The 137,752-nt window shown below is 43.7% G+C and overlaps 6 protein-coding genes and 1 long non-coding RNA gene across 13 annotated transcripts; 5 read left to right on the top strand and 2 right to left on the bottom strand.

Moving 5' to 3' along the window:
* The first annotated feature begins 10,359 nt into the window (after positions 1-10,359).
* On the top strand, positions 10,360-24,175 carry LOC118400382 (plasmalemma vesicle-associated protein-like). The gene is made up of 6 exons (XM_035797195.2): positions 10,360-11,568; positions 12,531-12,609; positions 13,277-13,977; positions 15,325-15,505; positions 15,588-15,648; positions 23,895-24,175. Exons 1-6 carry the CDS (start codon positions 11,179-11,181, stop codon positions 23,905-23,907), a joined length of 1,425 nt encoding a protein of 474 aa, XP_035653088.1. The 5' UTR covers positions 10,360-11,178; the 3' UTR covers positions 23,908-24,175.
* Positions 16,241-19,770, top strand: LOC127907606 (uncharacterized). 2 transcript variants are annotated; one of them, XR_008065112.1, is made up of 4 exons: positions 16,241-16,625; positions 16,758-16,801; positions 17,506-17,725; positions 18,650-19,009. It is a non-coding gene; the product is annotated as an uncharacterized LOC127907606 (long non-coding RNA). The 2 variants fall into 2 exon arrangements; XR_008065113.1 differs by lacking the exons at positions 16,758-16,801; positions 18,650-19,009 and adding an exon at positions 19,134-19,770 and having other exon boundaries at positions 16,241-16,757; positions 17,330-17,637.
* Positions 24,176-37,054: 12,879 nt separating the features above from the next.
* Positions 37,055-59,028, top strand: LOC118400389 (anoctamin-8-like). Of its 2 annotated transcripts, XM_052463473.1 has the most exons (17): positions 37,055-37,240; positions 42,041-42,151; positions 42,784-42,916; positions 44,476-44,614; positions 44,737-44,833; positions 44,944-45,060; positions 45,273-45,400; positions 49,251-49,412; positions 50,260-50,412; positions 52,201-52,327; positions 52,998-53,053; positions 53,188-53,262; positions 53,366-54,028; positions 54,274-54,465; positions 54,867-54,998; positions 55,478-55,588; positions 57,195-59,028. In XM_052463473.1, the coding sequence occupies exons 1-17, from the start codon at positions 37,093-37,095 to the stop codon at positions 57,867-57,869; spliced, it is 3,219 nt and encodes a 1,072-aa protein (XP_052319433.1). In that variant the 5' UTR covers positions 37,055-37,092; the 3' UTR covers positions 57,870-59,028. The 2 variants fall into 2 exon arrangements, with proteins under 2 accessions (XP_052319433.1, XP_052319434.1); XM_052463474.1 differs by lacking the exons at positions 37,055-37,240; positions 42,041-42,151; positions 42,784-42,916 and adding an exon at positions 44,216-44,248.
* On the bottom strand, positions 58,765-63,102 carry LOC118400388 (DET1- and DDB1-associated protein 1-like). The gene is made up of 5 exons (XM_035797206.2): positions 62,484-63,102; positions 61,963-62,043; positions 61,690-61,741; positions 61,426-61,487; positions 58,765-61,303 (listed from the first exon to the last, which is right to left on the bottom strand). Exons 1-5 carry the CDS (start codon positions 62,490-62,492, stop codon positions 61,199-61,201), a joined length of 309 nt encoding a protein of 102 aa, XP_035653099.1. The 5' UTR covers positions 62,493-63,102; the 3' UTR covers positions 58,765-61,198.
* Positions 63,103-63,387: 285 nt separating this feature from the next.
* On the bottom strand, positions 63,388-64,881 carry LOC118400387 (uncharacterized). The gene is made up of 2 exons (XM_035797205.2): positions 64,716-64,881; positions 63,388-64,271 (listed from the first exon to the last, which is right to left on the bottom strand). Exons 1-2 carry the CDS (start codon positions 64,769-64,771, stop codon positions 63,953-63,955), a joined length of 375 nt encoding a protein of 124 aa, XP_035653098.1. The 5' UTR covers positions 64,772-64,881; the 3' UTR covers positions 63,388-63,952.
* Positions 64,882-65,930: 1,049 nt separating this feature from the next.
* Positions 65,931-75,425, top strand: LOC118400383 (protein ABHD8-like). Of its 2 annotated transcripts, none has more exons than XM_035797196.2 (5): positions 65,931-66,408; positions 70,732-71,531; positions 71,891-72,061; positions 72,367-72,583; positions 72,824-75,425. In XM_035797196.2, exons 2-5 carry the CDS (start codon positions 70,741-70,743, stop codon positions 73,037-73,039), a joined length of 1,395 nt encoding a protein of 464 aa, XP_035653089.1. In that variant the 5' UTR covers positions 65,931-66,408; positions 70,732-70,740; the 3' UTR covers positions 73,040-75,425. The 2 variants fall into 2 exon arrangements, with proteins under 2 accessions (XP_035653089.1, XP_035653090.1); XM_035797197.2 differs by lacking the exon at positions 65,931-66,408 and adding an exon at positions 69,422-70,178.
* A 4,833-nt stretch (positions 75,426-80,258) lies between these two features.
* On the top strand, positions 80,259-112,487 carry LOC118400378 (lysine-specific demethylase 4A-like). Of its 4 annotated transcripts, none has more exons than XM_035797183.2 (22): positions 80,259-80,406; positions 80,912-81,075; positions 81,270-81,445; positions 81,791-81,905; positions 82,184-82,377; positions 82,619-82,668; positions 82,765-82,868; positions 82,985-83,122; positions 85,430-85,632; positions 85,764-85,915; positions 87,248-87,912; positions 88,132-88,348; positions 88,514-88,692; positions 88,942-89,161; positions 89,943-90,019; positions 94,413-94,468; positions 95,037-95,145; positions 98,316-98,504; positions 103,732-103,905; positions 104,379-104,498; positions 109,468-109,560; positions 110,994-112,487. In XM_035797183.2, the coding sequence occupies exons 2-22, from the start codon at positions 80,935-80,937 to the stop codon at positions 111,132-111,134; spliced, it is 3,513 nt and encodes a 1,170-aa protein (XP_035653076.1). In that variant the 5' UTR covers positions 80,259-80,406; positions 80,912-80,934; the 3' UTR covers positions 111,135-112,487. The 4 variants fall into 4 exon arrangements, with proteins under 4 accessions (XP_035653076.1, XP_035653078.1, XP_052319431.1 ...); XM_035797185.2 differs by having other exon boundaries at positions 80,273-80,402; XM_052463471.1 differs by lacking the exon at positions 98,316-98,504 and having other exon boundaries at positions 80,273-80,402.
* Positions 112,488-137,752: the final 25,265 nt, after the last annotated feature.

The raw sequence follows: 137,752 nt of genomic DNA, 5'->3' as shown, positions 1-137,752 counted from the left end.
TCCGGGATGGTCTAGTTGATGATGCCTGTCCTAAACTGTTAGTCTTTGTGGGTCTGCCTCTCCGGGATGGTCTAGTTGATGATGCCTGTCCTAAACTGTTAGTCTTTGTGGGTCTGCCTCTCCGGGATGGTCTAGTTGATGATGCCTGTCCTAAACTGTTAGTCTTTGTGGGTCTGCCTCTCCGGGATGGTCTAGTAGATGATGCCTGTCCTAAACTGTTAGTCTTTGTGGGTCTGCTTCTCCAGGATGGTCTAGTTGATGATGCCTGTCCTAAACTGTTAGTCTTTGTGGGTCTGCCTCTCCAGGATGGTCTAGTTGATGATGCCTGTCCTAAACTGTTAGTCTTTGTGGGTCTGCCTCTCCGGGATGGTCTAGTAGATGATGCCTGTCCTAGATAAAGAAACAAAGGCAGGGAGAAGAAAACCAAACCTGGCTAAAAGTGCAGAGAAACGTCATGAATCTATGATACATTTTTAACTGACACAGAAAGATGTTGTACCTACAAAAGTGTAACTAACACCAACTTATCTTTTTTCTTTGTCTAGATCTAGAACATACAGATAATTCTAAGAAATTCCTGAGCCCAAACCCTTCCCTTTGGCTGTGTGTGTGTGTGTATGTGTTGAAAGTGTAGCATTGTCCTGGTCACTGTGTGGCTAATGGGTCATCAGAGGTGTATGTTAATCTGAATGAAAGTCCCATTAAAGGAGACTGTTGATTGCCTGTTGATTGGCACCATCATTGTTGGTCAAGATTAGCCAAATAATGGCTTCTTGTGTGTGGGAGTGGCTGTGTGTGTGTGTGTGTGTATGTGTGTGTGTGTGTGTGTGTGTGTGTGTGTGTGTGTGTGTGTGTGTGTGTGTGTGTGTGTGTGTGTGTGTGTGTGTGTGTGTGTAGGAGTGGCTTCGTGTGTGCATGTGTGTGTGTGGGGGGGCTGTGGGAGTGGGAGTGGCTGTGTGAGTGTGGGAGTGACTGTGTGTGTGTGTGTGTGTGGGAGTGACTGTGTGTGTGTGTGTTGGGGGAGTGGCTGTGTGTGTGGGAGTGACTGTGTGTGTGTGTGGGGGGAGTAGCTGTGCATGGGATTGACTGTGTGTGTGTGTGGGGGGGGGTTGCGTGTGTATGGGAGTGACTGTGTGTGTGTGGGAGTGACTGTGTGCTTGTGTTGGGGGATTGGCTGTGTGTGTGTGTGTGTGTGTGTGTGTGTGTGTGTGTGTGTGTGTGTGTGTGTGTGTGTGTGTGTGTGTGTGTGTGTGTGTGTGTGTGTGTGTGTGTGGGGGAGTGGCTGTGTGTGGGGGGAGTGGCTGTGCATGGGAGTGACTGTGTGTGTGTGTTGGGGGAGTGGCTGTGTGTTTGTGGGGGGAGTGGCTGTGCATGGGAGTGACTGTGTGTGTGTGTTGGGGGAGTGGCTGTGTGTGTGTGGGAGTGACTGTGTGTGTGTGTGTTTGGGGAGTGGCTGTGTGTGTGTGTGTTGGGGGAGTGGCTGTGTGTGTGTGGGGGGAGTGGCTGTGCATGGGAGTGACTGTGTGTGTGTGTGGGGGAGTGGCTGTGTGTGTGTGGGAGTGACTGTGTGTGTGTGTTGGGGGGAGTGGCTGTGTGTGTGTGTGTGTGTGGGGGAGTGGCTGTGTGTGTGTGGGGGGCTGTGCATGGGAGTGACTGTGTGTGTGTGTTGGGGAGTGGCTGTGTGTGTGGGGGAGTGATTGTGTGTGTGTGTTGGGGGAGTGACTGTGTGTGTGTGGGAGTGGCTGTGTGTGTGTGGGAGTGACTGTGTGTGTGGGAGTGACTGTGTGTGTGTGGGAGTGACTGTGTGTGTGGGGGGGGGTGATATTGAAACTGTTGACCTTCCTTTTCTTCCACAACATTTTCATGACCAATCCTTTTGAGACGAGTTACATACATTACATACATAATTACATACATAATTACACACATACATACATTACATACATACATTACATACATAATTACATACATAATTACACACATACATACATTACATACATACATTACATACATAATTACATACGGAATTACATACATAAATTGCGTTATGAAATAACAATCATTTCTTAAAATCAGACATTAGTGTTACATTAGCTAAAGTCTGTTAAACTACTCCTGGCTTCAACCGCCACAGCAGCAGTTTGCCAAGCTAAATTACTACTAATTAACATGCTGCTACCATAGCAAGGGCTCGCTACATTCATGAGAGTCTACTTGTTCAACCGTCACACCAATTTAGGCCCCTCACTTCAACCTCCCTCTATTATAGCTCCTGTAGATCAAACCGATGATGCAGTTACTGTTTGGCATGCCTCTGACGTCTGATTTAGTATAACACAATTTGTGTGTATCTGTTTAATGCTCACATGCTTTGTGTGTGCCTCTGCGTGTGTGTGCATTGAGGGTGTGAGTCTATTGAGGGTGGGGTGCCTTGGTCTTTGAACCGCCAATCAGAAACATGGTTACTCTCTGCAAGCGGTCCAGTAAGACAAGACTGCAAATGACACACACACACACACACACACGCACATGCACCCGCACGCACTTGCAAGCACGCACACACACACACACACACACACACACACACACACACACACACACACACACACACACACACACACACACACACACACACACACACACACACACACACACACACACACACACACACACACACAGTGGTAGTAGTATGGCATAATTACATACAACAAGGCTTTCCAACTAAGTGTAACCTGATACTGATACTAGTTCCTGATACTAGATACTAGTTTAACAGATACATCCCCTAAAGGACATCAATTACATCTCTGTCATTTGAGATCCAGATTCCATTTCGGCCTCATTCCATTACTGCAGGTCCAACCAGCCGACTGATCCTTGGCTGATGACAGAGGACAGGACTGGACAGTTTCCTTCCAGAAATAGTTTGCTCCATTTCTTGTGAGGCTCTATTTTGTTTTGACATGATGAACCCTCCACACAAAATGTGTTGTTGTTGTGGGTTATGTGGGTGCTGGGTACTCCAACAACACATCAGGACACCCCTGTAAACATTACAAATCGCAACACTGGTCCAGCCTAAGGCACTCCCAATAGTCAATGTGTTATTCGAACCCTGGGTGTTGATGAATGTGTACTCAAGCTTAGCGGCATATGGAAAGTAGCCTAGGTTTTCAACACAAACTGATAATGGACGTTTACACGAGGGGGACATTTCATCGCGCTCCAATGACTGTCAAACTGTTTGACCTGCAGGGACAGCTTCTCTCCGAGACCGGCATCACCTTTGACCCCACAGGAATGGCAAGCCTGGTAATAAAAACAAAGCCCTTTGTCCGAGTCAAAGGAAAACATCTGCTGGACTGAGGAGGGATTAAGGTCGGGGATTCATCAGTCTTTTTTTCCACAGAAGACCCTCTGATGAGAGTTGAGGTGTTTGGAGGAAACCAATCCTTACATTACAAAGTTCTCAATCCCATGGTTTAAAAGGCATGGTTTGAAATATGCATAACAGAGGAGGCTGGTGGGATGAGACATATGAGGACGAGCTCATCGTAAAGACTGGAATGAAATCAATGGAAACCCCACGGTTGACTCAGTTCCATTTATTCCAGCCGTCCTACTATAGCTCATCCCACCAGCCTCCTCTGATGCATACAGTATTCAAAATACTTCTCACTCCCTATGAATACAGGAGTCTTATTTTTATTTATTTTTTACCTTTATTTAGGCAAGTCAGTTAAGAACAAATTCTTATTTTCAATGACGGCCTAGGTACAGTGGGTTAACTGCCTGTTCAGGGGCAGAACGACAGATTTGTAGCTTGTCAGGTCGGGGGTTTGAACTTGCAACCTTCCGGTTCCTAGTCCAATGCTCCTAGTCCAACACTCTAACCACTAGGCTACCCTGCTGCCTCACAAACCATCTACTGTCAAATCCTTTTTAATCCTTGTCACATGAAGATAAATATTGAAAATAAATTATAGATCGGACATAAACATTACACAACAAGTTGGAAATCGCAAAGTGGTTTGCAAGGAATCGGTGACAGTGGCTGTTTGGTCCCAAATCTGGGATTAAGGGGCTCTTTTCCAAGTTTAAAATGATAACATTGGCCATGATGTCAATGAAGCTTGATTTGTGCCGCGCTCAAAAAAATTGTTAACTTGGAGAACCGCCGAGCCACCTTCCTGTTCAAGTGAGCCGAGCACAACAATGTGAGTCCAAAAATGGATTGTATGCTGCTTCGTAAATGTTGTAATATGCCTGGGAGATATGTATACTGTAGCTAAGAAAGTAATACCAAGTGTATGTTGTGTAATAAGCTGTTAGTAGCCTATGTGTCTCATCCTAATGATTTGGTCTATTTTCCCCTCTTAATTTTGCCTACTGTTCTGACGTAGTGGTGCATATGTAGCCTATAACCTGTTTTAGAGAAATGTAATCATTGAATATTGTAAGACCTTTCATTGTCTGCTTATATGCCCCCTTTATTTATCCTACGGTTCTGACTTGGTGTACAGGGAGAGCACTGGAAGAATGGCCCATGTTCTGAATTCTGTTGCTGTACATTTCACAAGTGCTAAACAAATAGTTATAAACACTAACGTTACGTCCGTCCTAGCTCGCTCATTGTCTTAATCGAAATTACGGATTGCCTCTTATCCGCTTGTCGTCCCCTTATGCCATAGTTTGGACATCTCAATTTTCATTGGAAACCATATTTGTTTAAGCAAGTCAGGCATAACAGTTTTTTTTTAAAGGCAGTAAATGAGGTGCTTCGCTGCCAAACAAGGTTCTGATGATAGCCAGGTGTAGCAGTGGGTAAGGTGGGACAGCTTTATGTAGGCCCTAACAGTTTGGAGGCACCGTTTGTCACCTCTATAGTGCAACTAACATGTTGTTTAGTGTTGTGTTGTGTAGTGGCTTTGCTGGAATGCATTTCACTTCTTTTTTTTGCCCCATCAAGATGTACATGCTAAAATATTTTAAAGAGGAGAATCACATCATCATTTGTGTAATTCAGTGTGGAGAAAAACTTTCTGAGTTTACTAGGTCTCGAGAACACAGTAACTCAAGCTACATTTATTGTTTGTCTACATTTTTTATGTTTTGAGGGCAAGTTCTGGTAAATAATGCACTGCTGTAGAAAATCTAAGTGGTTCAAGCCATGATTAATTAAAGACAAATAATCTGATCTAAACAAGCCCAACCATGAATAAGTAAATGCAACCTTTTTACTGGGACGTTCTGTGATGTTTTTCCGCCTTGACGGAATACCATCTTTATGTATATCCTTCAAATTTGTTGATATTTACTTATTTCTTCTCCAAGAAGCCTGTTCATTCCATCCTTCCATGACACATCCATTTCTAAAATTCTCTCTGATGTTCTGTTGATTGGAGGGAAAATTGGTAGCAGGAGTTGCAGTTAACACTAGATGGCAGTATGTGTTATGGACATAAATAAAGTTCAATTCTAATTCAATAACAATCCATGTTAATGATCCTGCCTTGTAGACTCTCCCTCTGAGATCTGAAAGTGTTAGATATGGGGGAAACTAAAAGTAGTATATTGTTCTGTGATATTCCTAAACGGCCGTCTTCAAGATTACAGTGAAGGAGTTGATAGGTTTCTAGGAGGTAGACACACTCAGGGAAACGTTTAAATACATAACGTTCCAACACGTTGTCCCCAAAAATATCAGCTGTTTATATAAATACCAGTTGTTTATGCTCCAGATAAACAGCCCATTTCATTCTCAATATTCAACATTTTGTGTGTACTTCTGTGTTTGTCCCTGATTTCCTGCTTTTGTTCCCATGCTTTATCTGTGATCTGTCCCGATGGTAACAACTCAGATGAGATGGCCAATTCCTTGGTGAATTATTGCTTCCTCTGAAGACAGGGTTGGCACGGCAACAATGGCTGGCAGGCAGGACAAGTTCTGGCTTTCATTCTGCTGCTGTGTTTGGGGTGTCCTGAGCGACTGACTGTCAGCTGCCCACGTCAGCAAGTTGGGTTGAGACGCAGAGCATCAAAGGGTCGCTGGCTCCGATACTTAATGAGAATGTCTGTGGAACAACATGTGCTATGGTCCTGACACTTCTGGTGCCGTGCACCATGTTCATAATGCCGTAAAACAGTTGTTGTTTTTTCTTGGAAATTACAGTAGGTCTTCACAATGTGCCATTTTGAGTTATGGAGGAAGATAATATAGACAGATCAAATCTTCAGAACAGATCATATCTTCAGAACAGACGTTAATGGAGCATTTACCTGTCAAGAGGGGGAAGATTCATGGACCTAACCACCCCACATACTGGTTGAAGACCATTATATATGACACAAAAAACATCCAATTTAAGTGTCCCTAATACCTAGGCACACTAATACATCTTAGTTACGTAGACTGGTAAAGTGTTAGTACAGTGTAGGCACACTAATACATCTTAGTTACGTAGACTGGTAAAGTGTTAGTACAGTGTAGGCACACTAATACATCTTAGTTACGTAGACTGGTAAAGTGTTAGTACAGTGTAGGCACACTAATACATCTTAGTTACGTAGACTGGTAAAGTGTTAGTACAGTGTAGGCACACTAATACATCTTAGTTACGGAGACTGGTAAAGTGTTAGTACAGTGTAGGCACACTAATACATCTTAGTTACGTAGACTGGTAAAGTGTTAGTACAGTGTAGGCACACTAATACATCTTAGTTACGTAGACTGGTAAAGTGTTAGTACAGTGTAGGAACACTAATACATCTTAGTTACGTAGACTGGTAAAGTGTTAGTACAGTGTAGGAACACTAATACATCTTAGTTACGTAGACTGGTAAAGTGTTAGTACAGTGTAGGCACACTAATACATCTTAGTTACGTAGACTGGTAAAGTGTTAGTACAGTGTAGGCACACTAATACATCTTAGTTACGTAGACTGGTAAAGTGTTAGTACAGTGTAGGAACACTAATACATCTTAGTTACGTAGACTGGTAAAGTGTTAGTACAGTGTAGGCACACTAATACATCTTAGTTACGTAGACTGGTAAAGTGTTAGTACAGTGTAGGAACACTAATACATCTTAGTTACGTAGACTGGTAAAGTGTTAGTACAGTGTAGGAACACTAATACATCTTAGTTACGTAGACTGGTAAAGTGTTAGTACAGTGTAGGCACACTAATACATCTTAGTTACGTAGACTGGTAAAGTGTTAGTACAGTGTAGGCACACTAATACATCTTAGTTACGTAGACTGGTAAAGTGTTAGTACAGTGTAGGCACACTAATACATCTTAGTTACGTAGACTGGTAAAGTGTTAGTACAGTGTAGGCACACTAATACATCTTAGTTACGTAGACTGGTAAAGTGTTAGTACAGTGTAGGCACACTAATACATCTTAGTTACGTAGACTGGTAAAGTGTTAGTACAGTGTAGGCACACTAATACATCTTAGTTACGTAGACTGGTAAAGTGTTAGTACAGTGTAGGCACACTAATACATCTTAGTTACGTAGACTGGTAAAGTGTTAGTACAGTGTAGGCACACTAATACATCTTAGTTACGTAGACTGGTAAAGTGTTAGTACAGTGTAGGCACACTAATACATCTTAGTTACGTAGACTGGTAAAGTGTTAGTACAGTGTAGGCACACTAATACATCTTAGTTACGGAGACTGGTAAAGTGTTAGTACAGTGTAGGCACACTAATACATCTTAGTTACGTAGACTGGTAAAGTGTTAGTACAGTGTAGGCACACTAATACATCTTAGTTACGTAGACTGGTAAAGTGTTAGTACAGTGTAGGAACACTAATACATCTTAGTTACGTAGACTGGTAAAGTGTTAGTACAGTGTAGGAACACTAATACATCTTAGTTACGTAGACTGGTAAAGTGTTAGTACAGTGTAGGCACACTAATACATCTTAGTTACGTAGACTGGTAAAGTGTTACTACAGTGTAGGCACACTAATACATCTTAGTTACGTAGACTGGTAAAGTGTTAGTACAGTGTAGGAACACTAATACATCTTAGTTACGTAGACTGGTAAAGTGTTAGTACAGTGTAGGCACACTAATACATCTTAGTTACGTAGACTGGTAAAGTGTTAGTACAGTGTAGGAACACTAATACATCTTAGTTACGTAGACTGGTAAAGTGTTAGTACAGTGTAGGAACACTAATACATCTTAGTTACGTAGACTGGTAAAGTGTTAGTACAGTGTAGGCACACTAATACATCTTAGTTACGTAGACTGGTAAAGTGTTAGTACAGTGTAGGCACACTAATACATCTTAGTTACGTAGACTGGTAAAGTGTTAGTACAGTGTAGGCACACTAATACATCTTAGTTACGTAGACTGGTAAAGTGTTAGTACAGTGTAGGCACACTAATACATCTTAGTTACGTAGACTGGTAAAGTGTTAGTACAGTGTAGGCACACTAATACATCTTAGTTACGTAGACTGGTAAAGTGTTAGTACAGTGTAGGCACACTAATACATCTTAGTTACGTAGACTGGTAAAGTGTTAGTACAGTGTAGGCACACTAATACATCTTAGTTACGTAGACTGGTAAAGTGTTAGTACAGTGTAGGCACACTAATACATCTTAGTTACGTAGACTGGTAAAGTGTTAGTACAGTGTAGGAACACTAATACATCTTAGTTACGTAGACTGGTAAAGTGTTAGTACAGTGTAGGAACACTAATACATCTTAGTTACGTAGACTGGTAAAGTGTTAGTACAGTGTAGGCACACTAATACATCTTAGTTACGTAGACTGGTAAAGTGTTAGTACAGTGTAGGCACACTAATACATCTTAGTTACGTAGACTGGTAAAGTGTTAGTACAGTGTAGGCACACTAATACATCTTAGTTACGTAGACTGGTAAAGTGTTAGTACAGTGTAGGCACACTAATACATCTTAGTTACGTAGACTGGTAAAGTGTTAGTACAGTGTAGGCACACTAATACATCTTAGTTACGTAGACTGGTAAAGTATTAGTACAGTGTAGGCACACTAATACATCTTAGTTACGTAGACTGGTAAAGTGTTAGTACAGTGTAGGCACACTAATACATCTTAGTTACGTAGACTGGTAAAGTGTTAGTACAGTGTAGGCACACTAATACATCTTAGTTACGTAGACTGGTAAAGTGTTAGTACAGTGTAGGCACACTAATACATCTTAGTTACGTAGACTGGTAAAGTGTTAGTACAGTGTAGGCACACTAATACATCTTAGTTACGTAGACTGGTAAAGTGTTAGTACAGTGTAGGCACACTAATACATCTTAGTTACGTAGACTGGTAAAGTGTTAGTACAGTGTAGGCACACTAATACATCTTAGTTACGTAGACTGGTAAAGTGTTAGTACAGTGTAGGAACACTAATACATCTTAGTTACGTAGACTGGTAAAGTGTTAGTACAGTGTAGGAACACTAATACATCTTAGTTACGTAGACTGGTAAAGTGTTAGTACAGTGTAGGCACACTAATACATCTTAGTTACGTAGACTGGTAAAGTGTTAGTACAGTGTAGGCACACTAATACATCTTAGTTACGTAGACTGGTAAAGTGTTAGTACAGTGTAGGCACACTAATACATCTTAGTTACGTAGACTGGTAAAGTGTTAGTACAGTGTAGGAACACTAATACATCTTAGTTACGTAGACTGGTAAAGTGTTAGTACAGTGTAGGCACACTAATACATCTTAGTTACGTAGACTGGTAAAGTGTTAGTACAGTGTAGGAACACTTTGTTAAATAGGACTGTTACAACTGAAGACTTTTCCTAAAATGTACCTAAGATTATAATCTCCTTCAAAGCAGATCATTTCAGGACCATTATCTCTTGTCACATGTGCTGACATTTAAATTTTAGTCATTTAGCAGACGCTCTTATCCAGAGTGACTTACAGGAGCAATTAGGGTTAAGTGCCTTGCTCAAAAGCACATCACCAGATCTTCAGCTAGTCGGCTCCTGGATTCAAACCAGCAACCTTTAATTTACTGGCCCAATGCCCTTAACCGCTAGGCTACCTGTCAAACAAAGGGGCAGCTGGCACCACATGGGGCTAGGATTGTGTGAATGTGGTCTGAATCATCTCCTGTGTGTGTGTGTGTGTGTGTGTGTGTGTGTGTGTGTGTGTGTGTGTGTGTGTGTGTGTGTGTGTGTGTGTGTGTGTGTGTGTGTGTGTGTGTGTGTGTGTGTGTGTGTGTGTGTGTGTGTGTGTGTGTGTGTGTGTGTGCGTGATGTTATCCCTAACCCCTGACATGATGTCAAGGAAGGAGTTCCCAGAGTGGGAAGTGTGGTGAGGCGGTTCTAAACTCCTGACCATGTTTACACCTCAGACATAATCCTGTCTTCTCCCTTTCACACCATATTACGCTCAGGAGAGAACTTCTGGAACTTTACTATTTGGGCTGTCAATGTGTGCTACCTTAGCTCAGAAACGGGATACTATCTTCACCACCAGGGTCTGCCTCAGCTGTCGCCACTACCAGGGTTTGCATCAGATATCTCCACTACCAGGGTCTGCCTCAGATATCTCCACTACTGGGGTCTGCCTCAGATATCTCCACTACCAGGGTCTGCCTCAGATATCTCCACTACCAGGGTTTGCATCAGATATCTCCACTACCAGGGTCTGCCTCAGATATCCCCACTACCAGGGTCTGCCTCAGATATCTCCACTACCAGGGATTGCATCAGATATATCCACTACCAGGGTTTGCATCAGATATCTCCACTACCAGGGTCTGCCTCAGATATCTCCACTACCTTGGTCTGCCTCAGATATCTCCACTACCAGAGTCTGCCTCAGATATCTCCACTACCAGGGTCTGCCTCAGCTATCTCCACTACCAGGGTCTGCCTCAGATATCTTCACTACCAGGGTCTGCCTCAGATATCTCCACTAACAGGGTCTGCCTCCGAATCTCCACTACCAGGGTCTGCCTAAAATATCTCCCATCTTATCTATTTATTTGGATTTTTGTTTGGGAAAGAAGAGTTCAGTGCTTGTGGTTTAACGCTCTCTACTTGGTCCTCAAGAAGTGGACCCTATTTGAACCAACTAAATCGGTCTGTGATTGGCTGTTTCTCAGTAAGGGTGTTCTGTACTGTACTGTGTCTCAGAGGCTAAACAGCCATGTACAAAAGCAGTTACTCCCAGGCCAAGTTTGGCTTGGAGGCCAGGAGGAAGATCCAGAAGCCCAGAGGGAAGAGCTGTGGCTACTACATGAGGGTTGTCTTCTTCTTCTCCTCTCTGATCCAGTCACTCATCATCGTCAGCCTGGTGCTCTTCCTGGTCTACGGGAGCTCCCCAGATGCGGTGGCCGAGAGCCGGGTCAAGGACCTGGAGAAGAGCTTCAACCACCTCTCCATTGACAACATCAACCTCCGGCAGCAGGGAAAGAACCTGACGAAGCTCCTGAATGCCACCCTGACTGACAAGATGCGCAACGACAAATATATGATGAGTCTGCGTCAGGTGGCAAACGGGTCTGGCATGTTCATCGCCAATCTCAAAGGACTAGTGGTAAGAACTGAGATTGATGACAAAACCAATGTTCACATGTCAATGCTAGAGGGGATTTGTGAGGTTGTGTTGGATTTTTGGCATGCATATTTTGAAAAACTTGGGTGGATTTTCAATATGTCGATTTTGAATATGCATTACAATGACAGCAGTACATTATATACAGTCGGGTCACAGTGACTGGTTTACTGAATATCAAAATGCCAGTTTAGCTGTATTAGTGGATAGGAAAACAAAACATGTGCTACATGATTTTGATTTGAGTGTAATTTAACATACAACAATATTACATTCAAGTATCTTATACATATCATATAACATGTCAATAATTTCAGATAATTTCAGCAAATATAACTGAAAAGGTTAACACAGTGGTCCTACAGTCATAAACATTAACAATCACTAGTCACTGTATATTCAGATTTAAACTTGACTGTTCATCATTTCTATAGATATATATATCTTCTTTTGCAACAGTGTCAACAATAATGTGCATGTACAGATGCCGTATCTTAATTTGATCATCCTGTTGTTGCGGAAATGGTTCTGCACAGCAGAAAATTCAATAGTGTATTACAGTCAATTTATTTAACTAGGCAAGCCATTTAAGAACAATTTCTTATTTTCAATTATGTCCTAGAAACAGCAGGTTAACTGCCTTGTTCAGGGGCAGAACAAAAGATTTGTACCTTTGGGATTTGATCTTGCAACCTTCTGGTTAATAGTCCAACCCTCTACCCAATAGGCTAACTGCCAGCCAGGGTGTCAACAGTTTGAAAAAGTACACTTAAAAATGTGATTGATTTGCCCTAATGAAAAAGGGCTCAACCTCTACAAAACATGTCAATAATAAAAAAAAATCTGTTTCTGCAGATCCTAAATCTGTAGGTGAAATTTTCACTCAAATTATTATTGGTAGACAAAATGTGTTTCTGATGCATGTCTGTTATTAATATCCACAGACTCAGTGTGAAAATGATAAGGGAAGATGTCAGATTCAACTTAGAATGAGCCAATGCTTCAGGGCCATGCCCCCAAATGGTAAGAGACCTGTTGCTCTGCTCTGCTTTGTTGCTCTGCTCTGCACTAGTGCTACATACAGTATTCATGTTCAATCGTCCACTCAGAATCTCATTCTAATAATTCACAGCTTAGCTTTCCTAAACCTATTAGCTTCCCACTGGGCACACACGGTTGAATCAACATCATTTCCACGTCATGTAAAGGAAATTGCGTTGAACAAACGTGGAATAGATGTTAAATTGACATCTGTGCCCAGTGGGTTTCCTAACTGGTACTTCTTTGGACAAGAATAAGCATGGTGCAAATTACAACTTTGCAATGATCTTTTGTCTTCACTATTGTTGTTGTTACAGAAGTGAGAATACAAATAGTGAAATTATAATAAAAGTTATTTATTCGCCATTCTGAATTTACTTAAAACCAATGCAGTGCCGGGATTCAATCCAAGCTGCATTGTAGCGAGCTTGATTTAAAGGTTAATTTCTATTGCGCCCACATATGCACTGTGAATGCAATCTCCACAAACGCAGGAACATTGCCTTTAAAAGGTGCAATACGGACAGTGCTCCTCGGATTGAATCCCGGACTAAATCTGATCCTGGTTCCGAAGTATTAACATAAACGTTTTTTCTTTCTTCTTTATGTTCTTCAAAAACTTGTATATGCAACAACAATAATATGCAAGAAAACCAGGTCCAGCAGCTGGAGCAGTTGCTAAAGCTAGTGAGCTCCAACTTCAGTCAGACGGTGCAGTTCATGAGGATGGAGATGGAGAACAAAGTCATGGACCGGGACACCCTGACACTGGAGGCCATCTCCCTCCGGAGGGACAAGACCTTCCTGCAGAGACAACTGGAGGGCTACAGGAAGAAGTGCAAGGAGGACTTTGTCCAATCCCTGGCTGGCATCTCTGACGTCTCTAAAGCCTTCCTGTTGAAGATCGACAACCTTCTGCCCAATGTCAGCCCCTTCCTGCTCACCTGCGAGAAGCAGCTCCACCACCTGGACCAGATCCGCAACAACTGCACCGGTCTGTCCCGCGAGGTGGAGAACAAGTTCCAGCAATACCTGAACAAGGTGGGCTCTCAGATGTCAGAGATTGAGGGTTGCAGTGCCAGGCTGCAGGCAGATAAAGACCAGCTGAAGGAGGTCTACAACTGGTGCAGCTACAACCGCAGTGCCATGGCCCTGGAGCACCGCGAGAAGCTTCAGAAGACCCAGGAGAAATACGACCGAGAGACGGAGAGGCTGCTGATGGATAGCAGAAGGCTGCAGGGGGACAAGGAGCTACAGGAGACGGTGATGAAGGTGAAGGAGGGCGAGATCGGCATTCTCAAGGACAAGATGAATAACCTCAACACCTCACTGGTCAACTGTGGCTCCAGGGTAAGGGAAGCTCTATCGCGTGGTATTACACCAGGCTTTCATCCAACTCATTGATAAGTGGCGGTAGATAACAACAGAAATCCTTTCGAAGTCAAACTGAGGCCAGAAATGGTTTCCGTCATTAGTGTGAAGAGATAGAGTTGGCACGCTTGTCAAAAGATCTAACCATGTAAATGAGAGCTGCAGGAACTCCTCATAAGATCTTTTATGACAATTAGCTGTGATAAAATACATTAGTGTAAAATGTAAGCAATAGGTTGTTGTCGTGCTTTACATTAAACTGGGGGGCTCCTGAGTGGTGCAGCAGTCTAAGGCACTGCATCTCAGTGCTTGAGGTGTCAACACAGACACTCTGTATCACAACCAGCTGTGATTGTAAGTCCCATAGGGCAGCACACAATTGGCCCAGGATTGGCCAGTAATTGTAAATGTTTGTTTACCTTTATTTAACTAAGCAAGTCACTTAAGAACAAATTCTTTTTTTCAATGACGGCCTAGGAACAGTGGGTTAACTGCCTGTTCAGGGACAGAACGACATTTTGTACCTTGTCAGCTCAGGGATTGGAACTTGGAACCTTTCGGTTACTAGTCCAACACTCTAACCACTAGGCTACCCTGCCAACCCATAAGGATTTAACTTGCCTGCTTTTTTATTTTTTAATATTGTCAAAATCTGCACTGTATGTGCAGGCATGAGTTTGCATCAATTCAAGTAATGGGCACATTCAAACATGATGTTTTCTTTCTTACAATAAAATAAATCATTGTGCTTTCATAATGTTCTCTGAAGTAAATACGCCTTGCACTGTTTTGGACCATAGAGATGTTTTATTTTTGGCATCTTATTAGGATCCCAATTAGCTACTACTAAAGCAGCAGCTACTCTTCATGGGGTCCATACAAAACATAAACCATAACATAATACAAAACATCAATAGACAAAGACAGAACTACATACATTTAAAAAGATAAGTATACACGCTTTCATACATTTATGCCTTCATAAACTTCTGATCATAAAATGTGTATGATCAGAATAGACACTATGACACTTCCTCCAGTACCAATCTCATCAATTTAGCGGGGGTCCCACTATGATACTGGAGGAAGTGTCAATCTCATTCCAAAAAAACAATGCAGGGAACTCGAGGATAGGTAGAGCCCCCACTGGCTGGTAAAGTGCCACAGTCTATAATATACATTTGGTGGTCATGTAATAATAAACATGATATGTTTGTGCAATTATTATATTTGAATATGCTAGATAAACAGCACTGTTATATGTTGAAGTATTTTCACATACCGGTACTAACTAAACATGATTTTCTTTGTGTTATTATGTTTCAGACCGGAATGGGTAACCCAGGAATGTCCGGAGCAAATCAGACTGGACCCTGGAGTAGCAGGCATGGGATGGGTTACCCTGGCTCAACTGGGAATGGATTTGGCAGGGCAGGGTCAAGTGCTTCGTCATCATCAGGCGCCACAAGGATGAACGGTTCAGGAATGGACGGCTCGAAAGGTTTAGGTAAGATATAAAAATCACTTCTTATAAACACTGTGATATACTATGGACAATGTCTTATGTTGTTGTTCTGTTGTTTCTACAGCACATATCAATCAACACTTACGAGAACTGCAGCAGTATTCTAATGCCGACTCCGGCTCAGAGTGAGTTCATATACCCTCTGGGTATTTAAGTGAATCTTAAATAAATGTATTAAGTTCTGTTGCCAAGATTAGCATCTTACTGGAACTTTTAATTCAACATGGCTGAGACAAATGTTGATTATGACATTAGAATGTAATCTAAATGTGACAAAGCAAATGTTGATTTGTAATGAGTCATAGAGCCTTTACTTTAGAGATTCGTTTTTGCTCCATATTAAGTAGTGAAATTGGTTAAAAAATCACAACATGCACTTAAAATTGACCTTACAAAAAAGCTAGTCAGTCAATAAATAATATAATAATACTTGTATGAAAGGTTTTAATCTTTAGCTCACAATCTGTGGATAATAAACATTTAAGAAAGGTAAAAAAATATACGTAAAACATCACAGCACAATTGAAAAATATATGGCACATGGAAACCAAACAAGGGTGGTCTATAGTGATAGGTGGGATGGGCTGAGTGTGGCTGAGGGTTGGTCTATAGTGATAGGTGGGATGGGCTGAGTGTGGCTGAGGGTTGGTCTATAGTGATAGGTGGGATGGGCTGAGTGTGGCTGAGGGTTGGTCTATGGTGATAGGTGGGATGGGCTGAGAGTGGCTGAGGGTTGGTCTATGGTGATAGATGGGATGGGCTGAGAGTGGCTGAGGGTTGGTCTATGGTGATAGATGGGATGGGCTGAGAGTGGCTGAGGGTTGGTCTATGGTGATAGATGGGATGGGCTGAGAGTGGCTGAGGGTTGGTCTATGGTGATAGATGGGATGGGCTGAGAGTGGCTGGGGGTTTCTCTATGGTGATAGGTGGGATGGGCTGAGTGTGGCTGAGGGTTGGTCTATGGTGATAGATGGGATGGGCTGAGAGTGGCTGAGGGTTGGTCTATGGTGATAGGTGGGATGGGCTGAGTGTGGCTGAGGGTTGGTCTATGGTGATAGGTGGGATGGGATGAGAGTGGCTGAGGGTTGGTCTATGGTGATAGGTGGGATGGGCTGAGAGTGGCTGAGGGTTGGTCTATGGTGATAGGTGGGATGGGCTGAGAGTGGCTGAGGGTTGGTCTATGGTGATAAGTGGGATGGGCTGAGAGTGGCTGAGGGTTGGTCTATGGTGATAGGTGGGATGGGCTGAGAGTGGCTGAGGGTTTGTCTATGGTGATAAGTGGGATGGGCTGAGAGTGGCTGAGGGTTGGTCTATGGTGATAGGTGGGATGGGCTGAGAGTGGCTGAGGGTTGGTCTATGGTGATAGGTGGGATGGGCTGAGTGTGGCTGAGGGTTGGTCTATGGTGATAGGTGGGATGGGCTGAGAGTGGCTGAGGGTTGGTCTATGGTGATAGGTGGGATGGGCTGAGAGTGGCTGAGGGTTGGTCTATGGTGATAGGTGGGATGGGCTGAGAGTGGCTGAGGGTTGCTCTATGGTGATAGGTGGGATGGGCTGAGTGTGGCTGAGGGTTGGTCTATGGTGATAGATGGGATGGGCTGAGAGTGGCTGAGGGTTGGTCTATGGTGATAGGTGGGATGGGCTGAGAGTGGCTGAGGGTTGGTCTATGGTGATAGGTGGGATGGGCTGAGAGTGGCTGAGGGTTGCTCTATGGTGATAGGTGGGATGGGCTGAGTGTGGCTGAGGGTTGGTCTATGGTGATAGATGGGATGGGCTGAGAGTGGCTGAGGGTTGGTCTATGGTGATAGGTGGGATGGGCTGAGTGTGGCTGAGGGTTGGTCTATGGTGATAGGTGGGATGGGCTGAGAGTGGCTGAGGGTTGGTCTATGGTGATAGGTGGGATGGGCTGAGAGTGGCTGAGGGTTGGTCTATGGTGATAGGTGGGATGGGCTGAGTGTGGCTGAGGGTTGGTCTATGGTGATAGGTGGGATGGGATGAGAGTGGCTGAGGGTTGGTCTATGGTGATAGGTGGGATGGGCTGAGAGTGGCTGAGGGTTGGTCTATGGTGATAAGTGGGATGGGCTGAGAGTGGCTGAGGGTTGGTCTATGGTGATAGGTGGGATGGGCTGAGAGTGGCTGAGGGTTGGTCTATGGTGATAGGTGGGATGGGCTGAGAGTGGCTGAGGGTTTGTCTATGGTGATAGGTGGGATGGGCTGAGAGTGGCTGAGGGTTGGTCTATGGTGATAGATGGGATGGGCTGAGTGTGGCTGAGGGTTGGTCTATGGTGATAGATGGGATGGGCTGAGTGTGGCTGAGGGTTTGTCTATGGTGATAGGTGGGATGGGCTGAGAGTGGCTGAGGGTTGGTCTATGGTGATAGGTGGGATGGGCTGAGAGTGGCTGAGGGTTTGTCTATGGTGATAAGTGGGATGGGCTGAGAGTGGCTGAGGGTTGGTCTATGGTGATAGATGGGATGGGCTGAGTGTGGCTGAGGGTTTGTCTATGGTGATAGGTGGGATGGGCTGAGAGTGGCTGGGGGTTGGTCTATGGTGATAGATGGGATGGGCTGAGTGTGGCTGAGGGTTTCTCTATGGTGATAGGTGGGATGGGCTGAGTGTGGCTGAGGGTTGGTCTATAGTGATAGGTGGGATGGGCTGAGTGTGGCTGAGGGTTGGTCTATAGTGATAGGTGGGATGGGCTGAGTGTGGCTGAGGGTTGGTCTATAGTGATAGGTGGGATGGGCTGAGTGTGGCTGAGGGTTGGTCTATAATGATAGGTGGGATGGGCTGAGTGTGGCTGAGGGTTGGTCTATGGTGATAGATGGGATGGGCTGAGAGTGGCTGAGGGTTGGTCTATGGTGATAGATGGGATGGGCTGAGAGTGGCTGAGGGTTGGTCTATGGTGATAGATGGGATGGGCTGAGAGTGGCTGAGGGTTGGTCTATGGTGATAGATGGGATGGGCTGAGTGTGGCTGAGGGTTTCTCTATGGTGATAGGTGGGATGGGCTGAGTGTGGCTGAGGGTTGGTCTATAGTGATAGGTGGGATGGGCTGAGTGTGGCTGAGGGTTGGTCTATAATGATAGGTGGGATGGGCTGAGTGTGGCTGAGGGTTGGTCTATGGTGATAGATGGGATGGGCTGAGAGTGGCTGAGGGTTGGTCTATGGTGATAGATGGGATGGGCTGAGAGTGGCTGAGGGTTGGTCTATGGTGATGGATGAGATGGGCTGAGAGTGGCTGAGGGTTGGTCTATGGTGATAGGTGGGATGGGCTGAGAGTGGCTGAGGGTTGGTCTATGGTGATAGGTGGGATGGGCTGAGAGTGGCTGAGGGTTGCTCTATGGTGATAGGTGGGATGGGCTGAGTGTAGCTGAGGGTTGATCTATGGTGATAGATGGGATGGGCTGAGAGTGGCTGAGGGTTGGTCTATGGTGATAGATGGGATGGGCTGAGAGTGGCTGATGGTTGGTCTATGGTGATAGGTGGGATGGGCTGGGTGTGGCTGAGGGTTGGTCTATGGTGATAGGTGGGATGGGCTGAGAGTGGCTGAGGGTTGGTCTATGGTGATAGGTGGGATGGGCTGAGAGTGGCTGAGGGTTGGTCTATGGTGATAGGTGGGATGGGCTGAGTGTGGCTGAGGGTTGGTCTATGGTGATAGGTGGGATGGGCTGAGAGTGGCTGAGGGTTGGTCTATGGTGATAGATGGGATGGGCTGAGTGTGGCTGAGGGTTGGTCTATGGTGATAGATGGGATGGGCTGAGTGTGGCTGAGGGTTGGTCTATGGTGATAGATGGGATGGGCTGAGTGTGGCTGAGGGTTTGTCTATGGTGATAGGTGGGATGGGCTGAGAGTGGCTGAGGGTTGGTCTATGGTGATAGGTGGGATGGGCTGAGTGTGGCTGAGGGTTGGTCTATGGTGATAGGTGGGATGGGCTGAGAGTGGCTGAGGGTTGGTCTATGGTGATAGATGGGATGGGCTGAGTGTGGCTGAGGGTTGGTCTATGGTGATAGATGGGATGGGCTGAGTGTGGCTGAGGGTTGGTCTATGGTGATAGATGGGATGGGCTGAGTGTGGCTGAGGGTTTGTCTATGGTGATAGGTGGGATGGGCTGAGAGTGGCTGAGGGTTGGTCTATGGTGATAGATGGGATGGGCTGAGTGTGGCTGAGGGTTGGTCTATGGTGATAGATGGGATGGGCTGAGTGTGGCTGAGGGTTGGTCTATGGTGATAGATGGGATGGGCTGAGTGTGGCTGAGGGTTGGTCTATGGTGAGGGGTGGGATGGGCTGAGAGTGGCTGAGGGTTGGTCTATGGTGAGGGGTGGGATGGGCTGAGAGTGGCTGAGGGTTGGTCTATGGTGATAAGTGGGATGGGCTGAGAGTGGCTGAGGGTTTGTCTATGGTGATAGATGGGATGGGCTGAGAGTGGCTGAGGGTTTGTCTATGGTGATAGGTGGGATGGGCTGAGAGTGGCTGAGGGTTTGTCTATGGTGATAGGTGGGATGGGCTGAGAGTGGCTGAGGGTTTGTCTATGGTGATAGGTGGGATGGGCTGAGAGTGGCTGAGGGTTTGTCTATGGTGATAGGTGGGATGGGCTGAGAGTGGCTGAGGGTTTGTCTATGGTGATAGATGGGATGGGCTGAGAGTGGCTGAGGGTTGGTCTATGGTGATGGATGAGATGGGCTGAGAGTGGCTGAGGGTTGGTCTATGGTGATAGGTGGGATGGGCTGAGAGTGGCTGAGGGTTGGTCTATGGTGATAGGTGGGATGGGCTGAGAGTGGCTGAGGGTTGCTCTATGGTGATAGGTGGGATGGGCTGAGTGTGGCTGAGGGTTGGTCTATGGTGATAGATGGGATGGGCTGAGAGTGGCTGAGGGTTGGTCTATGGTGATAGATGGGATGGGCTGAGAGTGGCTGATGGTTGGTCTATGGTGATAGGTGGGATGGGCTGGGTGTGGCTGAGGGTTGGTCTATGGTGATAGGTGGGATGGGCTGAGAGTGGCTGAGGGTTGGTCTATGGTGATAAGTGGGATGGGCTGAGAGTGGCTGAGGGTTGGTCTATGGTGATAGGTGGGATGGGCTGAGTGTGGCTGAGGGTTGGTCTATGGTGATAGGTGGGATGGGCTGAGAGTGGCTGAGGGTTGGTCTATGGTGATAGATGGGATGGGCTGAGTGTGGCTGAGGGTTGGTCTATGGTGATAGATGGGATGGGCTGAGTGTGGCTGAGGGTTGGTCTATGGTGATAGATGGGATGGGCTGAGTGTGGCTGAGGGTTTGTCTATGGTGATAGGTGGGATGGGCTGAGAGTGGCTGAGGGTTGGTCTATGGTGATAGGTGGGATGGGCTGAGTGTGGCTGAGGGTTGGTCTATGGTGATAGATGGGATGGGCTGAGTGTGGCTGAGGGTTTGTCTATGGTGATAGGTGGGATGGGCTGAGAGTGGCTGAGGGTTGGTCTATGGTGATAGGTGGGATGGGCTGAGAGTGGCTGAGGGTTTGTCTATGGTGATAGGTGGGATGGGCTGAGAGTGGCTGAGGGTTGGTCTATGGTGATAGGTGGGATGGGCTGAGAGTGGCTGAGGGTTGGTCTATGGTGATAGGTGGGATGGGCTGAGAGTGGCTGAGGGTTTGTCTATGGTGATAGGTGGGATGGGCTGAGAGTGGCTGAGGGTTGGTCTATGGTGATAGATGGGATGGGCTGAGTGTGGCTGAGGGTTGGTCTATGGTGATAGATGGGATGGGCTGAGTGTGGCTGAGGGTTGGTCTATGGTGATAGATGGGATGGGCTGAGTGTGGCTGAGGGTTTGTCTATGGTGATAGGTGGGATGGGCTGAGTGTGGCTGAGGGTTTGTCTATGGTGATAGGTGGGATGGGCTGAGAGTGGCTGAGGGTTGGTCTATGGTGAGGGGTGGGATGGGCTGAGAGTGGCTGACGGTTGGTCTATGGTGATAGATGGGATGGGCTGAGAGTGGCTGAGGGTTGGTCTATGGTGATAGATGGGATGGGCTGAGAGTGGCTGAGGGTTGGTCTATGGTGATAGGTGGGATGGGCTGAGAGTGGCTGAGGGTTGGTCTATGGTGATAGGTGGGATGGGCTGAGTGTGGCTGAGGGTTTGTCTATGGTGATAGGTGGGATGGGCTGAGTGTGGCTGAGGGTTGGTCTATGGTGAGGGGTGGGATGGGCTGAGAGTGGCTGAGGGTTGGTCTATGGTGAGGGGTGGGATGGGCTGAGAGTGGCTGAGGGTTGGTCTATGGTGAGGGGTGGGATGGGCTGAGTGTGGCTGAGGGTTGGTCTATGGTGAGGGGTGGGATGGGCTGAGTGTGGCTGAGGGTTGGTCTATGGTGAGGGGTGGGATGGGCTGAGTGTGGCTGAGGGTTGGTCTATGGTGAGGGGTGGGATGGGCTGAGTGTGGCTGAGGGTTTGTCTATGGTGAGGGGTGGGATTAAAGAGTTTGTTTGGTAATGTATTATTGTTATGTGACTGCTTTATATAAAAGTACCAAGCATGTAAAATGTGTATGTAAAATGTATTTGTAAAATGTATGTAGTTGAAGTCGGAAGTTTACAAACACCTTAGCCAAATACATTTAAACTCAGTTTTTCACAATTCCTGACATTTAATCCTAGTAAAAAATCCATGTCTTAGGTCAGTTAGTATCACCATATTATTTTAAGAATGTGAAATGTCAAAATAATAGTAGAGAGAATGATTTATTTCAGCTTTTATTTCTTTCAACACAGTGGGTCAGAAGTTTACATACACTCAATTCGTATTTGGTAGCATTGCCTTTGAATTGTTTAACTTGGGTCAAACGTTTTGGGTAGCTATCCACAAGCTTCCCACAATAAGTTGGGTGAATTGTGTCCCATTCCTCCTGACAGAGCTGGTTTAACATAGTCAGGTTTGTAGGCCTGCTTGCTTGCACACGCTTTTTCAGTTCTGCCCACAAGTGTTCGAAGGGATTGAGGTCAGGGCTTTGTGATGGCCACTCCAATACCTTGACTTTGTTGTCCTTAAGCCATTTTATCCACAACTTTGGAAGTATGCTTGGGGTCATTGTCCATTTGGAAGACCCATTTGCGACCAAGCTTTCATTTCTTGACTGATGTCTTGAGATGTTGCTTCAATATATCCACATCATTTTCCTACCTCATGATGCCTTCTATTTTGTGAAATGCACCAGTCCCTCCTGCAGCAAAGCACCCCCACAACATGATGTTGCCACCCCCGTGCTTCATGGTTGGGATGGTGTTCTTCGGCTTGCAAGCCTCCCCCTTTTTCCTCCAAACATAAAGATGGTCATTATGGCCAAACAGTTCTATTTTCGTTTCATCAGACCAGAGGACATTTCTCCAAAATGTACGATCTTTGTCCCCATGTGCAGTTGCAAACCGTAGTCTGGCTTTTTTATGGCGGTTTTGGAGCAGTGGCTTCTTCCTTGCTGAGGGGCCTTTCAGGTTATGTCAATATATGACTTGTTTTACTGTTTTACTGTGGGCCTTGTTATTCTGGGATTGATTTGTACTTTTCGCACCAAATTACGTTCATCTCTAGGAGACAGAACACATCTCCTTCCTGAGCGGTATGAAGGCTGCGGGGTCCTATGGTGTTTATACTTGCGTACTATTGTTTGTACAGATGAACGTGGTACCTTCAGGCATTTGGAAATTGCTCCCAAGGATGAACCAGACTTGTGGAGGTCTACAATTGATTTTCTGAGGTCTTGGCTGATTTCTTTTGATTTTCCCATGATGTCAAGCAAAGAGGCACTGAGTTCGAAGCTAGGACTTGAAATACATCCACAAGTACACCTCCAATTGACTCAAATGATGTAAGTTAGCCTATCAGAAGCTTCTAAAGCCATGACATCATTTTCTGGAATTTTCCAAGCTGTTTAAAAGGCACATTCAAACTTCTGTAAACTTCTGACCCACTGGAACTGTGATACAGTGAATTCTAAGTTAAATAATCTGTCTGTAAACAATGGTTGGAAAAATGACTGTTAATGACTCCAACCTAAGTGTATGTAAACTTCCGACTTCAACTGTATATGTAGCAGAAAAGCTATTAAAAAAACAAAGATATTTGTCCTCTGAAGAGGGTGGATGGGTTAATAAATAAAATATTTCTTTAAAAAAAGGAAAAGAAAATGAGTTAAATTGGCCTATTGAAACTGATTCTACAGATTCCCTAAACATCTTAATAGGGGGTTAAGTTTATGAATTGTATATTATGAATTGTTTATGAATTGTAAATTAGATTATGTAAGAGGGCAAGCCATTGAGGCATGGATATGAGAGAAATGTTTTACAAAAAGCCTGCTGACTGCAGTTGATGCAATTAACTGAACAAGGATCTCTGTTATTTCTTCTTGTCTGCAGAGTCTCTGGGTAATCCATGAAATTTCAGAGGAAAATGGAGGAAAACCTATAAAACCCAGTCTCCTCATATTGAGTTCTGGTTTGTCAATATACACTACCAGTCAAAAGTTCACCTACTCATTCCAGGGGTTTTCTTTATTTTTTACTATTTTCTATGTTGTAGAATAATAGTGAAGACATCGAACTATGAAATAACACATATAGAATCACGTAGTAAACAATTTTTTAAACAAATCTGTTTTCAATGTACTGTATATACTTTTATTAAAAACTAAGGAGTACTTCTTGCAAACCTGGTTCTATGAATTAAGTGTGATGACTTCCACGTTTAAGGTCGGGGAGAGCGAGGTATGTTGTCACACTTTTCATGCTGTCTAACATTTACTTGGCACAATACATCACAATGGTATAAATGTCATACCGAACAAAAGAAGGAAGTCTTGGGAACATATTTTGTGTTCATTACATCTTCATATCTTATTTCAGTAGGGAATTGTAGACCGTTAAATAGAGAGTGTGTACTTCTGACAAGTTGCCCCATCAGCAGGTGTCACGTTCTGACCTTTATTTTCTGGTTTTTGTATTTAGTTAGTATGGTCAGGGCGTGAGTTGGGTGGGCAGTCTATGTTTGTTTGTCTAGGTTTTGGGAAATTCTATGTTTCGGCCTAGTATGGTTCTCAATCAGAGGCAGGTGTCATTAGTTGTCTCTGATTGAGAATCATACTTAGGTGGCCTGGGTTTCACTGTGTGTTTGTGGGTGATTGTTCCTGTCTCTGTGTGTGCACCAGATAGGACTGTTTTGAGTTTCACATTTCTTGTTTTGTTAGTTTTGTTCATGTGTACCTTATAGCATTAAAAAGTACCATGGAAAATTACCACGCCGCGTATTGGTCCTCTGATCCGTTTCGCCTCTCCTCTTCGGAAGAAGAGGAGGAAACTCATTACAGAATCACCCACCAAAATCGGACCAAGCGGCGTGGTAAAGGACAGCGACGACAGCAGCAGCAGCATCAACAACAGAGGCCACCATCACAGGACTCCTGGACATGGGAGCAGATACTGAACGGAGAGGGACCCTGGGCACGGGCTGGGGAAAATCGCAGCCCCAAAGCAGAGCTGGAGGCAGCGAAAGCTGAGCGGCGGCAATATGAGGAGCCAGCACGGCAGTGCGACAGGTACGAGAGGCAGCCCCAAATTTTTTTTTTTTGGGGGGGGCACACGAGGTGTGGTACTAAGCCAGGTAGCAGACCTGAGCTCACTCCTCGTGCTTATGATAAGCAGCGCATTACTGGTCAGGCACCGTGTTATGCGGTTGAGCGCACGGTGTCGCCAGTGCGTGTCCATAGCCCGGTGCGCTATAGGGCAGCCCCCGAGAGTGCCATGCGAGTGTGGGCATTGAGCCAGGGCGTATGGTGCCTGCTCAGCGGGTCTGGTCGCCGGTACGCAGTCTTGGTCCAGGTTATCCTGCGCTGGCTCTGCGTGCTGTGTCTCCGGGCGCTGGGAGGGTGCAGTGCGTCCTCTGCCTGCGCTCCGCTCGTACCGGGCAACTGTGGGAGTGGAGCCTAGGGGAGAGGTGCGTGTAGTAAGCACTAGATCTCCCGTGCTTACCCACAGCCCGGTTCAACCTGTGCCTGCACTCTGGAGGGTCCGGGCTCGAGTAGTTGTCCAGCCTGGGGAAGTGGTGCCAAGGTTGCGCACCAGAGCTCCAGTGCTCCCCCACAGCCCGGTCTTTCAGGCTCCTCCTAACACCAAGCCTCCTGAAAGTCTCCCCAGCCTGGTAGTTCCTGTGGCAGCCCCACGCACCAGGCTGTCTCTCAGTCTCCTCCCTGCAGGTGCTCCCGCCTGTCCGGCGCTGCTGCCGGAGCGTCCCGCCTGTCCGGCGCCGCTGCCGGAGCGTCCCGCCTGTCCGGCGCCGCTGCCGGAGCCTCCCGCCTGTCCGGTGCCGTTGCCGGAGCCTCCCGCCTGTCCGGCGCCGCTGCCGGAGCCTCCCGCCTGTCCGGGAGCCTCCCGCCTGTCCGGCGCCGCTGCCGGAGCCTCCCGCCTGTCCGGCGCCACTGCCGGAGCCTCCCGCCTGTCCGGCGCCGCTGCTGGAGCGTCCCGCCTGTCCGGCGCCGCTGCCTCCTGTAGCAGCTCCACGCACCAGGCTGTCTCTCTGTCTCCTCTCTGCAGGTGCTCCCGCCTGTCCGGCGCTGCTGCCGGAGCGTCCCGCCTGTCCTGCGCCGCTGCCGGAGCGTCCCGCCTGTCCTGCGCCGCTGCCGGAGCGTCCCGCCTGTCCTGCGCCGCTGCCGGAGCGTCCCGCCTGTCCTGCGCCGTTGCCGGAGCGTCCCGCCTGTCCGGCGCCGCTGCCGGAGCCTCCCGCCTGTCCGGCGCCGCTGCCGGAGCGTCCCGCCTGTCCGGCGCCACTGCCGGAGCGTCCCGCCTGTCCGGCGCCGCTGCCGGAGCGTCCCGCCTGTCCGGCGCCGCTGCCGGAGCCCCTCAGCCCAGAGGCGCCAGAGCCCCTCAGCCCAGAGGCGCCGGAGCCCCTCAGCCCAGAGGCGCCGGAGCCCCTCAGCCCAGAGGCGCCTTGAGCCCCTCAGCCCAGAGGCGCCGGAGCCCCTCAGCCCAGAGGCGCCGGAGCCCCTCAGCCCAGAGGCGCCGGAGCCCCTGTCCCTCTGTCCAGAGCTTCTGCCCCTCTGTCCCGAGCTGCCCCTCTGTCCAGTGGGGTCATTGAGAGGGGTTGCCATGGTGAGAAAGCCACGGAGGCGGACAATAAGGCGGACAAAAACAATGGTGAAGTGGGGTCCGCGTCCCGCGCCAGAACCGCCACCGCGGACAGACGCCCACCCAGACCCTCCCCTATAGGTCAAGGTTTTGCGGCCGGAGTCCGCACCTTTGGGGGGGGGTACTGTCACGTTCTGACCTTTATTTTCTGGTTTTTGTATTTAGTTAGTATGGTCAGGGCGTGAGTTGGGTGGGCAGTCTATGTTTGTTTGTCTAGGTTTTGGGAAATTCTATGTTTCGGCCTAGTATGGTTCTCAATCAGAGGCAGGTGTCATTAGTTGTCTCTGATTGAGAATCATACTTAGGTGGCCTGGGTTTCACTGTGTGTTTGTGGGTGATTGTTCCTGTCTCTGTGTGTGCACCAGATAGGACTGTTTTGAGTTTCACATTTCTTGTTTTGTTAGTTTTGTTCATGTGTACCTTATAGCATTAAAAAGTACCATGGAAAATTACCACGCCGCGTATTGGTCCTCTGATCCGTTTCGCCTCTCCTCTTCGGAAGAAGAGGAGGAAACTCATTACAGCAGGTAAATTGTCACACAACGTCAGGTAAGTTGTCACATTGGATTATCAACAAATAAGAACAACTAATTAATTGTGAATATTGATTTTAATTTAAAATTCAAAACCAAATTCAACTTCATTAAAGAAGTCAAAATAAAAACAATCATGCCTAGAGAATCTGGCAAATCATGCCTTTCAATAAAAACAATAATGCGGTCAGAGCACACATTAATTAACTTTACTTTGAACTTTGAAATGGAATGTTCTCTGGCGTGCACATAGATCCACGGTAATTGTTGGAATCGGAATGTAATGTAATGCTGCAGATAACTTGCTTAAATGTTTAATGTCTTAACAAAACAGAGGTGGTGTTTAAACACACTCATGCACAGTTTTGTAACGGCCTATACGACACACATCCGTATCTGACTAATCAGACTCCTCTTCAGAGTCACAGTTCTGGCATACATAAATTGCCTGGCCTGAGTTGCAAGCATCATGGGCCCATTTGTTGCATCTCACAGACTTCACCCAAGTCTCCTTTGGAAGGCTGATTATAGATGTCTCCACACAGGCGAGGCAGAAGCACTCTTCTTCATCTGATGAACTCTTCTACAATTTTTCTTTTTTTAGCTGGCTTCTTGTTTTTGCTAGATGGTGGGTTATTATCTTCAATTTCTAGGGCTTCACTGGTGTGTCAGTTAGAATTACTGTTTTGTGCCGTTTTCCTCCTTCGCAAGCTGGTTTTCGGGGACCAGCTTTTGGAAATGTCCGGATGTCCTCTGCAGTTCGTAGTCCACTGTCAGCAATGGCATTGCTGGGTAAGGATGACCTGGTGCTAGTATAAGAACTGGGCAAGTCTGTGTCTGAGCTCGTGCTAGGCAGGGCTGGAATAGTGCTGGGGCCTGGCAGGGCTGGAATAGTGCTGGGGCCTGGCAGGTTGGTGCTGGGGCCTGGCAGGGCTGGAATAGTGCTGGGGCCTGGCAGGTTGGTGCTGGGGCCTGGCAGGGCTGGAATAGTGCTGGGGCCTGGCAGGTTGGTGCTGGGGCCTGGCAGGGCTGGAATAGTGCTGGAGCCAGGCAGGTTAGTGCTGGAGCCTGGCAGGGCTGGAATTGTGCTGGGGCCTGGCAGGACGGTGCTGGGGCCTGGCAGTGAAGGGTTGGTGCTGGGGCCTGGTAGGGATGGAATAGTGCTGGGGCCTGGCAGGTTGGTGCTGGGACCTGGCAGGGATGGAATAGTGCTGTGGCCTGGCAGGTTGGTGCTGGGACCTGGCAGGGATGGAATAGTGCTGTGGCCTGGCAGGATGGTGCTGGGGCCTGGCAGGGCTGGAATAGTGCTGTGGCCTGGCAGGTTCGTGCTGGGGCCTGGCAGGGCTGGAATAGTGCTGTGGCCTGGCAGGATGGTGCTGGGGCCTGGCAGGGCTGGAATAGTGCTGTGGCCTGGCAGGTTGGTGCTGGGGCCTGGCATGGCTGGAATAGTGCTGTGGCCTGGCAGGTTAGTGCTGGGACCTGGCAGGGCTGGAATAGTGCTGTGGCCTGGCAGGTTGGTGCTGGGACCTGGCAGGGATGGAATAGTGCTGTGGCCTTGCAGGTTGGTGCTGGGGCCTGGCAGGGCTGGAATAGTGCTGTGCCCTGGCAGGACGGTGCTGGGGCCTGGCAGTGCAGGGTTGGTTCTGGGGCCTGGTAGGGATGGAATAGTGCTGTGGCCTGGCAGGATGGTGCTGGGGCCTGGTAGGGATGGGTTCTGAATGGGGTGATCTGTAACGTAGGATGGCGCAAACTCAGTTTCCAGAAATACATCCCTGTTGTAAGGTTGTATCCCAGCCACCCTAAAGCCAGCCTGAATGTTCAAGGGGGTTGTAGGCAGAGGATAAGCGATTGCCACAATCACAGGAATGTCATAATTGACATTGTCTTCCCAGGATTGTTCCTCATCCAGGCATCACACGCTGTGTTGATGTGCCTCTTTAGCGGCCCGTAGACAGACCTGTCTAAGGGTTGAAGCCGATGAGAGCAAAGGGGTGGGAATGACAGCATAATTATGCCATTTCTTTGGCATAATTGAGTCCATCAATGGATAGATGAGACTTGCGGTTTTGTCCAAAAGGAGTAAACAGAGCTTCTCCTTTGAGCACTTCGTATGCTCGACAAAATGTTTAAAGAAGTCAACAAAGTGCACATCTTTCATCCACCCAGAGGGATTTTCCCCTCCTTTGCTGCCAGGTGGGCTGTTGAGCTAGAAATGATCTCAGAAGTTGACACAGGGAATATAAAATATGGAGGTATACTATTCCCTGTGGCTGGAACAGCACAGGCCAGTGTGACGAGGGTTCCCCTTTCAGCGGAGGTCAGTGACCCTACTTTCACGTCTGTCCATCACTTTGTCAGGTTTATGTACAGTGGTCACCCCAGTTTTATCGACATTCCATATGTCTCCTGGTCCAAACTGATATTTCTGAAGCACTTCTGCTACATTGTCGAAGAAAGCATTAACATTTTCTCTGTTGAAGCTACTTGCCCTGACAAGGCTAGTTGCCTCTGGCTTGCTCAGCGACCACTTTAAGAAGCCTGTAAACCACTCCGAGCCTTTTCTTTTTCTGCTCACATTGGTGCGAACTTCAGCTGGTGTACCACAGCAAACTGGTAGGCAAGTCTTCTGACCTCACTTGGCGACAGACCAAAATAAATGTCAGCTGACCTAGTAATATACTGAACAAGCTGCATCTCCAAATCAGGTTGAAAAACCTGCCGTGGTTTTGTATAGCCAACCACTGTTGTTGGAATGGCTGTCTGACTTTCAATTTCTCCTCTGGTAACCTTTTGACAATACCGAGTCAGAGTACGGTAATTTATGTCAAAATCCTTCGCTGTACTCCTGATTGATTTGTTCTGCAACTTCACCTACCTCACTGCCTTTAACATTATGGCAGGTGGTGTGCTGCCATTCTCTGTCTTTCTTTTATCATTTCTAACCATCTTTCTCTCCATCCCCTGTTTCTTTCTTTCCTTCCTTTCTTCTTTCCTTCAAAAACACATTTCCTCATTGCAATGACATATTCATTACAGGCTTATTACTCCCACCTCAATGTCTACTATCCTTGTTGCCACAATGCAGTTCATAACACCACACTACATTCATGACACTGTATGAAGTAGTATGTGTGTGTGTGTGGATATACTGTCTCATACAGTAGGCATGTAGTGTGTTAGTAGACACACACACACGCCAGAGCCTGTCTTGTCTAGTCCAGGGATATGTCTGCTGCTCTAAACTATACATATATATAATAATCCATTTAGTAACACGAAATACTATTGTCAGAGCTGATTACACAATATCACAATGTTTTTTGAGCATGTTCTATGTACCTATGTATACTGGGGCAAGTTGTCACACGTGAAGACTTGCCCAAAGGTCATTGAGACAACTTGCACCAAACTGACATGTGTGCTAATGTTGGCTAAATCTCAAGGTTAGCTCAACATAGGACTGCAACTAAAGTATCAAAAGACACGTTGTTGTCTCATCTGCTCAGTGCAAAATTATCCTTTTGAACATTCATACCTAATAAAGTTTTATTGCATAAAATGTAAAGTGCCATTTTTTTACTTTTGAAGGGGAAAAATAAGAAACTTGTGCTCACCTCAGATCAGAGTGACCTTGACCACGTGAACAGGAAGTTGACCATAGTTACTTTGTGTGACTACATGTTCTATCTGCTTTTGGAGAAAGCGCCTCTAGTGTTTGAGGTATGAACAGTTTGACAACTTACCCGTGTGAAAACTTACCTCACTCTCCCCTACTACTTTGAATGCCACACCTCAGGTTTCAGAAAAAAAACATGTAACCCATCCAAGACGGATATTATTTGTTTGTCCCCATTTGTGTCACCCATTGTGAGTATAATAACGTTACTGACATTACTGGAAGACCATTTGCATGTTTATGTTTATCTGCCAACCTGTCAGACCAATTGGGGTAGATGGGCGGGAAAGGTACAGATGTGGGATCTTCATTTGAGACACTTTGCTAAAGCAGGAAAATAATCCTGCAACAATGGGAAATGTGAAATATTATGTGGATTATAATTACATTTTTCATTAGGGCAAATCAAGTCTGAAATTCCAAGTGGAAATGACAAACTTTAGAAGCGTTTTTAAAATTAAAATACGCTACAAGTTTGCATTTCCTGCTGTGCTGAGTGATCAAATTAAGATCATACATATGTACAAACACCGGTGTATACAAAACCCAACATGAACAATACCTCCTGGGTTGGCTACAGACCACAACTTTCCATACACTTAATGAGAACATGAAACAACTCTTACAAAAACATTGCGAGGCGGAAGAATGAATAATCCATCAAGTCTTCAGTATGTCCTGTCCTTTGCCAAAAAAACATCCCTTGAAATAGCCTTGAACACCAAACAATGTTTTCTTTTGTTATCGTCTATGGGATATATAAACAATTGGAAATAGCACCCCAGCAATCCCAACTTTATCAGTCTAAAACAGCATTGTTACCTCAATGGGAAAATTCCATAACATGCTTGAATGGCATGTAGGGACATGCAGAACCAGATGCATTGCGTATGTGAATACTACGTGACTGTTTGTGCCAGGCTAAGGTTAGGATCAGTTCCACTTATATCTGTCTCAAAGGAAACTCCAAAATGACCCATAATGAATTTAAACAGCATTATTTTATTCAATTATCACAAATTATATCTGGCACACCATCTAGCCTTTTACATTGAGAACAATTATAGTAGAACAGCAGAAAGACAAATAATGTTTGCCAGCAAAGATCCCGTTAGAAAGAATGCCAATGTGGAACTCCCGAGTGGCGCAGCGGTCTAAGGTGCTTGATGCGTCACTACACCCGGGTTTGTTCCCAGTCTGTCACAACCGGCCGTGACCAGGAGTCCCATAGAGCGCTGCACAATTGGCCCAGTGTCGTCTGGGTTAGGGGAGGGTCTGGTGGGGGGGGGATTTACTTGGCTCATTGCGCTCTAGCGACTCCTTGTGGCGGGCCGGGTGCCTGCAGGCTGACTTCGGTTGTCAGTTGAACGGCTGGCTTCCAGGTTAAGCTGGCAGGTGTTAAGGAGCGCGGTTTGGCGGGTCATGATTCCGAGGACACATGACTCAACCTTCGACTCTACTGAGCCCGTTAGGGAGTTGCAGCCATGAGACAAGATCGTAATTGAAAATCACGAAATTGGGGAGAAAAGGGGGGTAAATAACTAACAAAGAATGTCAATGGGAGCAAACTATTTTCTGGGGGGAAAGATCAGCTATGAAATTAGCAGATAGAATGGGGGGAAAGATCAGCTATGAAATTAGCAGATAGAATGGGGGGAAAGATCAGCTATGAAATTAGCAGATAGAATGGGGGGAAAGATCAGCTATGAAATTAGCAGATAGAATGGGGGGAAAGATCAGCTATGAAATTAGCAGATAGAATGGGGGGAAAGATCAGCTATGAAATTAGCAGATAGAATGGGGGGAAAGATCAGCTATGAAATTAGCGGATATAACGGGGAGATAGATTTCAAGTATATTTGATCTATCAAATAACATTACCTGCATAATTTCTAACCAATATTTTTTATGTATATTTGTTTATTTGTATTTATTTGTTATTATGCCTTTACCTTCCTCTCCCCTAGTTGGAGGACTACATTCAAATGTAATATACTGTATATATACAGTACCAGTCAAAAGTTTGGACACACCTACTCATTCCAGGGTTTTTCTTCATTTTTACTATTTTCTACATTGCAGAATAATAGTGAAGACATCAAAACTATGAAATAACACATATGGAATCATCTGCTAACCAAAAAAGTACACATATCAGAATATATATTATATTTGAGATTATTCAAAGTCGCCACCCTTTGCCTTGATGACAGTTTTGCACACTCTTGGTATTCTCTCCACCAGCTTCATGAGGTAGCCACCTTAAAAGTTAATTTGTGAAATTTATTTCCTTCTCAATGGGTTTGAGTCAGTCAGTTGTGTTGTGACAAGATAGGGGTGGTATGCAGAAGATAGCCCTATTTGGTAAAAGACCAAGTCCATATTATGGTAAGAACAACTCAAATAAGCAAAAATAAATGACAGTCCATCATTACTTTAAGAGATGAAGGTCAGTCATTGTGGAAAATTTCAAGAACTTTGCAACTTTCTTCAAGTGCAGTCGCAAAAACTATCAAGCGCTATGATGAAACTGGCTCTCATGAGGACCGCCACAGGGAAGGAAGACCCAGAGTTACCTCTGCTGCAGAGGATAAGTTCATTAAAGTTACCAGCATCAGAAATGTTTGCCCAAATAAATGCTTCACAGAGTTCAAGTAACAGACACATCTCAACATCAACTGTTCAGAGGAGACTGTGTCAATCAGGCCTTCGTGGTCAAATTGCTGCAAAGAAACCACTACTAAAGGACACAAATAATAAGAAGAGGCTCTGCCACACTGGACAGCAGTCTCTTTCGATGGAAAATGTCTGAGGTAGAGACATCAAAACTGCTGACATTACTGGAAAACCACTGCAATTTCATACTATCACAATCCTGATTTTATATATATTTTTTAAAACTGAAACTCTTCAACAGTACTGCAACTTTAATGTCCATGTGATAGAGTTCACACGGCGTATGCATGATTGTGCAAATTGCACTGCAGGTTAGCTCAAAGCAGGCCTGAATGCCTTATTAAGTGGATATGTCACAATCAACTAAATGTAAAGATTTTGGAGGCATGAAGCAGTGTTTTTGGTAGTTAGCAAAACTATGAGTGTAGGAGTGGTATCTAACTAAGCTAACTGTAAAAAAATAACTATAGCTAGCTAACTTGGCTAACTGTGGGTTGGAAATATCCCCTGTTGAGCTCTGCCCAGAGGTGTGCTGTTGGATGCATTCTGTAAATGTTTTGCCTTATGAAGCTAATGTTAGCTAGTAACTAGTAGACAGATGCTGCTGAAACTAACCAAATAACTCAAATATGGACTTTACAACTGGATCAATCAACAACAGCCAACAAAAGCAGACAACTTTGATATGTACTTTAGGTTAAAGTCCCCTTTAAACCTCATCTTAATTTGATATATGAAGAATTGCCTGCTTATCCCTCTATCGTGTTGTAGGTTCAGTGTGATGGGATCTATTCGCAATAACCTTTTTAGGTCATCTCTGCTTGTCATCTCTGCCACCAGTCATTTGCTATTGAGCGTCCTCAGGTATCCGAGGCCAATTAGGTTTTTAAAAATGCAGATTTGAGCCACAATGATGTCTGAGAATGCTGGGTTTGCTCTGGGTTTGTTCTGGTCTGGGTGTCTTTAGTGACAATTTGAGATCCAGAAAGGCAAGGGGGCCACATCTCCCCACTCCACCCAAACTGCAAGAATGGAATGGCCGCTTATAATTGATACCTCCTTCCTACCCGGGGTTGCAGAACTCTGACCCCTTTTGTCTCTGGCTACTAACGTTGCTAATTACACTTCCTATTTGCCTGGCCCCTTTCAGTCCCATGGCCGCCTGACTAGTAAACACATTAGAGGGCAAAACCTCTCTCTTGCTGATAGTTGAGGGTGAGGTTAAGAGTGGAAGCAGCAGCAGATGGAAGGAAACAATGGGCCTCAATGGTGTCCCTGGATCTGTCAAACACAACCTGAGCTCAATTGGCTTCTCATGTCAGGTCAATCACTTGTCATTGCATTACTATCAATCACATCTGTAAATGTGTGTCACACCCTGATCTGTTTCACCTGTCTTTGTGCTTGTCTCCACCCCCCCCCCTCCAGGTGTCGCCCATCTTCCCCATTATCCCCTGTGTATTTATACCTGTGTTCTGTTTGTCTGTTGCCAGTTCGTCTTGTTTGTCAAGTCAACCAGGGTTTTGGTCTCAGCGCCTGTGTTTCAGTCTCTCTTCTTCTTGCCCTCCTGGTTTTGACCCTTGCCTGTCCTGACTCTGAGCCTGCCTGCCGACCTGTACCTTTGCCCCACCTCTGGATTATTGACCTCTGTCTGTCTGTCTGTCTGCCTGCCGTCCGGTACCGCTGCCCCACTTCTGGTTTACTGACCCCTGCCTTGACCTGTCTATTGCCTACCCCCGTTGACTTAATAGCCAGCAGCATACCACAGCTTGCTTGCTTCTGAAGCTAAGCAGGGTTGGTCCTGGTCATTCCCTGGATGGGAGACCAGATGCTGCTGGAAGTGGTGTTGGAGGGCCAGTAGGAGGCACTCTTTCCTCTGATCTAAAAAATATCCCTATGCCCCAGGGCAGTGATTGGGGACACTGCCCTGTGTAGGGTGCTGTCTTTCGGATGGGATGTTAAACGGGTAACCTGACTCTCTGAGGTCATTAAAGATCCCATGGCACTTATTGTAAGAGTAGGGGTGTTAACCCTGGTGTCCTGGCCCTCAAACCACCATGATCACCTAATAATCCCCAGTTTACAATTGGCTCATTCATCCCCCTTCTCTCCCCTGTAACTATTCCCCAGGTCTTTGCTGTAAATGAGAATGTGTTCTCAGTCAACTTACCTGGTAAAATAACTAATAAATAAAATTAAACAGTTGTTAATTTGGCATTATCTGGTTCTTACATGATTAATTTGAGCTGACCCAGTCATCTACAAGTTTTCAAGTACTGTAATGCTGCTCAGAGGCCTGGTATCTTTTCATATTTAATTGTCAAATTATTGTAAGCAATTTAAAAAATATGGTGAATTCCTCACTTGCATTGCAAAATGAATGTTATAATCCTATTCAAATGAAGACTAAACCAACATTTACAATGAATACTTAATACAAAAGCTTTTTCCTTTACATAGACTAATAGCCTCTCCCCAACAAGATTAACAATCATCCTCAACGACAATTCAGTTGGATTTTGCCATGTCACCAGACTAGATTTACTGTACTCTATCAACCCCATTGATTAGCCATCAACCAGAAAGCCCCAATGCCTATGGTATTCTGCCAGAGTAGGGAGAGACAGTGGATTACAGAGCATTTACTCAGCTCAGCAGCAGCACTGCTACCTGGGCCCATATTCATAAAGCATCTCAGAGTAGGCGGGTGCTGATTTAGGATCAGTTTTGCCTTTAAGATCATAATGAATATGATTATATGGACAGGCGGGACCTCAGCAATCTGACTCTGAGACACTTTATGAATACGGGCCCAGATCATTTACCTAGTGTTCCCTGTAGGATTTTAGTTAGGGCCTCAAGGTAGCAAAGCAGGCTGGCACCTCATCGGGATGTCCTGTCTCTTGCCCTTTATACCAACAAGAAGCGTCTGTCTTTGTCATACTTTAACACGACTGCTCTCTAGCGGCCATGACACTGTACTGCAGAATCTGAAAGTATAACGGCATTGAGAAGTATCTCCGATAAATCGGTGCACTCCAAAGGGGCTTTTTAAACACAAACTATATTTATTGCAAATACGGGTTTCTCATAGGTCTATCCAAAGACTCTCTTCGTGAACATCTATAATAATGACTTGCAGATCACATCATTTTGATTAGAGGTAAGGGGTCCTTTTGAGATAAAAGTACTCTGAATGGTTTGATATTTTGGCTCTACAGTACAATCAGGGCCCGTATTCATAGTGTCTCGGAGTAGGAGTGCTAATCTATGATCAATTCTGTATTTTAAATCATACTAATGAATGAGTTACATGGACATGGGGGACCTGATCATAGATCAACATTCCTAATCTGAGACTATTTATGAATACACGGCCAGACCTTCTCCATATGAACGCTCAAGGGAGAGAGAACCTGTTACAACCAAACACTTTCTGCCAGGTTCAGGTCATAGCACGAACAGGTAGGGTAGGCGGGTATCACCAACCCTGTTCATACAATGCTCATGCAACATCACCTTCCATAGTTGTAGCGCTGTCTTTTAATGCACCATGATCGTGACGATTGGGGCACCTGATCCCACCGCGTCTGTAAACAGCACCGCGGACGGCGACAGGGTAGGGGAGAGGATGGTGCCCACTGAAGACGACAAGATAACTAAGCAAAAACAGACGTATTCAATGTCGTTCGGTGTCCTGGGTGAGTGTCTTGAGGAATAGAGTATTTGTCGTCGTGAGGTGCATGAATTCAAGTTAGATGGTTGTAGGGAGGAAAATGATCAATGCTATTTGTGGTAGTACGAGACTATGATGCAGTATTCTCAAACATTCACGCAAAATGCCATTTACCCCAGTACTTGAGGTTAATCTCATACACCGTTCATATTAGGCTACATGCCACGATTGTTTTTGGTGCGTCGCGTCGCGTCCGGTAACATTGTGCGCATTCCGATGAGCAGGGCCGAATGTGGCATCTGTCTTTTGTGGTCCCACAGGTGTAGCCTAGCCTATGGGTCCAAGGCAATGGGACTGCATTTCAGTCTATTATATTGTTATGATGTCAGCTATGTATTGTAATAAATAATGGATTACATTATTTATTTCAGTAATCTAGCAGTCAAACAAGGGAGTTTAAATGGAAACTACGATTAACAGCTAAATATTTAATGTTGGATTTGAGTAGCCAAAAGTGGCTATTTTATTCAACTTTGTCTTGAAAAAAATGGATTGCGCAATGTGCATACATTAAGCAATCACACACATGTCTTACACGTCCACACTTCTTACGCAAATACTCAACACAGTTCACAATATCACAGCAAGCGGCAGTCATCGGAACCATCTCGGACGCATTTTACCGCACTTCCTTTTGTTTTTGAAAATTCTGTCACAACGTGGTAGAGGCGATAGCTAACTGACTGGTATGTTTCGCAACGGTTGAAGAACGTCATCAGCAGCAGTGCCAAAAAAAACTGTAACACACAGGACATGGCTTTATTATCAATTTGGAGATGGAGATCAAACTGGTCTCAGAGCATTTGGTATTATTCTATATGTAAATCCGAGACATTCCATTTAGTCAATTTGTGGATGTCCATCACACATTTCATATATGTTTAGAATTACAATTTGTATTATATACTTAATGATGTAGCAAAACTCAGAATATGTTACAAATTCGCAAAACGTACAATATGTTACACATTTTCTAAACGTATGCTATGTTACGAATTCTAACTAGTTGGCTAATTGGCTAACGTTAGCTAGGTGTTAGGGTTAAGTTTAGGAGTTAGGTTAAAAGGTTAGGGGAAGGGTTAGGGTTAGGCAAATAGTTATCTAAAAGGGTTAGGGGAAGGGTTAGCTAACATGCTAAGTAGTTGCAAAGTAGCAAGTAGTTGAACAGTTGCTAATTAGCAAAAATGCTAAAGTTGTCCGTGATGGGGGATAATGACTCAATGCTCAGGGCCTGTATTCATAAAGCGTCTGAGAGTACAGTGATGATCTAGGATCAGTTTAGCCTTGTAGATTATAGATAAGCTCTGCTACTCTGAGACGCCTAATGAATACAGGCCCAGATATGCTATTGAATGAGGGGACATGGGGATAACCCACATTCAGTAGGCTTTGGACTGCATTTCTACTTTTTTTTACAGACAGACTATTATCCTCCATTCAGTACACATACTCACACACACAAAACTGGCCTGTAATTTATATTGGGCAGAAAGTAATAAAGTAAAAGTGTTGGTTAGGAAAAGAGCACCACAGTAAAGTCAGTAGGTACAATCAAAGGAACATGACCCTATTTCCTATATCTGCTGATAGATGGCTTTTGACACGCTGCTACTAGTAGACCTAGCAGTCCCAGCACTATAGCAGTACCTAGGTTTAAACAGTGTTGGCAGTGAAGATAAAAGTATACAATTTAGTTGTGTAAGAATGGGGAATGATAGAGTAGTTGATGCTGTTCATAACTAAAGCCCTACAGTGGCACCTGGTTAGAGTGACAAGATTAATTTCACTTCACAAGCTAGACATGGCTCACACGTTAGGGGAGGGAAAGAGGATACCTAGTCAGTTGCACAACCGAATGCGTCCACCGAAATGTGTCTTTTGTATTTAACCCAACCCCTAAATCAGCCTAGTGGTGTGTGTGTGGGTGTAAATGTGAAAGAGAGAGACAGTGAGAGAAAGAAAGAGAGAGACAGTGAGAGACAGAGAAAGTGAAAGAGAGAGAGACAGAGAGATGGCAGGGCATTTTAGAGGACAGGACATGTCAGTAACAGAACATTTATGGGATGTTGCCAGTCAATGTTTCTCATTCTTATTTGGTGTCACGTGGTTTTACTGGATTATGTTGGACACTTTAAAATCAGCAGATCCTGTGTTTAGTACTTCCCATGTAGTGGTTGGTTTTCAATTGCAGTGTGTCAAAGCTACCATACAAGTACTGCAACTTAGTAGAGTAAATACTGTGTGCATTATCTTCTGTTGTACAAACAACTTAAATACACAGACCCTGTGTTGTACAAGAGGAGCCAAACTCTTTTTCAATCATGCCAATGTAGAAAATTATCATGTTAGGAAAACTTTCTGTTTTGGGATGATCTGTGTCCATTTCTTTTATTATTACCCACTTTTTCTCCCCAATTGTTAGTAGTTACTGTCTTGTCTCATCCCTACAACTCCTGTACGGGCTCAGGAGAGATGAAGGTCGAGAGCCATGCGTCCTCCGAAACACAACTCAAGACAGCACACATCCAGGAGGAAACACCATACACCATACACCTAGCGACCTGATCAGCGTGCACTGCACCTGGCCCGCCACAGGAGTCGCTAGTGCGCGATGAGACAAGGATATCCCTACCGGCCAAACCCTCCCTAACCCGGACGACGCTAGGGCAAGGATGCGTCGCCCCATGGACCTCCCGGCCACAGCCGGCTGCAACAGAGCCTGGGCTCGAACCCAGAGTCTCTGGAGGCACAGCTAGGCAAGGCAGTGCCTTAGACCACTGAGCCACCCGGGAGGCCCTCCATTCCTAACTTTCAGACAGAGGAATGCAGTAACACACTGCTTTGGCCTTGTTGATGGGCAGAAGAATGGGGAAGCTGACAATGAGGATTTGGCATTTTGGCAAAATCCTCCCTCTCCATCTGTCACACATGTCAATCAATCAATCAATCAATCAATCAATCAATCAATCAATCAATCAATCAAATGTATTTATAAGCCCTTTTTACATCAGCTGATGTCACAAAGTGCTGGACAGAAAACCCAGCCTAAAAACTCAAACAACATGCAATGCAGGTGTAGAAGCACGGTGGCTAGGAAAAACTAGAAAGGCCAAAACCTAGGAAGAAACCAGGCTATGAGGGGTGGCCAGTCCTCTTCTGGCTGTGCCGGGTGGAGATTATAACAGAACATGGCCAAGATGTTCAAATGTTCATAGATGACCAGCAGGGTCAAATAATAATAATCACAGTGGTTGTATAGGGTGCAACAGGTCAGCACCTCAGGAGTAAATGTCAGTTGGCTTTTCATAGCCAATCATTCAGAGTATCTCTACCGCACTTGATGTCTCTAGAGAGTTGAAAACAGCAGGTCTGGGACAAGGTAGCACATCTGGTGAACAGGTCAGGGTTCCATAGCCACAGGCAGAACAGTTGAAACTGGAGCAGCAGCACGGCCAGCGTGACTGGGGACAGCAAGGAGTCATCAGGCCAGGTAGTCCTGCGGCATGGTCCAAGGGCTCAGGTCCTCAGAGAGAGAAAGAAAGAAAGAAAAAGAGAGCGAGAGCATGCTTAAATTCACACAGAACACTGGATACGACAGGAGAAATACTCTAGATATAACAGACTGACCCTAGCCCCCCGACACATACTATTGCAGCATAAATACTGGAGGCTGAGACAGGAGGATTCGGGAGACACTGGCCCCCTCCGACGATACTCAGAGACAGGGCCAAACAGGCAGGATATAACCCCACCCACTTTGCCAAAGCACAGCCCCCACACCACTAGAGTGATATCTTCAACCAACAACTTACTATCCTGAGACAAAGCCGAGTATAGCCCACAAAGATCTCCCGCACAGCACAAACCAAAAAGGGGCCATCAACCCGGACAGGAAGATCACATCAGTGACTCAACCCACTCAAGTGGCGTACCCCTCCTAGGGACGGTATGGAAGAGCACCAGTAAGCCAGTGACTCAGCCCCTGTAATAAGGTTTGAGGCAGAGAATCCCAGTGAAGAGAGGGGAACCGGCCAGGCAGAGACAGCAATGGCAATTCGTTGCTCCAGTGCCTTTCCATTCACTTGGGCCAGACTACACTCAATCATAGGACCTACTGAAGAGATGAGTCTTCAATAAAGACTTAAAGGTCGAGGCAGAGTCTGCGTCTCTCACATGGATAGGCAGCCAATTCCATAAAAATTGAGCTCTATAGGAGAAAGCCCTGCCTCCAGCTGTTTGCTAAGAAATTCTAGGGACAATAAGGAGACCTGCGTCTTGTGACCGTAGTGTGTGTGTAGGTATGTACGGCAGGACCAAATCAGAGAGACAGGTAGGAGCAAGCCCATGTAATGCTTTGTAGGTTAGCAGTAAAACCTTGAAATAGCCTTAACAGGAAGCCAGAGGCTTGCACTTGGGTAATATGCACCAACGTCTAGGAGCACGAGGACAGATGCAGAGCCTCGGTCTGACGCCATTAAAAGGTAATTTAAGTAGGCCTATTTTGAGATATCACAATATCTTTCAATAATGACAGGAATGGAGGTCTTTATTCCAGTGAGATTGCTATGGCGAACATCGGCATGTTTAGTTTTGCCCAACCTAGATTGAGGTACAGACAGTCTCATTGGGGATAGCTGAGCTGACTACACTGACTGCTAGTGGCAGACTCCACTAATCTAACAGCCTGCTGTCTGGCCTGCACCCTCTCATTGTGGATCTCTCTCCCTCTCTCTCTCTCTCCTCCCCTCTACCTCTTCCCCTTTAGATAATTTGTTTGGGAAACGCCTCTCGCAGGCCAGACAGTACATCATGTCCCATAAATCCTGGCTGAAAATGGTGCCCACGGAAGACTGTGATATCCTAATGACATTCTCAGGTACGCTAAATCACCACCTTCACCTTCCACAGTTCAGTCTCCTCAATCATGAAGGGAAACTTCGAGGGGGAGTCTTATTGGCCGATGTGGGCAATGAGCCAATCACTCGTTGATGTCCGCAGGGACGATTGAATAATATCCATTACCTGTATGTTTGTTTCAGAGTTAGGCACTCTATAATTCTGCACACATGCTGTGTGGGTTCACACAAATGGATCTCATTGGTCAAAGCAAGTTTGCCACATGGATCCCAACTAAAATTGGGTTGGATATGAATTATTGCACTCATTCTTGCAGGATGGGATGAAATGAAGACCCCATAAACACTAGGGCGGTTACCTCATTTGATTGTATTGACCTTTTCATGGGTCCACCCTCCCACGGTTACCGTTGCTACCTCTGTCAAGCATTGAAGAATGTTGTTGATGCAGCCTCCTTATTTGAATGTTCCAAGAGTCTGTGATCAGCCTGATGAATTACTAGAATGTGAAGTGTTAAAAAAATGTCAAGCATTGAATGACTGTGACAGAGGTTCAGTATTAATTCATGGCAATTGGGCTGTGGCTGTATATAGATTTAAATAAATGAAATACAAATTCTGACATAGAAACTGACAATTTACTCCTTTGTAGACACCATAGACGACCACACCTTGCTATGGCTGCTGAACCACATCCGACTGGGAATCCCACAAGTTACAATCCAGATCCGACAGCATCAACACACACAGGGCTACGCATTCTTTATTACAACCACATTTGAGAAGTAAGACACTCCACTTCTTACATGACATTTATGTCGGAATTGTAATGGTTAAATGTTAATTATATGGTCGTTACCTAACAGGGTTTAATTCTCGGGCCTTCTCGGTATACATCAATGATGTTGCTCTTGCTGCTGGTGATTCTCTGATCCTCCATGGACACTGTTAACTAACCTCCAGACGAGCTTCAATGCCACACAACTCTCCTTCCGTGGCCCCCAACTGCTCTTAAATGCAAATAAAACGAAATGGATGCTATTCAACCAATCATTGCCCGCACCTGCCCGGCCATCCAGCATCACTACTCTGGACGGCTCTGACTTAGAATACGTGGATAACTACAAATACCTAGGTGTCTGGCTAGACTGTAAACTCTCCTTCCAGATTCACATTAAGCATCTCCAATCAAAAATTAAATCTAGAATCGGTTTCCTATTTCGCAACAAAACTTCCTTCACTCATGCTGCCAAACATACCCTCGTAAAACTGACCATCCTACCGATCCTTGACTTCGGCGATGTCATCTATAAAATAGCCTCCAACACTCTACTCAGAAAACTGGATGTAGTCTATCACAGTGCCATCCGTTTTGTCACCAAAGCCCCATATACTACCCACCACTGCGACCGGTACGCTCTCGTTGGCTGGCCCTCGCTTCATACTCGTCGCCAAACCTACTGGCTACAGGTTATCTACAAGTCTCTGCTAGGTAAAGCCCCGCCCTATCTCAGCTCGCTGGTCACCATAGCAGCACCCACTCGTAGCACGCGCTCAAGCTGGTATATCTCACTGGTCACCCCCAAAGCCAATTCCTCCTTTGGTCGCCTTTCCTTCCAGTTCTCTGCTGCCACTGACTGGAACGAACTGCAAAAATCACTGAAGCTGGAGATTCCCATCGCCCTCTCTAGCTTTAAGCACCAGCTGTCAGAGCAGCTCACAGACCACTGCACCTGTTCATAGCCCATCTGTATACAGCCCATCTATCTACCTCATCCCCATACTGTATTTATTTATTTTGCTCCTTTTGCACCACAGTATCTCTACATGTACATCCATCTTTTGCACATCTACCATTCCAGTGTTTAATTGCCATATTGTAATTACTTCGCCACCATGGCCTATTTATTGCCTTAACTCCCTTATTTGACCTAATTTGCACTCACTGTATATATACGTTATTTTATTTTTTTCTACTGTATTATTGACTGTATGTTTTGTTCATTCCATGTGTAACTTTGTGTTGTTGTATGTGTCGAACTGCTATGCTTTATCTTGGCCAGGTCACAGCTGCAAATGAGAACTTGTTCTCAACTAGCTTACCTGGTTAAATAAAGGTGAAATAAAAAAATATTGTTACCACATAATTCGTAAACATCACATTCATAAATAGTGGCCTGGTTCCAGATCTGTTTGTGCTCTGTTGCAATGGTTGGTTTGACAATGACCATAGGAGGAGTTGACAAGACAGAACAGTCAGATATGGGACCAGGTAAATAGCATCTGAAACAGGACTGTCAAATAAAGCTTGTGTCCTTCTCCCCTCTTGTCTTCCTCTCCTCAGCTTGCTGCGTGGTGCAGAGCTGACGGGGATGCGCAAAGTGGTCAAACCACAGTATGGAGGTGGAACACATAGGTTTTCCTGTGCAGAGGATAATATATACGAGAACATAGAGAGCGAGCTGTGCTTTTTCACCTCCCAGGTTCCTATCAGTTATGGCTATGATCTCCAAACATATTTAAACAGCTCTGATATATGTCCTGTTGCTGATTTTTACCTTGTTCCCACAAACTCTGTGGTTGTTCGATCACATCTTTTCTTCAGGAGCGTCAGAGCATCATCAAGTACTGGCTGGACAACCTGCGAGCCAAACAAGGAGAAGTCCTTCACAACTTCCACTTCCTGGAGGGACAACCAATCAGTAAACAATTGTTTTTGTATTTACTCATTGCCTGACTCTTCAGCATCACAATAAAATCTGAGACAGCTTTGTTATTCAAATTCATATTCATATTGTTATTGACTGATCAGTTCCAGAGCTGATGGCCAGAGGAGTAATCTATCAAGTGTTTCCTCTACATGAGCAACGGATCCTCAGTCAGCTGATGACGTCATGGGTCCAAGCTGTCTGTGAGAGACAGCCTTTGGGTGAGCAGCACCTGTTGAGACAATATAGCATGCTTAATTGTTACAATTAATTCATCATTCTATCATAGAATAAGAGAATATAATTTGCACTACAAATACAATATCAATGGAAAGATACACATTTCTTTAAAATATAATTTACTAACTGAAGCCAAAAACCCATTGTGTCTGTCTTTGTCTGTCATGTTGTTGGTGTCATGTCTGTGAGTCAGATGACATCTGTGATTACTTTGGGGTGAAGATTGGCATGTACTTTGCCTGGCTGGGTTTCTACACCAATTCCATGCTGTACCCTGCAGTCATCGGCTTCCTGCTGTGGATCCTGGCTGAGGCTGACCAGGTAGGTGGTGCAGCATCACATTACCTAATGGAGATCTCACACTGGTCAACACCTACTCATTCAATGCTTTTTCTTTATTTTTACATTTCCTACATTGTAGAATAATAGTGAAGAAATCAAAACTATGAATGTAACACATGGAATCATCTAGTAACCAAAAAAGTGTTAAACAAATCAAAATATATTTTATATTTGAGATTCTTCAAATAGCCACCATTTGCCTTGATGACAGCTTTGCACACTCTCAACCAGCTTCATGAGGTAGTCACCTGGAATGCATTTCAATTAACAGGTGTGTCTTCTTAAAAGTTAATTTGTGGAATTTCTTTACTTCTTAATGCATTTGAGCCAGTCAGTTGTGTTGGGACAAGGTAGGGGGGTATACAGAAGATAGCCCTATTTGCTTCTTACCATATTATGGGAAGAACAGCTCAAATAAGCAAAAAGAAATGACAGTCCATCATTACTATAAGACATGAAGGTCAGTCAATATGGAACATTTCAAGAACTTTGAAACTTTCTTCAAGTGCAGTCGCAAAAACCATTAAGCGCTATGATGAAACTGGCTCTCATGAGGACCACCACAGGAAAGGAAGACCCTGAGTTACCTCTGCTGCAGAGGATAAGTTCATTAGAGACTTGCTTGGGACAAGAAACCCGAGCAATGGACATTAGACTGGTGGAAATGTGTCCTTTGGTCTGGAGTCCAATGAGACGTTTGGTTCCAACCGCTGTATCTTTGTGTGAGTGAACGGATGATCTCCGCATGTGTATTTCCCACCATAAAGCATGGAGGTGGCGGTGTTATGTTGTGGTGGTGCTTTGTTGGTGACACTGTCTTTGATTAATTTAGAATTCAAGGCACACTTAAACAGCATGGCTACCACGGCATTCTGCAGTGTTACGCCATTCCATCTGGTTTGGGCTTAGAGGGACTATAATTTGTTTTTCAACATGGACAATGACCCAACACACCTCCAGGCTGTGTACGGGCTTTTTTTTTAGCAAGAAAGAGAATGCTAGAGTGCTGCATCAGATGACCTGGCCTCCACAATCCCCTGACCTTCATTAAGTTGAGATAGTTTGGGATGAGTCGGACCGCAGAGCGAAGGAAAAGCAGCCAGCAAGTGCTCAGCATATGTGGGAACTCCTTCACGACTGTTGGAAAAGCATTCCAGATGAAGCTGGTTGAGAGAATGCCAAAAGTGTGCAAAGCTGTCATCAAGGCAAAGGGTGGCTACTTTGAAGAATCTCAAATATAAAATATATTTAGATTTGTTAAATACTTTTTTGGTTACTACATGATTCCATGTGTGTTATTTTATAGTTTTGATGTCTTCCCTATTATTCTACAATGAAGAAAATAGTCAAAGTTAAGAAAAACCCTTGAATTAGTAGGTGTTCTAAAATGTTTGACCAGTAGTGTACCTGTCAGTAGTGCAATCTTAGAAAAAAGGGTTCCAAAAGGGTTCTTCAGCTGTCCTCATAGGATAACCTTTTTGGTTCCAGGTACAAGCCTTTTTGGTTCCAGGTATAACCCTTTGGGGTTTCATGTAGAGCACTCTGTGGAAATGGATCTACATAGAACCCAAAAGGGCTCTACCTGGAGCAAAAATGGATATCCCTAGAACCAAATGTGGTTCTTTAACCCTTTTAGGTTCTAAGTAGCACCTTTTCCTAAGACTGTATCATACACAATGTAGTTTAGCCTTGTCCATAATCTGACAATGACATAGTGTAGGAGTTTGCAAGATAGCACAAACAGATCTAGAACTACATGTAGCTATTCAAATGACTCACTTTTATCTCCACCTGGCACAGCCAGGACTGGCCACCCCTCATAGCCTGGTTTCTCTCTAGGTTTCTTCCTAGGTTTTGGCCTTTCTAGGGTGTTTTTCCTAGCCACTCTGCTTCTACACCTGCATTGCTTGCTGTTTGGGGTTTTAGGCTGGGTTTCTGTACAGCACTTTGAGATATCAGCTGATGTAAGAAGGGCTATATACAGTGGGAAGAACAAGTATTTGATAACCTGCAAAATCAGCAGTGTTTCCTACTTACAAAGCATGTAGAGGTCTGTAATTTTTATCATAAGTACACTTCACCTGTGAGAGACAGAATCTAAAACAAAAATCCAGAAAATCACATTGTATGATTTTTAAGTAATTCATTTGCATTTTATTGCATGACATAAGTATTTGATACATAAGAAAAGCAGAACTTAATATTTGGTACAGAAACCTTTGCTTGCAATTACAGAGATCATATGTTTCCTGTAGTTCTTTACCAGGTTTGCACACACTGCAGCAGGGATTTTGGCCCACTCCTCCATACAGACCATCTCCAGATCCTTCAGGTTTCGGGGCTGTCGCTGGGCAATACGGACTTTCAGCTCCCTCCAAAGATTTTCTATTGGGTTCAGGTCTGGAGACTGGCTAGGCCACTCCAGGACCTTGAGATGCTTCTTACGGAGCCACTACTTAGTTGCCCTGGCTGTGTGTTCCGGGTTGTTGTCATGCTGGAAGACCCAGCCACGACCCATCTTCAATGCTCTTACTAAGGGAAGGAGGTTGTTGGCCAAGATCTCGCTTTACATGGCCCCATCCATCCTCCCCTCAATACGGTGCAGTCGTCCTTTCCCCTTTGCAGAAAAGCATCCCCAACGAATGATGTTTCCACCTCCATGCTTCACGGTTGGGATGGTGTTCTTGGGGTTGTTCTCATCCTTCTTCTTCCTCCAAACACGGCGAGTGGAGTTTAGACCAAAAAGCTTTATTTTTGTCTCATCAGACCACATGACCCTCTCCCATTCCTCCTCTGGATCATCCAGATGGTCATTGGCAAACTTCAGACGGGCCTGGACATGCGCTGGCTTGAGCAGGGGGACCTTGCGTTCCATGATGGCGTAGTGTGTTACTAATGGTTTTCTTTGAGACTGTGGTCCCAGCTCTCTTCAGGTCATTGACAAGGTCCTGCCGTGTAGTTCTGGGCTGATCCCTCACCTTCCTCATGATCATTGATGCCCCACGAGGTGAGATCTTGCATGGAGCCCCAGACCGAGGGTGATTGACCGTCATCTTGAACTTCTTCCATTTTCTAATAATTGCACCAAAAGTTGTTGCCTTCTCACCAAGCTGCTTGCCTATTGTCCTGTAGCCCATCCCAGCCTTGTCCAAGTCTACAATTTATCCCTGATGTCCTTACACAGCTCTCTGGTCTTGGCCATTGTGGAGAGGTTGGAGTCTGTTTGATTGAGTGTGTGGACCGGTGTCTTTTATACAGGTAACGAGTTCAAACAGGTGCAGTTAATACAGGTAATGAGTGGAGAACAAGAGGGCGTCTTAAAGAAAAACTAACAGGTCTGTGAGAGACGGAATTCTTACTGGTTGGTAGGTGATCAAATACTTATGTCATGCAATAAAATGCTCATTAATTTCTTAAAAATCATACAATGTGATATTCTAGATTTTAGTTTTAGATTCCGTCTCTCACAGTTGAAGTTTACCTATAATAAAAATTACAGACCTCTACATGCTTTGTAAGTAGGAAAACCTGCAAAATCGTCAGTGTCTCCAGTACTTGTTGTCCCCACTGTAAATACATTTGATTTGATTGGATTTGTTGGAATCTATTTGTATGTGTTTTCTCTCCTAATCACCACATAAAAATTAATGTGAAAAAATATGGATGTGTTGGCCTAGACTACAAAACTGTATTTCACCCACCATAGCACTTACCATCTCTGTGCTCTGTGATACATTTCCAGTGTTATTTGTTGTTGATATTTAGTAGAAAGATTCCCGTATTCTGTATGTATCTCATGTGGCTCACTCACTTCTCCACTCCCCCACAGACCAGCCAGGACATCTGCTGTGTGGTGTTTGCCCTCTTCAACGTGGTGTGGGCAACACTCTTCCTGGAGAGGTGGAAGCGGAGAGAAGCCGAGCTAGCATACAGGTGGGGGACACTGGACACTCCTGCCGAGTCCCTTGAAGATCCTAGACCCCAGTTTCGGGTGAGCGTCTTGTTATTGCATCCTATTCATTCAGAGTTGGGCCGAGATTCAATCTGGGCACGTTGTAGAGCACTTGACATTTAAAGATACTTTCCGATTGAGCTGAAATCTGCCCTGTTACCATGAATGTCTGCAGACGTTGAGAACATTGCCTTTAAAAGACACATTGTCGACAGCGCTCTACAACACATCTTGGATTGAATCCCGATCTTAGATTACTACCCGTGCTGTTTGGTTCCTTCAGGACAATGGCCAAAGTATTCCATCAGCAACCGCATACAGCTGTCCCAGGGCCGGAGTTTACGGGTCTACAGGGCCGGAGTTTACGGTTCTACAGGGCCAGAGTTTACGGGTCTACAGGGCCAGAGTTTACGGGTCTACAGGGCCGGAGTTTACGGGTCTACAGGGCCGGAGTTTACGGTTCTACAGGGCCAGAGTTTACGGGTCTACAGGGCCAGAGTTTACGGGTCTACAGGGCCAGAGTTTACAGTTCTACAGGGCCAGAGTTTACGGGTCTACAGGGCCAGAGTTTAGGGGTCTACAGGGCCAGAGTTTAGGGGTCTACAGGGCCAGAGTTTAGGGGTCTACAGGGCCAGAGTTTAGGGGTCTACAGGGCCAGAGTTTACGGGTCTACAGGGCCAGGATAAGTAATATGAGATATAGGTTTGGAGAGTGTTGTGTGAATTCCAAGGGGTCCTGGGGTTTCTAAAGGGGAAGTTGTCTCTGTCCTCCTTAGGTCCGGCTAACTCAATTGGTAGCGTGTGAAACTCTGGGTCGTGGGTTCGAGCCCCACGTTGGGCGTTAGCATTTTAGTTGGTGTGTGTCTGACTATGTGTGTGTTTTTCAGGGTGTAAAGCGGTGTAGCCCCATAACAGACTGTGAGGAGTTTTACTACCCACCCTGGAAGAGGACGATTTTCAGGTGGATGGTCAGCCTCCCCATCTGTCTCCTCTGTCTCGGCTTTGTCTTCCTGGCCATGCTTGTCTGTCTGGAGATGCAGGTAAGAGACAGAAATCAACAGAAAATAGCTATATTGACATTTAAAGGCATTGGTAAACGCTGCATATGTCGGCACAGTAGGAAATTACCTTTAAATTTAAACCGTGCTACAGATTGAAGCAAGCCCTTAGCCATCGGAATCAAGCATAGTCCACTATTGAAGTATTAAAATAAGGTTGAGGACTGCAGCTTAATTCTCTATAATAATATTTATTGTTGACATGTTTAAAAGGAGCTCCTTCGTCAAAAAGCACTAAGTATCGTTAGGGCTCGATACAATCCATAACGCGGAGGTTCAGCAGTACAATATTGCGCAAAAAAAATGTACATGTAATTTCCGATTGAGCCGACATACTGTACAGTGCATTCAAGACCCTTTGACTTTTTCCACATTTTGTTACGTTACAGCCTTATTCTAAAATGGATAAAATAAATGTTTTTCCTCATCAAATTTACACACACTACCCCATAATGACAAAGTGAAAACAGGTTTTTAGAAATGATTGCAAATGTATTAAAAATAAAAAACAGAAATACATTATTTAAATAAGTATTCAGACCCCTTGCTATGAGACTCGAACTTGAGCTCAGGTGCATCCTGTTTCCATTGACCATCCTTAAGATGTTTCTACAACTTGATTGGAGTCCTCCTGTGTTAAATTCAATTGATTGGACATGATTTGGAAAGGCACACAAATCAAATCTAATTGTATTTCTCACATGCGCCGAATACAACAGGTGTGGACCTTACAGTGAATTGCTTACTTACAAGCCCTTAACCAACAATGCAGTTAAGAAAAATACCTAACAAAATAAGAAATAAAGTACCAAATAATTAAAGAGCAGCAGTAAACATGTCTATATAAGGTCCCACAGTTGACAGTGTATGTCAGAGCAAAAACCAAGCAATAAGGTTGAAGGAATTGTCCGTAGAGCTCTGAGACAGGATTGTGTCGAGGCACAAATCTGGGGAAGGGTACCAAAACATTTCTGCCACATTGAAGGTCCCCAAGAACACATTAGCCTCTTATCATTCTTAAATGGAAAAAGTTTGGAACTACCAAGACTCTTCCTAGAGCTGGCTGCCCAGCCAAACTGAGAAATCAGGGGAGAAGGTACTTGGTCAGGGAGGTGATCAAGACCCCGATGGTCACTCGGACAGAACTCTAGAGTTCCTCTGTGAAGATGGGAGAACCTTCCAGAAGGACAACCATATCTGCAGCACTCCACCAATCAGGCCTTTATGGTTGAGTGGCCAGCCGGAAGCCACTCCTCAGTAAAAGGCACATTAAAGCCCGCTTGGAGTTTGCCAAAAGGCACCTAAAGAACTCTCAGACCATGACAAACAAGATTCTCTGGTCTGATAAAACCAAGATTGAACTCTTTGGCCTGAATACCAAGCGTCACGTCTGGAGGAAACCTGTCGCAATCCCTACTGTGAAGCATGGTGGTGGCAGCATCATGCTGTGGGTATGTTTTTCAGCACCAGGGACTGGGAGACTAGTTACAAAATGTGGAAAAAGGGTCTGAATACTTTCTGAATGCACTGAATGCAACTTTTACCGTAAATGCAGTCTCGACTAACGTGGGAATATGTCCTTTAAATTACAATCGCTCTATAGGATCCCTTAGTGTCAGAAATGGTTAGTGTGTACTGCCGTTTAAATCACAACATTTCAGGGATAAGCGCTTTTAAGATCAAAGATAATGGCTCGAGGGTTAATTAACCTGTCTTGCTGTAATTACATTTTTCTATTTTTTTGGGTTGATCTCTTCTTTCTTTTTATAGGAGTTTGTGATGGAAATTAAGGAGTTACCCAGTATCACAAGATTCATTCCTAAAATTTTGCTGGCCATCGTTGTGACTGTATGTGGTGAGGTGTATAGGAAGATTGCCCATTGGCTCAATGATATGGGTAAGCCGTTCAGCTGAGATTCACTGATATGAGCAACAGGTGAGGAATGATCAGAGCAATGAGGTCATCTCAAAAACCTGACCTAGGCAACAGCGACTAGGATCTGGTTTCAATGATGAACTCTTTATGACATGAACCACGTCACTGCCTACATCACTACTTTATCCGCTTTTATAAAATACTAAATAGTAGCTAGCAAGACTGAGATCACAGAGGTTATTTTTAGAGTGCATTTCACAAATGGCTAGTTTACATCAACTACCCTTCACTAAAACAACTGTACTGGTTTTGCCTGCACACTTATGTTTTGAATCGCCACATTCTGGCATGTCTGCCTCGTGGTTTGATGGGAGAGTCCCCGGGATATTTTCCCCTGAACGACGTAGGCAGTGACATAGTTCCTCTATGCCAAAAGATTCCATCATTGAAACCAGACCCTCTGTGTTGCCTAGGGTCAGGTTTTCCAGACTAGCAGTGAGGGCCCGACTCAGAGTAGGAGTAGTGATCTGGGATCAGGTCCCTCCCTGTTCATGTCATCTACAAGGGAAACGCTTTACGAATACTGGCTCTGATCTCTTCAGGTTTAGTACAAAGTGATCATACAGGTTTGTTCAGTAATCAGTATCAAATGGAGCGATGTATTTTAATGATTCTTATCACTTTGTTACAGAGAACTACAGACTTCAGAGTGCCTATGAGAATAATCTCATCATTAAAATGTTTTTTGTAAGTTAGACTTTTCATGTTTATTTTATTCCTACTGTTCTCTATTATCCAAAGGGTGTATTATTGACTAACACTGTTGTATATATGTTTATAAATGTCATGTCTCATTCAGACTCCTTCTCTTCATTTTGCAGTTTGAGTTTATAAATTCTTACCTTAGCCTTTTCTACATCGGATTCTACCTCAAGGACATGGAGCGACTAAAGGAGGTAAAATCTGTCAATTAGGTTTGAAAAATGGAAAACATGATTGTACAAAATTATTCTCGCGAAAGAACAGCAATACAGAATCACTCAAACGATCTCTTCACAGATGCTAGCCACTCTCCTGATCTTCCGCCAGTTTCTCCAGAACATCAAGGAGGTGCTCCAGCCTTATCTGTACGAGCACCACAAACTAGGAGTATTTACTCCAAAGATCGTGTGGGAAGTTCTCCAGGCCATAGTGATCAAGTACAGCCGCCTGGCTCTAGGAAAGGCCCAGGCTTCATGGACTATCCAATCACTGCTAGGCCCCAAAGGCCTTGCCACACATCCTGTGAATGGACAGACAGAACAGAACAAGAGAGGAGATCTAAAGGCTGGCTACAGGTTCACAGAGGAAGAGTGGGACATAAATGACACATTGAGGCAGCGGAAGATTAGCTTCAATGAGAAGGTGGATGTTGCCAGGGACGTTGCCATAGTGACCCAGCCCGAGGACAGCTTCCCGGAGGACAGTCCCACGATGGTGGAGGAGGGCATGGATCCTTCCAGCATCTTTGAGATGGGCGATGATGACAGTGACTATGAGTTATCTGAGACCAAGGAGACTAGTGTCTCCCCACCAAGTGGCTATGACACAGTAGTATGTCAGAGACGGAAAAATCCAATCCCAGAGAAAGAATCCACAAAGTCCTGGATGGACCCGCCTGAGGAGCCCAAGTCTGTCATCCTTACCCAAGCAGAGATGGAGAGCTGCATGCAGACGTATGAGGTATGGCTTAGTTGTCAGATCTGTTGTTATGAACTGGATCTGCTGTCTGTGTATCAATGCATCACAGTGCATTAGGTTATATTGTACACATGTTTAGTTTCATTTGAATGGACTTGAGTTATTATTTGGTGCCTACAAAGCATAGTTCATTCAGATTTGAAGTAAAAAGTGATTTAAACACAAATGCTATTCAATGACAGCCCATGCAGTTATATGACTTAGATTTTTGACCTCTGACCCAACAGGACACCCTGCAGGACTACCAGGAGATGTTCATCCAGTTTGGCTACGTCGTGCTCTTCTCCTCTGCCTTCCCATTGGCTGCCATGTGCGCACTCATCAACAACATTATAGAGATCCGGAGTGACGCCTTGAAGCTCTGTACTGGCCTGCAGAGGCCCTTTGGCCAGAGGGTGGAGAGCATCGGACAGTGGCAGGTTAGTGGTCGCTCACATCTGGGCTCGTGTTCAAAGACATACACATGGTTAGCAGATGTTAATGCGAGTGTAGCGAAATGCTTGTGCTTCTAGTTCTAGTTCTCTGAGTAGGAGTGCTGATCTAGGATCAGCTCCCCCTAGTGCCTGTAATCTTATTCATTGTGATTTAAAAGGCAAAAATCATAGATTATCACTCCTATTCTCCAATTATGAGTTTATCATGGTACAGTATGTCCCAGGACATATATTTAAATACATATTTACCTCACCTGCAATTAAGCTTTAACTTGGAGAACCATTTTAAAATCATGCAATTCTTCAAAAAAGCAAGACAACGGCTATTTCTTTCATAAAGATAATTTCCTCTGAGATATTTTAATCTCTTCTCTTTCTGTGTGCAGACTGCAATGGAGGCCATGGGCTTGATAGCCATCATGGTGAACTGTTACCTCATTGGCCAGTGTGGTCAGCTGCAGCGTCTCTTCCCCTGGCTGAGCCCAGAGATGGTCATCATCTCCATTGTGGTACTGGAGGTAAAATAATGCAGTGGACATTGTGTTTTAGCACCTTCCTCAAAACCAAGGAGGCTGTACATAAATCACACAGAGTACGGACTATAAAACAATGCGGGGGGCTGTTTAAGTCAACAGCCTTCACTCAAATACGGCATTTCGTTTTGAAAATCAATTTCAGCGTTGTACAATAATGTAGATGCATATTGTGCTGTCTTTTTTCAAATTGAAAAAGACTTGACAGGTAATTGAGAAGAACAAGAGCTGTTGAAAGGCATGAGCCCAACGTGGGGCTCGTACCCACAACCCTGTGACTAAGAGTCTTAGGCTATACCAACTGATCTTGCCGGCTTGAAAAGATCAAGCAGCTCCCTCTACACATCACACACCCAGCATGGCATCGTCACACTCTTTCCACTCTGGTATAGATGAATTACACTTTTCTGTGTTTTTATGTCACTGTTTGCTCAGTCTGTTCTTTGTTGTTTTGGGACTGACAGCATTTTGCCATCCTCCTCAAATACGTCATCCATGTGGCCATCCCTGATATCCCTGGATGGGTCGCAGACCAGATGGCCAAACTGGAGTACCGTCGAAGGGAGGCTTTCAAGGTACAGTTGCATAGGTTGAAACACTTGGCCAAATCCACAGAGCAAGCTGTTATATACTGTCCGTGTCTATCACTATCATCCTCCAAGTTTGTGTCTCCTTAGCGTTTAAAAAAAATATTTGAATCGTGTATGCCTGCATTAGGCTTCATACAGACACTGTAGTATGTTTGAGTCCATCAGGGCATCTTTTTGTACTGAATGCATCAAAAGGATATGCCTCTGACACTTCACTTGAACTCTCCAGTAACGTTGGCCTACATAACACTGTCATTATACCGTAATTGCTGGACTATTAAGCGCACCTGAATATAAACCGCACCCACTGAATTATTAAAAAATATGTATTTTGTACATAAATACGCCGCACATGTCGTTAAACCGCAGGTGCCTACCGGTACATTGAAACAAATGAACTTTACACAGCCTTTAAACGAAACACGGCTTGTAACAAAAATAAATAGGCTTTAACGAAACACGGCTTGTAACAAAAATAAATAGGCTTTAACGAAACACGGCTTGTAACAAAAATAAATAGGCTTTAACGAAACACGGCTTGTAACAAAAATAAATAGGCTTTAACGAAACACGGCTTGTAACAAAAATAAATAGGCTTTAACGAAACACGGCTTGTAACAAAAATAAATAGGCTTTAACGAAACACGGCTTGTAACAAAAATTAAAACAGTAGCCTACCAAGCCTCCTCCTGTGCACTGAAACCACTGAAGTCATCTCCTTCGGTGTCGGAGATGAATAGCCTCAGAATTGCTTCATCCGATGTTGGATCGTTTTCATTGTCGATCTCGTCACTTTCATCCGGAGGCAAATACCCCGCTGAGCTCATGCTGCCCCTTCAACACGCAGCAGTCCAGCCTTTCGAAACCCGTTGATGACAGACCTGACCATAAGTTGCTCTTCGCATGCGGCCCGTTTTAGTGAAGGATTTCTCCCCACTTGTCAACCAAGCCTCCCACTGAACACGGAGCGCCACCTTAAATGCACGATTTACACTGATGTCGAGTGGCTGCAAATACTTTGGGCCATCTGCTTTTCTTCCCTCTGAAAGGTTTGTTGTCTTTTTGCACTGAGTCAGTTCCTCACGCTGCTGTTTACAAAGTCTTATAATCAACTCATTAAGGCCAAGCTCCCGTGCAGCAGCTCTATTTCTTTTTCCAACAGCCAGATCGATCGCCTTCAACTTGAAAGCTGCATCATATGCATTTCTCCGTGTCTTTGCCATGATGAGGGTGAAAAAAATTACTACCGTAATCAGAATGATGGGAAGTTTGAGCGCGCTCAATTTACGTCACATTATGTGACGGTGCTCAGTTTTTTGGCGGAGGCATGAATCTTGCAAAAGCGGGAAAAATCCATAAATTAGCCGCGTCATTGTATAAACCGCGAGGTTCAAAGTGTGGGAATAAAGTAGCGGCTTATAGTCCAGCAATTACGGTAATTGAATTACTTAACAGATTTCATACAGTCATGAAAGTTGATGTCAGCATATGTTGTTTAACTTTACACAGTCATGACACAAACCAAAGCTGGTCATAGAAAGTGTCTGCTCTCTTTATGCCACATATTGTATATTACCTTGTTCCTATGCAGAAGCACGAGCATCAGGCCCAGCAGCACTTCCAGCAGCAGCTGAGGAGGCGGCGTGAGGAGGAGGAGCTGCAGCGTCAGGCTGAGCTCCAGGCCGAGGCCCGGCAGGAGAGCGAGTACCACAAGGCTGACCACCAGCACCACCACGACAAGACACAGGGCAAGCCTGGGGACAAGCCCAAGAGACCCAGCTCTCTGCTGGGCAACAACAACGTGATGAAGCTCAAGCAGATCTTCCCCCAACAGGGGAAGTTCTCTACGGGCACGGCCCGATCCCCTCAGTCCCCAACCGGGGCAGAAGCAAAACTACCAGGTTTCCTCAGCTTCAAGTTCCGGAAGTCTCCGGAGTTGAAGAAGGAGCCGTTGTCAGTAACACCAGCGCCGGGGACCGTGGTGACGACTGCTTCCGTGAACCAGGAGAAGTCTCAATCCCCCAGCAGGACCTTCAGCCCAGGGAAGCTGTTTAGCTTCAGCAGGTCAGAGGGCGCAGTGGTGTGTGCAAACGGAGCTCAGCCGTCCAAACCAGGTGATTCTGGCCCCCAGGCCGCTCCTAACACCCAGCCCACCAGGCAGGACTTGAACACAACTCCTTCAGGCGAGGAGCTACCCTCGTCTGAGAGCGAGAAGGGAGAAACGAGACTATCTAGCGATACTGACAACTCTGGCTCCAAGTGTTAGTCCATTGTCATGGCAACATGGAACGTTTAAGAAAGGGAAGCAGAGTACGATACATTTTTATCCTTGTTAAAATGTCACCATGTTAGATGGAGAGTATGATAAAATTGTTATCCTTGTTAAAATGTCACCGTGTTAAATGCACTTCCTGTAGGTCATCCTGAACAAGCTAAATTATGAAATGTAAGGTCAGAATGCAGCAGCTTTTGAGATAATTCTCCACAATCCAAATGACAGTAAATATAGGCTATATCTGTTCTATATACTGACTGTATAAGTGGATACTATGTACAAATTGTAACAGTTTAACCCCTTGAATGAAGCCCAAGTACCGTCATTAAATACAGTTATAAGACTGCATGACTTGTGGTTCTGATAATCATAAAGCATTCCTGTAAGATCTGGATGGCAGTTTCCAGTAAAGATTTCGTCAATCCATTCATCAGATTTGATGTCTTAAAAGCATGGCAAATCATCTGCATGCCTGAAATAAATGTCTTCAGTTATTCAGCACCTTCTAAACCAAGCCATCATATATTCCTGCAATAGGACAGAATAAGTACATTCACTGTGACTGTAAGAGATATTCTATTTTTCTTGACTTTGTTTTTCTATGAATTATTTTATTACATGAAGTAGTGAATGTACCTCAATGATGCAAAACGCACTTCAATAAACTTCATCATGAGACCACAGAAAATGTAACGCATCACGTTTTTAACACAGCTACCATGGCAACTTTATCATGTAGCCTGCCTATTCCTGTCGTCTGTAGTTATATTAATTTACTAGCCACCTTTGCGTGTATGCAAAATATGTTTTGGTGAATTACAATATAAGGAAACACAAACGTCATGGAGGCTCAGACAGTACAAACAAACGTTCATCAGCAACTTGACACTTCCCAGATCACTTTATTGAGACCAACGATCCAAAGTATTGAAACATAAAGTACTCTTGAAAGCACATCTTTGCAGAGGGTCATTGCCATATGGAATCAACCCCCCAAAATGTTTTTTTTTTTTAGCTTGCAGCTGTTGGTTTTAAAGAGAAACAATCAATAAACTTTTGCCCATTGGAAAAGTCAATGGTCAAAAAATGACCTCAAAATTTCATGGTCAAATATTTAAAGCGTTTTCATTGAAATCAACAGGAGTAAGGTCCCAAGACAAGTGTTTTTATATGGCATGGCCCCACATTCACACAGTTTAAATCACAGCACACAATGTCTATACAGGTCATCACACAGTTTACGGTTGAGAACTGAATGAGGGAGGGAGTGCATCATCTTCAAAACACGTGTCTACCTTTGGAAAGAACTCTCAACATTAACACATGTAGACAGCTAGCTTCACCAAGGAACATAAATGGTAGCTGATCGTCAGCCAGCCTCAAGATCAACTCAAACAAGATGAGCTGACACCACCTTAAACATATGGCCTGCAGAGTTTAAACTGTACATGCATTCAAACAGGTAAGATACAAGGATCGAATGATCTAAAGGTTCTGGACCCTGCAAGTCCTTGAACTATTACTTAATAATGGTCTGAAGAAGCAAACCATATACACACAAACTTTATAACCCATAGTTTTGGACAGGATTAACGACTCATTAGACAATACCAGATCTTTGTAAGTAGCAGCAGAAGGATAGAGAGAGCGGATCAGGAACAATACTCTCCGCTTGTGTATTTACAGCTGTCGATAATGTTACAAACACAACTATGCCCCACATTAACAGTTTAACAACACCCTTATACGGCAGACAACTTTGAGACAAGGTTCTATACACCTGAATTGCACATGTATCCCACATATTGACTAAAGCAAGACATATACTATAGGTTCACACAGATCAATTATGCCAAGTTGCAATTTAGCAGCTTATGGTTTTACTTGTGGAGCCATCAAAGTACCTGAGCCAAGTTTAGTCTTGGCAGCTTGCTATACGTTTACTTGTGGAGCCATACCATGTTAACAGTCATAAGTGTTATATCCACAAACACTTTTCTGTTTCAAGATAATTATAGATGTGATGGCAATCTAGCTGCTAGAGTCTAAGGGGAAACAAAGTTTTGACAAACACATTGAGCATCATTTGTTATGCGTTGCTACAAAATTGGTCTGTTTTTATACTGTATAGAGAGCAATAGTGATGGCGTCTTTTTGTAGGCACTAACTCAGTCATGGCTCGTTGGCCAAAGCATATGGGGAAATGAATATGGTTTTGGGAGGGGTTTTGGATAAATGCCGAAAAATAAGGTCTGTGGTAAACACAGGCTTAAATCGTATACATTTTCTTCTATGAATTAACATTAATCAGCTAACGTCACTTTTTGTGGATTTTTAAGCATTTATGTAATTAAAACAAGGACATAAAGGCTTCATAATTCAAAAAAAGTCATGTTAACTTACGCATTATCTCATTGAACAAAACAGTTACGATGTCCTAAACCATTTATCCCAAAACCCCATTCTTTCTCCCATAGGAATACAACACTTTTGGGGCTCAGTTTTTTAGGAGTACAAGCTGGCGAGCTCTAAAGGTTTGCATTTGGTATGCCTTTAAATGAGCCCCAATATGACCCCGTGGAAGCATTCTCCATATCCACACTCTCATTAACAGTGTGTATTTCCTCCAATGACATCACAATGTAAACAGAGGGAGGTTCCTTAAATGACCAATAAACACATTTCCATTAAGGCAATTAATCACTCAAACCAGGAGAGACATCAACACCTTCAAGAATACAGCCTTTTGAGACAGCATTCCCCATAACAACCTGAGACTAATTCAATCTAACGTCTAAACACTGTCGTCATTTTCCAGTCATCGTAATAATTGTTGGGGATCTCTCATGCATCTTTCAGTGTAACAGTATAATCACAAACTTAAGAGGCAATGGAGACCATATTGTATTCATTCCAAGCCCAGAAGGATATAAATGGCATGCAATTTAATTGATTAAATGGACATGACTTTAAAAAACACAGGTCAAAGCACAGATGAAGTACAAGTAAATTAATGAAAGCAAACAGAGCAATAGAAATGTAGAAACATGGTCAAGCAACAATGAATTTGAGGGGGAGGAGATAATGTTATTGTGCCTTTTGTTATCAAGGCAGAACTTTTCAGCTATGTGCCAATCGAAGTTAAGGGAAAGAAAATAAAAATACAAAAGGAAATACAATACAAAGAGACAAAACTGTCAGCGTCCCAAGTTCATGTTGAACAATGTAGGCAGTGGTCTGTCCTGTCTGTCAAATGCACTTTGCTTGTGTGCTTCTCTATCCATAATTGTGTGTGTGTTGCATGTTGAGGACACAGCACTCTACGAGTCCTCATTCAACTCCTGACTGTCCGTTCTGGCAATTTTCCGCGGAGGTGCAGTGTTCTCCCCCTCACTGTGTTCCTGCTCCCGCTTTTTAGCTGCATTCTGTTAAGACATGAGAGGGTTTGGAAAACTAGCTAACATATATGAAGCAATACAGTGTCCATATTGTGTAAAGGAACAATACATTATGACTTTCCAAGGTATCAATTTTCCCATTACTTTACCTTTTTGTCCCACTGTTGGTGAAGGTATCTCAATAGAATATTTGTCTTCTCTGTGACAATGACTTGAAAGAAATATATATATTAGATCAAAACCAATATAAATCACAAAGAATGCATTAATGTTGTAAATATAGATCAATAATGTGTAACCTTTATTACTCAAACTTCACACTATTCTCATCCAAAGTACACATCAGCACAGACACTGTGGCAACAGCACAGATACTGTGTCAGAGTACCATTTGAATCGGAGGGGACACTCACTCTGTTCTGATGGATACTCCCGAATTGGAAGATACACAGAGGGCCTCCGGTTCTGAAACAAATACAGAAATCAGTGATAAAGAGTTTAAATCAAGTATAAGTCTCAAACATCAATAAATATAACAAATCAACTAAATGATGGCATTGTTTGGCACAACATCTAGTTTGGACTTTAGCAATTCATGATCTCCAATACAGGTGAAATGCCAAACAATCCCATTCATTTGAGATTGCATTGACGTACAGAAATTGTATGGCTAGTATAACACTTACTGAAGTTTTGCAGACAGAGTCTGCGTGAAATCTGCTGAAATTGCTTTTGTTGAAGACAGGTAGTCCTTTTAAAAAATCTGCCTGTTTAGGAAAAGTGGCGAGAAATGTGAGAAATGACCCAGGCTGACAGACTTTTCAAACTTTTTAGGCTGCTTCAAGTCTGAACAGTAGGATTGGGAAACATGTTCCTGGGATAGCCACCTGAGCAATTGCTGTACCTACACAAATGACATAGCTAGTTAGTGAGCTAATAAATAAGATGAGTAGTTAGCAAGGGACAATATGTTTCATGATACAAGCCCAATATGTCTCTTCTCTAACTGTCATATCCAGTTATCTAAGTCAGTTGAGGATCCAAAAGTAAAACACATTTACTAACTACGTAAGCGAGTTCAAACTAAAAACATTGTAGCCAACTAACGTTAGTTGGCAGTCAACTGCCCCCACCCCCTCCCCTCCCATACCGTAACTGTTACATGTTTAGCTTGGTAACTACTTAAAATAAATTATAGAGACGTTACCTTGTCCATGGTGGCTTTTCACCCCAGAAGGACGACACAGGCAAAAAAAAAAGTTGCTAGCTAACGTTAGCTGATGCGTGTGGAAAATCTGCTAGCAACAACACGAACCTGCTTAGCTAGCTATGAAATGTGATATTTAGCCGTGGCTTTCTCAAATAAAGATTACAAAGTACATCGAATATGTACATAAATTCCAAGTCATTTCCAAGTATTTAATAAACTAGCAATTGACCACCAGCTAGCTAACTAGCCAAGCTTGTCTCTCCAGCTAGCAACTCGCTAACGTTAGCTAGCTACTATTATAGGTGTTTTGTCGTAGCTAAGAAATCACTGGTTGTTTACAAATTTGAATAGAATATGCTACAATCAAATAAAGATATGTTACTTGTCAAATTAGTTTTGACTTAGACACTAATAAAAATGTGTTGCATCGAATTACAAAGCATACTGTACTTCATTGATTGCTAGCTTAGCACGCAACTTAGCGTAACAAGAGCTGCGGTATAAGATAACAAGTCCATCTACTCCATTTCTGTTCCTAGTCCGTGTATGGGCGTTCCTCGTCTTCTTGACTGATGCTCCATTGGCTACAGGAGAAGATGGACAATCGTAGAATGACACACAGTACAATGCTCATTGGGTCACTAGTGTTTCCGTGAGAAGCCAGCCCCCCAATGGGAAGAGGATCTTTGACCCTTACTGCAGATGCCTTCACATGTAACGTCACGGCAACAAGGTGGTCAGAAACATGCGCAATAGCAACAAATTAATTATTTTTTAATTTCAAGTATCTTTTCAAATTGGTAATTTCCTAACAAGTAGATATTATTCCCAGAAATGTATATATTTAATTTGTTGCATCATCTCAAACCCCACTGACTTGTACCAACTACACACACTCATGCAACTTTACAAAGTTTATTTATTCAGAAACTCAAGACAGCTTTTATTTGAGCAAGACAAAGACTTGAATGACACGTGTATTAGCTTTAAAATTGATGAAAGTCAGGTCTATCTATTTTAGCAGCAAATGAATAGCACAGATGCTTATAGCCCAGCACCTATTTATTAAAGTACAATATTCAAATTCTGGGCCTAGTTCAACTCCACCACTGTATGTTGACATGTACAACTTTGGGTCTTTTATCACAACTTTCATCCTGCATGAATTAACAAGGTCATAAGCCATTTCAAATTCACTGATTGCAACAGCAAGGCTCTGAACTACTTCTAAGCCTCTACAATATAGTTGCTGAAATACATGATGGGAAAACATTTGTCAAAGTGTGTAAAATATATATATATATTTACATGGACAAACATCTGCCTTCGCATATCCAATAACTGACATTCAGTTCTACACACAACTGGGCCAGTAAGTCTTGAAGTTGTTATGCCTTTTCTCAACAGTGGTGGCAAAACCTGGGTACTTCAATAAGTTCACCAAAAAACGTTTGTCCATTGGGTGCTTAGTGTGACAGGGATTTTCGCCCTTTCAGCATTCTTCGGAGAATCACCTCGATGCCACCCTGAGTGCTGATCCTCTTGATCCAGCCATGGGTCCTCTTACGCTTTATATTCTTGGGCTGATACTCTGTGCCCCGCTTCCTTGTACGAATCTGCTGGTGGTACCAGGGGAGTTGTTGAAACACCCCTGCCCCCTCTGCCTGTGATGTGAGAGGTCCACACCGAGAGGTCTGGGGTGGTACACTAGCCCGGGACAGCACCCAACCACTCAGTGCTCGTGGCTGGTGGCCACTGGATGCTGGAAGCCGTGGTGCAACAATCCTGTTTGATGATAAACGTACTGGATGTTATTAGTTTTATGATTTAACCATGCAAACTATTCAGCAGAGTGGGAACGCATTCAAGCTTTAGGAAAATATGGCTGTTGGTTTGTGAAAATGTATAGCTAGTTTAGTTTTTTTAAGCAGACTTTGTCATGAGAGTTAGTTAGCATCAGTTCATGGATAGCTAGTTTACTTAACATTCAAACGTTTTTTAAAAGTAAATCCAACCATGTATGCAACACATTTGATGTGGTAAGACGTGGAGGGTGGCATCAAACGTGCAAAGAAAGCCAGCAACACCGCTGAAGCAACATCATTCATATATTCAGAAAGATAGCCATCTTACAGTAGCCTAGTATACGTGGAACCTGAACATTTCATGCCACGAGGACTTCTAAAACATACCCTTTTCATATTCATTAGAAGATCGTAGCTAATTTACCTGGTGGAGCATATCACTCCATGAAACCGGGAAAATGACGACCTGATAATATTCATTTTAGACAATATTTTAGACGGTTTTATCGCTGACTTGGCTAGCTAGCTAGGCCACTGGGGTATTCGCTAAGCACCCTCGTTCCATTCAGAGCTACGATTGGCTCTCGTTTTTCATCCAATCGAAGTGCAAGGTCACAAGCGTTTGAACGCAAAGATGTTGAATTGAAATGGAGATAATCCACTTAAAGTCTGGGGATTTTAGACAAATACATGCGTATTTAAGTACTTGTATTTTAACGTTTTAAAAAACATTTGATCTATTTCATAGATATATTACAACATATATCTAAATGCATGTTTTATTTATCACCATGTATTTCGATATATTACTTACAGTAACATATTTTCTACAGCCTGTTATCACTTACAGCCAGAGCTTCGAATATGATAGTATTACACACGTGGGTGAGTAGTTGTTTTATGCTTTTTATGCTAAATTAATTACAACTTTATGTGCCATTTCTTTGATAATTCAGATGATAATTAAGTTGTGAAACTTCAGGGGGTTGTAGGTAACCTTTTTCATGGCCCCCAGCACCATCTTGCCATGCAGGTGCTTTTCTAATTCTCTTAAATGTCTTTCATGGTTCATTTCGGCTTGGATTAGGAAGAATAATGCAATTCCACCTGTAGCAGTGGAGAGGCTGGTGGAGGTCAGTTATTTCTCTGATTTCGCTGTGACCTCTTGAAGAAGGCTGCAGGATGCTACAGGACTCCCCTTGAAAGGACCTGGCCAATGATCTAGTTACCAGACAGAAGAAGGAGTCATGTAGTCCCAGATGCTGCAGTGTTGATGCTGCTCATCTCACACACATCTTTTTACACATGTATTCTACATTTCTATTTCATCTGTATGGGTTCATCCATCCATTCACCCATCTAGCTACATGTTACATTGACTTATATAAAAATCAAGACACACATACACATATGCACACATATGCACACACACACACACACACACACACACACACACACACACACACACACACACACACACACACACACACACACACACACACACACACACACACACACACACACACACACACGCCTACACGCACGCACGCACGCACGCATACACACACACACACACACATGCCTATGGAATATGAATCTCTTGATTTGATCATTTCCCCACCCGGCCTTAGCAACAGGAATACAAGACATCCTATTGGCTTTAGTAGAACCAATGTTTGTGGCCTATTCGCTATATTTCTTGTCATTCAACAGCAGAAGGAAGCTGAGAGGAGAATTCCGTGGATGCGGAAAACAACAAGGGCAAAGGGGTTGGTAGAATCTCGCCCGTGTGCGCAGCGCCGAAGGATGCTGATCGAAAAAGCATTGCTATCTGTCATTACTATGGTCACTTTAAAATTGCAATTGGCACACTTTTCTAGTGTGCATTACTTCGATTTAAAGCCTTATTCCGTTTGTTTGATTAGTAAGATGTAAACTATCTCTAGGTAAAGACAATTATCAACTTCTCCATCTGGCAGGTTGCTTTTGAATTATACTAATATTGCAACCAATGCAACAGATTTGTCAGCTGCAGTTAATTATAAACAATCTATTGACTATCGTTTTATGGGAGAGGAGCATCATATTTCTGATCATCCTTAATCATCATCAGTAAGGTAAGAATTTCGTTTAAAAATAGGCCTGTGTGCACCAGTAAACGTTATTACTATATGTTGTTTCAAATTGATACCATATCTGAAACAGTATATTTTATGTTTCATAATGGGAATTCAGATAAATAGATGTCAATCATGATGCATTAATGCGCAACACACCAACTCAATATTGATTTATGTTGTTGGTATATACTGTATCTTGCTCATGGTCCTCTTACCATATATATAGGCTACTGTAGTGGCTATTTGGCAAATGGTTAAATATTTCATAAGAGGTTTGAAAAAAAATATTTAAAAAATGATCGTATGCTCAATTGTTTTACCTGAATTTGACTGCGCTCTGTGGTACATTATATGTTTATAGGTAGTACAAACATAACTAGTTATAAATTGCACATTTGCATTTCTTTACAGACTTGATACATTATTGTAATCGTAGATTCAGTGGTCCTCCAAACCAGGTATTTTGAATACTGTACATATGCATCAGAATGTATTAGGCTACTGGAGGAGGCCTAGTGTGTGGGTGGAAAACTAGAGCACATAGCCTACCAAATGTGTGTTAAACATGACGCTTGAATAATCATCCTAATTCTGCATTGCAGATCAAACAGCAAAATGGCTGAGTAACATGGGTGAGAGAATTTAGAGGCAGTCCACTTGCAAACTCATTTAGTTGACATTTTAGTCATTTAGCAGACGCTCTTATGCAGAGCGATTTACAGTAGTGAGTGCATACATTTTCGTATTATTATTTTTTTTACAGGTCTGGGCCACTACGGGAATCGAACCCACAACCCTAGCGTTGCATGCTCGAGTATGCTCGATAATTCATATTCAAATCTCCATGCTCGAGAATTAATATTCAAATCTCACTTTAATTTTCGACCTTAATACGTGGGATTAAATTTCAGGGAACGTTGAGTCAAATGGTCCTTTGCATTTTAGGTCGTTTTCGCGCATAGTTTCGAGCTATAGTTCAAATCAGAGTTCGACTATTGTTATTATCGTTTGGATTTTTTTAATTTGGTCCGGTTGGTTTCACATTGCCAAATGTAAACGAACTACATTCCCCCCCCAAAACACGTGTATTCCTGCAAGTAATTTCTTTATTAGACAAAAATGCTCACGTTAAAACCATTTGTGATTATCATGAAGCATCACTTGTCGCAATCTTCATATTACTTTCGCTTTGGGCTGACGAGAGGAAACAGCACTGCGACGTGAATTCAGTAGCCTATATCCTTGGTATAGCCCCGGTATCCCCTAATCTTCATCGGATGCGCTGCTACTCACCGAACGTTTCAGAGATCTCAGGTTATGATGCTGCGTGTATTTCATCAAATGCTCGCAGTCAAACAATAACCATAATATTTTCCATTGTACGGACTGCGTTCTCACCAGCAGCGAACCGCACCACGGCACGAATTGAATCGGAACCGGGACGACCCTTTTTTTTGCGAACCACGGTGTGCGGATAGAGTATTCACAGGAGTGTAGTGCAAGTCTCTTCGAGGTTTATCAATCATCACCTCACACCGTGGAGGGAAGTCCACCTCCAACATACTTTCTGTTCAGTCTTATATCATCTGAGTCTTATATCATCTGAGTCTTATATCATCTGAGTCTTATATCATCTGAGTTTTATATCATCTGAGTCTTATATAATCTGAGTCTTATATCATCTGAGTCTTATATCATCTGAGTCTTATATCATCTGAGTCTTATCTCATCTGAGTCTTATATCATGCCTGATACGATCAGATGATATAATAACCTCAATATGATATGCAATTACATAAGGGAGATGCAGTATATGCCTATATGTAATGGCTTTCGCAGTGCTATTACACATATTATCCACTATCCTGAACCCTAAACTTAATGTAATGATTTAGAGGTCATCACGTTAAATAAATACACATTTAGATGTGTCTATTGAATGTTGTGATGGTAGCAGATGTTCATATGATTAATGACTCACTCACCATATTGACCCACCAAGGAAAGGCAATCACACATTTCACTTGTCTCCTGGATGAAACAGGATAGTACAGGATGCATCAACCTTCACAATCCTCTCCATAAATTCTCTCTGTCTTTCTCACTCTATTTCTCTTTCCTTCCTTTTTTCTCACACCCTCTCCGTCCCTGCCTCCCTCTCCTTATCCACCTTCACTCCTCCACTCCCTCTTTCTCATCTCACTCCCTCTCTCGCACCCTCTCCCCCTCAGCCAAACATTGATCCCTGTGTGCCACTTCAATACGTTAATGAACTCCCCTGTGTGTGTGGAGGCAGGGATAGAGTGAGCAATAAGCTGCACCTCATGCAGAGGTGTCATTTACCAGGATCAATGGCCCCTCCTCTCTCTCCATTACCTGCTTTTTGATGTCCCATCGGTATATTAAACCAAACTTCATTAACTTACCTTCGCCAAACCTGCACTCTCAAAATCGTTAAGCTAAACAAAACTTGTTTTTGGCATAAGAAGCCTCTCATTTCCCAGTGCACCTCATTTTCTTAATAAACTTCGCTAGGTCAGCGTCAGCGATTAGCATACACATCTGGGTGGGGAATTGGAATATGCGTACACAGCAGTTTTATATGCTGCTGTTCAGCATTTTAATGGCAAGCATTACACAGATGGGCATTTCAATTACATGTAAGAGTAAAGAGATAGAACAATGAGACTTAGTCTGTTTAAAATGCACCCTCGAGTATGAATCATTTAGACACATCTCCCCTTATTGTGAATAAATAATGGGTAAAGCTAGAATATGAATCCGGGGTTGAAGGTGATTGGAGGTGGGTAGGGAGTGAGAGAAGGGTGAACTTGAGTCACATCACCCTATTGTGTGTGTGTGTGTGTGTGTGTGTGTGTGTGTGTGTGTGTGTGCGTGCGTGCGTGCGTGCGTGCTTGCGTGCGTGCGCGCGCGCGCGCGCGTGTGTGTGTGTGTGTGTGTGCGTGCGTGCGCGCATGTGTGGCTTGACATTTATATAAGTCAATGGTGTGACCTTGGTGTGAATAACAGGAGCGAAATATAAATGTTGATTAAAGCCAGTGTGTCAGGTCAGCTTTTATATGAATGGTTTCCACAAACTCATCATTAGAAAAGCCTCCCTGTTGTGTAGGCAACACTTTCCTGAGAATTGAAAATGGCTGTGGGAGTTTTCCCCAGACCTCACTGACTGTAGCTATGAGCATGATTTAATCATATCGGTGAACGTTATTGACTGGAAACTCAATCAAATGTCTTGCATGGCCGGGATCATAATTTCTAAGCATAAGTAGATCATAAACCCCAGCTTTACATAAGATAATTAAATGATAGAACAACAGTTTAAATTAGGTTACGTTAGCAGAGACACAGTTACTGTACACAGGAAACATTGAAGTCTGGATCCAAGTTCCAACACATATTGTAGATATGCCACTTCCGTTCTGCTTCCTGTTGACAGTCTATGTGTCTATATTTAAACAGTGTGATATAAAATACTCCAATACCCGACTGCCAAAAACCTCTTGAGCCATTATTGGACATAACCGTCTTCGGAAAGACCATCGTCTGCTGGTGTACTGAAAACCAAACCCCATTGGCACATGGAATACATACAGTCAGTGAGCAGTTGGCATGAACCCAGCTGTGCCATTGCTAACATTCTATTTATACCCTAGGGTCCAGGGGCCATTTTAGAAGAGCCTTGTCTATTCTTAGTTTGTGTCTAGGTCATTATGTGAATGGATTCTGCTTCTCCACACTAAGACAAAGTGGGTATTGTTTTTACTGTTATATATGGACTGATGTTGAACCCAGTGTGAAACTGGTACTTTTTGAATTGAAAGCTTAATGATTGAGAAACCCTAGGGTGTTTATCATGGAGCAATTGTCATGTACAAATAACTGTTTTGTAGTTTTCTGTGTGGTGAATTGTTGTGGTGAGAGCCAGGGGGAACTCCTTTTTAGGTTGTTATACTATGTTGTGTATATACGGTATGTTATAATCAGAGACTTTGTCGACACTCAGATTATGTTACCTACAGTGGAGGCTGCTGAGGTGAGGACGGCACATAATAATGGCTTGAATGGAGCAAATGGAATGGTATCAAACACATGGAAACCATGTTTGATGTATTTGATACTGTTCCACTTATTCCGTTCCAGCCATTACCACAAGCCCATTCTCCCCAATTGAGATGACACCAGCCTCCTGTGATTACCTCATGTTCTAACCACAGTACTTACTACCTATCCATTTGAAAATGTCATTTTTTCAATGAAAAAGATAGCTCGTTGGGATTTCTCATGGATTTGTCTCTGCAGGCAGGCACCATGCTGACCAGCATTACAGATGGGATCCTGTGCTGTCTGACTGGGAAGGCTGCCAGCCTGGTGATGCCCGTCGACTCTTCTGAGCCAGCGGACACCTTCGAGTTTGTAGAAGTGAAGCCTGGGAGAGTCCTCAGGGTTCGCCACATCATGCCCGAGCGCCGGGCACCAGTAGTGACGGAGGAGGACCAAGTAAAGGAGCCAGAGCAGGAGAAGGGCAGTGGAAACAGCAACAACAGTAGCAGTGTGCACTGCAAGCGCAAGATCACTGTCTACCGCAACGGCCAGCTAGTCATTGAGAACCTTGGTGACGTGCTGCACTCTGAGATTGTCCAGTGCCAGAATGGAGACCTGGAGCCCTGCAGCACCGTGGAGGTGGAACTGGCCGACTATAAGGAAGTGCCCACATCTCCTGAACCAAAACCCGCGCCTCCCCTGTCCATGGTCGGGGAGCAGAAACCCGCACCCCCGCCTCGCCGGCGCCGCCGAAAGCCCAAGCGCATGGTGATGATTGACTCGGAGAGGGAGATATCCAGCTGCAAGGGGACGCACTCAGACGTGGCGCTCTTTTTCGTGCACGGGGTCGGCGGCTCGCTGGACATCTGGGGCAGCCAGCTGGACTTCTTCTCGCGGCTAGGGTATGAGATCATCGCACCTGACCTGGCGGGCCACGGGGCCAGCAGGGCCCCCCACATTGCGGCGGCCTACACCTTTTACGCCTTGGCTGAAGACATGCGTGCCATCTTCAAGAAATACGCCCGTAAACGCAACATCCTCATTGGGCACTCCTATGGGTCAGTATGCTTGCTTCTCTGTTAAAAATGAACGGTCAATTGATTACCAAGTATAATCTTATGTCTTAGGTCAATTAACAGACGGAATATCATGATAGTTAATGAATAACAGTATTTGAACATGCCTTGAAACACATAATAAACTGGTGCTGACAATGACTGATGAAGAAGAACCAATCAAAGAGCAGCATTATGAAGATGTCACGATGAAGGGACCAATCAAAGAACAGGGTTATGACGATTTCACAATGAAGGGACCAATCAGAGGGCAGGGTTATGACGATGTGATGATGAAGGGACCAATTAGACAGCAGGTTCCCAATACATTGTTTTTACACGTTTGATTTTCTCCCTTTCAGGGTATCATTCTGTACTTTCCTGGCCCATGAGTATCCAGACCAGGTTCACAAGGTAGTGATGATCAATGGAGGGGGGCCCACAGCTCTGGAGCCCAGCCTCTGTTCCATCTTCCAGTTGCCTTCTTGTGTGCTGCACTGCCTGTCTCCCTGCCTGGCCTGGAGCTTTCTCAAGTAAGGAAATCATCTCTTCTATTTGTAGACAAAACAATATTGAAGTGCAGACAAATCAACAACACATTTCCAGACAAAACAACATTTGTAGACAAAATGACAACACATCGCTTTACAAATAGAACAACAACCTATTGCTGTAGACAAAACAAAACCAAGATACTCTTCGTACAGAATGTATACTGTAGTGTACAGTGTCAATGCTTAGCTTCTACTGCATACAAAGAGTAAGAGGAATGTACTGTAACACATCATTTCGAATGTCAAGTAATACTGATGGCTATGAGTCTTTCCAACATGTTCAGGGCTGGGTTTGCCCATCAGGGAGCCAAAGAGAAGCAGCTGCTGAAGCAGGGCAATGCCTTCAACGTGAATCCATTCGTGCTGCGTGCCATGATGAGTGGGCAGTACTGGCCCGAGGGGGATGAAGTGTACCACGCTGAGCTAACCGTGCCCATCCTGTTGGTGCACGGCATGTACGACAAGTTTGTGCCCATTGATGAGGACCAACGCATGGCCGAGGTAAGGAGACATACATTTATGAATACCAATCCATGTCAATTGAGTAAGGAAGCTCTACTACCCATATATAAAATATACATTATATCAATTCAATTTGAAGTTGTTATGAAAGAGGAATTCAATTAAATTATGATATGAATTATGAACAGTCACTATATCAAGCCCATCATATTCAATGACTAATATCGTATTGTAAAAAAAATTATATCTTGACTGTAGCTATTATCCTTTTAATTTCAGATCCTTCTGTTTGCTTTTCTGAAAGTCATCGAGGAGGGCAGTCACATGGTGATGATGGAGTGCCCTGACACAGTCAACACCCTCCTGCACGAGTTTTTCCTATGGGAGCCTGACATGTCCAAAAAGAACACCGCCAAGACTGATCCTGACAAGACTGTCATAGTCAATGGTGTTGTCGCCCAGACACCAAAACCAAACAAGCCCATGGACAAATAACCAATAATGAGTCTCATTTTACATGAGCAAACCCAATCCGAGGGCCTGTCTTTGGCAGGTGGCACGTGGTCTTAAGGCTGCTCGCAGGCTGAGAGCTGTTATTAACTGGGCCAGAGTTTGTTGTGGAAGTGGAGGGGAGGCACCTGGTGCTCCAAGCTAGAGTTGGCATCTGAATAGGACTGTGGCAAGAAAAATGAAGAAAAGGATGGAAAGAAGAGGAATCTGACAGAGATGCGTGTTTCTCTTTCCCCTTTGACAGCTGTCTGTGCTTCATCATGTGGTGTATGTAATCAGACAGACCTCGGGTCCAGAGGATGTTATTAAAACACAATATCCATTTGTAATTCTCTCGAGTACCAAAGTTGGTTGGTGAGTGGACCATTGTGAACCAAAGCGAGGAAGGCATGACCATTAAATGGTGTGTGGATCGCCTTGCTACCTATCATCCATTATCTTGTGAGTAATATTTCACTGCTGATTGGTGTCCTGACGAAATTATGATCTTATAAAACTGGGTCCATATTATGGATTCACTTCAAAGCGGAAAATAATTCACTTGGAAAACTGTGAAACTATCCAGACAATACGGCAGGTAGCCTCGTGGTTAGAGGGTTGGGCCAGTAACCGAAAGGTTGCTAGATCAAATCCCCGACCTGACAAGGTAAAAATCTGTCGTTCTACCCCTGAACAAGGCAGATAGCCCACTGTTCCCTGGTAGGCCGTCATTGAAAATAAGAATGTGTTCTTAATTGACTTGCCTAGTTAAATAAAGGTTAAATAAATGTTTTCAAAAAAATGACAATTAAAAAATACAAGTCAATGAGTGACTGGTGTATTATGGGAGTAAGATTTGCCATGCCACATTGCGATCCAGTTTGCATGAGGTCATCATCATGGTAATCACCCCTACTAAGCAGGTTATAGTGTTGACTGGATGGAAGTGGTGGATGGATTGGTAATTGTTAAATAATAAAAAAAATAATGCCATTTAGCAGACGCTTTTATCCAAAGCGACTTACAGTCATGTGTGCATACATTCTATGTATGGGTTGTTATGGCAACAAGTTACTACAAGACATACACCACACACCTAAACAAATGGGCCATACAAAGTTCCACAACCTCATAAAATATAATCAAGCCAAAGTAAAGCTGTTAAAACATGTCCTTAAGCAAACTAATTATCTGTCAGTTGCAGTCAGTATCTGTCTGTGCATTCATTCACACCTGCAGTCTAGGATACAGGTTCGCTTTTGAAACATAGTGATTCATCTATACTCAACATGGAGCATTTTGCCTCAAGAACATTTTGCGGTGTTATCTGATATTATGCATTTAGAAACCTATGCTTACTCTGTGTCTACGTTATGAATTATCTAACCTAACTGGACTATTTGAAGTTGCTGCATGAATAGGCTTTTAAGATATTAGAGAATGTTCTTGTCAATATACAGTTGAGAAATCCAAAAACCTCCCCTGTCCTCTGAGAGTATAATCTAAGCGGTATTATGGACAGAGGAGATGTTGGACCAAAGCTTTGGTGATAGGCAATCCAAATAGTAGTCCATAACAATTATTTTTAAATACTGATGCTAGTTATTCAACTAACAATAGGGCAACTAATTTTGCCTCGGAATTTGATATAACACCATTATGAATGATGTTGTTCTTCTGTCTACCAGATAGTATAGCAAAGCATTGTCCTCCACTACCCTCCAGTCAATCTGTTTATACTTGCAATGTCAAAGGTGGTCCATGATAATAAGCGAAAGGACATACGTTTTCAGGTGCTCATTTGTGAATGTTTTCTTCTCTCATAATGAGAGTGTGTGATTTGATCTGTGATTAGGAAGTAGGAAGCACAGTAACACATGTATCTGATTCAATCTCTCCGACTGTTAACATGCTTTACTCACATATGCATTATCCTGAGAAAGGATCAGAGATGATTATGCAATTTCTAAGGAGATGAGTTATGAACTGTACAGAAAGATAATGCATAAGTAATGGAAACAAGTAGGTTGAGGAACAAATTAGTTTGAATTGGCTGTTGAAAAGAAGATGTATTTATGTAGACTGTCAAAAATAACATGAAGTGCTGCTGATCCAGTCTGCTTAGGCACTGTATTGATTGTTCCGACAGCTATATGGATTGAAGGGCGTACATTTGCTTCCTCCACTTAATGTCTAAAAAAACAGTCTCTCCTATCCAGTGTGCTATCATTTGTGGTTAAAAATGTGTAAATGTCATTAATGCATTTATTCCTAGACATCAGAACTCATGCACTGCCTGAATGTAGGTGCATATACAGTTCAGATATATGGACATGTTCAGTTGAGTGTATGAATGTGCCTTTCCTGGCATGAAATAAAACAAATGTTTACATTATATGGTTGTTTTTGTTCTTCTGTGAATTAATGACTGAATGAATGAAAATTAATGAATGAAAATGATTGAATGTAAATGAATGTGTGAATTAATGACTTAGGACCATTTTATTGTGACAGACAAAAGTAACGATGGCTTTGAGTGTACATTACTAGCTCTGGGGCCTGGGTACACCCCAGGAGCCCCCCTGTTAGGCTTGTGAGGCTATCTTATATCATAACATCTTTGACTATGGCGGGCTCAGTGTTCATTATTTTGCCCCATCATATTGCCTAAAGGAGATGTCCTTGTCCATCATAAGAAACAAGCCTTTTCACCCCCTCACAGAAAGATGCCACCAAATCAGATCATATCAAGTCAAATTGTATTTGTCACATGCGCCCAAAACAACAGGTGTAGGTAGACCTTACCGTGAAATGCTTACTTACAAGCCTTTAACTTAACCAACAATGCAGTTTTAAGAAAATAGAATTAAGACAATATTTACTAAATAAACGTAAGCAAAAAAAGTAACGATAAAATAACAGAGGCTATATACAGGGGGTAACAGTGCTGAGTCAATGTGCGGAGGTACAGGTTAGTCAAGGTAATTGAGGTCATTTGTATATGTACACTACCGGTCAAAAGTTTTAGAAAACCTACTCATTCAAGGGTTTTTCTTTATTTTTTTATTATTTTCTACATTGCAGTATAATAGTGAAGACATCAAAACTATGAAATAACACATATGGGATCATGTAGTAACCAAAAAAGTGTTAAACAAATCAAAATACATTTGAAATTTGAGATTTTTCAAATAGCCACCCTTTACCTCGATGACAGTTTGGCATTCTCTCAATCAGTTTCACCTGGAATGCTTTTCCAACCGTGTTGAAGGAGTTCCCACATTCTGAGCACTTGTTGTCTGCTTTTCCTTCACTCTGCGATCAATCCAAACCATCTCAATTTGGTTGAGGTCAGGGGAATGTGAAGGCCAGGTCATCTGATGCAACACTCCATCATTCTCCTTCTTGGTAAAATAGCCATTACACAGCCTGGAGGTGTGTTGGGTCATTGTCCATGTTGAAAAACAAATTATAGCCCCACTAAGCCCAAACCAGATGGGCTGGTTTATCGCTGCAGAATGCTGTGATAGCTATGCTGGTTAAGTGTGCCTTGAATTCGAAATAAAGCAACTCAAGTCCTCCTCCATACCATAACACCTCCTCCTCCATGCTTTACGTTGGGAAATACACATGTGGAGATCATCCGTTCACCCACACCACGTCTCACAAAGACACAGATGTTGGAACCAAAAAATCTCCAATTTGGACTCCGAACCAAAGGACAAATTTCCACCGGTCTAATTTCCATTGCTTGTGTTTGTTGGCACAAGCAAGTCTCTTCTTCTTATTGGTGTTCTTTAGTAGTGGTTTCTTTGCAGCAATTTGATCATGAAGGCCTGATTCACACAGTTCCCTCTGAACAGTTGATGAAGCATTTGTGAAGCAGTTGTGAAGCATTTATTTGGGTTGCCTTTTCTGAGGCTAGTAACTAATGAACTTATCCTCTGCAGCAGAGGTAACTCTGGGTCTTCCATTCCTGTGGCAGTCCTCATGAGAGCCAGATTCATCATAGCGCTTGACGGTTTTTGCGGTTGCACTTAGAGAATATTTCAAAGTTCTTGACATTTTCCGTATTGACTGACCTTCATGTCTTAAAGTAATGATGAACTGTCATTTCTCTTTGCTTATTTGAGCTGTTCTTGCCATAATATGGACTTGGTATTTTACCAAATAGGGCTATCTTCTATATAGCCTCACTACCTTGTCACAACACAACTGATTAGCTCAAACGCATTAAGAAGGAAGGAAATTCCACAAATTAACTTTTAAGGCACACCTGTTAATTGAAATGCATTCCTCATGAAGCTGGTTGAGAGAATGCCAAGAGTGTGCAAAGCTGTCATCAAGGCAAATGGTGGCTATTTGAAGAATCTCAAATATAAAATATATTTTGATTTGTTTAACACTTTTTTGGTTACTAGATGATTCCATGTGTTACATTCATAGTTTTGATGTCTTCACTATTATTCCTCAATGTAGAAAATAGTCAAAATAAAAATAAACTTGAATGAGTAGGTAGGGGTAAAGTGACTATGCATAGATAATAAACAACGAGTAGCAGCAGAGTAAAATAATGCAAATCTAAAATAATAATGTAAATAATGTAAATAATCTGGTGCCCATTTGATTAATTGTTCAGCAGTCTTATGGCTTTGGGGTAGAAGCTGTTAAGGAGCCTTTTGGACCTAGACTTGGCGCTCCAGTACCGCTTGCCGTGTGGTAGCAGAGAGTACAGTCTATGACTTGGGTGACGGCAGTCTTTGACAATTTTTTGGACATTTCTCTGACACCGCCTAATATAAAAGGCCTGGATGGCAGGAAGCTTGGCCCCAGTGATTTACTGGGCCATACGCACCACCCTCTGTAGCGACTTATGGTCGGATGCCGAGCAGTTGCCATACCAGGCGGTGATGCAACTGGTCAGGATGCTCTCGGTGGTGCAGCTGTCAAACTTTTTGAGCATCTGGGGACCCATGCATGCCAAATCTTTTCAGTCTCCTGAGGGAGAATATATGTTGTCGTGCCCTCTTCACGACTGTCTTAGTGTGTTTGGAACATAGTTTGTTGGTGATGTGGACACCAAGGAACTTGAAGCTCTTGACTCACTCCACTACAGCCCTGTCGATGTAAATGGGGTTGTGTTCGGCCCTCCTTTTCCTGTAGCTCCTTTGTTCTGCTCACGTTGAGGGAGAGTTTGTTTTCCTGGCACCACACTGCCAGGTCTCATCGTTGTCAATGAACATGCATTAACCAATGATAATCTAGTTTTAACCCAGTCTCTTTTACAGTGCCTTCAGAAAGTATTCACACCCCTTGACCTTTTCCACATTTTGTTGTGTTACACCAGCATTTCAAATGTATAAAATGTTGATTTTTTTTGTCACTGTCCTACAGTCAATACCCCATAATGTCAAAGTGGAATTATGTTTTTAGAGATGTTTACAAATGAATTAATAATGAAAATCTGAAATGTCTTGAGTCATTAAGTATTCATCCTCTTTGTTATGGCAAGCCTAAATAAATGCAGGAGTAAAAATGTGCTTAACAAGTCACATAATAAATTGCATCAACTTACTCTGTGTGCAATAATAGTGTTTAACATAATTTTTGAAAGAGTACCTCTCATCTCTTTACCTCACACATATAATTATCTGTAAGGTCACTCAGTTGAGCATTGAATTTCAAACACAGATTCAACCACTAACACCAGGGAGATTTTCTAATGCCTCGCAAAGAAGGCCACCTTCTATATTGGTAGATTGGTACAAATAAAAAAAGAAGACATTGAATATCCCTTTGATCATGGTGAAGTTATTAATTCCACTTTGGATTGGTTATCAAATACACTGAGTCACTACGAAGATACAGGTGTCCCTCCTAACGCCATTGCCGGAGAGTAAGGAAACCGCTCAGGGATTTCACCATGAGGCCAATAGTGACTTTACAACAGTTACAGAGTTTAGTGGCTGTGATAGGAGAAAACTGAGGATGGATCATCAACATTGTAGTTTCTCAACAATACTAACCAAATTGACAGAGTGACAAGAAAGAGGCCTGTACAGAATAAAAATATTCCAAAACATGCATCCTTTTTGCAACAAGGCACTAAAGTAATAGTGAATTTGTTTGGAGGAAAGCAATTCACTTTTTGTCCTGAATACAAAGTGTTATGTTTGGGGCAAATCCAATACAACACATTACTGAGTATCGCTCTAAATCTTTTCAAGCATAGTGGTGGCTGCATCATGTCATGGGTATGCTTGTAATCATTAAGGGGTGACTAAGCACAGGCAAAATTGCTTACCAATAAGACAGTGAATGTTACTGATTGGCAGTTACGGTTCTGACTTAAATCCACTAGAAAATCTATGGCAAGACCTGAAAATGATTGTCTAGCAACGATGAACAACCAATTTGACAGAGCTTGAAGAATTCTGAAAAAAATCATAGGTAAACGTTGCAAAATCCAGTTGTGGAAAAGCTCTTAGAGATTTACCCAGAAAGACTCACAGCTGTAAGTGCTTCTACAAAGTATTGACTCAGGGGTGTGAATTCTTAAGTAAATGAGATATTTCTGTATTTCATTTTCAATATGTTTGCAAAAATGTATAAAAACATATTTTCCCTTTGTCATTATTGGGTATTGTGTGTAGATCGGTGAAAAACATCTATTTAAACCATTTTAAATTCAGGCTGTAACACAACAAAATGTGGAATAATTCAAGGATGTATAAAATCTTTCTGAAGGCACTGTGTATATTTTTTAGTGGTATACTCTAATTTATTTGGACTAAAGGGATACAGCTAATTCAACTCAGCTTCCTTTTCTGCTGAAAACCGGCTGTGGGAACTCCACTCAGGTATTTCTTTCTACGCCTGCTACATTAGGTTAGATATTGCACGTCTAGTGGAATAGGTTGCTGTTTATTAAATTATTAATTCCTTAATAAATTATGTATTCCTTATTTGTATATACACTGAGTGTATAAAACATTAATTATAATTATATGTATATTTTTTTTACATATATTTGTATTATTTTTTTCATTAAATAGTGGTAAATATGTGTAGGGTTAGGAGGTGGGGCCATTTTTTCCCTTTCCCCCCTTTTCATTTTCAAAATACAAAATATCACGTGCTCGACTACACACTCCCGCACAGTAGGTGGCGGGATGCACAAAACAAAGGTGCGAACGCCATGATTCCAAAGAAGAAAGTGCACGTCGTCAAAATCGTTCATTGATTGGCTACGTCTGATCCTGTGCGTGCGCTTGTGTACTATTAGTAATGGAGAACAAATCCTCTTCGGGGTAAAATCGGAATTAAGTGCTATCGATATCAAGTCACCAATTGCGCAAGATTTATCAGTGTTGGTAAAGTATCTTGTTTTACAAATTTAATTTGACACCATATTTAGATTGTTTATCACGAATACGTCGTTGACGATGGCTAGCTAGTAGCAATAATAAGATGGCTTGCTAGCTAAGTTAGCTGTCATGTAACTAGCTAACTATCCATGAATCATGCAGACATTCATTAAACTAAATACCTAGCTAGTTATTTTTATCATACATTCACGTTCACAGCAAAAAGTCATCTTCGACCGAACTGCTTCATCCTCATGTTTACAAAGCTACTCTTATCTTATTTACAATCGACCAACAGTTTGTAAACACGCAGTAGTCTAACGGTGGTGTCACTGGGTGTGTCCAAACAAACCTGTCACGCTGTCCAGTCATGAACCAACATGACTGAACAACCCCCCCCCCCCTTCCCCCTTTGCACAGATGTCCGTTGTATTCGCTTCCTAACACATCACTCACTGTCTGTTGTTAAAATGTCACAATTATGATGATGTTGAAACCTGTTTTAATTCAGATCTGCAGGGCTTGCTATTTAGTATGTCGTCTGATTCGGGGTCCCAGACTCCTGGCTCCAAGGGGATCATGACCTTTCACCCCACTGCTGAGGAGTTCCAGAACTTCAGCCGCTACATTGCCTTCATGGAGTATCAGGGAGCACATCAAGCCGGCTTGGCTAAAGTGAGCACTGACACAAACCCTTCTGCCTTGTGAAGATTATTTTCTGATTTGTATTACCAGGCCTCCAGTTAGACAAAGCAGCTATGCACAGAAATGCACACATTGTGAATATTTAAAAAAATATATAAATTACCCAAGTTTTTGTGAGTGAAATACTTTACTGTAACTGATTCTAAAACGGACTGTTTTTACAGGTCGTGCCACCAAAGGATTGGAGGCCCAGGAAGTCCTATGACGATATATATGACCTGGTGATCCCAGCTCCCATCCAGCAGGTAGTGACGGGCCAGTCAGGCCTGTTTACCCAGTCCAACATCCAGAAGAAGCCCATGACCGTCCGAGAGTTCCGTAAGATGGCCAACAGTGACAAGTGAGTCTGACTGCACCAGAACTGGAACAGCTATAACAAAGTTTCATAACCTATTACACACAGTCTATCTATGAATGAGCTATACTGTTTGTTTCCTCTTGTATGAAGAATTTGTAGATATGGTCTGTGATTGGGAAAAGTCACTCTGTACATGCTTTTTGTCTAAGGAAATGATACAGCGAACAAAGTTAATAACATTATTTAAAACAGAGGGTTTGTATGATTCGTGTTTAGTCATTCATGTGTTTCTCAAGATCTCTTGGGATTTTGAAAGGCTCTGGCTCACAGGCACTGTTTTGAAAAATGTATAGTTTCTAATCAGCCGTACATTGAACCCCCCCATAGGTTCTGCAGTCCTCGCTACGCCGACATTGAGGAGCTGGAGAGGAAGTACTGGAAGAGCGTGACTTTTAACTCGCCCATCTACGGTGCAGATGTGAACGGGACACTTTACGACCCTGTGAGTCATTACGAATCCCCCCCAGAGGTGGTTTTACTATTCTATGGTGTTTTTAATGTTAACATGTTGTTATTGTTCCTGGTTATAAGAATGCTGGCTGGTGAGTGATGTATTTTGTGGTTGTGTAGACAAAGGTTTTCTCTCAGAATCATGTGTTACACCCACAATTTAAATTCACAACCAATCTAGAAGGCTGCAGTGGTTTTGTTTCACTACAGCTCTGAAGAAGATAATGATATCCAGCAACAATAGTTAAATTTTTCTGTCGTTCTCTCCAGGATGTGACTGATTGGAATATCGGCAAACTGAACACCATCCTGGACACGGTGGAGCATGCGAATGGCATCACCATCGAGGGGGTGAACACGCCCTACCTGTACTTTGGCATGTGGAAGACCACCTTCGCCTGGCACACTGAAGACATGGATCTCTACAGTATCAACTACCTCCACTTTGGAGCGTCCAAGTCCTGGTAAGAAGCTACACTATTACTCACATACCGGTAGTAGATGTATTGGTAGTTGTGTGTGTGTGTGTGTATATAAGAGCCACGTTTTTAAGCATCAACATGCTGATGATGGTTATGTAAGTGTAGTTTGAGGACTCGTTAGTCACGATTGAAAACAACACTCGCCAAGTGATAGAAATGGCAACAATTTGAACGTCAGTGTTATAACAGAAGGTAACTGATTCATGTTCTGATACCCCCACAGGTACTGTGTTCCTCCAGAGCAGGGGGAAAAAATGGAGCGTTTGGCTCAAGGTGAGAGGGATGATAATGTGTGTGACACATGTTTTACCTAATTAGAAAACAACTGCTTTTTAACTAGTTTTAATCCGACACACTGTTTCCTTTCAGGGTTTTTTCCTGGTAGCCACCAAAATTGCGAAGCCTTCCTGAGGCACAAGATGACCCTCATCTCACCCTCCATATTAAGGAAATATGGCATTCCATTTGAGAAGGTAAACCCTCATGAATAGTAATGATTTTCTACTTTTTTTTAAGCTGCATTTATTGTATACTAACCTAAGCCTTGTACAGTATGTGATTTATGTGAGTTTTTCCCTGTCTGTTTCAGATCACTCAGGAGCCCGGTGAGTTCATGGTGACATTTCCCTATAGCTACCACGCCGGATTCAACCATGGCTTCAACTGTGCCGAGTCCACCAACTTTGCCACCGAAAGGTGGATTGAGTATGGAAAGCAAGCCATGCTGGTAAGGAAGAGTTACATTTTCTTTAAGTGCTCCTCGTTTAAACATGTACATTAGGGATGTTAATCGATTAGCCGCCGAAAGCATGACAGTCAAATATATTTATTGGTCTATAGGTTAATTTGCATAATTTTGTTGAATTAAATTGGCGAGTGTGTATTTTTCATTAGTCGCCAGGTATCTTATCACACGCACAGCATACAGAGCCTAGTTTGAGAATAGGAATATCCTGTCAGACAGAATGAGAGCAGCTCCTGAAAAGCTGCTACTGGAGTGAAACAGGCTTTTATAAGGCCAGTCATTCCGCAACAAATATCAATTTTTAAATGCAATCACATGTTAAAAAGTGTTTTGATGAACACAATTATTTTGACTATTTTCTACATTGTAGAATAATAGTGAAGACATCAAAACTATGAAATAACACACATGGAATCATGTAGTAACCAAAAAAAGTGTTAAACAAATCCAAATATATTTATATTTGATTCTTCAAATATCCACCCTTTGCCTTGATGAATGCAATGCTAAGCACTTGTTGGCTGCTTTTACTTCTCTCTGCGTTCCAACTCGTCCCAAACCATCTCAATTTGGTTTAGGTCCGGTGATTGTGGAGGCCAGTGCATCTGATGCAGCACTCCATCACTCTCCTTCTTGGTAAAATGGCCCTTACACAGCCTGGAGGTGTGTTGGGTCATTCTCCTGTTGAAAAACAAATGATAATCCCACTAAGCGCAAACCAGATGGCAGGGCGTATCGCTGCAGAATACTGTGGTAGCCATGCTGGTTAAGTGTGCCTTGACTTGTAAATAAATCAGACAGTGTCACCAGCTAAGCACCACCACAACATAACACCACCTCCTCCATGCTTTACGGTGGGAAATACACATGCAGAGATCATCTGTTCACCCACACTAATTCAAAACTAATTCAACAGAACAGCAAACTTAGAATTATAAAATAATTCAGTCCGTACACAGGTTTTGGGAAAGTTCATCTCACAAAGACACGGCGGTTGGAACCAAAAATCTCAATTTTGGACTCCAGACTAAAGGAGACATTTCTGCCGGTCTAATGTCCATTGGTTTCCTTTAGCAGTGGTTTCTTTGGAGGAATTTGACCATGAAGGCCTGATTCACACAGTCTCCTCTGATCAGTTGATGTTGAGATGTCTGTTACTTGAACTTTGAAGCATTTATTTGGGCTGCAATTTCTGAGGCTGGTAACTCTAATGAACTTATCCTCTGCAGCAGAGGTAACTCTGGGTCTTCCTTTCCTTTGGCGGTCCTCACGAGAGCCAGTTTCATCATAGCGCTTGATGGTTTTTGTGACTGCACCTGAAGAAACTTTCAATGTTCTTGAAATGTTCCATATTGACTGACCTTCATGTCTTAAAGTAATGATGGACTGTTGTTTCTCTTTGCTTATTTGAGCTCTTCTTGCCATAATATGGACTTGGTATTTTACCAAATAGGGCCATCTTCTGTATATACCCCTACCTTGTCCCAACACAACTGATTGGCTCAAAAACATTAAGAAGGAAAGAAATTCCACAAATGTAACACCTGTTAATGAACACCTGCTAATTGAAATGCATTCCAGGTGACTACCTCATGAAGCTGGTTGAGAGTGTGCAAAGCTGTCAAGGCAAATCTCAAATGTCTTACCTTGCTCCAAAGTAGCCTTGCCAAATCCAACCATAGAAATGTAGAGGCAATCATTTGATACGGACTTCCTCATGCCAATAACCATTGTTTCTTTCCTGTTCTATTGGTTTTCATATCTACATTCTTTCGTTGTCCAGAAGCCATAGTCATATTGGTAACCCATTCTAGTTGTTGCTTTTAGATTCCCCCGCTTTCTAACAGAGATTTTCATCTCAGTCGCATATGGAACAGACCCCATTAAGTGTTTTCCAGAAGATTTCATTTTAGCAAATGTTTTATTAGCTGCTTCATTACAGCAGTTGCATGTTCAATATAAAGGCTATTAGCCCTTTGACTGTAAAATTATGGGCTTGCTATTGTTGCATGTGTCCATTTTAAGATCTTATTGAAAAATGTCTTCCTTGTATGCATGTGTAATATTTTCTGTTGGTCACGTAATTTTACTGTTTGGCGACAATTATAACCATTGTTGACCAGTTAATGGGGTGTCTGTTAGTCTGCAGAAAGAGGGCATGTGGGAAAAGACTATACTTAGTATTAATAACAATCTTGTATGACTTTCTATTAGACTGACCTTGGTTTATTTACCTATGGGAGCATTAGTACATCCCTAGAACTTATTCTCCCTACCTCTTGCCTCCAGTGTACGTGCAGGAAGGACACTGTGAAGATCTCCATGGATCTGTTCGTGAAGAAGTACCAGCCAGACCGCTACGAGCAGTGGCTCGCGGGACGGGACACGGGCCCCATCGACCACTCACGGCCCACCCCAGAGGCCAAGGAGTTCCTGGGGGAGGAGCAGGGGAAAGACTGCATTTCCCAGGAGCCAGAGGTGGAGAGAAAGAGGTCAGAAGAGGTTAATTTTTATGTTGGTAGAGGGTGCTATAGAGCAGATTAAACAGTATATGGATGGAACATTTAAAAAAAAAATGCTTGACATAAAAATGATTCAACTTGAATGTTTTATGGCTCACCAGCCCAACACCGAGGATAGGGACCAAGAGGCACTGGGTGTGTCTGGATGTACCTGACAAGGTGGTCCCTAAAGATGAAGAAGAGGAGTATGACAAGAAGGCCAGACTAGGCCTCACCGCTCTGGGCACGGGAGCAGAGGACTGCACAGATACAGGTACCCTCACTGACAGTAAGGCTGTGACTACCTGCCTTATTTTCACTGTTTAAAACCTAGAAAATTACACGCAAAATCAGCACACATATGTATGATACATTTGTAAAATTAGGGGGTAACACAAAATATCAGACTGACACTTGTGACTGGATTTAAACCTGGAATCTGCATTAGGGGAAACGGCGTCAGTGTTTGTGTCCCCAGCACATTTATTGTTTTTGTTTTGTTTATGAAAGGAAAGAGAGGAGCATCTATCACACGTGTAATGATGTCTGCGGGGGAGAAAGTGTTCTTTGTTTTGAAGTTATTTCTTTGTTGTAATATTGCAAACTGCCATGGTGGATTCCAGCTTTAATAAGCTCCAGTGTCCCGCCACAGCCACCAAATGGTTTGAATACAGGCCACTTGTCAAATCAGTTTATTGGTTGTGTACACAGGTAGGTGTTGAAGTGGTTGCAGTGAAATGCTTATGTTACTAGCTGCTCAGTAAACTACAAACAACTTGTGTAGTATTGTAGTAAATGGGTATCTATCTTCAGCCTTGCTGCCCAGACTCCTTGCTCGAATCAAACACTACGTCATGTCCCCGGATGTTAGTTTCAGTGGAGGCTGGTGGGAAGAGCTATAGGAGGACCATCTCATTGAAATGGCTCGAATGGAGTCGACCATGGTTTGCATATTTTTGATACCGTTCCATTTATTCCATTCCAGCCATTACAATGAGACCCCCCCCCATAGCTCCTCCCAGTCTCCACTGGTTAGCTCTTCTCCACATTGACTTTGGATCTACGAACGCATTCAAGGCTGTCTGATTAGTCCATAAACCGATTGGTTGGGCCAGAACACACGTGGTTAAAGCCTAGTGGTTAGAGCGTTGGACTAGTAACCGAAAGGTTGCACGATCTAATCCCAGAGCTGACAAGGTATATATATCTGTCGTTCTGCCTCTGAACAAGGCAGTTAAGCCACTGTTCCTAGGCCGTCGTTGAAAATAAGAATTTGTTCTTAACTGACTTGCCTAGTTAAATAAAGGTCAAATATATATATATATATATATATATATATATTTTAAAGTGGTGGTTTGAAAATTTGTCATTGGCTTTGATACTCTGATTGGTTAGAGACTATCCAATCGCTGATGACTTTTTGTACAATAGCCCTCATCACCACAAACGAATTCAACGATGGCAGTCTCAGACTGAAGTATGTAGTGACAGAGCAGCGGAAGTCGTCATGATAATCGATCTGCGTCACTCATCCACTATGGGACTCAGTGGATATTTGGAAATGCTATCCCTGTTGCTTCTCCTGATACAAATGTTTGTATTTCAGACACACCAGTGAAGCTCACCTCGAGGGAACTGCCTAATTTAAAGACGGACCCTATGAAGGGCAGCACAAGCCCGGCTCCACAAAAAGTTACCATCCCCTCCACCAGCAATCACGCAGCGACCATTTTGGCTCAACCCCAGTCGCACAGAAACGGCCACCTCCCAGTAGTGGCTCCCCCGGCCAGGACCGGTCCTTCCGCTCAGCCTGTCCGAAAGCTGGGGGTGGCCAGCCTCCTCTTCCACAAGACCCAGAGCCCCAAGGAGACCATGCAGGTCCACAGCTACGCCCGTGAGAACCAGCAGCTGATTCACCACACCCAGCTCCACGTGCACAGTTATGCCAGGGAGCACCTGCCACGGCACCTCCAACCCCACCTTCAACTCAAGGCCCAGCTCCAGTCCCAAGTCAAAGCCGGGCAGCAGGAGTCCCAGGTCCCATTCACCAAAGATGAGCATATCCAGGCTGAAGCACAGAGTCCCAGGAAGGGAGAACAGGTTGAAACAAAGGCCCAGACCCAAGGCCTCACAAAGTGGCAGCAGCCAGGCGAGGCCCAGGCTCGGGAGGAGAAGTCCGAAGCTAAGGCCCCTAGGAGCCCGGAGCCTGTCCAAACCCACGCACATACCAGGCCAACCAAGAGGGCAGAGGTCAAGAGGGACAGGTGGAAGGTTAGTTTACCCTCTTTCATGATTCTATCTTTAGAAGTTATTCATTTTTGGTTATGGGTATGTGATGATAGTAGAGACTGATATTAGAGGCAAATATTTTAAAGATTAAAATGTGACATTGATGTTTTCACACTTGCCATAGAATAGAAAATGACATTAGATGTGGAAACACATGAACCAGCTGATGGTCACTCATCTTCTTCCTGTCTCTTTCCCCAGCAATGTCTTTCCCCAGTGCAGGCGGAGTTAACGTTAATCAAGCAGACAAACTTAAACTTAAGTAAGCCGATGATTTTACATCCAAGTAAACTGACTAACTTAAGTCCAAGTAAGCAGACGAACTGCAAGAGCGTGAAGAGCAAACAATATCCTCTCCTCTGCCAGCTGCCCAAACAGCACCCACTCCTCAGCTCCAGTGAAAGCCACAGTGATAATGGTGAGCACCTGCTTCTGGTGCGTTAGAACAGTATCCCATCATAGACTTCTATAACAAGCAACCTTTTCAACACAAGTACATATTCACAGTGATAGAACAGGGCCGTAGTCTCTTTCTCCTCTCTCTTAACCTCCTCCGTTACTCTTTCCCACCTCTATCTTGTAGATGAGCTGTATGTTGATATGAAGGATGAACCAGAGGAGAGGGAGGAGTGGGCCAAGCCCCTGGCCCAGCTGTGGCAGAGCCGACCTTACAACCCCCAGGCGGAGAGATCGTACAACCAGCGCATGGGCCTGCAGGTCCCCTACTGCTCCATCTGCCTGCTCTTCCACACATACGACCAGGTAGAGTGGAGAGGTCCTTGGTCTTTGCCTTATACTGTAGCTTTTGTTAATGGACCCTCAATCCAGCTGTTAATGAGTTTTATTTTTGAAAAAATAATAATAATTCAAGTTTGAATTATCAATTTTTTTTAATGTACCTTATAAAGACATTTAGGCAACAGAAAAGCAATCCAGCCACCAAGCCAGCTGTGCACAATAGTAGTCGTAGAAATGACAATTAGACCTTTAATAATACACATCCCTCTCCAGTCGCAGTCGAGCAGCAATCCCAGCTACACTGTAAAAGGCCGGCGCGGGGGCAGACAGAGGTCCAAGCCCCTGATCCCGGAGATGTGTTTCAGCACCACCAGTGACAAGACCAACAGCAGCAGCAGCTGCGGCGAGGGCCAACTCTACACCCCTCACCTGGAGGAGGACGGCACCAGCCTGCTGGTCAGCTGTTCCCAGTGCTGCGTCCGCGTCCACGCCAGTCAGTAGCTACAGTCTCATTCACAATCCCCAAGTCTGAAGCCTGTTCCATGTGTTTCAATTCTAATTGACTGTAGTACTCCACATTTCAATGAATATTAGTTCATTCACACCCGTTGTTAGACAGCACTTTTCCATTGATAATCACTAATATGCTCTTGCTGAATTCCATTTAATTCACATCAACAGTCTAACACCAATGTTTAGACTATTTAATTTATTTTAGAATTATTTTCTCAGTCGTCATTGAAATGACTAACAACAAATTGAAACTAGTGTAAAAATAATGGACCTGTGTAACAGAACAAATAAAAGTACCCACCCAAATAATGTTTATTATTACATTTAGTCTCTTGACTCTGTCCCTCTTGCTAACAGTCATAAAAACTAAAGCTAGACAGTCTGGGATCATTGGAAATTCCAAAGCGTTTGATAGAGGACTATTCTTTGCAAATTATGACGGTGAGGAAATGTAATCCATTTTAAGTGCGGTGAAGACTGAATGTGGCCCGTGGGGGAAAATGAGTTTGACACCCCTGTGTTTGTGTTCCATATGTTTAATGTAATCAATGATATGCTCTCAAGGAATACCAGTTCATGTCAGAGTTCAGTAATCAATCCAGAATGTCCATTCTCATTTATTAACAATGATTTACTGCAATGACGTGCACTTTCATCAATTGATTTGCATGGCACATACATTCTAAGTGCCTTTGTCACCTCTGTCAATAGAACATGTCTGCTAATGTTTTCCGTGGCCTTGTTTTCCTTGTGTCCCTCAGGTTGCTATGGAGTGTCTGTTGACCAAGTGTCAGACGATTGGATGTGTGCTCGCTGTGAAGCCAACGCTTTGACTGAGGTCAGTACTGCAATGAAGTACAACTGAAACCATATCACTACACAAGCTTATCAACACTACATGATCTTAGTTCCACACATACACACATACTAGCACCATACTGACCATACTGAGTGGGATAGGATAATGTTGTAACTCAAACTCTTCAGAGATTCTAGAACTAAGAGTATTGAAGGAAGAAGGCTGATAGGATCCAGTGCTTTCAGAATTTATTCACACCACTTGCATTTTTACACGTTTTGTTACAGCCTGAATATAAAATGGATTAAATTGAGTTTTTTTTTTGGTCACTGGCTTCCACACACTTTAAGTTCTCCCTTAATGTTAAAGTGGAATGAAGTTTTTTTTTAGAAATGTTTACAAATTAATTAAAAATCAAAAGCTGAAAAATGTGTTGTGTCTAAGTATATAACCCTTTTGTTATGGCAACCCTAACTAAGCTCAGGAGTAAAAATGTGCTTAGCAATTCACATAAGTTTGTATTAACTCACTGTGTGCAATAGTGTTTAACATGCTTTTTGAATGACTACCTCATCTCTGTAGCCTACACATATGATTATCTGTAAGGTCGAGCAGTGAATTTCCAACATAAATTCAACCACAAAGACCAGGGAGGTTTTCCAATGCCTTGGAAAGAAGGGCACCTATTGGTAGATGTGTAAAAAAATATATATAAAAAGCAGACATTGAATATCCCTTTGAAGTTATTACACTTTGGCTGGTGTATCAATACACCCAGTATCTACGAAGATACAGGCGTCCTTCCTAACGCAGTTGCCGTTTTTTGTATTTTTATTCCAAAACATGCATCCTGTTTGCAACAAGGCACTGAAGTAATACTGGGGGGGAAAATGGCAAAGCAATTGACTTTTTGCTCCGAATACAAAGTGTTCAATTTGGAGCAAATCCAATATAACACTTTACTGAGTACCACTCTCTATTTTTTTCAAGCATACTGGTGGCTGCATCATGTTATGGGTATGCTTGTAATCATTAAGGACTGGGGAGTTTTTCAGGATAAAAAATAAAAGAAATGGAGCTAAGCACAGGCAAAATCCTAGAGGAAAATCTGCTTCAGTCTGCTTTGCACCAGACACTGGGAGATGAACAATAACCTAAAACACAAGGCCAAATCTACACTGGAGTTGCTTACCAAGAACACAGTGATTGTCCTGAGTGGTTGAGTTACTTTTGACTTAAATCTGCTTGAAAACCTGAAACTGCTTGTCTGGTAATGGTCAGCAACCAATTTGACAGAGCTTGAAGAATTTTGTAAAGAATAATGGGCAAATGTTGCACAATCCAGGTGGGGAAAGCTCTTAGAGACTTAGAGACGCAGAAGGACAAACAACTAATCACTGCCAAAGCTGATTCTAACATGTATTGACTCGGGGATGAATGAATACTTATCTAATCAAGATTTTTAAAATGGTTTTATTATTATTATTTTTTACAAATGTAAACATTTTTCTTCCACTTCGACATTAGAGTATTTTGTCAATCATTGACAAAAAATGACAATCGAATCCATTTTATTCCCAGTTTATAACCCAACAAAATGAGGAAAGTTGAAGGGTGTGAATACTTTCTGAAGGCACTGTAGATAATAGCAGAGCCATACGTATACAAATGTGGATGTTAATCCTAGAATTAAGCTTTGAAGGAAGTGGAGGATTCATGTTCAACAAACAATACACTTCTGTAAGATTAGAACCAATATGGTCTGAAAATGAAAAGGGTTAGAATGACTGTAGCTAGCACCTTCTCCAGTTATTTCTCAATGACTCTGTTTTCCCTCTGGGATGACTTCGACAGAAGCCAGAGTTTTTAATTGCAAAATAGAGTAACAAACCGTTACATAATTCCTCTGCTGAGCACCACAAAAGAGGATAAAGTTCAAGTCCTATCCTGTACCGAGTCTCACACGCCAAGTCATGAATCAGATTTTGGATGTGTGATTCTTGATTATTAATGGACTATTTTAGTGAAATTAATTTCACCCCTCCGAATACTGCTACCTGTCAAGCTGTGAAATATGTCTCTTTTTGATGGCCTCGCAACTTGATATAACCAAATTTATCCACTAGATGACAGTGTTGTCTCAGGGAACGGTCATGAACATTCCTGCTTTTAACTCTCTGTGGTACCCAGTGTGTTTGATCAGAATCGCTGATCTTTTTCACTTCAGTAATTATTTGGGATGCAAGGTGATTTGTAGATCAGTGATTATGTGCAGTCCACCTAAGTTAATTATAAACCATGCAAAGTATTGCCGATAATCATTGTACCTGTGTTCCTTGTTGAAATAAAGGTATAATAAATTGCCATAGCTCTTACTTGTGGACATGCACATTCCTGGCTTACCCCCGCCACTAACTGTAAAGTTACTGATTGACCAGAGTTAGCTTAACGTCCTACGTCCACAAGAGTTACCCATTACAAGATTCTGGAAAACCCACTGCCAGGCAGCCCAACAAGGAAGTCTCACTACTCTGGCCAGCTTTCTTTGTGAAGGGCATTGCCACAGACAACGTGGAGAAAAGTTTCACATTAATAAATAGAAGATTCAGGTAATAAATTGAAGTCTGTTAGTATTTGGTATTTTATTAGGATCTCCATTAGCTGTTGCGAAAGCAGCAGCTACTCTTCCTGGGGTCCACAGAAAACATGAAACATGACATAATAATATGTTTTAATGATTACCAATAACATAAAATACTATGTAATTACCATTTTACTATGTCATTTACTGTTTACATACTTAGGTTGGAGTCATTAAAACAACATTTTCAACCACAAACTATAGTTTTGTCAAGTCTGTTAGGACATCTACTTTGTGCTTGACACAAGTACATTTTCCAACAATTGTTTACAGACAGATTATTTCACTTATAATTCGCTGTATCACAATTCTAGTGGGTCAGAAGTTTACATACACTAAGTTGACTGTGCCTTTTTAAAACAGCTTGGAAAATTCCAGAAAAGGATGTCATGGCTTTAGAAGCTTCTGATAGGCTAGTTGACATCATTTGAGTCAATTGGAGGTGTACCTGTGGATGTATTTCAAGGCCTACTTCCAAACTCAGTGCCTCTTTGCTTGACATCATAGGAAAATCAAAATAAATCAGCCAAGATCTCAGAAAATAAATTGTAGACCTCCAAGTCTGGTTCATCCTTGGGAGCAATTTCCAAACGTCTGAAGATACCACGTTCATCTGTACAAACAATAGTACGCAAATATAAACACCATGGGACCACACAGCTGTCATACCGCTCAGGAAGGAGACGCGTTGTCTTCTAGAGATGAACATACTTTGGTGCGAAAAGTGCTCATCAATCCCAGAACAACAGCAAAGGCCCCTGTGAAGATGCTGGAGGAAACTGGTACAAAAGTATCTATATCCACAGTAAAATGAGTCCTATATCGACATAACCCGAATGGCCGCTCAGCAAGGAAGAAGCCACTGCTCCAGAAACTCCATTAAAAAAGCCAGACTACGGTTAGCAACTGCACATGGGGACAAAGATCGTACCTTTTGGAGAAATATCCTCTGGTCTGATTAAACAAAAATAGAACCGTTTGGCCATAATGACCATCGTTATCTTTGGAGGAAAAAGGGGGAAGCTTGCAAGCCGAAGAACACCATCCCAACTGTGAAGCACTGGGGTGGCAGCATCATGTTGTGGGGGTGCTTTGCTGCAGGAGGGACTGGTGCACTTCACAAAACAGATAACATCATGAGGAAGGGAAATTCTGTGGATATATTGAAGCAACATCTCAAAACATCAGTCAGGAAGTTAAAGCTTGGTCGAAAATGGGTCTTCCAATGGACAAGTCAAGGTATTGGAGTGGCCATCACAAAGCCCTGACCTCAATCCCATAGAAAATGTGTGGGTAGAACTGAAAAGGTGTGTGTGAGCAAGGATGCCTACAAACCTGACTCCGTTACACCAGCTCTGTCAGGAGGAATGGGCCAAAATTCACCCAATTTATTGTGGGAAGCTTGTGGAAGGCTACCTGAAACGTTTGACCCAAGTTAAACAATTTAAAGGCAATGCTACCAAATACTAATTGGGTGTATGTAAACTTCGGACCCACTGGGAATGTGATGAAAGAAATAAAAGCTTAAATAAATTATTCTCTCTCTTATTCTGACATTTCACATTCTTAAAATAAAGTGGTGATCCTAACTGACCAAAGACAGGAATTTTTACTAGGATTAAATGTCAGGAATTGTGAAAAACTGAGTTTAAATGTATTTGGTTAAGGTGTCTGTAAACTTTTGACTTGAACTGTACATACCACATAAAGGACTATAACATTAAGTGTATCCAAAATGTGATGTTAAACACTAGGTCAAAGGTAATCTGTGTGCGTCTTTTGCTCCCTCAGGACTGCTGCCTGTGTTCACTGCGAGGGGGAGCTCTACAGAGAGCCAACAACGACAAGTGAGTATAGTACAGCAATTTGAGGAGCTACCAATTTAATGGAGGCCTCAAGCTCTAGGCTAAATACATTTTGTTACACCGATGCTACAACCACTCTAGTCTGGTATTTTATTAGGATCCCCAGTCTGTAGCCAGTGGTCACACTTTACCCTCCCTGCTGAATCTAGGACACTTCTGTCAATGAAAAAAGCAGGGAATGCCTGTAGTCCAAGCTAGCCTTCTCTGTCAAGTCTCTGTAATGGCTTGTGACAGTGAGGAGCCTGTTCTCGTCTACAGTAAGATTCTATTATATATTGAAGGATGATGTCCTCTATAGCATAGCGATATATAATGGAAACCTGTTTTGTCTAGGCTACATGTGATCCTAACATTTTTGTATATTAACAAAATAAATGTTTAATATAGCCCACCCTTAAAAAATATGTTGTTTTTGTCCATGTTAATTATAAATAACATGTTGTAATTTCCTTGAATTGGGAATGAAGGCTCAGTGGAAACTTTCCCCTGATGTGTCACACACCTATAGTCTGTTTATTGTGCCGATCTGTTTGCTGTGACACACAAACAGGTGGGTGCACGTGCTGTGTTCGCTCGTGGTCCTGGAGGCGCGCTTCGTGAGCATCGCCGACCGCAGTCCTGTGGACCTCAGTTACATCCCTCTGGCCAGGTTCCAACTGGTGAGCTACTGTTCCTTAATGGTCACAGTCAGGGCCACAACACTACTTCTGTGCCTAAAATGTGTTCAGATTTGATGGTTAAGATGTCTATTTCAACTGTGTGGTCTGGGCTCCACAGTGCGAGCATTGTACTCGCATTTGTGAATAAAAATAGTCAAGGATGATCACATTTATAGTAAAATAAATGCTGTATTAGCTGGGGGGGGGTTCAAAGTATTTCTGCTGTTTTGTTTCATAGCTGGTAAATTTTATTGCACAAAGTCAAAGAACTATGAATCCTATATAGCCTATTCCACCTCGCGCTGGGGGTATAACAAAAGCGAGAATTTAATGTTGTGTTTCTTGGCTATTTACATTTGTTTTGTTCACAAACTAGGTTGTTTTTCTGTTTGAGTTTCATTTGCGAGGAAAGACTACGCTTCTACTAGTCAGATTCAATCTCACAGGCACTGACATGACAGGACTCACCTTATCACAGTAACATCTGGCCCTTAAAGGGGTGAACAGTTGTATAGTTACATTTTCCATATAAAAATTTGCCTTTGCTGGTGCCATTTGATAATTTTATTTATTTATTTTATTAGGACCCCCAGTAGCTACTGCTAAAGCAACAGCTACTCTTCCTTGGGTCCACATGAAACATTACATAATACAGAACATTAATAGACAAGTACACACCCATTCAAAAGTTTGGGGTAATTTAGAAATGTCCTTGTTTTTGAAAGAAAAACACTTTTTTTTCTCCATTAGAATAACATCAAATAGTTCAGAAATACAGTGTAGACATTGTTCATGTTGTAAATGACCCTTGTAGCTGGAAATTGCAGATACAAAAAAAAGAAGGAATATCTACATAGGCGTACATGATCAGCAACCATCACTCCTGTGTTCCAATGGCACGGTGTGTTAGCTAATCCAAGTTTATCATTTTAAAAGGCTAATTGATCATTAGAAAATCATTTTGCAAATATGTTAGCACAGCTGAAAACTGTTGTGCTGATTTAAAGAAGCAACAAAACTGGCCTTCTTTAGACTAGTTGAGTATCTGGAGCATCAGCGTTTGTGGGTTCGATTACAAGCTCAAAATGGCCTGAAATAAAGAACTTTCTTCTGAAACTCGTCAGTCTATTCTTGTTCAATTAAAAATCAGCAGTTTCCAGCTACAATAGTCATTTACAACATTATCAATGTCTACACTGTATTTCTGATCAATTTGATGTTATTCTAATGGAGAAAAAAAAATGCTTTTCTAAGTGACCCCAAATTTTGAACAGTTGCTCCTAATCATCATCAATGTTAATGGCTATACTGTAGCCATTCATGTTTTCTCATACAGTCTCTACTGCTACCTCTAAGCCGGCCCTGATATCCTGATCACACAGCCACCTGTGTTCTGTAAACACCAGACGGAATCAACAAGGTCCGTGTCCTTGGTCTTTCAGTCTGACATCAATACTGTGTCTAATCATGTGGCATTCCACCGAGGTCGTTGACTCCTGCTCGGTTCCCCTGATGTGAACAAAGCCACACATAGGCTGCTCATGCATGCAATTTCACTATCCTGTAACCTTTATTTAACAAGGCAAGTCAGTTAAGAACAAATTCTTATTTACAATAACGGCCTACCGGGGAACAGTGGGTTGTTCAGAGGCAGAACGACAGATTTTTACCTTGTCGGCTCGGGGATTCGAACCAGCAACCTTTTGGTTACTGGCCCAACGCTGTAACCACTAGGTTACCTGCCATCCCTGAATATGAAACAAACAAACGTGTGTCATATGGAGCTTCACCAAGGGTCCTTCACTCCCATTCAGTTCACGAAATGAACATAATCATTCGTCATATGGGCCTTCAACAGAGTCCGTCACTCCCTGCTCATATGAAATGAGCCAAATAGGCTTATCAAAAGGAGCTTCCTCCAACTAAGGCTTCCCCTCAGCAACCATGAACAGTGCCTCATATGGAGCTTCCTCCAGCTAAGGCTTCCCCTCAGCAACCATGAACAGTGCCTCATATGGAGCTTCCTCCAGCTAAGGCTTCCCCTCAGCAACCATGAACAGTGCCTCATATGGAGCTTCCTCCAGCTAAGGCTTCCCCTCAGCAACCATGAACAGTGCCTCATATGGAGCTTCCTCCAGCTAAGGCTTCCCCTCAGCAACCATGAACAGTGCCTCATATGGAGCTTCTCCAAGGCTTCATGTTGGTGGGTCAGTCTGTTTTCATGGCTGTCACTTCTTACTCTGACTCAGACCACTTCAGTGTGATTGCTTTGTTTGTCCAGTTTGGTCTACAGTGAGGAAGTGGACTGTTTGTATTTATCGGAGTCATATTCTAAACTGGGAACAACAGACAATTTGTCATCTGGGAGCTTGAAACGGTGAGAAAGGAAACGTAATATCCTATATGCCACCCCCCCCCCCCACACACCCACATTTCTTTCCCTTTATCCCACCTTCCATCTGTCCCTCTCCTCCTCCTCTACCCCCCTGTTTCTTTCCCTTTATCCCACCTTCCATCTGTCCCTCTCCTCCTCCTCCTCTACCCCCTGTTTCTTTCCCTTTATCCCACCTTCCATCTGTCCCTCTCCTCCTCCTCCTCTACCCCCTGTTTCTTTCCCTTTATCCCACCTTCCATCTGTCCCTCTCCTCCTCCTCCTCTACCCCCCTGTTTCTTTCCCTTTATCCCACCTTCCATCTGTCCCTCTCCTCCTCCTCCTCCACCCCCCTGTTTCTTTCCCTTTATCCCACCTTCCATCTGTCCCTCTCCTCCTCTACCTCCCCCTGTTTCTTTCCCTTTATCCCACCTTCCATCTGGCCCTCTCCTCCTCCTCCTCTACCCCCCCCGTTTCTTTCCCTTTATCCCACCTTCCATCTGTCCCTCTCCTCCTCCTCTACCCCCCCCTGTTTCTTTCCCTTTATCCCACCTTCCATCTGTCCCTCTCCTCCTCCTCCTCTACCCCCCCCTGTTTCTTTCCCTTTATCCCACCTTCCATCTGTCCCTCTCCTCCTCCTCCCCCCCTCCTGTTTCTTTCCCTTTATCCCACCTTCCATCTGGCCCTCTCCTCCTCCTCCTCTACTTCCTCCCTCCCTATTCTCATCTCCCCCTCTTTCTTGTCACTGCCTCTTCCCTACAACCTTTTCAACTCCCGCTGTACTCCCCCCCCCCTGCAGAAGTGTTTCTACTGTAAGCGGCGGGTGAAGAGGGATGTTGGCTGCTGTGTTCAGTGTTCCCATGGCCGCTGCACCACTGCCTTCCACCCCACCTGCGCCCAGGCGGCTGGCCAGCTCATGCAGCCTGACGACTGGCCCTTCATCGTCCACGTCACCTGCTACAGGCACAAGTCATCCGTCCTACCAGAGGTAGCTTCTACTGGGGTGGGGGTAAACCTTTGGTTCAGGGAAGCATTGCATCACGTTTGTAAATGGTCAGAAGTGTCTTCTGACTATTTTTGTCCCAAAAAGCAACTATTTTCATTGAAATAAATCCTGCTCATAGGTTTACCTAGGCATATTTACTTTCTTGGCTTTTGTTATTGCCGCCACCATCAATTGGTTAATAGATATTATTTGTGTAGCAGACATGACATGTATCTTAGTTGTCAGGTTGGAATCCAGTTTGACGCCAGACTAGGTGAAACAGGTCAAATCATGCTTCCCTAATCAAATGTAGAGCAGCAACAGAAACCAGAGACCATGTGGCCATAGGAACATTGCCTCCCTTCCCCTAGAGTGAGAACTGGCAAGCCCAAGCACGTACAGATAATTTGTCATGCGACATGATGAAAGATCACATTTACTCTTTGTCCTGATTCCTGTTGTGAGCATTGTGTCAGCAAGTCAGAACATGTTGCAGATTCAATCAATGACATACTCTCCCCTGGTGTAGAGTTACTGTTGTGGGTTAGCCTGTCAAGCATTCTTGGCTCGGATTTAGATTTCTTGTCTTTGTATACAGCTATGTAGCCTAGGCCAGTGTTTCCCAACTCCAGTCCTCGAGTACCCCTAACAGCAGACCTTTTTTGGCAGCGTGTGGGCGTCTGACAGCGTGTGGGCGTCTGGCACATGACTTTAAGTCCCTTTTTGTAAAACTCTGCTAAAAGGCATATATTATTATTCAACTTGTCAACTAATCATCAGGCCCTAAATGAGTTGAATCAGGTGAGTGTCTGGGGCTACCACGCAATGTGTGCTGTTGAGGGACTGGAGCTGGAGACACTGGTGTAGGCCATTGGTTGAATCATCTCCAGCACGTGTGCAACTCATTCCACAGAGAGCCGAGTGTCTGCGGGTATTTGGCTCCACCCTGGCACTTGATTAATTACCTGGTTGTCTTGGTCTTAATTGAGAGGGAAAAACCAAAAACCCGCAGATACGTGGCTCTTCGTGGAATGAGTTTGACACCCTATGATCTATGGCCCTTCTGCTCCACACTGTATTCAACTGGATTTTTCTCCTCGGGGCAATTCGAAAGGCAAGTCAGCTTCCAAATGTCAATCCTCCACATAACATAGTATACAGACAACACATTCTGATTCCCAAACAGTATACAGACAACACATTCTGATTCCCAAACAGTATACAGACAACACATTCTGATTCCCAAACAGTATACAGACAACACATTCTGATTCCCAAACAGTATACAGACAACACATTCTGATTCCCAAACAGTATACAGACAACACATTCTGATTCCCAAACAGTATACAGACAACACATTCTGATTCCCAAACAGTATACAGACAACACATTCTGATTACCAAACAGTATACAGACAACACATTCTGATTACCAAACAGTATACAGACAACACATTCTGATTACCAAACAGTATACAGACAACACATTCTGATTACCAAACAGTATACAGACAACACATTCTGATTCCCAAACAGTATACAGACAACACATTCTGATTCCCAAACATTGTACAGACAACACATTCTGATTCCCAAACATTGTACAGACAACACATTCTGATTCCCAAACATTGTACAGACAAATCAAATCAAATCAAATCAAATTTATTTATATAGCCCTTCGTACATCAGCTGATATCTCAAAGTGCTGTACAGAAACCCAGCCTAAAACCCCAAACAGCAAACAATGCAGGTGTAAAAGCACGGTGGCTAGGAAAAACTCCCTAGAAAGGCCAAAACCTAGGAAGAAACCTAGAGAGGAACCGGGCTATGTGGGGTGGCCAGTCCTCTTCTGGCTGTGCCGGGTAGAGATTATAACAGAACATGACCAAGATGTTCAAATGTTCATAAATGACCAGCATGGTCGAATAATAATAAGGCAGAACAGTTGAAACTGGAGCAGCAGCACAGTCAGGTGGACTGGGGACAGCAAGGAGCCTTCATGTCAGGTAGTCCTGGGGCACGGTCCTAGGGCTCAGGTCAGTTGAAACTGGAGCAGGAGCATGGCCAGGTGGACTGGGGACAGCAAGGAGTCCTCATGTCAGGTAGTCCTGGGACATGGTCCTAGGGCTCAGGTCCTCCGAGAGAGAGAAAGAAAGAGAGAAGGAGAGAATTAGAGAACGCACACTTAGATTCACACAGGACACCGAATAGGACAGGAGAAGTACTCCAGATATAACAAACTGACCCTAGCCCCCCGACACATAAACTACTGCAGCATAAATACTGGAGGCTGAGACAGGAGGGGTCAGGAGACACTGTGGCCCCATCCGAGGACACCCGCGGACAGGGCCAAACAGGAAGGATATAACCCCACCCACTTTGCCAAAGCACATCCCCCACACCACTAGAGGGATATCTTCAACCACCAACTTACCATCCTGAGACAAGGCCGAGTATAGCCCACAAAGATCTCCGCCACGGTACAACCCAAGGGGGCAACCCAGACAGGCCGACCACAACAGTGAATCAACCCACCCAGGTGACGCACCCCCAGGGACGGCACGAGAGAGCCCCAGCAAGCCAGTGACTTAGCCCCGTAACAGGGTTAGAGGCAGGGAATCCCAGTGGAAAGAGGGGAACCGGCCAGGCAGAGACAGCAAGGGCGGTTCGTTGCTCCAGAGCCTTTCCGTTCACCTTCCCACTCCTGGGCCAGACTACACTCAATCATATGACCCACTGAAGAGATGAGTCTTCAGTAAAGACTTAAAGGTTGAGACAGAGTTTGCGTCTCTGACATGGGTAGGCAGACCGTTCCATAAAAATGGAGCTCTATAGGAGAAAGCCCTGCCTCCAGCTGTTTGCTTAGAAATTCTAGGGACAATTAGGAGGCCTGCGTCTTGTGACCGTAGCGTACGTGTAGGTATGTACGGCAGGACCAAATCAGAGAGGTAGGTAGGAGCAAGCCCATGTAATGCTTTGTAGGTTAGCAGTAAAACCTTGAAATCAGCCCTTGCTTTGACAGGAAGCCAGTGTAGAGAGGCTAGCACTGGAGTAATATGATCAAATTTTTTGGTTCTAGTCAGGATTCTAGCAGCCATACACACAACACAATGTGTGTATGAGTACTATATAAAAAGCTGTATCTGTAAACGGTTGCATGTTCCAGACACATTGTTTCTTTTATACTAATACTCCTGTAATTGTCAACGGTTGGAACAGAGGGAAGATCAACGCTTCAGCTCTACAGGTTGTCTCTGATGTAGTCAGTCAGTGCCGCAGGCTGCACAATACGTCCTCTAACGTGCTGCAGGCTCTCTCTGGCTTTTGTCGAAGCTCAGTGCTTTAATTAGCTAGTTGGGGAGGGGAAGTTATGTTATAGTTGAACCGAAGACATGTGGAGACAGAACTAATGTTCAGCGAAATGCAAATGAATCTTCTCTGGTGTATGCATTGTCTAGATTTAAATACCTCTGCTGAATGAACTTTAAAATAAAGTGTTAGATGTCTCACGTGACCAGAACAATTCGCCACTACTGAAATAGCTTTTATGAATCCTCTTAGTTTGCATTTATTTCCTCTTACCAAATGTAATACATCAATTGGAAGTATATGCTGTGTGTTATCTTTATGGTCATCTGTTAATGGTGCTTTATTGAGTGGTATAATAATTGTAGACTAACTCTTTAATCTCCCAGCGTAATAAGGCAGCCAAGCAAGATTTTATTTCTAAAGTGAGTTAACCGAGGGCTCATGCATTGTCTGGTTCTTAATACTTTAGCTGAGTTCAAAAGCACACAGTGGGGATAGAAAGGCACCAACCCTTTTAAAATGGTTCACCTTTTGTTGCCTTACAGCCTGAAATAAAAACGCATCAAATCAGACTTTTTTTTCAGCTTTATTAACACACAGTAACCCACAATATCCAAGGGATTTGCTGACGGGTGTAAAATCGAGCACACAGCCATGCAATCTCCATAGACAAACATTGAGAGTTGAATGGCCTTACTGAAGAGTTGAGTGACTTTCAACGTGGCACCGTCATAGGATGCCACCTTTGCAACAAGTCAGTTCATCAAATGTCTGCCCTGCTAGAGCTGCCCCGTTCCACTATAAGTGCTGTTATTGTGAAGTGGAAATGTCTAGGAGCAACGACATCTAAGCTGCGAAGTGGTAGGCAACACAAACTCACAGAGCGGGACCGCCGAGTGCTGAAGCGTGAACAAATCATCTGTCCTTGGTTGCAACACTCACTACCGAGCTCCAACCTGCCTCTGGAAGCAATGTCGGCACAAGAACTGTTCGTCGGGAGCTTCATGAAATAGGTTTCCATGGTCGAGCAGCTGCACTAAGATCTCCATGCGCAATGCCAAGCGTCGGCTGGAGTGGTGTAAAGCTCGCTGGCATTGGACTCTGGAGCAGGGGAAACGAGTTCTCTGGAGTGATGAATCAAGCTTCTCCATCTGGCAGTTCAACAGATGAATCTGGGTTTTGCGGATGCCAGAAGAACGCTACCTGTAAATGATGGTCTGTGGCTGTGTTTCATGGTTCGGGTTAGGCTCCTTACTTCCAGTGAAGGGAAATCTTAATGCTACAGCATAGTGACATTCTAGATGATTCTGTGCTTTCAACTTTGTGGCAACAGTTTGGGGAAGGCTGTTTCCTGTTTCAGCATGACACTATCTCCCGTGCACAAAGTGACTTCAATACAGAAATATTTTGTCAAGATTGGTGTAGAAGAACTTGAATGACCTGAGCCCTGACCTCAACCCCTTCAGACACCTTTGGGATGAATTGGAATGCGGTCTGCGAGCCAGGGCTAATTGCCCAACATCAGTGCCCAACCTCACTAACGCTCTTGTGGCTGAATGGAAACAAGTCCCTGCAGCAATGTTCCAACATCTAGTGCAAAGCCTTCCCAGAAGAGTGGAGGCTGTTATAGCGACAAAGGGGGGGGGGGGACCAAATCCATATTAATACCCATGATTTTGGAGTGAGATGTTCGACGAGCAAGTGTCCACATACTAAATATTATATTTTATTTATCTAAATGTATGGCTCTTAAAATAAGAAATTATTAGATAACAAAGGAGTAGCTTTTACAGGTCCACATTCCTTCATTTGTTTCCAATTACCAAATGTCATTTGTTTAACGGTGTCTGGTCTTTATGGTCATCTGTTCATGGTGCTATATGGAGTGTTTGATCTTTGACCTCATGTCCTCCTAGCGTAATAAGGCGGCCATGCAAGAGCTTGAGGTCGGCCAGCAGGTTATCTGTAAGCATAAAAATGGGCGCTACTACCAGTGTGAGGTGCTGGAGCTGCTGACCACCGCCACCTTCTACGAGGTCGTCTTCGACGACGGCTCCTACAGTGACAACCTCCTTCCCGAGGACATCGAGGTGAGGAGACTATACCTTTGTCGTTGGATGCATGCGACTGCCACAAGTTCTGAAGCTCTATCTTGGGGGGTTGAGAAACATCAGAAGACACATCTATGTTGTTTGCTGTAACAAATAGACAATGCAGTTGTATTGACATTTAAATATATTCTAAACAAACGAATCACTGTGGCAACAAATGAAACTAAGTTTTGTCGGAAACATTTCCTTTCTAAATGTTGTATTACAATGAGGAGCCCTAATGCAGCAGTGTCAATAGATCTGTCTGCTTTTATCAGTGCAAGGCCGTGGTATTCAGTGGTATGGCAAACACAGTGGTAGTATTGGTCATAGAAATTGACCAATCCTAAAAAGTGGAAACAAATCAATCCAGTCGTGCTGTGGGCTATATTGACTTGATTTAATGGGCCTGGCGTATTTAACTGTGGCTCACTGAACTAATACGATGGCTCTTGTCTACGGTTTGGTTTCAGAACCGGGACTGTGTCAAGCTGGGCCCTCCAGCAGTGGGCGACGTGGTGCAGGTGCGCTGGACGGACAATCTGCTGTACGGGGCCAAGTTTGTCGCATCGCACTCCATCCTTATGTACCAGGTACCACATTCACTTGTTTTTTTAACCTTTATTTTAACTAGGCAAGTCAGTTAAGCACAAAGTCTTATTTACAATGTCGAAATAAAGAACAATAGCTCCCAGTAGCAACCAAACAGCAGGCCAAGAAAACTCACTGAACTAAGAATTTGTTTGAGAATTTGTTTGGAGCATCACATATTGCCTTAACCCAGCACACCCAATTGGAGAGAAACCATACCAATGCTCACTTTAAGCGGATCCATTGATAGATCATCATTATACACACTAAAAGTAAACAGACATTTTGTAATTTAGCAGAAGAGCTTATCCAGAGCGACATAAGAGGAATTAGGGTTAAGGGACTTCTTCAAGGGCACATTTTTCTCACCGAGTTGGCTCAGATTCCAACAAGCGACCTTTCGGTTACTGGCCCAGCACTCTTAGCCACTAGGCTACATACCTTAACACCTACAGATGTCGCCACAATAAACTTAAAGCTACAATATGTAACTTTTTGGGTGACCTGACCAAATTTACATAGAAATGTGACTTATAGATATTTTATTCCCATAGAAAGCAAGTAAAGAAGCACTAGATCATCTGTTCTATGTGTAGCTATTGCTTCCCATTATGGAAGTTTCGTTTCTGTCTTTCACTTTTGGTTTTGTACACCTGCTTCAAATGACTGAAAGTTTTAAAAAATTTAAAAAATGTAAAAGTGGTTATGGAAAATATAGTTCAGTGGTTTAGATTCTCTACACACTGACTGCTTGTTTTGTCACAAACTGAAATGGGGCAAACTATTAGAATTTTAAGAACCAGGAAATGTCGCTGTGATTTCTGCATAGTGCACCTTTTGATTACTTCAAATCAAATGTATTTATATAGCCCTTCGTACATCAGCTGATATCTCAAAGTGCTGTACAGAAACCCAGGCTAAAACCCCAAACAGCAAGCAATGCAGGTGTAGAAGCACGGTGGCTAGGAAAAACTCCCTAGAAAGGCCAAAACCTAGGAAGAAACCTAGAGAGGAATCAGGCTATGTGGGGTGGCCTGTCCTCTTCTGGCTGTGCCTGGTGGAGATTATAACAGAACATGGCCAAGATGTTCATAAATGACCAGCATGGTCAAATAATAATAATCACAGGCAGAACAGTTGAACTGGAGCAGCAGCACAGCCAGGTGGGCTGGGGAGAGCAAGGAGTCATCATGTCAGGTAGTCCTGAGGCATGGTCCTAGGGCTCAGGTCCTCCGAGAGAGAAAGAGAGAATTAGAGAGAGAATACTTAAATTCACACAGGACACCGGATAGGACAGGAGAAGTACTCCAGATATAACAAACTGACCCTAGCCCCCCGACACAAACTACTGCAGCATAAATACTGGAGGCTGAGACAGGAGGGGTCAGGAGACACTGTGGCCCCATCCGATGACACCCTCGGACAGGGCCAAAAAGGAAGGATATAACCCAACCCACTTCGCCAAAGCACAGCCCCCACACCACTAGAGGGATATCTTCAACCACTAACTTACCATTGTGAGACAAGGCCGGGTATAGCCCACAAAGATCTCCGCCACGGCACAACTCAAGGGGGGGCGCCAACCCAGACAGGAAGATCACATCAGTGACTCAACCCACTCAAGTGACGCACCCCTCCTAGGGACGGTATGAAAGAGCCCTAGGAAGCCAGTGACTCATTACTTACTACAGTAATTTATTTTCTGAGGTCTTGGCTGATTTCTTTTGATTTTCCCATAATGTCAAGCAAAGAGGCACTGAGTTTGAAGGTAGGCCTTGAAATACATCCACAGTTACACCTCCAATTGACTCAAATGATGTCAACTAGCCTATCAGAAGCTTCTAAAGCCATGACATCATTTTCTGGAATTTTCCAAGCTGTTTAAAGGCACAGTCAACTCAGTGTATGTAAACTTCTGACCCACTCGAATTGTGATGAGTTGGAAAAATTACTAGTGTCAAAACTATAGTTTGTTAACAAGACTTTTGTAGAGTGGTTGATAAACGAGTTAATGACTCCAACCTAAGTGTATGTATTCACCCCCTTTGCTATGAAGCCCCCAAATAAGATCAAGTGCAACCAGTTACCTTCAGAATTCAAATAATTAGTTAGATTGCACACAGGTGGACTTTAAGTGTCACATGATCTCAGAATACAGTGCCTTGCGAAAGTATTCAGCCCCCTTGAACTTTGCGACCTTTTGCCACATTTCAGGCTTCAAACATAAAGATATAAAACTGTATTTTTTTGTGAAGAATCAACAACAAGTGGGACACAATCATGAAGTGGAACGACATTTATTGGATATTTAAAACTTTTTTAACAAATCAAAAACTGAAAAATTGGGCGTGCAAAATTATTCGGCCCCTTTACTTTCAGTGCAGCAAACTCTCTCCAGAAGTTCAGTGAGGATCTCTGAATGATCCAATGTTGACCTAAATGACTAATGATGATAAATACAATCCACCTGTGTGTAATCAAGTCTCCGTATAAATGCACCTGCACTGTGATAGTCTCAGAGGTCCGTTAAAAGCGCAGAGAGCAAGGAACACACCAGGCAGGTCCGAGATACTGTTGTGAAGAAGTTTAAAGCCGGATTTGGATACAAAAAGATTTTCCCAAGCTTTAAACATCCCAAGGAGCACTGTGCAAACGATAATATTGAAATGGAAGGAGTATCAGACCACAGTAAATCTACCAAGACCTGACCGTCCCCCTAAACTTTCAGCTCATACAAGGAGAAGACTGATCAGAGATGCAGCCAAGAGGCCCATGATCACTCTGGATGAACTGTAGAGATCTACAGCTGAGGTGGGACACTATGTCCATAGGACAACATCAGTCGTATATTGCACAAATCTGGCCTTTATGGAAGAGTGGCAAGAAGAAATCCATTTCTTAAAGATATCCATAAAAAGTGTAGTTTAAAGTTTGCCACAAGCCACCTGGGAGACACACCAAACATGTGGAAGAAGGTGCTCTGATCAGATGAAACCAAAATTGAACTTTTTGGCAACAATGCAAAACGTTATGTTTGGCGTAAAAGCAACACAGCTCATCACCCTGAACACACCATCCCCACTGTCAAACATGGTGGTGGCAGCATCATGGTTTGGGCCTGCTTTTCTTCAGCAGGGACAGGGAAGATGGTTAAAATTGATGGGAAGATGGATGGAGCCAAATACAGGACCATTCTGGAAGAAAACCTGATGGAGTCTGCAAAAGACCTGAGACTGGGACGGAGATTTGTCTTCCAACAAGACAATGATCCAAAACATAAAGCAAAATCTACAATGGAATGGTTCAAAAATAAACATATCCAGGTGTTAGAATTGTCAAGTCAAAGTCCAGACTTGAATCCAATCGAGAATCTGTGGAAAGAACTGAAAACTGCTGTTCACAAATGCTCTCCAGCCAACCTCACTGAGCTCGAGCTGTTTTGCAAGGAGGAATGGGAAAAAATTTCAGTCTCTCGATGTGCAAAACTGATAGAGACATACCCCAAGCGACTTACAGCTGTAATCGCAGCAAAAGGTGGAGCTACAAAGTATTAACTTAAGGGGGCTGAATAATTTTGCACGCCCAATTTTTCAGTTTTTGATTTGTTAAAAAAGTTTGAAATATCCAATAAATGTCCTTCCACTTCATGATTGTGTCCCACTTGTTGTTGATTCTTCACAAAAAAATACAGTTTTATATCTTTATGTTTGAAGCCTGAAATGTGGCAAAAGGTCGCAAAGTTCAAGGGGGCCGAATACTTTCGCAAGGCACTGTATATACACACCTGTTCTGAAAGGCCCCAGAGTCTGCAACACCACTAAGGAAGGGGCGCCACCTAGCAAGCGGCACCTTGAAGACCAAGGAGATAACCAAACAGAGCTGGGCTTTACAGAACAGAGGCTTGAAAAAAGACATTGCTTAAAGAAATAAATAAGCAAACACATTTGGTGTTCGCCAAAAGGCATGTGGGAGACTCCCCAAACATATGGAAGAAGGTACTCTGGTTAGATGAGACTAAAATGTAGCTTTTTGGCCATCAAGGAAAACGCTGTGTCTGGCGCAAACCCAACACCTCTCATCACCCAGAGAACACCATCCCCATAGTGAAGCATGGTGGCAGCATCATGCTGTGCATGTGTTTTTCATCGGCAGGGACTGAGGAAACTGGTCAAAATTGAAGGAATGATGGATGGCCCTAAATACAGGGAACTTCTTGAGGTAAACCTGTTTGTCTTCCAGAGTTATGAGACTGGGACGGAGGTTCACCTTCCAGCAGAACAATGACCCTAAACATACTACTAAAGCAACACTCGAGTGGTTTAAGGGGAAACATTTAAATGTCTTGGCATGGCCTAGTCAAAGCCCAGACCTCAATCCAATTGAGAATCTGTGGTATGACTTAAAGATTGCTGTACACCAGCGTAACCCATCCAACTTGAGGAGATGGCGAAATTTTGCCTTGAAGAATGGGCATCCCAGTGGCTAGATGTGCCAAGCTTATAGAGACATACCAAGAGACTTGTAATTGCTGCAGCTGTAATTGCTGCAAAAGGTGACTTTACAAAGTATTGACTTTTGGGGGGGGGTGAATAGTTATGTACGCTCAAGTTCTGTTTTTGTCTTGCAAAATATTTTTTATTGTATCTTTTAAAGTGGTAGGCATGATGTGTAAATCAAATGATACAACCTGGAATTAAAATATATATTTTTTGTAAGGCAACAAAACAGGAAACATGCCAAGGGGGTTGAAAACTTTCACAAGCCACTGTAGTTAACATATTTTACCCTTCTTACTGCTGCATACACTTTGTTCCTTGTGACCAGGACAAATTCCAGGCCCTAATTTGGGTGCTGTTAAATGGATAGTAAACCAGTGTTTTTGATATATGGTGACTGAAGTACCTTCTTAAGTAACGTTGGATGGAAGCTTGTTTTTGCGTGACTTGTCATTGTTTTTTTGTGCTGACTCAGATGGAGTTTGAGGACGGGTCGTCGTTGTCTGCCAAGAGGGAAGATGTCTACAGTCTAGATGAGGAGCTGCCCAAACGAGTCAAGTCCCGAATGGTGAGACGCATCTCTCCCAATGTTCCTTAATCCAAACTGATTTATATCAGATTAGGTGATATGAAATCACGCATTTTTATGACATTTTTTATGAATATTGGATTCGGTCCATGTTTGTAATGCCAATCTATGTAAATGTATTTCTTCATAATTCATAACAAACTCAGCAACAAAAAAAAAGAAATGTCCGCTCACTGTCAACTGTGTTTATTTTCAGCAAATTTAGCATGTGTAAATATTTGTATGAATCTAACAAGATTCAACAACTGAGACAAACTGAACAAGTTCCACAGACATGTGACTAACAGAAATTGAATAATGTGTCCCTGAACAAAGGGAGGGGGGTAAAAATCAAAAGTAACAGTCAGTATCTGGTGTGGATACCAGCTGCATTAAGTACCGCAGTGCATCTCCTCCTCATGGACTGCACCAGATTTGCCAGTTCTTGCTGTGAGATATTACCCCACTCTTCCACCAAGGCACCTGCAAGTTCACGGACATTTCGTGGGGGGGGGGATGGCCCTCGCCCTCACCCTCCGATCCAACAGGTCCCAGACGTGCTCAATAGGATTGAGATCCGGGCTCTTCGCTGGCCATGGCAGAACACTGATATTCCTGTCTTGCAGGAAATCCCACACAGAATGAGCAGTATGGCTGGTGGCATTGTCATGCTGGAGGGTCATGTCAGGATGAGCCTGCAGGAAGGGTACCACATGAGGGAGGAGGATGTCTTTCCTGTTAACGCACAGCGTTGAGATTGCCTGCAATGACAACAAGCTCAGTTCGATGATGCTGTGACACACCGCCCCAGACCATGACGGACCCACCACCTCCAAATCGATCCCGCTCCAGAGTACAGGCCTCGGTGTAATGCTCATTCCTTCGACGATAATCCGACCTTCACCCCCAGTGAGACAAAACCGCGACTCGTCAGTGAAGAGCACTTTTTGCCAGTCCTGTCTGGTCCTGTGACGGTGGATTTGTTCCCATAGGCGACGCTGTAGCCGGTGATGTCTGGTGAGGACCTGCCTTTACAACAGGCCTGCTCAGACTATCAGCCTATTGCAGACAGTCTGAACACTGATGGAGAGATTGTGCGTTCCTGGTGTAACTCGGGCAGTTGTTGTTGCCATCCTGTACCTGTCCCGCAGGTGTGATGTTCGGATGTACCGATCCTGTGCAGGTGTTGTTACACGTGGTCTGCCACTGTGAGGACGATCAGCTGTCCGTCATGTCTCCCTGTAGCGCTGTCTTGGGCGTCTCACAGTACGGACATTGCAATTTATTGCCCTGGCCAATTCTTTGAAAGACAGGGTCCTGAAAAGGGGAAGTACATTTTTTTTGCTGATTTTACTATGTTAATGGCACTTTACTCCTAGATAACTGGATGCTAATTTATTCATGGCCTGTCTCTCCCTCGCTTTCTCTTTCAGTCCAAGGCGTCAGATATGCGCTTCGATGGGATTTTCACAGAGGAGGAGGTTAAGCAGGGCTCCAAGAGACAGCGAGTCATCAACTCCCGTTACAGAGAGGACTACATCGAGCCTCTCCTATACAGAGTTATGATGGAGTAACCCTCCTCTACTTTATGAACTCTCCACACACCCAGAGAGGGGGGCATCTTTGGGGCACCCACAGCCTGGCCAAGTGGCTCCAACCCTGGGTACTATTCGGAACAAACTCCCTCTCTGGGTGTGTAAGGCTTCCATGCCCCTGGGGCATTTTTTTTAAACCACGGCTGGGATTTTAGGGGAGTTTCGGTTCTTTATGAAACTCCCCTATTTCTGTGAATAGTTTCTTCCTTCACTGTCCGTTAATGACGATAGGAACATGCTGGGCATTTCAGTATAATCATACTCTCATCTGACAACTTGCTTGAGTCGGCATTCTAGTCTCTAGCTTTACCCATTGACATTTTTACATAAAACACGAAAGATGGTATTTCACAGTGCCAGCCATTATTCAATATGATTTTCAATAACATGCTGTTAACCGTGATTACAAAAAATCTGAAGTGCTTTATGTGCTTTGCAATGCATTTTATGGACTTCATATTATCTCCAATAGGAATGTGCAGGTTTGATTGTGTCTGTGACAATAGGAATATCTCAGTTAGCAGGCCAAGCCTTAAGGCCAGTGTTTTCTTGTTGGGTTCAGTTTTACAACTTTAAAGCTTTGGATTTATTGCATTTATATTTGTCAGTTGTGCAAGTTTGAGAACAACTTTTACCACAGCTCACTGCGCTTACAATCTCCAAAAATCCCCAAGATGTATTTATATTTATGTGGATAGGTGTTTGGGTGCACATTTGTTCTCGTTTCTTGAATTGTTAATTGTTTTACATTTTATTGCCATCCCATGTTGAATTGGTAGTATGTATATGCCAAGGTTAGTCAAGTTACTCATTCTGCTAAAAAGCACTTATTAACCCCCCCTGTTAAGTCCAACTACATTATTACTATCTGAAAGTTCCAAAACGTTGTGTCCTGCTGATGTGCACCTGGTCAATTACAGCCTAGGTGTAGACTAGTTGGTGTGTGGTCTTATCACAACCAAGGATGCCAGAATGGGTTTTTTTGGACAGGGGAAAATATATTTTCTAATCATTTGAAGAATGTTTCTCCTTCTCATGCTTTGTCGACGTTCCTTGTTGACATGAATCGTTGGTATTTGGGTAGTGTTGTGTATATGTAGCTCATTTAAAGTATCTCAGGAGGACTCACACACCCTTACCACCTCACTCAAGTTTTGTTGCCATGGCTACTGTCTGAAGCATTTGGAGTCATGTGCATTACATTTGTAAACATCAACTGTTGCAGTAAAGACCTGACTGGGGAAAAAAAGCTTTGTCTCTCATTTGCTGTCTGTCCCCTGATCTCAAACATCCTGTCAGACATACTTCACTTGAATAAGGTCCGATAGTTTTTTTTTCCTTGAGCGGATGTTCAGGGGGCTGGAACATATTTACAAGTAACTTATAGACCACAAGAAGCCCAGATATAATATCTACCTACAACAATTTTTTATTTTACCAGCTTGGGGGTTTGAACTTGCAACCTTCCGGTTACTAGTCCAACGCTCTAACCACTAGGCTACCCTGCCGCCTAAATCAATCATATCAAACCTTGCTTACATGTTGTATACAATCAGGTCACTACTATGCATGGGAATACTTTCGAACATGTCCAAAATTAAATTGGAGCTGATTTGCTGTTGTTTTTAGTTGTCATCCACCAATAAAACGTGATCAAAAAAACATTTGCTCAGAAATTTGGGTGCCAAATAAACTCACCCGTGGACCAAATTCGACCCACAAGCTACCAGTTGGAAGACCCTGTAATAGATTGATACACTGTATACAAAACATTAAGAACATCTTCCTAATATTGAGTTGCACCCCCCCCTCTATTTAAACAGCAATTAAACTAGCCGCTATAATCCATGGTTGAGTTCTTTAAACAGGCATTACAAACTAGCTACGGCTAGCCCAAGATCTATGGAAGTGATGGAGCATGCTTAATTTTTTATGGACATACGGTTCCAACAAAAATGGAGCTGATTTAAGGTGATTTGGACTGTTCATCTTTTTTAAAACATGCTCACAAGCCATCACTTCCATATTTCTTTGCTTGCGGTAGCTGAAGTTTGCAATGGCTATTTTTAAAGAACTGAACCATGGATTACGGTTTATCCTGGTCCATAGACTATTTTCAGGGTAAGGAACCATCTGTCAAATTGTGAACTTCTCCTTTTAAAAGGGCAATTATGTTTACTTAATCTCCAGCACCTGTGACATCACAGGGTATGAGTAAAAGTGCTTTTTTAAAAACCTGCAGCAAGTTTATTTTTCTTGCTACCCATCACCACAAATCTTTGTTTGAAAATCAGTTTTTCAAACGTTTTAACTTGAGATGATGTAGTGTTCTGCCTGACGACATTGACATGTGCCGTTTTCACACACTGGTATTGTGCTGGAGATTATGAAAATGAGGTTGAAAAGCGGTGGAGTTGCCCATTTTAAGTTCATAACATGAACGTTGTGCAAGAATAATGAAAAAATTGATTGATGAACATCAATTTCACAGTGCCAGACATGTCTGTAGTTCCTGGTCAGGCAAAGACAAACAAATGGCATCAGAAACTAAAGTCCTCTAGTCTGGTTCTCTTTACCATCTTCGCACAAATACTGTACCTGGTTGGATAGTAGGCTGTTACGTACGCCTCTTGGAGGAGGGAACGTAACACCCTTCTACATCGCAACTCCCCGTGGAGTGAAAAAGTATGTGATCGTAGCTACGGGAAAGGTAGACTAAGGCAAAGAAAAATACAGTTTACAGGGAATGTATTCTTCCTTAACACTGTGAAGTTGGGAAAAGGGGCTGGATGGAACCAAAGCAAAGAAAGTCAAAGTTAGTCCCCTCTCCTACCTTACCTGCCTTCCCACTACTTACCTAACCTTTATCACCACCAGATGCACTAACCAAAATACAGGTGGTGGTCCTCCCAGGTCTTACCTAGTGTGCATAGACAGCTTAAATACTACGGGTTATGTATGCCCGCAGGCCTCTTGCCTCAACACTCCCACGGTGTGTTCCGCTTCCCCCGGGAACAAATGAACAGAACAATTTCAATAACCAAAAACACTAAGTCCTATTGGCAAACATACCTCGGAAGGAGCGGCTACAAAATATTATCCACAAAACCTTTCATGTCCGCCACAACAATCAACACAGGACATAAAAAGAAGCCCTCTTCCTCAGGGCAGGAACACTGGCTTTTATCAAGCCGGAGAAGGAGTTGGTAATGAAGAGACAGCTGTATCCTCTGACAAGAGGGAGGGATCAGAACTCCAATCTGCGATGGGGCCGACCAATCAGCTGCTTAGAATCCAGGAAGCCATTTCCTGAAATATACACACATACAAACACACAACAATACAGAAACTGGGGAACGTAAAACACAGGCTACAGCCTATATTCAATCATTGGGATTCAATGACATGGAACGTTCCTATTGTAACATACAGGGCATTCGGAAAGTATTAAGACCCTTTTTCCACATTTTGTTACATTTCAGCCTTATTCTAAAACGGGTTAAATCGTTTTTCCCTTCATCAATCTACACACAATACCCCATAGTGACAAAGCAAAACCAGGTTTTTAGAAAAGTCTGCAAATGTATTAAAAATAAAAAACTGATATCAAATTTACTTAAGTATCCAGACCCCTTTACTCAGTAGTTTGTTGAAGGACCTTTGGCAGCGATTAGAGCCTTGTCTTCTTGGGAAGTTTCTCTCATTCTTCTCTGCAGATCCTCTCAAGCCCTGTCCGGTTGGATGGGGAGCGTTGTTGCACAGACAGTTTTAATTCTCTCCAGAGATGTATGTTTTTTTAAATGTATTATTTCTTACATTGTGAGCCCAGAATCTTAAGTATTATTACATACAGCCAGGAAGAGCTATTGGATATCAGAGTGACGTCAACTTACCAGCACTACGACCAGGAATACGACTTTCCCGAAGCGGACCCTTTGTCCGCACGACCGACCCAGGGCATTTGAACTGATTCCAGAGGCCGACCCGCAACAATGCCGCTGGAGGAGAGGAAGCCGGAGCAGCCTTCTAGTGAGACTTGAGGCACGCACACCACCCATTTCTTTTACAAGCATTTCGCTACACTCACAATAACATCTGCTAACCATATGTATGTGACCAATAACATTTGATTTGAGATGTTCGATCAGGTTCAAGTACGTGCTCTGGCTGGGCCACTCAAGGACATTCAGAGACTTGTCCCGAAGTCACTCCTGCGTTGTCTTGGCTGTGTGCTTAGGGTCGTTGTCCTGTTGAAAGGTGAACATTCGCCCCAGTCGGAGGTCCTGAGCGCTCTGGAGCAGGTTTTCATCAAGGATCTCTCTGTACTTTGCTATGTTCATCTTTCTCTCGATCCTGACTAGTCTCCCAGTCCCTGCCGCTGAAAAACATCCCCACAGCATGATGCTGCCACCACCATGCTTCACCGTAGAGAAGGTGCCAGGTTCCCTCCAGACGTGACGCTTGGCATTCAGGCCAAAGAGTTCAATCTCGGTTTCATTAGACCAGAGAATCTTATTTCTTATGGTCAGTCCTTTTAGGTGCCTTTTGGCAAACTCCAAATGGGCTGTCATGTGCCTTTTACTGAGGAGTGGCTTCCGTCTTGCCACACTACCATAAAGGCCTGATTGGTGGAGTGCTGCAGAGATGGTTGTCCTTCTAGAAGGTTCTCCCATCTCCACAGAGGAACTCTGGAGCTCTGTCAGAGTGACCATCGGGTTCTTGGTCACCCCCCCAACCAAGGCCCTTCTCTCTCGATTGCTCAGTTTGGCCGGGCGGCCAGCTCTAGGAAGACTCTTGGTGGTTCTAAACTTCTTCCATTTGATAATGATGGAGGCCACTGTGTTCTTGGACCTTCAATGCGGCAGAATTCTTTTGGTCCCCGTCCCAAGAGCTGTGCCTTGACACAATCTACAGACAATTCCTTCGACCTCATGGCTTGGTTTTTGCTCTGACATGCACTGTCAACTGTGGGACCTTAAATAGACAGGTGTGTGCCTTTCCAAATCATGTCCAATCAATTTAATTTACCACAGGTGATTTACCAATCAAGTTGTAGAAACATCAAGGATGATCAATGATAACGGGATGCATCTGAGGTCAATTTCGAGTCTCATAGCAAAGGGTCTGAATACTTATGTAAATAAGGTATTTCTGTTTTTCATTTTTTATACATTTGCTCAGTTACTAAATGTTTTGCTTTGTCATTATGGGGTATTGTGTGTAGATTGAGGGGGGAAACTATTTCATCCATTTTAGAATAAGGCTGTAGTGCAACAAAATGTGGAAACAGACACCTTGACTTAATACTTTCAGAATGCACTGTACATATAACCATAGAACATACCATGTGGAGAGCTCCACTGCAATTTGGTGAGTGTTGGCCCCTGGCACTCTGTGCACTTCTACTCCTTATGGGATTAATTAACACAAACAAACATTACAATAATTCACTGTGGTAATTCTTCCGGTGTTTTCTGCAGTGTGTATCGCATACAGAGTCAAAAAAAAATTTTAATAGATATTTAACATAATTGTTTTTATAATAATCAAATAAAAATACATAAATAGTGAATAAGGTTATCCAAACAATAATTATAAATACAGTCTGGCACAAAGAGAAGATTCATGTGGGAGACAGGTCTCATGTGAGAGAGTTATGACTGGGCACCATTGGATATACAGTGGGGCAAAAAAGTATTTAGTAAGCCACCAATTGTGCAAGTTCTCCCACTTAAAAAGATGAGAGGCCTGTAATTTTCATCATAGGTACACTTCAACAATGACAGACAAAATGAGGGGGGGATCCAGAAAATCACATTGTAGGATTTTTTATGAATTTATTTTCAAATTATGGTGGAAAATAAACTTTTGGTCGATAACAAAAGTTCATCTCAATACTTTGTTATATACCCTTTGTTGGCAATGACAGAGGTCAAACGTTTTCTGTAAGTCTTCACAAGGTTTTCACACACTGTTGCTGGTATTTTGGCCCATTCCTCCATGCAGATCTTCTCTAGAGCAGTGATGTTTTGGGGCTGTTACTGGGCAGCACCGACTTTCAACTCCCTCCAAAGATTTTCTATGGGGTTGAGATCTGGAGACTGGCTAGGCCACTCCAGGACCTCCTTCGTTGCCCGGGCGGTATGTTTGAGATCATTGTCATGCTGAAAGACCCAGCCACGTTTCATCTTCAATGCCCTTGCTGATGTTTTCATTCAATCTCACGATACATGGCCCCATTCATTCTTTCCTTTACACGGATCAGTCGTCCTGGTCCCTTTGCAGAAAAACAGCCCCAAAGCATGATGTTTCCACCCCCATGCTTCACAGTAGGTATGGTGTTCTTTGGATGCAACTCAGCATTCTTTGTCTTCCAAACACGACGAGTTGAGTTTTTACCAAAAAGTTATATTTTGGTTTCATCTGACCATATGACATTCTCCCAATCTTCTTCTGGATCATCCAAATGCTCTCTAGCAAACTTCAGACAGGCCTGGACGTACTGGCTTAAGCAGGGGGACACGCCTGGCACTGCAGGATTTGAGTCCCTGGCGGCGTAGTGTGTTACTGATGGTAGGCTTTGTTACTTTGGTCCCAGCTCTCTGCAGGTCATTCACTAGGTCCCCCCGTGTGGTTCTGGGATTTTTGCTCACCGTTCTTGTGATCATTTTGACCCCACGGGTGAGATCTTGCGTGGAGCCCCAGATCGAGGGAGATTATCAGTGGTCTTGTATGTCTTCCATTTCCTAATAATTGCTCCCACAGTTGATTTCTTCAAACCAAGCTGCTTACCTATTGCAGATTCAGTCTTCCCAGCCTGGTGCAGGTCTACAATTTTGTTTCTGGTGTCCTTTGACAGCTCTTTGGTCTTGGCCATAGTGGCGTTTGGAGTGTGACTGTTTGAGGTTGTGAACAGGTGTCTTTTATACTGATAACAAGTTCAAACAGGTGCCATTAATACAGGTAACGAGTGGAGGACAGAGGAGCCTCTTAAAGAAGAAGTTACAGGTCTGTGAGAGCCAGAAATCTTGCTTGTTTGTAGGTGACAAATACTTATTTTCCACCATAATTTGCAAATGAATTAATTAAAAATCCTACAATGTGATTTTCTGGATTTCTTTTTCTCATTTTGTCTGTCATAGTTGAAGTGTACCTATGATGAAAATTACAGGCCTCATCTTTTTAAGTGGGAGAACTTGCACAATTGGTGGCTGACTAAATACTTTTGCCCCACTGTATTCAAATTGCATACAAAAAACACAAATGGATAGCATACGATTATAGATACAATTTTGGCTACATAAGCATACAAACATTTACAATGAATGGCAAAATCACAATAATCACAAGAATGGCTTCATATCAAAGTCTACATTGAGACCAAAGGGACAAAATCTTAAATTTAGCATTTGTCATTATATCCTGATGAAGACAGCTTGTCTGTTGAAACGTTGGATATTAGGTTATTCAATTATTGCATCTGAGCTCCTGGAGTGTGCAGCTCTCCTTTAATTTTTAAAGATATGTAGTAATCATATTCATTACATGTCATTATGTACATTGTGTTGAGAGGGTGAAATATCATATGCCCTTACTGATTTATGTCCTGGGTCGACCTCTGACTGTTTCCCAGGTAATGTGGGTTCTACTAGTTCAACCATAGTAGTCATGCCTTGAGCTCATGCACCATACTAGGCCATTGTGCTCTGACATGTACAGGCATTGACATGTACAGGCATTGCATAAACCAACTCCAGAGAGAGTTTTGCCAGGTTTCTGTCCCTGTAGGGCAGAGAGAGACCTGCTGTGAGGAGAGTGCCTGTGTTCAGGTGGTTGGTTCATCGACTCTGTTCAGTTCTATCTGCCCCGGGGGCCTGGGAGACTTCCAGAGAGCCACCTGTAGCTACATGACTGGCTAATGAGCATTGCCGCTGGGCTGCGTGCCCTCGCACCCCACCCTTCCCTGGGCCCCGGCAGTGGTTCATATCAACATCTGCTGACGGACAGGCAGAAATGCCGAGCCTTGAACTGAGCAGCTTTGTTTGCCTTTTCCATGTGCCTCTGCCAGATGGAGAAATCAATGGTCGCTGACAACAACAAAAAAATTGTAAGATCACCTGTGTCTGAGAATTTAAAAACGAGGCAAACCACAATACTGTATATCCATATGAAAATACTCTAACTAAATGATAATACTCTAACTAAATGATGTTTGAATTTAATTATATTTCAGTAGAATTAATATCAAAACTCCCCAAAAGTGAAAATGTGTTATGACTTGGGCCTACACTTGCATGAAAGCAAGATTTATATGTGACATATTCATAGTAACATTTCTATATTTCCTTAGACGATTGAGAGCTGAAGGTACACCGCAAACAAATGTTTTATTTGCTCGAAGTCGCCAAGTCCTTTTGGAGACTAGAGGAAACAGACCCTCAATATATATCATCAAACTGTCTCTGTACCCCAGGTTGTCAATGTAGTTCATCTCTAATGGTGATGCCATTGTGGTGTGAAATGTTACTCAGAACCGGAGGTCTGTAAAAGCGTAGTGTATAATATCTTTTGTCTGAGCAGCAGTGCTTGATGAACTCTGGTAAGAGAGGAGGTGACTCACTGCTCCCCATTGTGCTGGTTGCGTAACACCAGTGGAGTTGTCATCATCCCAAAATGTACATATTATATTGGAAAACTTTTTTGAACTGTGACACATTTTATTATGATATATTGTTGCAATGAGAACTAAGTAGGGCAAGTTGCTAAGTGTATGTTTTCTACTTATACTGTAGGCTATATGGATTTCTATGTTATTTAGTTATTATTTTAGTGGTTCTTTTTTTCATAACTTTTTGTTGTTGTTGCTCAATCCCACTGAATGAGTTATTTATTACACCGCTTACATTCAGTAATACAAACGTGAACCAGTCAATGATGAAGTGATCTGTCAAAGGGAAGAAAGGCCCTTCTCTTAAAGGGGGGAAGAAAGGCCCTTCTCTTAAAGGGGGGAAGAAAGGCCCTTCTCTTAAAGGGGGAAGAAAGGCCCTTCTCTTAAAGGGGGGAAGAAAGGCCCTTCTCTTAAAGGGGGAAGAAAGGCCCTTCTCTTAAAGGGGGAAATAAAGGCCCTACTCTTAAAGGGAAGAAAGGCCCTACTCTTAAAGGGAAGAAAGGCACTACTCTTAAAGGGAAGAAAGGCCCTACTCTTAAAGGGAAGAAAGGCCCTTCTCTTAAAGGGGGAAAGAAAGGCCCTTCTCTTAAAGGGGGAAAGAAAGGCCCTTCTCTTAAAGGGAAGAAAGGCCCTACTCTTAAAGGGAAGAAAGGCCCTTCTCTTAAAGGGAAGAAAGGCCCTACTCTTAAAGGGAAGAAAGGCCCTTCTTAATAATAATATATGCCATTTAGCAGACGCTTTTATCCAAAGCGACTTACAGTCAGTCATGTGTGCATACATTCTACGTATGGGTGGTCCCGGGAATCGAACCCACTACCCTGGCGTTACAAGCGCCATGCTCTACCAACTGAGCTACAGAAGGACCACTTAAAGGGAAGAAAGGCCCTACTCTTAAAGGGAAGAAAGGCCCTACTCTTAAAGGGAAGAAAGGCCCTTCTCTTAAAGGGGGAAAGAAAGGCCCTTCTCTTAAAGGGGGAAAGAAAGGCCCTTCTCTTAAAGGGAAGAAAGGCCCTTCTCTTAAAGGGAAGAAAGGCCCTACTCTTAAAGGGAAGAAAGGCCCTACTCTTAAAGGGAAGAAAGGCCCTACTCTTAAAGGGAAGAAAGGCCCTTCTCTTAAAGGGGGGAAGAAAGGCCCTACTCTTAAAGGGAAGAAAGGCCCTTCACCTTTCGACCAACACTGACTTTGCTGATAAATGCTTTGTTGAGGGAAAATGCACTTGATTGTGACGTTGTCTCACTTAGCTATCTTAAGATCAATGCACTAATTATAAGTCAAATCAAATGTTATTTGTCACATGCACCGAATACAACACCTTACAGTGAAATGCTGAATACAACAGTGAAATGCTGAATATAACAGTGGAATGCTGAATATAACAGTGGAATGCTGAATACAACACCTTACAGTGAAATGCTGAATACAACAGTGAAATGCTGAATATAACAGTGGAATGCTGAATATAACAGTGGAATGCTGAATACAACACCTTACAGTGAAATGCTGAATACAACAGTGAAATGCTGAATATAACAGTGGAATGCTGAATATAACAGTGGAATGCTGAATACAACACCTTACAGTGAAATGCTGAATACAACACCTTACAGTTAAATGCTTACTTAAGAGCCCCTAACCAACAATGCAGTTGAAAAAATGACAGATAGGAATAAGAAATAAAAGTAACAAGTAATTAAAGAGCAGCAGTGGAATAACAATAGCGAGACTATATACATGGGGCTACCTGTACAGAGTCAATGTGGAGGCTATATACAGGGGGCTACCGGTACAGAGTCAATGTGGAGACTATATACAGGGGGCTACCAGTACAGAGTCAATGTGGAGACTATATACAGGGGGCTACCTGTACAGAGTCAATGTGCAGGGACACAGGTTAGTTGAGGTAATATGTACATGTAGGTAGAGTTGTTAAAGTGACTATGCATAGATGATAACAACAGAGAGTAGCAGTGGTGTAAAAGAGGGGGGATGCAAATAGTCTGGGTAGCCATTAGATTAGGTGTTCAGGAGTCTTATGGTTTGGGGGTAGAAGCTGTTTAGAAGTCTCTTGGACCTAGACTTGGCACTCCGGTACCGCTTGAAGTGCGGTAGCAGAGAGAACAGTCTATGACTGGGGAGTCTGGAGTCTCTGACTATAAGGCACTCTGGATAAGAGTGTCTGCTAAATAACTAAAATGTGAAAATGTAAAAATGCATAATAGAAAATGTCTTATTACCTTTAATGCCCAGTTTCGTGTTTCACACACAATTGATATTTGTATGATTTACAATAAATGCAACACCCTGTATTTGAAGTAAATATTTTTAATCAAAGGACCTTTGCTCATAAAGTATAACAGAAATCACAGCCATACAATATATAATCGTTTCAGTTGAAACCTCAACGGATATATTAGGTTCTGAGAAAAACCAAGCAGTCCATTTACATTTATATTTAAGTCATTTAGCAGACGCTCTTATCCAGAGCGACTTACAAATTGGTGCATTCACCTTATGACATCCAGTGGAACAGTCACTTTACAATAGTGCATCTAAATCTTAAAAGGGGGGGGGGGGTGAGAAGGATTACTTATCCTATCCTAGGTATTCCTTAAAGAGGTGGGGTTTTTAAGGTGTCTCCGGAAGGTGGTGATTGACTCTGCTGTCCTGGCGTCGTGAGGGAGTTTGTTCCACCATTGGGGGGCCAGAGCAGCGAACAGTTTTGACTGGGCTGAGCGGGAACTGTACTTCCTCAGTGGTAGGGAGGCGAGCAGGCCAGAGGTGGATGAACGCAGTGCCCTTGTTTGGGTGTAGGGCCTGATCAGAGCCTGGAGGTACTGAGGTGCCGTTCCCCTCACAGCTCCGTAGGCAAGCACCATGGTCTTGTAGCGGATGCGAGCTTCAACTGGAAGCCAGTGGAGAGAGCGGAGGAGCGGGGTGACGTGGGAGAACTTGGGAAGGTTGAACACCAGACGGGCTGCGGCGTTCTGGATGAGTTGTAGGGGTTTAATGGCACAGGCAGGGAGCCCAGCCAACAGCGAGTTGCAGTAGTCCAGACGGGGAGATGACAAGTGCCTGGATTAGGACCTGCGCCGCTTCCTGTGTGAGGCAGGGTCGTACTCTGCGGATGTTGTAGAGCATGAACCTACAGGAACGGGCCACCGCCTTGATGTTAGTTGAGAACGACAGGGTGTTGTCCAGGATCACGCCAAGGTTCTTAGCGCTCTGGGAGGAGGACACAATGGAGTTGTCAACCGTGATGGCGAGATCATGGAACGGGCAGTCCTTCCCCGGGAGGAAGAGCAGCTCCGTCTTGCCGAGGTTCAGCTTGAGGTGGTGATCTGTCATCCACACTGATATGTCTGCCAGACATGCAGAGATGCGATTCGCCACCTGGTCATCAGAAGGGGGAAAGGAGAAGATTAATTGTGTGTCGTCTGCATAGCAATGATAGGAGAGACCATGTGAGGTTATGACAGAGACAAGTGACTTGGTGTATAGCGAGAATAGGAGAGGGCCTAGAACAGAGCCCTGGGGGACACCAGTGGTGAGAGCGCGTGGTGAGGAGACAGATTCTCGCCACGCCACCTGGTAGGAGCGACCTGTCAGGTAGGACGCAATCCAAGCGTGGGCCGCGCCGGAGATGCCCAACTCAGAGAGGGTGGAGAGGAGGATCTGATGGTTCACAGTATCGAAGGCAGCCGATAGGTCTAGAAGGATGAGAGCAGAGGAGAGAGAGTTAGCTTTAGCGGTGCGGAGCGCCTCCGTGATACAGAGAAGAGCAGTCTCAGTTGAATGACTAGTCTTGAAACCTGACTGATTTGGATCAAGAAGGTCATTCTGAGAGAGATAGCGGGAGAGCTGGCCAAGGACGGCACGTTCAAGAGTTTTGGAGAGAAAAGAAAGAAGGGATACTGGTCTGTAGTTGTTGACATCGGAGGGATCGAGTGTAGGTTTTTTCAGAAGGGGTGCAACTCTCGCTCTCTCGAAGACGGAAGGGACGTAGCCAGCGGTCAGGGATGAGTTGATGAGCGAGGTGAGGTAAGGGAGAAGGTCTCCGGAAATGGTCTGGAGAAGAGAGGAGGGGATAGGGTCAAGCGGGCAGGTTGTTGGGCGGCCGGCCGTCACAAGACGTGAGATTTCATCTGGAGAGAGAGGGGAGAAAGAGGTCAGAGCACAGGGTAGGGCAGTGTGAGCAGAACCAGCGGTGTCGTTTGACTTAGCAAACGAGGATCGGATGTCGTCGACCTTCTTTTCAAAATGGTTGACGAAGTCATCTGCAGAGAGGGAGGAGGGGGGAGGGGGAGGGGGATTCAGGAGGGAGGAGAAGGTGGCAAAGAGCTTCCTAGGGTTAGAGGCAGAAGCTTGGAATTTAGAGTGGTAGAAAGTGGCTTTAGCAGCAGAGACAGAAGAGGAAAATGTAGAGAGGAGGGAGCGAAAGGATGCCAGGTCCGCAGGGAGGCGAGTTTTCCTCCATTTCCGCTCGGCTGCCCGGAGCCCTGTTCTGTGAGCTCGCAATGAGTCATCGAGCCACGGAGCGGGAGGGGAGGACCGAGCCGGCCTGGAGGATAGGGGGCATAGAGAGTCAAAGGATGCAGAAAGGGAGGAGAGGAGGGTTGAGGAGGCAGAATCAGGAGATATGTTGGAGAAGGGTTGAGCAGAGGGAAGAGATGATAGGATGGAAGAGGAGAGAGTAGCGGGGGAGAGAGAGCGAAGGTTGGGACGGCGCGATACCATCTGAGTAGGGGCAGTGTGGGAAGTGTTGGATGAGAGCGAGAGGGAAAAGGATACAAGGTAGTGGTCGGAGACTTGGAGGGGAGTTGCAATGAGGTTAGTGGAAGAACAGCATCTAGTAAAGATGAGGTCGAGCGTATTGCCTGCCTTGTGAGTAGGGGGAAGGTGAGAGGGTGAGGTCAAAAGAGGAGAGGAGTGGAAAGAAGGAGGCAGAGAGGAATGAGTCAAAGGTAGACGTGGGGAAGTTAAAGTCGCCCAGAACTGTGAGAGGTGAGCCGGCCTCAGGAAAAGAGCTTATCAAGCTCATTGATGAACTCTCCGAGGGAACCTGGAGGGCGATAAATGATAAGGATGTTAAGCTTGAAAGGGCTGGTAACTGTGACAGCATGGAATTCAAAGGAGGCAATAGACAGATGGGTAAGGGGAGAAAGAGAGAATGACCACTTGGGAGAGATGAGGATCCCGGTGCCACCACCCCGCTGACCAGAAGCTCTCGGGGTGTGCGAGAACACGTGGGCGGACGAAGAGAGAGCAGTAGGAGTGGCAGTGTTATCTGTGGTGATCCATGTTTCCGTCAGTGCCAAGAAGTCGAGGGACTGGAGGGAGGCATAGGCTGAGATGAACTCTGCCTTGTTGGCCGCAGATCGGCAGTTCCAGAGGCTACCGGAGACCTGGAACTCCACGTGGGTCGTGCGCGCTGGGACCACCAGATTAGGGTGGCCGCGGCCACGCGGTGTGGAGCGTTTGTATGGTCTGTGCAGAGAGGAGAGAACAGGGATAGACAGACACATAGTTAAGAGGCTACGCTAATGCAAAGGAGATTGGAATGACAAGTGGACTACACGTCTCGAATGTTCAGAAAGTTAAGCTTACGTAGCAAGAATCTTATTGACTAAAATGATTAAAATGATACAGTACTGCTGAAGTAGGCTAGCTGGCAGTGGCTGCGTTGTTGACACTACACTAATCAAGTCGTTCCGTTGAGTGTAATAGTTTCTACAGTGCTGCTATTCGGGGGCTAGCTGGCTAGCTAGCAGTGTTGATTACGTTACGTTGCGTTAAAAGAACGACAATAGCTGGCTAGCTAACCTAGAAAATCGCTCTAGACTACACAATTATCTTTGATACAAAGACGGCTATGTAGCTAGCTATGTAGCTAGCTACGATCAAACAAATCAAACCGTTGTACTGTAATGAAATTAAATGAAAATGTGATACTACCTGTGGAGCGAAGCGGAATGCGACCGGGTTGTTGAGTTCGGCATTTGGCTTCATTGGTTCTGTAGATCCACTGTGATTGGCTGCCTGGTGTCAAAGCATGTGGGTGTATTGGATAGGTCCTCAGGCCCCACAATGAATAGGAGAGCCATACTGAGGCTATGAATTACCCAATGACAAACCAAGACTGAAGCGCTGAAGTGGGTCACTAAGAATAATTGGATTTAATACAGCCAATGTGAAAGTGTGGGAGATCGGTAATGGGGGTAAGGCAATGGGGAATGTGTGAGTTATTTTGAGAGGTGTGACAGTTTCTAAATGAAAGGCGACAGAAGTCAACAGTAATCACTAGGGTCTCGCCTTTCATGCCACCAATGATGTGATGGCTTTCTCCATTAACAGTAAACCATCGGAAATGCAGATCAATTGTGGCTCTTTATTTTCATCCACCATTCTCTCACCCAAACCCCTATTCTCTCACCCAAACCCCCATTCTCTCACCCAAACCCCCAAAACCCCTATTCTCTCACCCAAACCCCTATTCTCTCACCCAAACCCCTATTCTCTCACCAAAACCCCATTCTCTCACCAAAACCCCCATTCTCTTCACCCAAACCCCTATTCTCTCACCCAAACCCCCATTCCCTCACCCAAACCCCTATTCTCTCACCCAAAACCCCATTCTCTCACCAAAACCTCCATTCTCTCACCCAAACCCCCATTCTCTCACCCAAACCCCCATTTTCTCACTCCCACTCCATAATCCCTATTTTTCCTCCTTATGCCCCATTTTCTCTCCTTCCGCCTCTCTCTCTCTCATCTCTTTCTTTCTTTTTCTTTCATAAGGAATGCAAAAGTTATTCAGTACACATGGCTAAAAGTTAATGAAGGTGGTGTCAGTGCAGCAATGTTAGACAGGTTGTATGTATCTGATCACTACTGTAGTAGGGTTGGAAGGTTAGACAGGTTGTATCTATCTGATCACTACTGTAGTAGGGTTGGAAGGTTAGACAGGTTGTATGTATCTGATCACTACTGTAGTAGGGTTGGAAGGTTAGACAGGTTTTATGTATCTGATCACCACTGTAGTAGGGTTGGAAGGTTAGACAGGTTGTATGTATCTGATCACCACTGTAGTAGGGTTGGAAGGTTAGACAGGTTGTATGTATCTGATCACTACTGTAGTAGGGTTGGAAGGTTAGACAGGTTGTATGTATCTGATCACTACTGTAGTAGGGTTGGAAGGTTAGACAGGTTGTATGTATCTGATCACTACTGTAGTAGGGTTGGAAGGTTAGACAGGTTGTATGTATCTGATCACTACTGTAGTAGGGTTGGAAAGTTAGACAGGTTGTATGTATCTGATCACTACTGTAGTAGGTTTGGAAAGTTAGACAGGTTTTATGTATCTGATCACCACTGTAGTAGGGTTGGAAGGTTAGACAGGTTGTATGTATCTGATCACTACTGTAGTAGGGTTGGAAGGTTAGACAGGTTGTATGTATCTGATCACTACTGTAGTAGGGTTGGAAAGTTAGACAAGTTGTATGTATCTGATCACTACTGTAGTAGGGTTGGAAGGTTAGACAGGTTGTATGTATCTGATCACTACTGTAGTAGGTTTGGAAAGTTAGACAGGTTGTATGTATCTGATCACCACTGTAGTAGGGTTGAAAGGTGTGACATTACTCCTGTGGGCTTTTCTGATCACCATAATGTGACTGTTGATATTCACTTGAACTGAGGTTTATTTCTACATGAAAGAGTGAAGGGTGCCTTGATTAGGTCTCGCTTTGCTACCCTCAAGGAAATTAATACTCCTTGCATTTTTTAACCACCAGGACAGTCGACATCACAACGCAAACAGATGGTCTGCCTTCGTCTCCCTGATGGGAAGCTGACCACGGATGACGGTGAGACACATCAACATGCCGTGGATTTCTACTCTGCCCTCTATAAGGCGGAGGATTGGGATCCTCTGTGTGCTGAACAGTTGTTACATGGACTTCCTCAATATGGCCCTGAGCAAAGAGTTGCTTTGGACTCTGACATTACTCTACAGGAGCTGTCCACTGCAGTTATGCAGCTCTCATCAGGCCGAGCCCCTGGCATCGATGGTTTACCATCTGAGCTCTAAAAGCACTTTTGGGGGTCTATTGGGGGAGGGGTTATGAAGTGGTGTGTGAATCTTTTCATGGGGATTCTCTTAATGTACAGTGGGGCAAAAAAGTATTTAGTCAGCCACCAATTGTGCAAGTTCTCCCACTTCAAAAGATGAGAGAGTAATTTTCATCATAGGTACACTTCAACTATGACAGACAAAATGAGAACAAAAATCCAGAAAATCACATTGTAGGATTTTTTATGAATTTATTTGCAAATTATGGTGGAAAATAAGTATTTGCAAGATTTCTGTCTAACACAGACCTGTAACTTCTTCTGTAAGAGGCTCCTCTGTCCTCCACTCGTTACCTGTATTAATGGCACCTGTTTGAACTTGTTATCAGTATAAAAGACACCTGTCCACAACCTCAAACAGTCACACTCCAAACTCCACTATGGCCGAGACCAAAGAGCTGTCAAAGGACACCAGAAACAAAATTGTAGACCTGCACCAGGCTGGGAAGACTGAATCTGCAATAGGTAAGCAGCTTGGTTTGAAGAAATCAACTGTGGGAGCAATTATTAGGAAATGGAAGACATACAAGACCACTGATAATCTCCCTCGATCTGGGGCTCCACGCAAGATCTCACCCCGTGGGGTCAAAATGATCACAATAACGGTGAGCTAAAATCCCAGAACCACACGGGGGGACCTTGTGAATGACCTGCAGAAAGCTGGGACCAAAGTAACAAAGCCTAACATCAGTAACACACTACGCCGCCAGGGACTCAAATCCTGCAGTGCCAGACGTGTCCCCCTGCTTAAGCCAGTACATGTCCAGGCCCATCTGAATGTTTGTTAGAGAGCATTTGGATGATCCAGAAGAAGATTGGGAGAATGTCATATGGTCAGATGAAACCAAAATAGAACTTTTTGGTAAAAACTCAACTCGTCGTGTTTGGAGGACAAAGAATGCTGAGTTGCATCCGAAGAACACCATACCTACCGTGAAGCATGGGGGTGGAAACATCATGCTTTGGGGCTGTTTTTCTGCAAAGGGACCAGGACGACTGATCCGTGTAAAGGAAAGAATGAATGGGGCCATGTATCGTGAGATTTTGAGTGAAAACCTCCTTCCTTCAGCAAGGGCATTGAAGATGAAACGTGGCTGGGTCTTTCAGCATGACAATGATCCCAAACACACCGCCCGGGCAACGAAGGAGTGGCTTCGTAAGAAGCATTTCAAGGTCCTGGAGTGGCCTAGCCAGTCTCCAGGTATCAACCCAATAGAAAATCTTTGGAGGGAGTTGAAAGTCCGTGTTGCCCAGCAACAGCCCCAAAACATCACTGCTCTAGAGGAGATCTGCATGGAGGAATGGGTCAAAATATCAGCAACAGTATGTGAAAACCTTGTGAAGACTTACAGAAAACGTTTGACCTCTGTCATTGCCAACAAAGGGCATATAACAAAGTATAAAATGTTATCTAAATGTCTCTCAAACAGGTTGAAAGAGTATGTGGGGCTGTTGGTCCACAAGGACCAGTCTGACTGTGTACCCGACCGCTCTATTGTTGATAACCTGTTTCTAATAAGAGATGTTCTAGACATTTGTAAACTGTCTGATGTGAATGTGGGTTTACTTTCTTTGGATCAGGAGAAGGCTTTTAACCGTGTGGACCGACATTATTTGTTCAAAACAATGAAAGCCTTGGGGTTTGAGGATGTTTTGTTGTCTTGGATGAGTTTACTCTGTGCTGGGGCCTCATGTATGGTGAAGGTGGGGAGCTCCACGGTTACCAGGTGACTGCTATAGTGTGTGGTCATCCACACCCCCTCCCAAAATGGGTGCTGTGCCATTTTTCCCCTTACATTACTTGACATAGATCCAGAAAAACTAGATGTGTAAACCTAGTAAGTCCAGAACTGGCATAGTCCTTTAATGGGTCCTTTAAGACAATGGGGCAGATATTGTATGTTACCAGTGAGCTAGTGAGCTCCAGGCCAGTTTGAACTGGAAATGGACCGAAACACATCTGAGCCCTGTAGAAAAGTCCTGTGTCTGCCTGCCGACTGGACAGGACAGGGCTTCAGACGAGGTCCGCTCCACAGTTACCAGGGGGGCTTCAGACGAGGTCCGCTCCACGGTTACCAGGGGGGCTTCAGACGGGGTCCGCTCCACGGTTACCGGGGGGGCTTCAGACGGGGTCCGCTCCACGGTTACCAGGGGGATGCTTCAGACGGGCAGAGATGGGATGAAGACTTTGTTTTTTTTCTAGGCTCTGATGTCTTTCAGAAAAAGAACTGGGAGGGTTTAGTAGAGAAAGTGTGTGCAAGGTGGAAATGGGTGCTACCCCAGCTTATTGGGGACGGGTGCTGGTAGCCAATAATCTAGCTGCCTCAACTCTGTGGCACAGACTAATGATTCTACAGCCACCGTGGGGTCTGATACAAGAGCTTTAGAGAACCCTTGTCAATTTCTTTTGGTCAACATTGGATCAAAGCTGCAGCCCTGTACCTGCCACTGCACCAGGGTGGGTAAGGCCTGGTGGACATTTCTTCCAGGATCATGGCTTTCCGGCTTCAAGCACCCCAGAGACTGTTGTACAGTGACGGTTCTAGCACCCCAGAGACTGTTGTACAGTGACGGTTCTAGCACCCCAGAGACTGTTGTACAGTGACGGTTCTAGCACCCCAGAGACTGTTGTACAGTGACAGTTCTAGCACCCCAGAGACTGTTGTACAGTGACGGTTCTAGCAGCCCAGAGACTGTTGTACAGTGACAGTTCTAGCAGCCCAGAGACTGTTGTACAGTGACGGTTCTAGCAGCCCAGAGACTGTTGTACAGTGACGGTTCTAGCTGGGTCGACACAGCCTATACAGTGATGAGAAGAGCGCTGTTTGGGCTTAGACAAGCACCTGTTTCTCTTAAAGCTATAGGGGAGTGATTTGTCTGGCTTGACTCCATTCTATGAGTCTGTTATGCAGGCTTGGAGAGTCCTTGTCAACACTGCCATCCAGTTCCGTGTTCTGAGTTCAGCCAGCCTACGTGCATGCCTGTTAGGTGTGGGGTGTACCAAGCTGGGTCATCTGATGTGGAGTAGGAGCAGATTGTTGGAGGAGCTGGGAGAAAGAGCAGGGATCCGATCATCTCGTCTACTGAGGAAGGTTATAACTGAGGTCTGAGATTCCTTGCCAGTACTTCATCAGCAGTATGTGACGGACACTTCCAATTCTGATCGGTGGACGGAGGGTCTGGATTATGTGTTCCCTGTGCTAAATGTTAGTGCTGCTGCGGGGGTATTAGAGGAGGACGTGGGGATGCTGCTTTCCTTCCATACCCTGGAGGGGTCAAATGGACGAATTGGGCGGGTGTGTTTGGTCCAGGTGCCTCCCCAAAAGGCTGTTGGTGGTATTTATATAAACTGCCTATTGAAAAGAGGACACCTGACCTCCAATGGAGGCTAATACATGAAGCCACCAGGTACACCTGGATCCTACTGTTGGGGAGGGGTGTCCAGTCTGAAAGTCTGGCACACCTGTTCTTACAGTGTTCCAGGTTGGTCGGGATGATTGACCTGATCACTAGCTGGTTCTCAGTTCTGGGAGAGGTTTTCTCTTCCCAACAGTTTATATTTGGGCTAAAGTACAGGTTTAGTAATCTTGCTTAACTTTGTCAGGCGCAGCTAAATGAGCAATTTGTTAAACACGAAAGAACAGTATTCGGGGACAGGGGTCTGTGGATATGGTGGGAGTGCGGCAGGGGATGTTGGCAGTGAGACTGAGGGTTGAGTTTGCCTATTACAAACTGGTTAACAATATTTGGCTGTTGATGAGTATTCAGAGGCTGTTGTTTAGTTACGGTGGAGGAAGATCTGGTGTTGTGTTTTTAATTGGTGTGTAACCATGGTTTTGTTTGAGTGTTTGTGTTGTGGCTTCCCAGACCCAATAAAGGATATAAAAATATTTTAAAAACTGCATATTTTTCTCTTTCTGTCTCACTTTCTTGTTCTCTCGATCTCTCTCTCATGTCTCTCGCTCTCACTGTCTCGCTCTCTCTCTGTCTCTCTCTCTTTCATGTCTCTCACTCTCACCACTACTATTTGGAATGATAATCACAACAACAATAATAGTAATAACAATAATAGTAATAATAACTAAGTATTTCTCACAGTAAGGGAGAAAGTGCATCTCTGTCTCTACCTCCCCTGTCGTGAAGTGACCACAGACACGCTCCTCTTTGGGTAGCCATGTCTTTTTGTGTCTGCCGGTTTCTATTGCCAATTAGTAGTCACTTAGCCTGTACTTGGTAAGGATCGGTCTCTGCTTCGTATCTCTGACAGAGTAGAGATAATCAGCCCATTCATATTCTCTGTTTAGGAACAGATAGCAATGTATTCGGCTTTGGAATTTTGTTTCGTTTTTTCCAATGTTGTAAATATGAGTCCTTTGATTGGTTCATGATTTTGTTAATTGGAATTCTATATTTTGAAGTAATGCTAGTGTCAGCTTGGTTGGTTACCAACCAAGTTTGAAGTGCTTTAAATTGCAGACTTGAATTTAGATGTAGCCAACATTTTAATGATCTTTTCTGTATTTTAATTCCCTTTGAAAAGTGGCCCAATTCTGCCCTACATGCATTAGTTGGTCTATTTCTCTGGTGTATTTCTCTGTAGAATTTTCTGACATAATTCTGCATGTACAATTGGATGCTTGTCCCACATTTTAAAGTCTAGTTTATTGAGTGGCGCCTAAACCTCACTTCCGTAAAAAGCTATTGGTAGCATTACACTGTCAAATATTTTAGTCGATTCGAATTGGGATGTTGATTTTGAATAATTTCATTATTATTGCATACAATGCTCTTTAGGCTTTTTCTTTGAGAGCATTCACTGCCATATTAAAGTTTCCTGATGCAGATATGGTCAGACCAAGGTATGAGTAATTTTTAGCGTGTTCAATTATGGTGGTGTTCAGGGTGAATTTTTATCTGTGTTTCTGACATCTGTTTTTTGGGGGGAAAATCCAGATTTTCGCTTTTAAAAAAAAATAAATGTACTGCCAGGGCCCAATTATGGCAATATTTCTCTAGAATATTAAGGTTCTGTTGATGACCTTCTTTGGTTGGTGATAGAAGTACCAAATCATCAGAATATATAAGGTATTTTACCTCTGTGTCAAATGGTGTCTTGGGGCTGGAGAATGGTCCAACATGTCTGCTAATTAATTGATATAAATGTTGAAAAGATTTGGACTCAAACTGCAGCCTTGTCTCACACCTCGACATTGTGAAAATAATTATGTTCTTTGGTTTTTGATTTTTATTGCACACTTATTTTCTTTATGCATACATTTTATTAAATCATACACCTGACCACCAAGCCCACTTTGGAGAATTTTGTAAAATAGCCCTTCGTACCAAATAGAATCACATGCTTTTTTAAAGTCAATAAATCAAGCAAAGATTTTGCCCTCTTTTTTTTGGTGGAAGTGTTTATTAATTAGTGTGTGTAAGGTGTATATATGGTCAGTAGTGTGATGGTCGGGGAGAAAGACAATTTGACAATTACATATTAAAAAAAAATGTTGAAGAAAGGTTTGAATTCTTGAATTCAAAATGCTACAGGAAACCTTTCCCAAGTTGCTGTTTACGCAAATTCCCCTGTAATTATTGGGGTCTGATTTGTCTCCACTTCTGTGGATAGGGGAAATGAGCCCCTGGTTCCAGACATCAGGAAAGTAGACAGAAGTTAATACCATGTTGAACAATTTAAGCACAGCATTTTGCTGTGTGGCTTTGTCATGCTTAAACTGTTCCACATGTCCCCAGAACTCATTTTGGTCAATTGTGCTTTCAATTTCATCAAGTGTCTTATTGGTATAATTCAATTTCTTGCATTTCAGTGTATGTATCTACTTTTTCAGAGTTTCTAAGTATTCATAGCGTAGCAATGGGTTGTTTTACTGCTTATGTTTTTCATTTGGCATTTGTCTTAGGTATTTTGTAATCGTTGTCAATCCATTTTTCAGAAACATTTAGTTTCTGATGTTCAATTTCTGTGGATTTCTCAAATGTGCTTTTGATGCTGCTTTTTGGAATATGCAATTGATGTTGACTAGCCGAATTGACACCTTTATTGTTTTGGTATTGTGAGTTATTGAGGAACTGTATAGAGTTCATCATTTCATTTGAGTTCAATGAATCTCTCTGTACTGTTTGGAACCCATCCGTACGATTGGTTTATGTTGTTTTTTGAATTAATATTTCCGGTTAATTTCTTCAGAAACACGTTGATCTGACTGTGATCTGACAATGGTGTCTGTGGTCTGACAGTGAATGCACTAATGGAGGAGGGGTTATTGTCAATGATGTCATAATCAACCACCCTTGTCCCAAGAGCCGAGCAGTAAGTAAACTGACCTAAAGAGTCCTCTCTGATTCTACCATAAAGCATGTACAGGCCTAAGGCTCGATAGAGATGCACTAACTCCTTCCCATTTTTGTTCAGTATTTGGTCAGGACTGTTTATTTTATTTATAAGAGGGCTACTGTACAAGGAGCGGTGTCCAAATATGTGGTGGTTACCTCCCGCATCAGTGTAGTCAGGCTCAGAACCTGTTCTCACATTGAAATCTCTACAAAGAAATACTTTACCTTCTGCCTGAAACTGAATGATTTCTGTCTGGAGATTGTCAAAACACTGATCATCATAATATGATGAATCTGAAGGAGGAGCATAAGCTGCACATATGTATACATCATTGTCACAATAGATTGTAACTTTGTTAAGTTTTAGCCAAATATGATTAGAACCTTTTTTCATTTCATTCAGTGCTAAGACCTGCTTATGCCAAATGACGATTCCACCTGAGTCCCGGCCCCATTTAACATTTTTATGTTTGATTGATGGTAGTAAACTTTCTCTATAGCCTGAGGGACACTGAGTATCTACGACACCATGTTTCCAGTAGGATTATGATGTCCTGTCCCTTGATGTTTTTAATCATTTCTGGATTTGTTGTTTTATCTCACTCTCTCTCTCTTTGCCTTTGTGTCTCTCTCCCTATCTCCCTCTGTCTCTGTGTGTGTCTCTCTCTCTCGCTCTGTCTCACTCTGTCTCCCTCTTTCCCTTTGTCTCTCTCTCTCTCTTTCTTTGCCTTTGTCTCTCTCTCTCTCTTTGACTTTGTCTTTGTCTTTGTCTTTGTCTTTGTCTTTGACTTTGACTTTGTCTTTGACTTTGTCTCTCTCTCTCTCTCTCTCTCTCTCTCTCTCTCTCTCTCTCTCTCTCTCTCTCTCTCTCTCTCTCTCTCTCTCTCTCTCTCTCTCTCTCTCTCTCTCTCTCTCTCTCTCCTTTTGTCTCACTCTTTCTGCTCCTCTCTCTTCTTCTCAGTCAGTCAGTCAGTCTGTCTGTGTCTGTCTCTCTCTCTTTCACTGTCTCTTTCCCTTTCTCTCTCTCTCTGTCTGTCTCGCCCTCTGTCTGTCTGTCTCTCGCTTTCTCTGCCTGTCTGTCTCTCGCTTTCTCTGCCTGTCTGTCACTCGCTGTCTCTGTCTGTCTGTCTCTCGCTTTCTCTGTCTGTCTGTCTGTCTGTCTGTCTGTCTGTCTGTCTGTCGCTTTCTCTGCCTGTCTGTCTCTCGCTTTCTCTCTCTGTCGCTCTCTCTGTGTCTCTCCCTTTGTCTCCCTCTCTCTGTCTGTCTGTCTTGCTTTCTGTCTGTCTGTCTGTCTCGCTCTCTGTCGGGTCTGTCTCACTCTCTGTCGGTCTGTCTCGCTCTCTGTCGGTCTGTCTCGCTCTCTGTCGGTCTCGCTCTCTGTCGGTCTCACTCTCTGTCGGTCTCACTCTCTGTCGGTCTCACTCTCTGTCGGTCTCACTCTCTGTCGGTCTCACTCTCTGTCGGTCTCACTCTCTGTCGGTCTCACTCTCTGTCGGTCTCACTCTCTGTCGGCCTGTCTCGCTCTCTGTCGGTAACTGCAGCGTTCTCTCTCTACTTCCTGTCGCAAGGCATTCTGGAACGTGCAGTCAAAAGCATAATCCAATACTAACCAATACAAAAAAAATATGTTTGTAGTTCTCTCAATCTCCAACACACAAATTCTAATACAATTACATATGTAAATAACTGTAAAGAAAATATCTTTAGATACACCTCAATGAATTAACTGTAAACATTAACTCTGTAACCCATTAAAGTTACACTGTATCTCTCTTTCAGTGTGTCACTGTCTTTCTCTCTGTTTGTCTCTTTCCTTTTGTCTCTCGCTTTCTTTGTCCCTCGCCCTCTCTGTCTCTCTCGCTCTCTCTGTCTCTCTCGCTCGCTCTCTTGCTCTGCTTTTCTCTCTCGCTCTCTTCACTTCCTCTCTTCTCTGTGTGTCGCTGTCTCTCTGTTTGTCTCTTTCCCTTTGTCTCTCTCTGTCTCCCTTTCCCTTTGTCTCTCTCTGTGTCTGTCTCTGTCTGTATGCTTCTCTGCTTCTCTCTTTTCCTTTATGTCGCTATCTCTGTCTCTCTCTCTCTCTTTCCCCTTTGTCTCCATATCTCTCTCTTTCTGTCTCTTCCTCTTTCTTTCTTTCTGTCTTTTTCTCTCTGTCTCTCGCTCTTTCTGTCTCTCTTTCTCTCTCGGTGTCTTTTCTCTGTCTCTCTCTCTTCTCTGTCTCTTCTCTGTCTCTCTTTTTTCTTTCTCTCTTTCTCTCTTGTTCCCAGAGCTCTCCTTCATCTCAGAGGGTATTAGTTGCTTGGTGGCCATGTGCCAATCACATGGTAGTCATGTGGTAGAGCTCAGGTTACCTCATACTTTTTAACAACTAATTTAGGATCAGCCCAAACTTACCCTAAACCGTGTTCTGCTACACAACAAAAGCAGCCCTGGAACAGTGGTTAAAGGTTTAAAATACAGTGGGGGAAAAAAAGTATTTAGTCAGCCACCAATTGTGCAAGTTCTCCCACTTAAAAAGATGAGAGAGGCCTGTAGGTACACTTCAACTATGACAGACAAAATTAGAAAAAAAATCCAGAAAATCACATTGTAGGATTTTTTATGAATTTATTTGCAAATTATGGTGGAAAATAAACTTTTGGTCGATAACAAAAGTTCATCTCAATACTTTGTTATATACCCTTTGTTGGCAATGACAGAGGTCAAACCTTTTCTGTAAGTCTTCACAAGGTTTTCACACACTGTTGCTGGTATTTTGGCTCATTCCTCCATGCAGATCTCCTCTAGAGCAATGGTTTTGGGACTGTTGCTGGGCAACATGGACTTTCAACTCCCTCCAAAGATTTTCTATGGGGTTGAGATCTGGAGACTGGCTAGGCCACTCCAGGACCTTGAAATGCTTCTTATGAAGCCACTCCTTCGTTGCCTGGGTGGTGTGTTTGGGATCATTGTCATGCTGAAAGACCCAGCCACGTTTCATCTTCAATGCCCTTGCTGATGGAAGGAGGTTTTCACTCAAAATCTCACGATACATGGCCCCATTCATTCTTTCCTTTACACGGATCAGTCGTCCTGGTCCCTTTGCAGAAAAACAGCCCCAAAGCATGATGTTTCCACCCCCATGCTTCACGGTAGGTATGGTGTTCTTTGGATGCAACTCAGCATTCTTTGTCCTCCAAACACGATGAGTTGAGTTTTTACCAAAAAGTTATATTTTGGTTTCATCTAACCATATGACATCCTCCCAATCTTCTTCTGGATCATCCAAATGCTCTCTAGCAAACTTCAGACGGGCCTGGACATGTACTGGTTTAAGCAGGGGGACACGTCTGGCACTGCAGGATTTGAGTCCCTGGCGGCGTAGTGTGTTACTGATGGTAGGCTTTGTTACTTTGGTCCCAGCTCTCTGCAGGTCATTCACTAGGTCCCCCCGTGTGGTTCTGGGATTTT

This window comes from Oncorhynchus keta, chromosome 15 (genome assembly GCF_023373465.1).
Source record: "Oncorhynchus keta strain PuntledgeMale-10-30-2019 chromosome 15, Oket_V2, whole genome shotgun sequence".
Classification (NCBI taxonomy): domain Eukaryota; kingdom Metazoa; phylum Chordata; class Actinopteri; order Salmoniformes; family Salmonidae; genus Oncorhynchus; species Oncorhynchus keta.
Note: the sequence above shows the minus strand (reverse complement) of the source record. Positions and strands in the feature narration are given on the sequence as shown.

Bases quoted from the DNA above. Each gene is read 5' to 3' on its own strand.
- LOC118400389 (XM_052463473.1), top strand. From the start codon at position 37,093: ATGATCGTGACGATTGGGGCACCTGATCCCACCGCGTCTGTAAACAGC. The intron at 42,152-42,783 runs GTACGCTAAATC...ACTCCTTTGTAG, and splicing joins TATCCTAATGACATTCTCAG to ACACCATAGACGACCACACC. The intron at 55,589-57,194 runs GTACAGTTGCAT...GTTCCTATGCAG, and splicing joins GTCGAAGGGAGGCTTTCAAG to AAGCACGAGCATCAGGCCCA.
- LOC118400382 (XM_035797195.2), top strand. From the start codon at position 11,179: ATGTACAAAAGCAGTTACTCCCAGGCCAAGTTTGGCTTGGAGGCCAGG. The intron at 11,569-12,530 runs GTAAGAACTGAG...TAATATCCACAG, and splicing joins CCAATCTCAAAGGACTAGTG to ACTCAGTGTGAAAATGATAA. The intron at 13,978-15,324 runs GTAAGGGAAGCT...ATTATGTTTCAG, and splicing joins TGGTCAACTGTGGCTCCAGG to ACCGGAATGGGTAACCCAGG.
- LOC118400383 (XM_035797196.2), top strand. From the start codon at position 70,741: ATGCTGACCAGCATTACAGATGGGATCCTGTGCTGTCTGACTGGGAAG. The intron at 72,062-72,366 runs GTAAGGAAATCA...CAACATGTTCAG, and splicing joins CTGGCCTGGAGCTTTCTCAA to GGCTGGGTTTGCCCATCAGG. The intron at 72,584-72,823 runs GTAAGGAGACAT...TTTTAATTTCAG, and splicing joins AGGACCAACGCATGGCCGAG to ATCCTTCTGTTTGCTTTTCT.
- LOC118400387 (XM_035797205.2), bottom strand. From the start codon at position 64,771: ATGAATATTATCAGGTCGTCATTTTCCCGGTTTCATGGAGTGATATGC. The intron at 64,272-64,715 runs GTAAATTAGCTA...ATCATCAAACAG, and splicing joins GGAGTGATATGCTCCACCAG to GATTGTTGCACCACGGCTTC.
- LOC118400378 (XM_035797183.2), top strand. From the start codon at position 80,935: ATGTCGTCTGATTCGGGGTCCCAGACTCCTGGCTCCAAGGGGATCATG. The intron at 88,349-88,513 runs GTGAGCACCTGC...TCTATCTTGTAG, and splicing joins TGAAAGCCACAGTGATAATG to ATGAGCTGTATGTTGATATG. The intron at 90,020-94,412 runs GTCAGTACTGCA...TTGCTCCCTCAG, and splicing joins AAGCCAACGCTTTGACTGAG to GACTGCTGCCTGTGTTCACT.
- LOC118400388 (XM_035797206.2), bottom strand. The intron at 61,742-61,962 runs GTAAGTGTTATA...TATTTGTTTCAG, and splicing joins ACTCTGTCTGCAAAACTTCA to AACCGGAGGCCCTCTGTGTA. The intron at 61,488-61,689 runs GTGAGTGTCCCC...ATTTCTTTCAAG, and splicing joins GGAGTATCCATCAGAACAGA to TCATTGTCACAGAGAAGACA.